The 120,481-nt window shown below is 41.6% G+C and overlaps 3 protein-coding genes across 4 annotated transcripts; 1 reads left to right on the forward strand and 2 right to left on the reverse strand.

Annotated features, from left to right (window-relative positions):
* The first annotated feature begins 16,058 nt into the window (after positions 1-16,058).
* On the forward strand, positions 16,059-114,324 carry ccdc146 (coiled-coil domain containing 146). Of its 2 annotated transcripts, none has more exons than XM_034112361.2 (23): positions 16,059-16,197; positions 16,910-17,091; positions 58,403-58,485; positions 60,326-60,541; positions 63,922-63,979; positions 68,290-68,372; positions 68,522-68,615; positions 68,872-68,945; positions 70,206-70,433; positions 72,171-72,260; positions 72,673-72,769; positions 73,822-73,914; positions 74,461-74,628; positions 75,888-75,976; positions 78,519-78,683; positions 78,866-78,941; positions 80,705-80,853; positions 80,946-81,174; positions 103,824-103,934; positions 106,419-106,556; positions 107,714-107,839; positions 109,866-109,988; positions 113,544-114,324. In XM_034112361.2, the coding sequence occupies exons 1-23, from the start codon at positions 16,128-16,130 to the stop codon at positions 113,742-113,744; spliced, it is 2,943 nt and encodes a 980-aa protein (XP_033968252.1). In that variant the 5' UTR covers positions 16,059-16,127; the 3' UTR covers positions 113,745-114,324. The 2 variants fall into 2 exon arrangements, with proteins under 2 accessions (XP_033968252.1, XP_033968254.1); XM_034112363.1 differs by lacking the exon at positions 113,544-114,324 and adding an exon at positions 112,691-112,787.
* On the reverse strand, positions 18,063-34,137 carry LOC117468308 (fibroleukin-like). The gene is given in 7 exon segments (XM_034112364.2): positions 18,063-19,173; positions 20,045-20,368; positions 20,457-20,627; positions 21,987-22,206; positions 32,469-32,673; positions 33,397-33,896; positions 33,899-34,137. Coding segments are annotated over 6 exon segments (1,446 nt in total). The 5' UTR covers positions 33,933-34,137; the 3' UTR covers positions 18,063-19,173; positions 20,045-20,052.
* On the reverse strand, positions 42,889-44,841 carry LOC139433009 (fibroleukin-like). Its single transcript, XM_071201842.1, has 2 exons — positions 44,099-44,841; positions 42,889-43,374 (listed from the first exon to the last, which is right to left on the reverse strand). Exons 1-2 carry the CDS (start codon positions 44,633-44,635, stop codon positions 42,904-42,906), a joined length of 1,008 nt encoding a protein of 335 aa, XP_071057943.1. The 5' UTR covers positions 44,636-44,841; the 3' UTR covers positions 42,889-42,903.
* Positions 114,325-120,481: the final 6,157 nt, after the last annotated feature.

Raw genomic sequence — 120,481 nt, forward strand, 5'->3', positions numbered from 1 at the left:
TCTCTAAATGGTCCGCTAATGATCGTAAATGACCTCCAATGGCTCTTAAACCAATAGAGCCCTCTGCCAGAAATGATCACACACTCCTGTAACCAATCCTGCTTCAGACTGAGGTTAGGACCGCCTACCTCATTAGCATACGGACTAGGGATGGGAACGATTAATCGAATATTCGAATATTCGAAATGATTCAGGTATTCGAATAATTATTCATGTATTCGAATATGAGTTAGGCCTATTAATATATATTTTTTTTTTATTAATTTTTTTTTTGGGAGTGATGCCTAAGTTGATTACATATTATCAAATTGAATAATTCAATGTATATATATACGACTATGCCATAGCTAAATGTGTTAGGTGATGTCTAAAGGTGTGTTTTGCTCCGCTCACCGGTCCCTCACAGCGGGCAGAGCTGCAGGTGCTGATCTCTCTCTCGTGTCCGGTTATACTTCACTCGCGTTTATGTCCAAATCCATCAGATCTAGCTAGTTCTAGCCAATGATATGGCTGCTGCCCCTCCCTACACGCAGATCACGCAGACTCAAACCTCATCTTAGGCCCAAATGTGGCGCAAATGAGCTCCGCAGCCGTTGCGAGGTTCCGGCGCTAACAGTTCATGAGCGTGCTCCCCCGCCACCTGTCAACACTTGCGACACATGAGTGGCCAGCCTAAACAACAATAAGCGCTGCTTGGCAACCGTGTGTGGCGGCAAAGTACATAGACATTTTGACTGGAGAGATTTAGTTTTGCCGGTATTCAACATTTTACCAGTCATAGTCCGGTAATTATTTACACTCTAAGAAGAGTCCTACACAACAGACATGGCGTCAAAAAGGAGTAATGTGTGGAAATATTTCGACCAGGTAAGTGAGTGCGGTGTAGAGGTCAACCTATGCCAAATTAAACTGATATACATGCTATACCTTGCTATACCCGCAACCTCTGTTCCAGCTGAGAGGGTCTTCTCTACAGCTGGCCTGATTGTGAATCGCCTCCACACATGAAAGCTGTAGGCCTATAGCTGTCAAACTGTGATCACCAGTTCAATACATTAGACAAATTCGACTTGGTTTCTACACTTATTTGAACATGTATGTATTTGTAAAAAATTATTGGAAAAAAAATGGGTAAAAAAAAAAATGTAAAAAAAAATGTGTGCTATGTAGATATGTACATTTCGGTTAACCGGTTAACCGTTTTTTGGGGGGTCGAATATTCGAATATACATTTGCTTTCAAATTCCCATCCCTAATACGGACACATAAATACATAAATAAATGTATGTCGCGTAAATGTAGAAATAGATGAAAGATATATAATAACGTGTGTTCTGTTTTATTTTCGACTTTTATTTATTTATTTATACATTGGTGTATTTATTTCCATATTTATTTATTCTTTTATTTATTTATTTGTGTATTTATTTCAACATTTATTTATTTCGTCATTTATTTTGTTATTTATTTATTCATACATTTATTTACACATGTGTTTATTTATACTTATGTCATGTTCCGCCCTCCATATGGCTTGGCTCTGTTTTCTAAAACCAAACAACTGATTACTCGAGCTCTAAAAAAAGGTCTGTTGCCTCAACAAGTTGGGTATGATTAATCCGTTAAAAGAAACCCATAAAGTCACAACGACCCGGTGTCAGATCTCTCTCTTGCTCTCTTTATCTTTTATTTCATATCTTGTGCTGTGTCACTGCCCTGAGGAACCAACACATTTGTTTCTGGTAAGAACTCACATGACATGCTGTATTTTCCAGAGGTCAGTGACTTCCACACACACACACAACTAAACCTCTGGAAAAAGCACCCATTATAATTAGTAACAAGCCTTAAAATCGCAAACATATGAAACGCTTGTATCAACATTTCATATTTGGCAAATTAGTAATGCCTGTTTATTGAGAATGAAGCATGACTACATTTGGAAGAAGTCTCGGCTGTTTACAGGAAGGGTAAGAAGAGAAAGCAAAAACAAATGCTGCTCTTAAACTATTTTCTACAGTTTCTAAAGATGTAAGTAGTGTTCATATCCATGCTACATTCAACACTAAGACCAAGGCACATTGTTTAGCTTGACATTATTAAAATGGAGCTCCACTTCCAATATAGAGCCTGTTTAGAAAGTTGTGTCAGATATGAGTTAATGTAATATTACAATTTATGCAGCTGCAACCTCAAATCGTATTACAAGTAGAAACTTAATACAGTTTCACATGACAGTGGGCAGGTTATGTTAGGATCCAAATGATTCAGAAAAAGAGACACTTTTGGCAATTTAGTTTTGAGTTTTAGGTTATTTTTCTTCCATGACATGGCTCATTACCTGAGCATTAGATATTACATACATTATATAGTGCACACATACATATTGTTTATATGTTCTTAATGAAACCCATCAACTAAAATGTCACTCGAATGTTTACCATATTCACCTAGTGCCATCATAAATGTATGGCATTTAACAATACATATTTTAATGGGTTTTCCTAAAAAAGGCTTTCAGTCAAAACATTTCTCTTCAGCAGAATGCAAACTTCACAGTTGTATTTATATATATTATTGTGAATGTTTTTACTAAATGATCTGTTCATATATTATTCATAGCTTGATTTGTACAACTTGTTATTCCTAAAAAACATAATTTGTTGTGATACACAGAGATATTTCAATATCTTCTTCTGGAAATGTGTGCAATGTGCAAAGACAATGGATGATTTGCATATTGAAACATATCATAACATTTAAACAAATAAATGCCTATATGTTTCTTCACAAACACATTTAAAGATATATCTGAAACACTTTCCTTGTAGACACGCAGAACAGTTAAACAGATCTGTCTCAAACATCTGTTTAACTACATGTCCCTTTAATTGAGTCTTTATAGATATTCTAACTTTCTCTCTGAGCTCCAATCTGATTTAATAGGACGACAGCACCATAAACCTCAGCTGCTAAAAAGAGGCTGTGGTGTGTCACAGTCCCTGATGCCGTGCCACCCTGAGGGACGTTTATTATTGTACCAGCTGTTTATACATGTAGCAGCTGTCACATAGCAGTGCATAAACACACAAAACTCTTTTTTTAGAGATGACCATAACCATAAGGACGATTTTTTAGCTTCCTCTCCTCACCTCAGTATTAAATTAGGTTGACCTGCATGGATACAGTTTGAATCATCATCGTCCTTAGAAACCCTTGGCAGTGATCCTTGAAAATATTTTCCGTTAAATGTAATCATCTGATATTAACTTTCCGCTTGTCAAGTGGATACTTTACACCCTGCAAATCATTCATCACTGCAGTTAATACAAGCGTGAACAACCCTATTTTGTATGCTTGTATGGAAGCTATAATATTACCGTTCCAGCATGATCTTTATTTTACAGACTTACCGAAACCTTTTTATTCAACCCACATCCCTTCTCTTCCTCGGAGCCAACTCCACTCCTTTTCCCGGTCTAAATGTTATTTTTGCACAGCCCTAAATACATATATTCTACACATTCTTAATCTTTTTTTTATCAGTCTCATCCTTTCAGAACACCTTCCACATTTCAGCATCTTCATTTTTCTTCAAGGAAAAAACTGGAGGGTAACCAAAGAGGAGAGTTCACTTTAGACTATACTTTAAAATGTACATGACATCCCAACCCATTGTTATTTCCAACTCAACACATATACGTTTGTTCTGGCACTTCTCAATGCATTACGTGGCCCTAGGTATCCTTCACACTCATCTTTGAGTTTTCGTTTTACACTAGAGTCTTGTGTTTGCAATCATGACGAAAAAAGCCCCATTAACTTTTACTGAGCTCCAATATTAACCCTGAACCATGGCCTTTTTCTTAAATGAACTAAACCCTTACCACAGTGTGTTGTTGTCACATCATAACAGTTTGATTAGCAAGGATAAATGACATCATCCTTTTGCTTTCCGATACAAAAACGTTTCCATGTGTCACTCTAGATCAGGGGTGTCAAACTCAAGGCCCGGGGGCCAAATCCGGCCCGCGACTTCATTTAACGTGGCCCGCAAGAGCTTTCAAAGAATATAATACGTTTATTATACGGTTACATGCCACTTTACTACATGTAAGTATGTTGCCCATAAACTACATGTCCCACAATGCATCTCGTTTTGTGACATGCACACTGAAGAGACTTGCAATTATTTGCCCTGGACTTCTGCTTTCAAACATAGTTAGTTATTACCCTATCTGATAATAATCCAATTCAGAGGCTATAATATAATACATTATTTTATATATATATTATATATTTATATATATGTATATTTATATAGTTACAACCAGCCCTTTGAGTGCAACCATAATGCTAATGTGGCCCGTGATGAAATTGAGTTTGCCACCCCTGCTCTAGATGGCATGGACACATGTATTATTTCGATTTTTAAGACCTGTTTCTGAAGAATGGAAAAGCTATTTTCCTAAATCCTGGATATGTTAATAGTGGTAAATAATGTAATATTTTACTAAGTAACTCCTGTTATCAATTGGCTGTCTGCACTGTAGCAGCCATTTCTGAAAAGCCCAGCGTGTGCGCACACAAGTTATAACCAGAAAAGTCAAATGATGAAGACTAGAGGAATAAATGGATACGTTCAGGTAATGTAATCAATGGGGTATTTACTGTAAAGACCTTCTTAGATAATAAACCTGATTGGCTTAAAGGTGGGGTAGGTAAGTTTCAGAAACCGGCTCGAGATACACTTTTTGTTATATTCCATGGAATGCTCTTAACATCCCGATAGCAATGAATATCTGAAGTGCTTTGACAAACAATCCATAAAAAAATGTCATCTGTAGAAGCCGTAATACTGTAAAAAGTAGGTAGGATGGCCTACCTGCCTGTCAGCCTTCCATCGGGGCACAAACTTATCTCGTGCCCTCATTGGTCATGTGCGCGTTCGTGTGTGTTGGAGGAGGGGCTCTATAAGGAAGTGGCAGATTTTCTCCGGTTGTGTATTTTCAAATTCTAGCGATCTCGAGCCGGTTTCTCAAACTTACCTACCCCACCTTTAAGTGTGTCTTTTTCTTTTTGTATAAAGTCCTTGAGGCTTTCACAAATCCCCTTGAATCTCTTTCAGTTATTTCCAAATGTCTGTCTTCATCTCCACCACCATCAGACAACATGCTCAAACATACATAAATACACGTATTCATCTCTGACAGAAAGTCCCTGAGTAGTTATTAATGTTTAAATAATTTCATAGTAGAGCAAACACATCTCCTTAATTCATGTTGACTAAAAAGCATCCTCTCGGTCTAAGCCTCTGTGATTTATGTTGTACTCTACACGGTAAGTGTTGTGCACGAGTGTGTGTTTGTGTGTGTCGCAATGAAATACGTTGATTGCGTGTCTAAATATGATTTACCGTGGAGGGTGAGTTCTCTATGGAACATCTGTTTTCCGGCACAGACAAGCTTCAGTGTGATAATTATATGTATGCTTGTATATGTGTGTATGGTGTGTGTGTGTGTGTGTGTGTGTGTGTGTGTGTGTGTGTGTGTGTGTGTGTGTGTGTGTGTGTGTGTGTGTGTGTGTGTGTGTGTGTGTGTGTGTGGTGTGTGTGTGTGTGTGTGTGTGTGTGTGTGTGTGTGTGTGTGTGTGTGTGTGTGTGTGTGTGTGTGTGTGTGTGTGTGTGTGTGTGTGTGTGTGTGTGTGTGTGTGTGTGTGTGTGTGTGTGTGTGTGTGTGTGTGTGTGTGTGTGTGTGTTTTTGACCCTAAAGAGGCCCCGTTTCGGAGCTTGCCCGGCTGTTTTAGGAATAAAAGTGTTACACAGAAATGTCCCCCACAGTCTCCAAAGTTACCGATTGAGGAGGTTATTTTATCAAAATGTAACTCTCTCTTTAATTGTGTCAGTGAACACACAAACACACATGTTCACACAGTACACTTGTATGGTCTCTCAGAGAACAACATTAAGCAGTATGAACTACTTCATGTGCATGCATGGTGAATCACACCATTCAACACACATGCTCTCACACTGACCGACTTCCCACACAGATAAATGAGGGTTCAAAGGTCAAGAAGAGAGCCTGTAGCTCACCCCGGAGTGGCATATCTTCACCATGAGATCAGCATCTGCTCATCCTTGCTCACCTTCACGTGTGGTAACTTGTTGACTTTCACACAGAAGTATCTATTGTTGTCAAACTCTTGTTAAAGTCATCCAGTGGCAGGCCTGTCTTCATCACTTCATTTAACCATGGAGAGGTTTTAAGACCTTGCTAAACTGGCCATTAACACTGGAGTTGGGAGGATTTAAGAATGGGTGTAACTGCGTGAGGACTGGGTCAATGTGGGGGGTCGGTTATAGGGACCAAACTGTATAGACAGAAAGACAGTGAGTCATGACTTCTTTCAGCAAAGTGTCTGTAGAAATATGTAGGCACACACAACCCCCATATGTCTGTTATCACGTTTTCTTTTACTTGACTATTTTCAAGAGAGACAAATGTGTTTTTATGAATTTGAGATTTTTAGAGGAGCTTAATTGTCATTGGAAAATCAGATGTTTGTATCATTGTAGTTGCATCAACTCTCCCTCCCTCTCTGTTGGAGCTCTTACTCTGTAATTTTGGTTTTGGGGGTGTAGGCTTCTTCCAGAGGACCTAAACAGAAAACCCTCAAAACTACATAGAAACAGCTTCGGCCCGTTGCTGACCACAGTCAGGAAAAAGACACATACAATTCAGTTGTGGATATATGATGCAATACAAATGAACTGTGCCTTCTTCAAGATGGCATAAGAATCCATGGGAAATTATAGTCTGTCTCTGTGGTTTGAACAGGCAGTAAGATAGAAAATGAAACAAAGGAAAGTAGTAGTTTGGGTTTGGAAATGGTTGGTTGAAATTGAAAGTGAAAGAGATTGTGAAAAATGTTTAATTCACACTATTAGACTGGTCCCCTCATGATGTCAGATGAGGGTTAGGGTTATTGTAATGTATTAAACTCGGGACACTAGGATACGGAGCCCCTAAAGGGACATGGAAAAAAAAAAAAAAGAGAGACAAAAAAAAATAAAGTCAGGATAACGGATTAGTTTCTCGTGCGCACGAGAAACGAATCCGTTATCCTGACTTTATTTTTTTTTGAGAAAGTTACCAATGCACCAAGGAGGAAGTGGAACACGAGACAACCATTTCATTGCAGACTTTTATGTTTACGTGGGGAAATGACAGTGCATACATTATTTGAGATATATTTTGAAGTCAGACTTAATTGTATGGACATTTCGGCCAGGGGTGTAGAGCTATTGGTTTAAGCACCGGATTGGCAAAAAACAGGAGAGTCTGTAAACCAGTCTGCTTTGATCTATGAATTAATGTCCGTGACTCAGAGTACCTGCTGCCCGCAGCTGTCACACACACACACACACACACACACACACACACACACACACACACACACACACACACACACACACACACACACACACACACACACACACACACACACACACACACACACACACACACACACACACACACACACACACACACATCACAAATCCCATTGGGCCGGTACCGAAGTGGGCCGCCCGTTGACAGTTTACGTGGGCTGGGCTGGGTGCGAGTCCCGGGCTGATTTTTAGTCCCATTCCGCCCATCATGTATAGCTGTTCAATGAAGGTAAACACAGTGTAGGCGGTGGGTAAAAGCTCTTTGAGCGCTGGTGCTGCTCTTCTCTGAGTTACACGTCCCGCTGCCTCCTGGAGTGACCACACACCTCCGGCCGAAATGTCCTTAAAGTGAAGTATAAGTACGATATATATCTCAAATAATGTATGCACTGTCATTTCCCCACGTAAGGCTATTGTGTTTCCCTCTACTGAAATACTTAGCACATATTATATTTACTACGAGCTGCTACTGCATCACTGTGTAGCCAAATATGCGGCACCCTATTTTCGATAACGAAACACCAGACAGCACATTTTTTATTTTCAGCCTAATATAGCTGCTCCAGAATTAGAAACCGTCAGTTTTTCCCTCAGAGATTTTGCTGTTACCATTGATTAGTGTTGACGAGTGTGTGTCTGTTTGTGCAAGTTAAAAAGAGAGACAGATAGGGAATGAGTCATGATGGGTAAAAGTTCAATCAGAAATGAGATCAAATGTAGCAATAGCTCAAATAAATCACATTTCAGGGCAGAAAGTGGTCGGTGATTTATAGTTGTGGAAGGTTCCATCTTTCTTAACCATCTTAACCAGGGAGGGCGGCACTTTCCAAGGATGTGGCCGTCTGTGGACTGTTTTTGGGATGAAAGGGAAGGAAGCCAAGCGGCCCTGGAGGATTCCTCCCCGAAGTCACACTCACACACACACACGCACACACACACACACACACACACACACACACACACACACACACACACACACACACACACACACACACACAGTCGTAAAGGGAACACGTATGTAAATGAGAAGCTTTCCTTGAGATCTGGTCAACAGATGAAGATAATTGTTTCCATCCATCTCAAGAGACATGCAACTAAGAGAAACCAACGACCACTGCACAGACACACATCAGAGCTGTCTCTCTCTTTCTCCTCTCACCAGACATTCCAGTGTTACCTAAAAAGGAGGTTAATACCCTCAAGGATGGGTCAGCTACAGATGTTTGCTGGAGATGTAATCCTCTTGGAGACACAGCTGCAGACATCACCATCGTGCCACCTGGACTGCCGTATAGCCCAAACCAAACAGAGCGATGTTTATGTAACGTGAGTGTGTCTCCTTGTCGTCATCATGTCAGAGTCACTTATCATTTGTGAGTTGTGACAGATTGATTCACTTCTGTTGCAGTGCGATAAGACAACCTGACCCGCTCTGTTTATTTCCTAGTTAACTTTCTTAATTTAAACTCACTTCGGTGTGACCTGTGTGACCGCTGTGAGATACTCTAATTTAACTTCACATCTTTCACCATGAAATGCATACAGGTTTGTGCATGGCAGTAAAACAGATACAGGACTCTCTTTCCTTTCAGGAAGGTGCCGCTAGTTTTACTCTAATCCCTCTGGACATTTGTTAGCTGTCCTCAAATGAATTCAACGCCAGGGGTCCTGCAGGGTCACATCCAAGCCCGCCTTAACCTGCCATCAGGCTCTGGGGCTGATGGCTTTGTAGGCCCCCTATTTAAACAACCAATCAAAGTCATGTATAGCCTCGGCAGGCTCTGTGATCACACACACACACACACACACACACACACACACACACACACACACACACACACACACACACACACATACACACACACACACACACACACACACACACACACACACACACACACAATGAATAGTGCAGCATTGCCTTACCTCTTTAGCAGTGCTTCCGAAAAAGCCTTTATGATGTTCTTAAAATCCATTTCACGAAGAATGTCATGCTCAATTGACATCAGTGTTAGGTTTCCTTTTCCGAGCGCCACTCTCAAACTTTTTCTTCTCCGAAATTGTCTCCTAAACAACCTTCATCTGTCACTCAATCACTCGCAATTTGAATAAGTCACATGTGAAACATATTCTCATTCTGATTGGCTGTTAAGTGGTGCCCACTGACTGTTACGGAGTCCTCTCTGGAATCCATCGATCTGATTGATTAGCGGAGCAAATTATCAAAATAGTATGGAGGGGAGATATTTTCGTTTGGATTACTGGTCTGGACTTTGTTTATTTAAAATAAAAATAAAACACCCAGGGGAAAAAAAAGATTTTTTTTTTTTTTTATTGGCTCATGATAGGCCCCCGATCTCCGTAGGCCCCTGCCCGTGCATTAAGGCGGCCCTGGTCACATCCCTGGAATCAATGAACTGTCTGCACGTTTCTAATGTTACCAGCAGGGTTTTATCTCTGTAATTTAATCTATAAAAAGAGTGTTTCTCTCTTGTTGTTCTTCTCCCATACGATTTAATCCACTTTCTTTACCACTCAGGGCTCGATTTGTTTTACTGGTTACAATCTAAAGTCCATGTGAACAAAGACAGTGATTCAGTAGGTGCCAGTGAACTGTAATTAGACTGGGCACTTAAGGTGAAAAGCATTTGGTCAAATTGATACCGCCTTTCATTCAGCGTGGAGCTAGACTGCCCAACAGATTTGTGATTCACTTTTAAAGAAGTTTTTCCATAGGTTCTCTCCAGGAACTAGGATTTATATAAATACAGTACAGTCATCACAAGTCAGGGTAAACTTAATTATGTAAAATGAGTCTGGCAGAAGTTGCATCTTTTTTGGAGACACACACACTGTGAAGATAATGAAAACAATCTCCTCTGCCAGAAAGTGCATGATCTTGAATGAGCCTCAACTTCCACTCAGTTTCTTCACATATGCAAGTTTGTATGCAGCAATTTGTTTGTATTTTATTGGACATCAGCCAGCACAGTGTGCGCCACCACAAGAACTTCCATGAAGGGTCTTATTAGGAACAGGGTCTCTGTGATATACCAAGAAAGACCACATCAAAGGTAGAACGAGGAGAAGAGGCCTTTTTAAATGGTTTGGTCCCCATTTCAGAGCAAATATACAACATGGACAAAATTAGATCAGACTACAAGAAAAGTAGTTAAAGGGGCCCTGTTATGTGTTTCCTGCTGTGGAATACAGGTTTTGTAAATGGTCCAAACACATTGTACGTGATAAGGGGCGGGACATCTCTAAGCAGTTAACCAATCAGAGCAGACTGGTCTCTGGTTTCAGATAGAGGGTGAAAAGAGGTGCTGCAAATAAAGAGCTTTTTGAACATTAAAGCATGGAAACATGTCGCAGTAGTGACACAAATTACTAATATGAACCTGGATATTAGCATAATACGGCCCTTTTTAACTAAATCACAAATGTACTTGACTTTCGCCATCTAAACCTCTTCTTTCCCTTTTTAGGACTGCAGAAACAACAATGAAAATGCCATAACACTAGCATATTTTCTTCCTGACGTCCTGAATGAGCAAATGTAAGAAAACATTACTTCATCAAAGCAGCACACACACACACACACACACACACACACACACACACACACACACACACACACACACACACACACACACACACACACACACACACACACACACACACACACACACACCATGTTTTCACCAGGTGTTGCTATAAAAGGAATAGTATCCTATCAAAAGAAACAGCAGGTTGAGAATGTAATATAATAAAATGTTAGTATCAAGAACATGGTATCACATAAAGGATTATAGTACAACTATCACATTTGTATTTGTGTGATGTGATGCAAAACAATATCATATTACAAAATGTCCCATAATGCAACATTGTTCAAGATACTTAATATTATTCAACACAGTCAAAAATGATACATTTCATTGCAACACATAATTAAATGATTCGTTTCAAGCTTTAGTTTAGCTTTAGTTATTAATAACAGTCCTCAAGAGATTATTCGAAATGAGTCAGGGTATTCTTTAGTAAATGTGAACAGCTGTTGCTGGCTGACAAACATGGTTTTATTTGGCGATTGTTTGAAACAAGGATAGAGAAAACACGGACACGGCTGTCCAGTGAAGATCATTTTTTTTTTCGTCTGGGAGAACCACGGACAGGGGTGAGTCAGAGGGGTCCAAGCTGGAGGGGTCTCACACTGTGAAACAATGCACTGGATTCTCCACAGAGAGCTGAAGCATGAACTCAGACTCGCGGTTTGCCAAAAGCACGTCTTGATTTCTCACTGGTTTATGTTTTCGATGTTCCACTAAACTCTGGTTTACAGTAATGCTGCAAAAATATGAATACAGGGCTCAACAGTTTGGAGTTGGAGTTGGATCAGGTTTCAATCAACCTTGGGTCCCTTGAAAGGCGCTATAGAAATCCCAGTTATTATTATTATTATTATTAATCCCTCTGGTGAAATGTCTTAATGGTAGTCATAAATGGTCTCTTTGAATAACAAGGTAAAGGCTTCTAACGGGGACTTTGGTGCACTTGAATTGTACACAGATTTTACTTCAATAAAAAGCTGGTTTTCTAGGTTTTAAGAGACTTTAAACATCTGTTTATAAACTGTCTCCAGACGCCTTGTCTGAAGGACAAAGTCTTTGACAAGAGATTTTGTAACAGCAGAATTTGTGTGTGTGTGTGTGTGTGTGTGTGTGTGTGTGTGTGTGTGTGTGTGTGTGTGTGTGTGTGTGTGTGTGTGTGTGTGTGTGTGTGTGTGTGTGTGTGTGGTGTGTGTGTGTGTGTGTGTGTTGGTGTGTGTGTGTTTTAATTAGGGACACTTAGCCAAACATGAAAGAGAGGTTTGTTTTGACTACAATGCAGCTGTAAACGGGACACTTAACTGAGGGAGTATTGTAACTTTTTCTAAAGAGCTGTGTGCATGGTCTAGTGCAGTGGTTCCCAACCTGGGGGGGCGCCAGGCCTCAGATGATTTGAGGCCAAATATCATATTTAGACTTTTTTTTTTTTTTTACTTTTACTTATTTACATATACACCTGTCAAACGGTAACGCAGGTGTCCTAAGGCGAACTCAGGGAGGACAGAAACCTCCCGTGGAGCAGAAGGGCAATACATGATTGTCACTAAAAGCCTTGTCTCTACATTACAATAAAATATAAAAAATAATTGACTAATTCATTTTAATAAAAATTCAAGTTAGTATTAAAGGCAGAAAAAGACAGAAATATATAATTCTTTCTTTAATAGAAATGTTTCTTCTGCCCATAACGTGTCCAAACCAGGCTTGTCTGGATAAGCGCATTTTTATAACATAGCCATTGTCCACGCCGGTTTCAGTTGGATTATTTGTCCCAGTTGCTCCGATCAGATCGGTCTCCTCCATTTTGTAGATTATTTACGACTTTTGAATCCACATAAACACATCGGCAAAATCCGGGGCTTACTTTGAGCATGTGTTTTAAACAGTTTAATCCCTTTGTGAATTGTTTCCACTTGCGCGCCGTCCTTTAATTTCTTCAAACAGCGGGAATCCAAATGAATTAATCCTGAGTCCAATAACCATCAAAGTCACTCCAATAGTGCTCCTTGATTACGCTTTCATCCTCCTTTAACAAAATACTTCATTCATCCAGTTTGTGACAGTAGTTGTAGCATTTCTGAGACTTTTAAACTCCCCCCCCCCTCCTTTTGTGTGTGTGTGTGTGTGTGTGTGTGTGTGTGTGTGTGTGTGTGTGTGTGTGTGTGTGGTGTGTGTGTGTGTGTGTGTGTGTGTGTGTGTGTGGTGTGTGTGTGTGTGTGTGGTGTGTGTGTGTGTGTGTGTGTGTGTGTGTGTGTGTGTGTGGTGTGTGTGTGTGTGTGTGTGTGTGTGTGTGTGTGTGCCCCCCACACAATGTGACACCATAGACTGTAAATATAAAGTGTGTCACCCATAGTTACTGCGGTGCTTGCCCTGCTCCAATAAAGAGTTCACAGAATGGGAGTTGGAGCATAGTTAGCATCTTAAATAAACATATACTACTGTGTGACTATAAATCTGCTTAATGTTCAGGCACAGTCTACAGGCATGCTCGTGGCTTTGTGAGGCTGGACAGTGGATGGGGTTTTCCCGGCCAATAAAAACCAAAACTAAATGTTGACTATTGTCCACCATTGTAAAATAGACATATACAGTACACTTCAAACAACCAACAAGGTCAATTAATGACAGTTTCTATATGAATGTTCCAATGGATGAAGGTTTTCATTTTTGGAAAGCTTTAATGAAGTTACTTTTTTTTAAATAAAGTCACCCTGGAACTAAAAAAGAAATGTGGTGCAAATTCATTATACTTCATATTTAGGTCCGGTATCAAGTTCTTTAAAATGTTCCATGTGCTGTCGTGAGATACAGCCATACGATACGTTGAGTTTAAAGCAAAAGGCTAACATTAAAACAATGCTTATGCTAACTTCGGGATTTTTTTTAAGGTTTAATGGTTACCTTTTTCCCAATTGGTGTGTTTCATGCTTACATGCAGTTACTGTAGCATGCCAAACAAAAAGTACAACTGAAATGATGTGAATGTTATTTTTCTGAAGGTATTAAAACTATAAAGACACATTCAAACTTTGATTGGATGGAAGTGCTTTATGAAAAGTGAAAAGGTTGGCAACTTTTTCTTTTTACAATTCCTCATGGGAAGGCATGAATGGTGTGTACCTCATTTAGCCCCCATTGAGCCATGCCGCTATCATGGCTAAATAGAACAAAAACAAAAACAGTGTATAATCCCCATTTTGCCCCTGGCGACTGACTCAACGTGCATCATCAACATCTGTTCTAGATTATTAGAATTTGCAGCCATTACTCAGAACTTGTAAATCTCAAGTCAGCAATTTTGGTTGGGTTGAGGGGAAGACATGGGGATACCGTTTTATAGAGTCAGCAGGTTTTATCATGTTGACTGAGATGAAAGGGTAGAGCAAAATATGCACAATAACTTTATAATAGCACGGTTTATGTATATTACTGATTCAGCAACAAACATAAACATGAAGCAATCATTCTTAAACTTTCCGGGTTCCTATATATTTCCCATGTTCCTTTGCACTGTTGTTACTCTCCCCTGAAGTAGCTATAAAACTTTATCTTGTGTTTTTCTTTGCCAACAATAGTCATAGGCGTACAGGAAGGGGTATATATTTTCATTTTACAAAATACTGTCTGCCAGGATTCATTAGTGAGCATAACCAGACAGTTGGAGAGGATTCAAGGTCGAAAAAAAATTCACCCCATAGCGATGGGTAATGTAACAGCTTTAACAAAGGGTAGTAAAGTTAGGAGACATTAACAGGTTTAATTGGAGAGTAATATTTAAATAAAAATGATAAGTACATTATTTAAAAGACATATTTAAAAAGTGTGGATGGGGATTTTGTCCTGCGTTAACATGCGTTTATACTAAGCCCAAACCACGGATCATGTGTCAAACTAAATGGCATTCACTGAGAGAGAAATCACTTATTTTATGTGTTGACCTTGTGCGAAGAGATGCACACATACTCCGCCAAACCAACTCAATTGCAAGGGTGTGTACATTCATTTAGTCAGGTATGGTTTAAAGTGAATGGTTGGTTTTTTCTGTAGTGAAGCCAGTTGAATCAGAGAGGTCTTGTGCATATGTGCATACAATTAACACATAATGTTTTTTCCACATATCTACTTGCCTCTCCTTCTGGGGCATACACAGCATAATACATGCACAAACCTGTACCATGTGTTACACCATATGGTTTTGAGAATATGTTTGTGCACAGGAAATAAGTGCAGCCTTTGAAGAGGAGGGTTATTTGTGCGACAGCCAGTAAACTGAAAGTAAATCAAGAACATACCAAGTAGTCTAAACTGCCTCCCACAATTCATCACTGGCAGAGATTCAAGGCTGAACGTACTATTAAAGAGGGTGAGGGTTAAAGGTGTTTCTTGCTTGGTGGCACCCAGCTTCTTGAGTTATATCATGTCCGTCTCTACCTTTAGTTGGCAGAGAAAGGTCTCTTTCATACATATTGTATGCACACACACATATAGCATTCACGCAGATGCATTTCTGAGATATATAACACATCGTCGCAGCTGTTGCAGGGAGTGAGTAATGGGGCATGCCAACTCTCAGGAGTGCACTGTGGGAATTTGAACGAAGCAGGAGGAAAAGGCAGTATTGCACAAATCACCTTTGAAGTTGGTTCCAGATTTGTTTTGGTACCATTCAGTGTACAGTCAGCTGGCTGTGTGTTGTTGCTGCTCTCTGTTGACATACATTGCATGACACATGTTGATGCTTTGTTTTGACATTACAGTAAATTAGCCCGACTATTTACCGCCATCTGCTGGACACTCACTGCAAGTGTTAAATACAACTTGATTAAATGGATGCACTTGTTTTCACTGTTACATCTTTGCATATCATCAAATGTTAACTTTAAGGAGAAAACATAGCTTGAATATAATGAAGCGTGGTGAAAATAAAGCACGTAACCTGACATGATTAGTGGCGCATGACGTCGTTGCTATAGTAACCAAAACACAGCGTTTAACCTGAGAGAAAACTGTGATTGAGTTTTGCTAACATTTGCTGTTAGCTTTAACGTTATTTAAACTGTTAAATGCGTACGGTGTTGTACTTTCATTGCACCAGGGGACGGAGTTTTCAAGGAGGATTCAAGACATTTACAAGTAAGACTTTTGTAAAAGTATTTGTTTCTTTGTTTAGCAAACAAACACCGACACAAACATGAACTACTTGTATTGTTAGCTAACGCTTAGCTTGTGTTTTAGCTACGTACATTAGCATTAACAGTAACGTTACACATCAACATGCAGCATTTTTACTTAAGAACGTGTTTTTAATGATGACGCCATAGAAAGGGACGTTTATGTATTGGCGTTGAGCATTTAGTCAACAAAGTATAAATTAAACTGTATATTTTGATTTTGAAGCGCACTGCTCACATATTCAGGTGATACTGTCCCTATACCACCTTGCATAGACTTCATATATTATATAATATACATATTAACATTATTTATTCCCCTTAAAATCAGCTATGAATATTGAACGTGTGTTTTAAAGAGCTCTTGCTAGTACTTCCGGTTTGTGGTATTGATAGACAGCTTTTTGGCAACACCTTTCATACCAAATTACCCTCTGACCCCTCAAATGATGTTGGGGGGGTAACTCAACTCTGGGGAAATTACAGAGTATTTATCAATTAAGATGAAGAAGATTCCGAGTTACCCATCCTGCATAGCATGTTGCTATTGATGTTTTTATCCTGTTTCATAAATGCAATGCTCGTATTCTCCATGCTTTCTCCCTGCCTTCAATCTATAATACTTATGAATAGATTGGTTAATGGACTGTATCTATCTATATGTTTTGCATTAGTGAGTCAATCTGAGGAGGAACAGGGTTGCATGAATCCCAGTGGAGGAGAAGTGGAGGAGGAGGAGGAGGAGGAGGAGGATACCCCCCAGGCGGCCCTTACACCTGATGCTTCACTCCCAGAGGATCCATCCTTTGCTACTACTGATGTAACTGCTAGCTCTGCCTTCCAGTGCCTTGAGGAGGTAAGACTCATACATGATGATTAATAGTCATTTAAATAAATTATATATTAAATAAATTATAAATTAAATAGCATTTTAGAAGTTTCACATGAAAGACAAACATACAGTAGCGTCAAGTACCGTACTTCAGTATTATTTATCATTTTACTTTACCACTACAAACCACAGGTAGATAATGTGCTTTTTATTACACTACATTTATTTAACACTCTAGTTACTAAATATGAAAACACAATATATTCTTATCCATCATGTATTTGACATAGTCTTTTAAAATTGGCTCCACATTGACAAACTTTAACATTAAAAGGCTTGTACATGTTATAAAAACAATATTATTTAATATGACTTTGAAATAGCCATTCTGAATACTTTTACTTTTGATACTTGAAGTACATTTAGCTGATAATACTTTTGTACTTTATATCACTGCAATGGGCCACCGTGCAGAATGAGTACTTCTACTTTAATTACATTTTGATGGCTATTGTACTATTGCTTTGGTAACATTTTGAATTCAGGATGTTTACTTGTTAAGAGCATAGTATTTCAACTTTTACTTAAGTACAGGATCTGAGTACTTCACATTTACTTCATTGCCTTTTTTCCCTGATAGATTATCTTTAAAATATATCTTGGTACTGTACATGGATTTGTGGGCCATACAACATTTACCTTAATGTTTAAAGAAAAGTAAATACTTGGAATTGAATTCATCATGTGGATGAGCACAATAATTTTTTATTAAGGTGATGGTCACATACAGTAAACAGACATTAAAGTCACAGGCCCCGCCCACAGTGTGATTCTGTGATGACTGATATGTACTCCCTCTGGTACTGAGTCACTTGAATGAGTCAACACCTCATTAACCCGTTCATTATGGGCATGCAGCATAACAGGCGCACTTTTAAGGGATTTCTACTCATATGTCTTCAACAGGATTTCAAACACTGAAATGTACACAGCCATGAAGTTAGAACTTTATTCATTTTTTGATATAAAAAAGTGCATAATCTTTTGGCATGACGGTTGAATATGAATGATAGAAAATATCAATATCGTACACACACGAAGCTCCAAATACACACATAATTACTATGAATGGTCACAATACTGCACAGTCTTCATCATTGCTTGAATATCAACAATCATTAGACTTGTCCTGTATGACCTATGCATCATATAAAAGCTGTCATACCTCACAAAATCAAATAAATACTGTACACGTCCTTAAAGTTTCTTTCCCCATCCTTCCCATTCACAGTGCGCATAGAATGGATTAAATGGTGCTTTACAGAGTGCTAACGTTAGGCGGCAGTATTGTACAAGTGATGACTCGGGAGTTTTTTTTACACATGAAAACTGGTGCATGGCATCAAGAGATGTGCAGTAGTTCAGTGCACCCAGAGATAAAGGGGAGTACAATAGGAACAGGTTATTTTTGCAGCAGTGTCCTGCTCCGGGGCTGCTGTCAAGAAAAATGTAATGGAGCATCAATAATGCAGAATATACTTGGGAACGATCCAATAGAATTGTATTTCAGGGTGCGTATTTATCCTTGGATGTTTTATACTGTGTAGGATGATGATACATTAGCAAAGTGTCCCAGGGTAATTAAGTGAACGACACAGAAGCTGCTACCCAAAGCGTGTCGTATATCACTTCCTGTAATTATTTTTTAAACATTTTGACTCTGACCCCGGCATGAAGTTTTTCACTATGAATTTCCGAGCCACTAAAAAGTGTATCATCAGCTCTCATATACCTCACTCGAGTGGCTGCTGTTAATTATGAAACCATTTAGAGCGGAGAAAATGATAGCTCATTAGCTTTAACTACTGCTGTTTGCTGTGCCGTGTCTCAGCTGGTTTTTATAGCAGGGGAGACAGAAAGTGGAGAAATGTCAGAAAAAAGGTGAAAAATCTCTCATGTTAACCCACCGTAGAATATGATGGCCACTGTAGGAGGCTGGCCTTTAGACTGTGTGTGTATTTTTTATTAGTCCATCATCGTTCATAGTCCATTGTCCTTTAGTATCATCATTTGAATCCGATTTGAATGTTTGGACGGCCGCGCTCACTGCAGTGGAGAAAAATAATGGCACGGTTACAAAATGTTACCTTTACTTTCACAATTGTCTTTTTCACTGTACAAACTCAAAATCTTGCCAAGTATATTCGTCTAATTTCTAGTCAGAATATGTCTTTCCACTCGATATACTGTGAGACCTAATAACTGAAGAGGTAACAATGCAGTGAGATGGGTCTTGTTTTTAGACAATGCATTTTTAAGCTGCTGTGGTTTTTGTAAAAGATGGTTCATCTAAAAAAAAAAAAGACTTATCGTAAAATCACCAACTAACATCAGAAAACTGAAAACTTTTGAGCATTTCAGGCAACAGAACATTTCCTGATCCTGGTAAGATATACCGTACTTTCCGGACTATAAAGCGCACCTGCATATGAGCCGCAGCAGCTAAATTGTCCGTCTGTCTTGCTCTCGTTCTGTCTCTCGGTTCCACTTTTACTTTGGCGCGCTACCTGTCTCACTCTTTTCCGGCCTCCAGCTTGTCCTGCTGGAGCCCGCCGCTTAAAGGTGGCGGGCGCGGACCGGTCATAGAGCCCATAGAGTTAAGGTGGTTAATTTTACCTGTAAAATCCATAGATTTAGGAGGTTCCCTAGTGGCCGTTAGCTGTACAAAAAAAATGGGGGAAAAAGTCGCGGCTTGTAGTCCGAAAAGTACGGTAGTTCAAAATAAGTTTTCCCAGCTTACCACAAGATCTTCTTTATCTAATATACCCCGTCTTATTTCAAGAAATCTAACCAAGCAAATGTTCCCTTGTTCTATTGGCAGATCTTTTTACTTATTACACGCGAAAACACCTTGTTTTGCATGACTAATTGTTGGTGTTTTTCCGTCTATTCTCCGCCTTTCCATATTCATATTTACCTGTCCCCTTACGGAGCGTAGTTCTTGGGCCTCATCAGCATCTTGACGGTTTTGAAGGCCTGCCTGTAGTTGGTGGGGTAGTACTCCGTGGACATGTTGTGCCACGTTCCCCAGAAGATCCCGTTCCTCACTCCCTTGTACCTCTTGTGATAGTACTTCCCGTTGAGGTTGGCGGACATGCAGGCGTCGAACCACCAACCGGAACTGTAGTAGGCGCCGCAGCTTCCGGAGGGGTACATGTCGTTGTCGCGGTCGGGCGTCGAGAAGAACTTCTGGTCGTGGTTGAAGTGCTTGTTGAAATGGATGGCGTTCCCAGCTGTCCCACTGCAAGAAACATCAACACTTATATAAGATGTAGTCCTTCTTTATGAATATTTGATCGAGCGTGCAAGCAGAGAATCTAAAAGTGTACCTGTATCCACTGATAGACAGTCGATAGCGGAGGAATTCATTGGCCACATAGAACTGTTCGAACTTTGCGTACTCCCGGACACCCTCGAAGTCCTCCAGCTCGATGCGGAGCACCATGTCTTTGACTTTTGTCATCGAGTGGATATGGTCATTGCCCAGCCAGAACTCACCTCTACAGAAGAGGGGAAGTGCAGATAAGAGGGGAAAGGACAAGGTAAAACATATTGAGATTATTAAAAAGCGCATATCGGTGTACATCTGATTAGAAAGCTACTCAAAATGATTTAAGTTAACGACAGAGGGAAGGAGGAGATGCAAGGGCAGAGGAGTGTGACGGTAAGAGAGGGTTGAGAGGAGACATTATTCTTTCAGTGGGAGGTTTTACTACATCCATGGTTGTCATATAAAACTCCTTCCTTCAGGAGCAGAGGGCAGAACATGGCCTGAAATATGAATCTAGTTGTAGAAAGGGCGATGCGTTAAAACAGAACATAGTCTGTGTTGAACGGCTGCTTCCTTCCATTTTCACAGGAAGCTATTTCCCATCTTTAACCATTTTTCCAGTCCTAAATTATTAATTGCATGTTAAAAGGGGTCAGCTGTGCTGTAGTCATTTGCTTTTATATGTTGCATGTGAAGGGAATTGTTAAATTGTTGTTCACCAATAGGTTACCTGAGCAGATGGTAGGATAACATTTAAGTGAGAAGATGATATTATGTTACCGGTACAGTTGGTTAGTAGATGCCAGCTTGTTGCTACAAACAGGGGATTTACGTGATGATTCTCACCAATCTGTTCGTGAGGTTGTAATTGTTCTTATTTTATCGTACTTTTTCGGTTTTCTGAATGTCTTTCTCTTTTTTCTTGTTTAGTTTTTTCGGTTGATTTAGTAGTCCTCTTCTACTAAAGAGGTCATATGACGCTCGTTTTCAGATTAATATTTGTATTTTGTGGCTCGACTGTGAAATATGTACAGGCTTTATTTTTCAAAATGGTCCATCTCATACTTTCTGTGCTGCTGCAGCTCTTTTCACCCTCTGTCTGAAACCAGAGCCCAGTCTGCTCTTTGGTTAGCTGGCCGGCTCTGTTGTGATTGGTCAACTGCTTCGAGGTGTGTCTGAAATTCCCTTAGCATATTGCAAACAATGCATTGGAACGCGAGGCAATAGAATCGCGAGTGTGTCAGTGATATCATTTTGTTACGGTAGTAAACAAAGGAGTTTAATGAAGGTGTTTCAGGCAGGCGGGGGGCGGGGTGAGTGTGTGGGAATTTTTTGTTTTTGCAGACAATTTACATGCACAACAACGTATATAATACACTACAGGAAAAGGAACACCACAAAAAGCATAACATGGCCCCTTTAAGTTGGAAAACCTACCAGAGACAATACTTTTATCGATACCAGTTAGATATATCTGGTTGTCTTTTTAAGCCTCTAAGCCACAATTGTCAATTTGGTTTCCAGCAAATATTCCCGTCCCGAAGATATCTTTTGAAAGGAGGGAAAGAAATAAACCCAAGCTCATTACCTGAGGTTCCCGAAGCCTTTCTTATAATCGGCCCAGGTGCGGTTGAAGCTGACAGACCCATCGAGCCGTTGCTGTATCACGGTCCATCCGCCCCCATAGGACTCCATGTCACAGAAGACGTCAACTGAGCCATTGCGGGGATCAAGGGTCACGCTGTACACGCCGTTCTTCCTCGCCTCCAGCACATTGTAGTCTGAACAGTCCCGAGGGGCAAAGATCACTGATGGGGCAAAGAGAGAGATGATGGACGATGAGAGGTGGTTATAGGAGATCTTACTGGATGGACTGCTTTTCATCCATATATTATAAGTCTCAGATATATACAAACATGTCTCTGAAGTGTTTGGCCTCGCAATACCAAACAGATCATTGCAGCATTACCCATAATCCCCTCTGTTTCAGCCCTGTTTCCAAAGTACTGATTCTCTGTCTGTGACTTTAGATGAAAATAAGGAGCCCCTCCCCACGCCCCTCTGAGAGAGATTTGGTTACAAAGAACACAATGGTGCTCTAGAGGAGATTCAGAGACATGAAGAAGAGGGGACACATGTTGATGTAGAAGAGACATTAAGAAGAGGGGACACATGTTGATGTAGAAGAGACATGAAGAAGAGGGGACACATGTTGATGTAGAAGAGACATGAAGAAGAGGGGACACATGTTGATGTAGAAGAGACATGAAGAAGAGGGGACACATGTTGATGTAGAAGAGACATGAAGAAGAGGGGACACATGTTGATGTAGAAGAGACATGGAGAAGAGGGGACACATGTTGATGTAGAAGAGACATGAAGAAGAGGGGACACATGTTGATGTAGAAGAGACATGAAGAAGAGGGGACACATGTTGATGTAGAAGAGACATGAAGAAGAGGGGACACATGTTGATGTAGAAGAGACATGGAGAAGAGGGGACACATGTTGATGTAGAAGAGACATGGAGAAGAGGGGACACATGTTGATGTAGAAGAGACATGAAGAAGAGGGGACACATGTTGATGTAGAAGAGACATGAAGAAGAGGGGACACATGCTGATGTAGAAGAGACATGAAGAAGAGGGGACACATGTTGATGTAGAAGAGACATGAAGAAGAGGGGACACATGTTGATGTAGAAGAGACATGGAGAAGAGGGGACACATGTTGATGTAGAAGAGACATGGAGAAGAGGGGACACATGTTGATGTAGAAGAGACATGAAGAAGAGGGGACACATGTTGATGTAGAAGAGACATGAAGAAGAGGGGACACATGTTGATGTAGAAGAGACATGAAGAAGAGGGGACACATGTTGATGTAGAAGAGACATGAGGAAGAGGGGACACATGTTGATGTAGAAGAGACATGAAGAAGAGGGGACACATGTTGATGTAGAAGAGACATGAGGAAGAGGGGACACATGTTGATGTAGAAGAGACGTGAAGAAGAGGGGACACATGTTGATGTAGAAGAGACATGAGGAAGAGGGGACACATGTTGATGTAGAAGAGACGTGAGGAAGAGGGGACACATGTTGATGTAGAAGAGACGTGAAGAAGAGGGGACACATGTTGATGTAGAAGAGACATGAAGAAGAGGGGACACATGTTGAAGAGACATGAAGAAGAGGGGACACATGTTGATGTAGAAGAGACATGGAGAAGAGGGGACACATGTTGACGTAGAAGAAACATGAAGAAGAGGGGACACATGTTGAAGAGACATGGAGAAGAGGACACACATGTTGACGTAGAAGAAACATGAAGAAGAGGGGACACATGTTGAAGAGACATGAAGAAGAGGGGACACATGTTGATGTAGAAGAGACATGAAGAAGAGGGGACACATGTTGATGTAGAAGAGACATGGAGAAGAGGGGACACATGTTGATGTAGAAGAGACATGGAGAAGAGGGGACACATGTTGATGTAGAGGAGACATGAAGAAGAGGGGACACATGTTGATGTAGAAGAGACATGGAGAAGAGGGGACACATGTTGATGTAGAAGAGACATGGAGAAGAGGGGACACATGTTGATGAAGAAGAGACATGAAGAAGAGGGGACACATGTTGATGTAGAAGAGACATGGAGAAGAGGGGACACATGTTGATGTAGAAGAGACATGAAGAAGAGGGGACACATGTTGATGTAGAAGAGACATGGAGAAGAGGGGACACATGTTGATGTAGAAGAGACATGGAGAAGAGGGGACACATGTTGATGTAGAAGAGACATGGAGAAGAGGGGACACATGTTGATGTAGAAGAGACATGGAGAAGAGGGGACACATGTTGATGTAGAAGAGACATGGAGAAGAGGGGACACATGTTGATGTAGAAGAGACATGGAGAAGAGGGGACACATGTTGATGTAGAAGAGACATGAAGAAGAGGGGACACATGTTGATGTAGAAGAGACATGAAGAAGAGGGGACACATGTTGATGTAGAAGAGACATGGAGAAGAGGGGACACATGTTGATGTAGAAGAGACATGAAGAAGAGGGGACACATGTTGATGTAGAAGAGACATGAAGAAGAGGGGACACATGTTGATGTAGAAGAGACATGGAGAAGAGGGGACACATGTTGATGTAGAAGAGACATGAAAAAGTGCATAATAGGTGACCTTTACATAATGACTTTGCTCTGGCAGTTGTCCTTCAAGAATGGAAAAAACATGTGATAAGTTAGCAGGAAATCCAGCTTGAACCGTTGTGGAAGTTCTCAATCCTGCATTAATTTCCGGGGGAAGTTTATTCCAACACATTCCAACTGCAGTTCTCCAGCCTCTGACTAAACTATTGCCAAGTGCAGATGAATCATCATGTCATCAAGCATTAAACTAAGAACTATCTTTCTGTAAGCACTTGAGGACACTCTTGCTCATCCTCACCATGATGTCCCTTTCTGGAAATCACATGAGGACTGAAACATAAAAGAAAAGAAAGCAAAGGACAGGGGCCACGGTCAGAGGATGAAAGTCAACGACATTCTCCCTTGTTGCACCGCGGGACATTTCAGACAGCTCTGCTACTTTCTGAGATTTCTTCCCACATTTGTCTAAAATATCTTTCCACTTGTTTCTCTAACTCTTGCTTCTGGCCCCTGTGTCGCACTGCGGGCCGCTGACCCCATCCAAACCCGAGATCCAAAGGCGCCTGTCAGTTAGCATTTGGGAATTTAAAGGAACAGACTTGTCAAAACGTGGGAAAGTGTAAAACTGGATTAGAGAAGCGTACCCCCTCCCTGCACGTTTGGCACCTGGGGCCTGAATCATCTTGACATTGGGCAGGCAGCATGTGGACCCCGACTGAGTGACGCAGTCCTCTGCTGATACAGATTTGTCTTACCCCCTGATCCCACCAGAAGTGTCAGCGCTGCGCCGTGCTGCGACCTCCTCCTGCGTCATAACCCACCAGGCCCGTTTCAAAACGTTGCGGAAGCGGAGCGTCGTGTGTGCAGCCGCGCAGTTGTTGTTGATTTTGGAATATTTCCTGGACATTTGTACTTCTACAAGTAAGTAGCCTACGTAGTTAAATGGTTTATGTTTGTGTCTGTTTAAATCGTGTTTATTGTTGTTATTTCCTATTTTGTTGTGTTGTAGACTACAGACACAGTTAATAATAATTGTAATATTCCAGTTACAAACGACATGAATCAAAGATGTGTTGCTGTATTTTAGTGGTAAAAAATACGTATGCAAATCTGACAGTAGAAGCGCTAGCCAATCAAACCGCGTGTATGCTGGGAGAGAGTACGCAGGTAATTTCCTCATATTAAAATTGGAAGCGCGGCGCAGCGGGTCTGGTGGAATAGCACCCATTGACTAGAGTGGTCGCGATCGCTAAAAACTCCGCAGCCGCAGCGCAGACGCTCCTGGTGGGATTAGGGGGTTACTGTTGAATCTGCTAAATGGCATGGTAGATTATAAAGAACAACGGTGGAACAGAGCCATACTGATAATAACAGAGGTTTCTTCAAGCACAGGAAGGAAAGACCAAAAATGTTTTGTTAAGTAAAGCAATGTAAGTTTTGTGTTTCCTAAGTTTTTGTAAGTGCATGGTGTGCAAAATAAAACACCATTCATGTCGTTTGGTTGCTTTATCTCTGTAGCCATCTTCTACATTTCCCTGTCAACATATGCAGAGAACTTTGTGTGCAACATGGCCACAGCATTGTAGATCACGCAATCTGAAAGCAGTGCATGATGTTTGAAAGATGTATCCTTGTCACGTTAACGGCTCTCGCTGTACTTGGCATTCAAAGTGTTCACTTTAAATGAGGGTAGTTTCTCCACTTCACATCTCTATTTGTCAACATCTGTCTGCAGCCAGCATCCACGGGCAGAAGAGCCATCTCATTTGACTACTTCTGGCACTGTGCCTGACCTAAATAACTATAATATCAACCACCTACTGGTGTCCACATGTTTGCTGTTGAGTCAAACGATTGGTTCGTTTTGTGGCTGAGGCCTTTGACTAATTTCTTAGAAACTTCCAAAAAGTATTGACGCCTTTTAGCCCAATTCTTGACGAACCTCGCCTCTTTGGCATGCATATCAATGATTGGCATGAAAGGAAGACAACCCTGTTATCAGGGAAGCGCGCTCTGTGACAACCAGTAGTCCGCTTAGATTAGCACCTCGAATGGAAGGAAATGTGTCTACAAAGTGATAGTTTAATCTTTCACCACAAAAAGTACAACCGTCTGTTTTGACACAAATCAAAAAGCAACACCCTTCCTTTTCGGAAGCTGTGTGTCACCACAATCGCAGACAAGCAGTTCTTGACATCCATTCTCTGTCCGTAATTGAGTAAATGTAGCCGAACCGTAACATGAATTGCTACCCGTTCACCTCAAGGCCTTAATACGTCTTACAGCGGTGAAAGGGAAGATTAGTGCTTGCAGCAGGGATGGGAATTGGCAAACGGGGTGAAAGAAACACTTGAGCGATAAAAGCATCTTGGCAAACGTACCGTCGCTCGATGGTGACATGGCAATTCACAGTGGCCAGTGTTTTATTAGGGTTAGGGTTATTAGCTGCTTGTCCCTCATTAGCTGCTCTCTCTTTGAGCTTGTGACAAAGTGGCATTGATAGGGATAAAAGGAAGTTCAAAAGAAACTTTTTCAAGCCTACAGAGTGTAAATGTTACGAACTGTATAGTGTAGCCCAGGGGTGCCCACACTTTTTGGGCTGATGAGCTACTTTGAAATGACCAGCTCACCGAGGTCTACCAACCAAAAAGAAAATCCTAACTGGCAAGGGTTTCTGAATAACACGTTTTATTTATACATGGGATAATAGGGCTGCAACAAACGACTAATTTGATAATCGATTAATCTATCGATTAATGAAACGATTAATCGACTATTCCTTGCACGATTTCTCAAACGCTCTTATTTAGCCATCAACTTTTAGATTTAGCTTGAGGTTGTTTTAGGCATGTGGAAACTAACAATGAAGACAATAAAGTGTAATACTTGATTCAAAAATACATATATTATTAAATTAACAAATTGTTTACAAAATTAACATGCTTTTTATTTAAATTAAATAAATAATATTTTCACATCAAAAGAAACAACATGTTTTAACAAATCGTATTAAATAATCTGATGACAGAACTGTAAACAGAATAGCTGAAACTTTAACAGACTAATAAATACACTAAATACGGCACTAAACGACTGAGGAAACGACAACGGGTCCCAAGGTGGATAGAAATGCATACGCCACTCTCTGGGGGTCAAACGGCTCCCTGTGTGCGCCCTATACGGACATTTTCAGATCACTGATAGTGATTGCGCAATAGCCCCGCCTCTCCCACCTCTTCTGCTCACCTCCGTTTACCCCGCGCCAGTGCTGAAGTGTTTCGCCACCAACAACAACAACAATGGCGGATCGCAGAGTTGCTATCTTGCTCCGGACGCTATTGACCATGCTACAGTTGTTTGTGCAACATCTACAGCAATAATGATGAGGCAATAGCCCCGCCTCTCCCCACCTCTGCTGCTCACCCCGCGTCAAAGTAAACTGCACCCTGAATTCAGATTATTTATCTTTCTCTCGCGAGTGAAGTCTAATCTGACAGGACGGAGACATGCAGCTCTGCTCCCCTGCAGCTCCTCCCGCTGCAGCAAAACACACACTTCAAGTCAGATCATCACCCTTAGCTATTTATATTACCTCTCAAACTCCCTAAACTAGTTTATAAATATGTTTATTTTTACAGTCGGCCGGGTCACTGATTACTGGATGAGCTGCTGCATGAGACAGACACTGACGCTGTCCGAAGGGAGGGAGGAAAAAGAGAGGCTCCGTGTATTTTATTATTATATTATATAGAGTCGTTATTCATTTGTTTTAAAGCTCAATAAATAACAAAGAAGACTTTTGACCGGCACTTTTTTAAAATGTTGTCCGGAAGATTTCAACTTTAATACACGTTGACTGGCGAAAAACTCTGCCCGGTTCCCTCGGCCGCCACCGCGGAGAATAAACAGAAGGGCAACCATGACAACCATGCTTCTTCGCTGCTTTTGTGGAGGAAGTTACAGCGCCACCTACAGGCTCCTGCATGTACTGCAGCTTCTCCAGCGGTTGGAGCTAAACAGAGCGGTCTCGTGTGGGCAGACACTATCCGGATAATTATTGCATGTGGACGGAAGCCGTTTGCGATTGCGTTTGCGTTAATCCTATGCGTTTTAGCCGTTTTCGTCCTCGTGGATAATATAATAAATAACTCAGTTACCTCTAATCATTAACCCATGTTTGTATAATGGAGTTAACTCTGTGTGTTTGCTGCTAGCATACATAACACCTGACGTGGAAATGTTACTCGTGGACGGGTCGCTACAGAAGCTGCTAGAAGACAGTGGAACCCCGGGTGCATTCCTCCGTCCTGGAATGTGGACGCATTTTTGCTAAATTGTTCAGGACAAATTGCTCGTGTCTTCCGCCCCTTTACATGCTAAGCCACTCTTGGCAACGAGCATTGCTCCACCTCAAGAAGGGTGTTAACATTTTAACACCCACACCCCCTTGGAGCGCTTCTCTCCCGCCCATCCCCGCCGTTTGTGTTGCTGCCATTGTAGCAGCCTGGTCGTGTGGTGTAACTGCTCCGCCCCCTCACACACGGGGGAGAGAGATCTCGTTATGATTGGACAAGGTTCGAAAATCCACCGACCATAGATGCATTCTGTTTGTCTTTTTGCATATTAGAAACGATGTTGGCGACACTAAGACTGCGAGATAATATTTGTGTAGCAATAATACATGACCTTTCTCTTTCTCAACTCGGTACGAAGTCGCTGTCATATGCTTTGTGAAACACTCCGATAATTGCCTCTCCACGTTACCTTTCTTTGGCAGAGCGAGGCTTGCTTTACAAATAAGGCCAATAACCTTTGAATGTGACAATCACAACAAAATATTCTTCCTCCCATTCTGGTGGAAGTGGAATGTCTTTAGCTTCTTGCTCGGTCCCGCACTCATTTTGGTTGTTTGTCTCTTGTTAGTCTCTTTAACTTAATTTGAGTTTTCCCGGCACTTGACTGATTTTGCATCGCTTTGCATTCTGGGTTAACAGACTGGAAAGCGATAGGTCGCTTTTTCTGTCAATCAAGTAAACTCCATGATTTAAGTGGCAGGGAGGCGGGGAATCAAAACCTGTTTGTCTATTTTAACGGAGCTGGATTTTTTTTTTTTATGAATGACTCGCGATCTACCAGCATTGCCCCGCGGTGGACGTACTGGGCACCTCTGGTGTAGCCTAATGAGCTGAACCAGTGAGTTAGATTATAAATCCCTTTTCATCTCCTAACTAGATACAAATCCACATCTGTCCTCTTATGACGTCTCCCTAAATCTATATAATATGCAGACGATGGCATTTTACCGTCTGCTCGCTCGTATCTCTTGGGATGAAAACGGAATGTAAATTTGATTCATGCAAAAGGAGAGGTGCAATTTGGCAGCTGGATGTATAGTTTATTCAGGAGGCAGGGGAACCATTTAGACAGGAATTGCCTCACTAAGCACTACGATAAACAACTGGAAAACATTCTCTCTACGTCGTGTTCATATCAAGTAGTAGGGCATAGTCATCCATCTTGGTTGGTTTGTTTTAAGATGACTTCACACTTGTCCAGTTGTGAAATCTCGAAGATTAGAAAAAATTGTTAATCTTGTCTTTTGAAGAAGACATATCACCAGCAGCAACGGTTTATACTCTCGTTGCGAAACTGTAAACGTATTTGATTAATCTCCCTGGTACAGTAATAACAGCTGTTTTCTTCCTGCTTCTTTTGGATCCACTTCAGACGCCAATGGTTATGATTTCCTAACTTGCTGTTGCATAAATTGCCGCATCTTGAGTTTAACATGACAGATTGATGTTCAAAGACAAGTGTTACTGACCCTGGGTGCCATCCGTGACTAATGTTGGGAAAGCCGCCCACATGACTTCTTGTGGTGTTGTCAAGAGATAATGAGAGCTAGGTGTTTTATGCAGGAATGAACACTCAAGAGCATGACCTCCAGAGGAAGGGAGAGGAGGGGTAGGGAACCGGGACAAGCGGATTAAAGTGGGATGGAGTCGGGAATGTTGTGGCAGAAGGAAAAGTGAACAAGAGAGGAGATATGAAGGGGAAATGGAGCGATGAAAAGCAGATAGACAGGAATACATGTATGAGTGAGAGAGGACAGGATTGAAGGAGAAGGGAGAAAATGTAGGGAGGAAGAAAACAGAGAAGAAGAGAGAATGCCGGGATTCCCTTCACACCACTGTCCCAGCTAATCTACTTAGAAATAAGCTCACATCTGCTTTCCACATAAAAGCCCCCCAATATAATGTCACATTCACTCGTGCAATATCGGGATATTATTCAGCCTGAAAGGAGGCCTGCATTTCAATGACGCTTTCATCCAAATAAGCTTTTACATCGACGCAAAGGGGGAATGTTTGTTATGCTTGGCTAGTTTGCAATCCCTACTAATGCATTTCTCAAAGTTTCCATAATGAGGCTGTGCTAATCTCTGGACTTCTTTTTTTCAGAAACCTCGAAACAGTTTTGTATTATACTTTTTTTTCACATCACAGTATTCAGTAATGTAGGCGCCAAGTAAGTTTCCCTTTTTGAGATGTTGTGCATTTGGAGGGTAGTGGAATGTCGAGGTACTTGAAATAGTTATATAAAAGGTCATTTCAATACTCACGTTGACCCTCGTAGTCATATTGCTTCACTCAAAATGACTTCAGCCTAAAACTATTTTAGAATTTGTGTTATGGCTGCACTTAGCCAGCTGAGGCTCTGCTACAGTAGTGGACATTTTTGAACATTATGCAACACTCTTCATACCGATAATAGCAACAGCGTGTCGCTCACAACAAACCACATTTCACTTCCCATTTCCCAGAAGGAAAGGTCTCACTGGGTGAAGGTGACCACCCAGAGTTGGGTTGTTTGTTGTGAAAACAAGTCGCCATGCCCACTCAGGCCTGATTGGATAGATCCAATGCCGGAGAAGTCCCCTTCCAACAACCCTCAAACTGCAATGCGTGTGTGGGAGAATCATTACCATATCTACATCTGTGGTGAATTCTTTCAAGCAGAGATTGCTAACAAATGTAATGCATGAAAAGAGGAGAGGCATCTTTTGAAATAGCAAAGATGGAACGGAATGTAATGGCGCGTTTCCACTACAGCGCGGAGCCACGTTTAAGAGGGCTGTGACGTCAGCGGCCCGCTTTTGGTTTGCGTTTCCACTTGGCCTAGTGCCGGCTAGCGGGTCCTAATTCACAGTTTCTCTGGCCCCATAAAATCAGGGTTCTAGGGCCAGGAACAACCAGGCTGTGACGTCACTCTCGACTGCTGATTGGTCAGAGAGAATCGTCGCAATATATGTGACGCGTCGCATATAAATATATATATATAGCGAAGCTTGCAGCATTTTTATAAACAGCATTTTTGTTAACAGAGGATCAACAAAAATGGCAAAGAAAAGCACACCGTGGTCCGCCGAGGAAGTTACGACGTTCCTACCCTTTATTGCAGATGACAAGATCCAGCGGGAGCTCGACGGGACAACTCGCAATATGAAAGTATTTCAGCAGGTCTCTACACTGATGTGCGGAAGCCGTTACTCGAGGACTGTCTTGCAGTGTAGGGAAAAATTGAAAAAGATGAAGAGTGAGTATCGCGTAGTGAAGGACAACAACAAGCCGATCGCTCCGCCTACACTGCGTTACTATAGATACTACCCCAGTTCCTAAACTGTAATGGAGACGCGCCGTAAAGTGAGCCAGTCCTAACGAGCGAGCCAGTCCTAACGAAGTGAGCCAGTCCTAACGAGCGAGGCCATGTGGTGGAAACGCGCCATAATATAGCGCCATACAAATCACAAGAGGTTTTCTGTCCAAAGAGAATACATGTATAGTAAATAGCTGGGAAGATGGAGAGGGCTTTCAAATGGCAGTGAAGAAAAATACCGTGGGCTTACTCTGTGGGCTGTTCCGAACTGCACACTGGGAAGTGCAGGTGGAGCTGAGCTTGTTGATCACTCCGGTGATGTTCTCCACCCGCTGGTCCACCACAGACTTCACGTTGTCCATGTTGAGCAGGTTGAGCCCCTCCAGGCGACCCTGCATAGACGTGATCTGTTTCCTGGCGTTGCGCAAGCTGGCCGACATCTTATTCATTTTCACCTGGGAAGGGCCAGAGCAGGGGTGGGGGGAGAAATGATTTCTGTGCACATAATACAAAGCAGGTGGATTACTGTCACCAGCCCGAATTCTATTTCTATGTAATAGAAACGAGTCGACGTGGTGTTTGGACGTCTGCCAAAATGGCTGCGAGAGTGGACAAACCTACAAGACAATCACCGCCATTTGACACTGGTCCCACACCCTGTTTACAGTCACAGGAATGTTTCCCTGGTGGAGTGGTGCCAGGTTGGACTTTAGAGGTCTTTCAACATCTGGCCAGTTTGCTTTCCAGCTGGATACATTTGACTGGGCAAATTGGGATGACTTTGTTTCTACAAAGCGTTTTATCTCGTTATCACTTTGTTTAGGTCCGAGTCACTTAAATCTTCACAAGCTAGTTGATGAAGTGGCTTACAGGGAATTGACATCTCTCTGATGGTAATACAGAAACTGGCGCAGTACCACTATTGCATTGTCAGTCCAGACCTAGAAATCATATTTACATGATACACACTGTAACGTGTCCAGGTTTGACACAGTTTCAACAATGCCAAATCCAATAATATGCAAATGTCGATGACAATTCACTCAACTTTTCAGTCACAAGAATATTTTCTGAAAACTAGGTTTATATTTGTTCTCATAATAATGTACACGCATTGGTAAAAGGAACTGTAAGCGTTGAAAGTTCTCTTTTTTGTGAGACCAAAATGAGCCTCTTACCTGCATCTCCTGCATAGTGCTCGGGCTCGGAGTATTTTTCTCCAAAATAGAACCATCTCCCCTGTCCTCCTGGCTGGTGCCACCTTGCACGTCCTGTCCTGTCAGGTCCTCCCTCGGCGTCTGTCCCTGGTCCGCTTGCTGAAGTCCATTCGCTCCATTCCCCCGTGCCCCGCGGCACTCCTGGCACCCACCCTTCAGCTTGTTGACCACCTCCTTCAAGCTCTGCAGCTCCTTCATCGTCTTCTCCAGCAGCCTGAACTGCTTGGGCAGCTGGATGGTGAGGGGAGGCAGGGTGAGCTGGTAAGGGCAGTCCTCCCCCTCCTCTGCCCCGGCTCCAGAGCTCCCACACTGGCCCGTTGGTCTCAGTTTAATGGGGCATGAGGTGGGAGTCCCAGATTCAGATCCCAAAGATAAAGGTCCGCTAGAGTCCCATCTCTGGTGAGAGTTGACGGGGAAGTCCGCCGCCCGGCTTGTGCGCGGCACCAAGGTGGCTGTAAGCATAGACTGGCATAAACGCACAGCACAATCGTCCTCATTTCTAAGTGTGTGTGAAGTGTCCGCAACTGCCTCTGAAATGACCTCAAAGTGTCTGAATGCGAAAAGTAGTGTGTGTGTGCTGCAGATGGAGAAGTGTGGGAATGTGTGCCCAGGATCCTATTGGTTTAAGAGTGAGTGTGTGTGTGTGTGTGTATGAGCGCTGCCTGCAGGAGGGAGAGCGCAGGGGGACTGCCGCTGCCTCAGATAGCCGTGTCATTAATATCAGGACGAGTGAGGGAGGGAGGGAGAGAGAGAGGGAGGGGCAGTTCTATTGCGTAATGCAAAACCCTATATCAGCATCACACATGTTGATGTAGAAGAGACGTGAAGAAGAGGGGACACATGTTGATGTAGAAGAGACATGAAGAAGAGGGGACACATGTTGAAGAGACATGAAGAAGAGGGGACACATGTTGATGTAGAAGAGACATGGAGAAGAGGGGACACATGTTGACGTAGAAGAAACATGAAGAAGAGGGGACACATGTTGAAGAGACATGGAGAAGAGGACACACATGTTGACGTAGAAGAAACATGAAGAAGAGGGGACACATGTTGAAGAGACATGAAGAAGAGGGGACACATGTTGATGTAGAAGAGACATGAAGAAGAGGGGACACATGTTGATGTAGAAGAGACATGGAGAAGAGGGGACACATGTTGATGTAGAAGAGACATGGAGAAGAGGGGACACATGTTGATGTAGAGGAGACATGAAGAAGAGGGGACACATGTTGATGTAGAAGAGACATGGAGAAGAGGGGACACATGTTGATGTAGAAGAGACATGGAGAAGAGGGGACACATGTTGATGAAGAAGAGACATGAAGAAGAGGGGACACATGTTGATGTAGAAGAGACATGGAGAAGAGGGGACACATGTTGATGTAGAAGAGACATGAAGAAGAGGGGACACATGTTGATGTAGAAGAGACATGGAGAAGAGGGGACACATGTTGATGTAGAAGAGACATGGAGAAGAGGGGACACATGTTGATGTAGAAGAGACATGGAGAAGAGGGGACACATGTTGATGTAGAAGAGACATGGAGAAGAGGGGACACATGTTGATGTAGAAGAGACATGGAGAAGAGGGGACACATGTTGATGTAGAAGAGACATGGAGAAGAGGGGACACATGTTGATGTAGAAGAGACATGAAGAAGAGAGGGGACACATGTTGATGTAGAAGAGACATGAAGAAGAGGGGACACATGTTGATGTAGAAGAGACATGGAGAAGAGGGGACACATGTTGATGTAGAAGAGACATGAAGAAGAGGGGACACATGTTGATGTAGAAGAGACATGAAGAAGAGGGGACACATGTTGATGTAGAAGAGACATGGAGAAGAGGGGACACATGTTGATGTAGAGAGACATGAAAAAGTGCATAATAGGTGACCTTTACATAATGACTTTGCTCTGGCAGTTGTCCTTCAAGAATGGAAAAAACATGTGATAAGTTAGCAGGAAATCCAGCTTGAACCGTTGTGGAAGTTCTCAATCCTGCATTAATTTCCGGGGGAAGTTTATTCCAACACATTCCAACTGCAGTTCTCCAGCCTCTGACTAAACTATTGCCAAGTGCAGATGAATCATCATGTCATCAAGCATTAAACTAAGAACTATCTTTCTGTAAGCACTTGAGGACACTCTTGCTCATCCTCACCATGATGTCCCTTTCTGGAAATCACATGAGGACTGAAACATAAAAGAAAAGAAAGCAAAGGACAGGGGCCACGGTCAGAGGATGAAAGTCAACGACATTCTCCCTTGTTGCACCGCGGGACATTTCAGACAGCTCTGCTACTTTCTGAGATTTCTTCCCACATTTGTCTAAAATATCTTTCCACTTGTTTCTCTAACTCTTGCTTCTGGCCCCTGTGTCGCACTGCGGGCCGCTGACCCCATCCAAACCCGAGATCCAAAGGCGCCTGTCAGTTAGCATTTGGGGAATTTAAAGGAACAGACTTGTCAAAACGTGGGAAAGTGTAAAACTGGATTAGAGAAGCGTACCCCCTCCCTGCACGTTTGGCACCTGGGGCCTGAATCATCTTGACATTGGGCAGGCAGCATGTGGACCCCGACTGAGTGACGCAGTCCTCTGCTGATACAGATTTGTCTTACCCCCTGATCCCACCAGAAGTGTCAGCGCTGCGCCGTGCTGCGACCTCCTCCTGCGTCATAACCCACCAGGCCCGTTTCAAAACGTTGCGGAAGCGGAGCGTCGTGTGTGCAGCCGCGCAGTTGTTGTTGATTTTGGAATATTTCCTGGACATTTGTACTTCTACAAGTAAGTAGCCTACGTAGTTAAATGGTTTATGTTTGTGTCTGTTTAAATCGTGTTTATTGTTGTTATTTCCTATTTTGTTGTGTTGTAGACTACAGACACAGTTAATAATAATTGTAATATTCCAGTTACAAACGACATGAATCAAAGATGTGTTGCTGTATTTTAGTGGTAAAAAATACGTATGCAAATCTGACAGTAGAAGCGCTAGCCAATCAAACCGCGTGTATGCTGGGAGAGAGTACGCAGGTAATTTCCTCATATTAAAATTGGAAGCGCGGCGCAGCGGGTCTGGTGGAATAGCACCCATTGACTAGAGTGGTCGCGATCGCTAAAAACTCCGCAGCCGCAGCGCAGACGCTCCTGGTGGGATTAGGGGGTTACTGTTGAATCTGCTAAATGGCATGGTAGATTATAAAGAACAACGGTGGAACAGAGCCATACTGATAATAACAGAGGTTTCTTCAAGCACAGGAAGGAAAGACCAAAATGTTTTGTTAAGTAAAGCAATGTAAGTTTTGTGTTTCCTAAGTTTTTGTAAGTGCATGGTGTGCAAAATAAAACACCATTCATGTCGTTTGGTGCTTTATCTCTGTAGCCATCTTCTACATTTCCCTGTCAACATATGCAGAGAACTTTGTGTGCAACATGGCCACAGCATTGTAGATCACGCAATCTGAAAGCAGTGCATGATGTTTGAAAGATGTATCCTTGTCACGTTAACGGCTCTCGCTGTACTTGGCATTCAAAGTGTTCACTTTAAATGAGGGTAGTTTCTCCACTTCACATCTCTATTTGTCAACATCTGTCTGCAGCCAGCATCCACGGGCAGAAGAGCCATCTCATTTGACTACTTCTGGCACTGTGCCTGACCTAAATAACTATAATATCAACCACCTACTGGTGTCCACATGTTTGCTGTTGAGTCAAACGATTGGTTCGTTTTGTGGCTGAGGCCTTTGACTAATTTCTTAGAAACTTCCAAAAAGTATTGACGCCTTTTAGCCCAATTCTTGACGAACCTCGCCTCTTTGGCATGCATATCAATGATTGGCATGAAAGGAAGACAACCCTGTTATCAGGGAAGCGCGCTCTGTGACAACCAGTAGTCCGCTTAGATTAGCACCTCGAATGGAAGGAAATGTGTCTACAAAGTGATAGTTTAATCTTTCACCACAAAAAGTACAACCGTCTGTTTTGACACAAATCAAAAAGCAACACCCTTCCTTTTCGGAAGCTGTGTGTCACCACAATCGCAGACAAGCAGTTCTTGACATCCATTCTCTGTCCGTAATTGAGTAAATGTAGCCGAACCGTAACATGAATTGCTACCCGTTCACCTCAAGGCCTTAATACGTCTTACAGCGGTGAAAGGGAAGATTAGTGCTTGCAGCAGGGATGGGAATTGGCAAACGGGGTGAAAGAAACACTTGAGCGATAAAAGCATCTTGGCAAACGTACTGTCGCTCGATGGTGACATGGCAATTCACAGTGGCCAGTGTTTTATTAGGGTTAGGGTTATTAGCTGCTTGTCCCTCATTAGCTGCTCTCTCTTTGAGCTTGTGACAAAGTGGCATTGATAGGGATAAAAGGAAGTTCAAAAGAAACTTTTTCAAGCCTACAGAGTGTAAATGTTACGAACTGTATAGTGTAGCCCAGGGGTGCCCACACTTTTTGGGCTGATGAGCTACTTTTGAAATGACCAGCTCACGAGGTCTACCAACCAAAAAGAAAATCCTAACTGGCAAGGGTTTCTGAATAACACGTTTTATTTATACATGGGATAATAGGGCTGCAACAAACGACTAATTTGATAATCGATTAATCTATCGATTAATGAAACGATTAATCGACTATTCCTTGCACGATTTCTCAAACGCTCTTATTTAGCCATCAACTTTTAGATTTAGCTTGAGGTTGTTTTAGGCATGTGGAAACTAACAATGAAGACAATAAAGTGTAATACTTGATTCAAAAATACATATATTATTAAATTAACAAATTGTTTACAAAATTAACATGCTTTTTATTTAAATTAAATAAATAATATTTTCACATCAAAAGAAACAACATGTTTTAACAAATCGTATTAAATAATCTGATGACAGAACTGTAAACAGAATAGCTGAAACTTTAACAGACTAATAAATACACTAAATACGGCACTAAACGACTGAGGAAACGACAACGGGTCCCAAGGTGGATAGAAATGCATACGCCACTCTCTGGGGGTCAAACGGCTCCCTGTGTGCGCCCTATACGGACATTTTCAGATCACTGATAGTGATTGCGCAATAGCCCCGCCTCTCCCCACCTCTTCTGCTCACCTCCGTTTACCCCGCGCCAGTGCTGAAGTGTTTCGCCACCAACAACAACAACAATGGCGGATCGCAGAGTTGCTATCGTGCTCCGGACGCTATTGACCATGCTACAGTTGTTTGTGCAACATCTACAGCAATAATGATGAGGCAATAGCCCCGCCTCTCCCCACCTCTGCTGCTCACCCCCGCGTCAAAGTAAACTGCACCCTGAATTCAGATTATTTATCTTTCTCTCGCGAGTGAAGTCTAATCTGACAGGACGGAGACATGCAGCTCTGCTCCCCTGCAGCTCCTCCCGCTGCAGCAAAACACACACTTCAAGTCAGATCATCACCCTTAGCTATTTTAATTACCTCTCAAACTCCCTAAACTAGTTATAAATATGTTTATTTTTACAGTCGGCCGGGTCACTGATTACTGGATGAGCTGCTGCATGAGACAGACACTGACGCTGTCTGAAGAGAGGGAGGAAAAAGAGAGGCTCCGTGTATTTTATTATTATATTATATAGAGTCGTTATTCATTTGTTTTAAAGCTCAATAAATAACAAAGAAGACCTTTGACCGGCACTTTTATAATTTTGTCCGGAAGATTTCAACTTTAATACACGTTGACTGGTGAAAAACTCTGCCCGGTTCCCTCGGCCCCCACCGCGGAGAATAAACAGAAGGGCAACCATGACAACCATGCTTCTTCGCTGCTTTTGTGGAGGAAGTTACAGCGCCACCTACAGGCTCCTGCATGTACTGCAGCTTCTCCAGCGGTTGGAGCTAAACAGAGCGGTCTCGTGTGGGCAGACACTATCCGGATAATTATTGCATGTGGACGGAAGCCGTTTGCGATTGCGTTTGCGTTAATCCTATGCGTTTAGCCGTTTTCGTCCTCGTGGATAATATAATAAATAACTCAGTTACCTCTAATCATTAACCCATGTTTGTATAATGGAGTTAACTCTGTGTGTTGCTGCTAGCATACATAACACCTGACGTGGAAATGTTACTCGTGGACGGGGCTACAGAGCTGCTAGAAAGACAGTGGAACCCGGTGCATTCCTCCGTCTGGATGTGGAGCATTTTTGCTAAATGTTCAGACAAATTGCTCGTGTTTCCGCCCTTACATGCTAAGCACTCTTGGCAACGAGCATTGTCCACCTCAAGACGGGTAACATTTAACAACACCTTGGAGCGCTTCTCTCCGCCATCCCCGCCGTGTGTTGCTGCATGTAGCAGCTGCGTGTGTGTAACTGCCCCGCCCCCTCACACACGGGGGAGAGAGATCTCGTCTGGATTGGAAAGGTCGAAAATACACCGACCATAGATGCATTTGTTTGTCTTTTTGCATATTAGAAACGAGTTGGCGACACTAAGACTGCGAGATAATATTTGTGTAGCAATAATACATGACCTTTCTCTTTCTCAACTCGGTACGAAGTCGCTGTCATATGCTTTGTGAACACTCCGATAATGCCTCTCCACGTTACCTTTCTTTGGCAGAGCGAGGCTTGCTTTACAAATAAGGCAAATAACCTTTGAATGTGACATCACAACAAAATATTCTTCCTCCCATTCTGGGTGGAAGTGGAATGTCTTTAGCTTCTTGCTCGGTCCCGCACTCATTTTGTTGTTTGTCTCTTGTTAGTCTCTTTAACTTAATTTGAGTTTTCCCGGCACTTGACTGATTTTGCATCGCTTTGCATTCTGGGTTAACAGACTGGAAAGCGATAGGTCGCTTTTTCTGTCAATCAAGTAAACTCCTGATTTAAGTGGCAGGGAGGCGGGATCAAAACCTGTTTGTCTATTTTAACGGAGCTGGATTTTTTTTTTTTATGAATGACTCGCGATCTACCAGCATTGCCCCCGCGGTGGACGTACTGGGCACCTCTGGTGTAGCCTAATGAGCTGAACCAGTGAGTTTAGATTATAAATCCCTTTTCATCTCCTAACTAGATACAAATCCACATCTGTCTCTTATGACGTCTCCCTAAATCTATATAATATGCAGACGATGGCATTTTACGTCTGCTCGCTCGTATCTCTTGGGATGAAAACGGAATGTAAATTTGATTCATGCAAAAGGAGAGGTGCAATTTGGCAGCTGGATGTATAGTTTATTCAGGAGGCAGGGGAACCATTTAGACAGGAATTGCCTCACTAAGCACTACGATAAACAACTGGAAAACATTCTCTCTACGTCGTGTTCATATCAAGTAGTAGGGCATAGTCATCCATCTTGTGTTGGTTTGTTTTAAGATGACTTCACACTTGTCCAGTTGTGAAATCTCGAAGATTAGAAAAAATTGTTAATCTTGTCTTTTTGAAGAAGACATATCACCAGCAGCAACGGTTTATACTCTCGTTGCGAAACTGTAAACGTATTTGATTAATCTCCCTGGTACAGTAATAACAGCTGTTTTCTTCCTGCTTCTTTTGGATCCACTTCAGACGCCAATGGTTATGATTTCCTAACTTGCTGTTGCATAAATTGCCGCATCTTGAGTTTAACATGACAGATTGATGTTCAAAGACAAGTGTTACTGACCCTGGGTGCCATCCGTGACTAATGTTGGGAAAGCCGCCCACATGACTTCTTGTGGTGTTGTCAAGAGATAATGAGAGCTAGGTGTTTTATGCAGGAATGAACACTCAAGAGCATGACCTCCAGAGGAAGGGAGAGGAGGGGTAGGGAACCGGGACAAGCGGATTAAAGTGGGATGGAGTCGGGAATGTTGTGGCAGAAGGAAAAGTGAACAAGAGAGGAGATATGAAGGGGAAATGGAGCGATGAAAAGCAGATAGACAGGAATACATGTATGAGTGAGAGAGGACAGGATTGAAGGAGAAGGGAGAAAATGTAGGGAGGAAGAAAACAGAGAAGAAGAGAGAATGCCGGGATTCCCTTCACACCACTGTCCCAGCTAATCTACTTAGAAATAAGCTCACATCTGCTTTCCACATAAAAGCCCCCCAATATAATGTCACATTCACTCGTGCAATATCGGGATATTATTCAGCCTGAAAGGAGGCCTGCATTTCAATGACGCTTTCATCCAAATAAGCTTTTACATCGACGCAAAGGGGGAATGTTTGTTATGCTTGGCTAGTTTGCAATCCCTACTAATGCATTTCTCAAAGTTTCCATAATGAGGCTGTGCTAATCTCTGGACTTCTTTTTTTCAGAAACCTCGAAACAGTTTTGTATTATACTTTTTTTTCACATCACAGTATTCAGTAATGTAGGCGCCAAGTAAGTTTCCCTTTTTGAGATGTTGTGCATTTGGAGGGTAGTGGAATGTCGAGGTACTTGAAATAGTTATATAAAAGGTCATTTCAATACTCACGTTGACCCTCGTAGTCATATTGCTTCACTCAAAATGACTTCAGCCTAAAACTATTTTAGAATTTGTGTTATGGCTGCACTTAGCCAGCTGAGGCTCTGCTACAGTAGTGGACATTTTTGAACATTATGCAACACTCTTCATACCGATAATAGCAACAGCGTGTCGCTCACAACAAACCACATTTCACTTCCCATTTCCCAGAAGGAAAGGTCTCACTGGGTGAAGGTGACCACCCAGAGTTGGGTTGTTTGTTGTGAAAACAAGTCGCCATGCCCACTCAGGCCTGATTGGATAGATCCAATGCCGGAGAAGTCCCCTTCCAACAACCCTCAAACTGCAATGCGTGTGTGGGAGAATCATTACCATATCTACATCTGTGGTGAATTCTTTCAAGCAGAGATTGCTAACAAATGTAATGCATGAAAAGAGGAGAGGCATCTTTTGAAATAGCAAAGATGGAACGGAATGTAATGGCGCGTTTCCACTACAGCGCGGAGCCACGTTTAAGAGGGCTGTGACGTCAGCGGCCCGCTTTTGGTTTGCGTTTCCACTTGGCCTAGTGCCGGCTAGCGGGTCCTAATTCACAGTTTCTCTGGCCCCATAAAATCAGGGTTCTAGGGCCAGGAACAACCAGGCTGTGACGTCACTCTCGACTGCTGATTGGTCAGAGAGAATCGTCGCAATATATGTGACGCGTCGCATATAAATATATATATATATAGCGAAGCTTGCAGCATTTTTATAAACAGCATTTTTGTTAACAGAGGATCAACAAAAATGGCAAAGAAAAGCACACCGTGGTCCGCCGAGGAAGTTACGACGTTCCTACCCTTTATTGCAGATGACAAGATCCAGCGGGAGCTCGACGGGACAACTCGCAATATGAAAGTATTTCAGCAGGTCTCTACACTGATGTGCGGAAGCCGTTACTCGAGGACTGTCTTGCAGTGTAGGGAAAAATTGAAAAAGATGAAGAGTGAGTATCGCGTAGTGAAGGACAACAACAAGCCGATCGCTCCGCCTACACTGCGTTACTATAGATACTACCCCAGTTCCTAAACTGTAATGGAGACGCGCCGTAAAGTGAGCCAGTCCTAACGAGCGAGCCAGTCCTAACGAAGTGAGCCAGTCCTAACGAGCGAGGCCATGTGGTGGAAACGCGCCATAATATAGCGCCATACAAATCACAAGAGGTTTTCTGTCCAAAGAGAATACATGTATAGTAAATAGCTGGGAAGATGGAGAGGGCTTTCAAATGGCAGTGAAGAAAAAATACCGTGGGCTTACTCTGTGGGCTGTTCCGAACTGCACACTGGGAAGTGCAGGTGGAGCTGAGCTTGTTGATCACTCCGGTGATGTTCTCCACCCGCTGGTCCACCACAGACTTCACGTTGTCCATGTTGAGCAGGTTGAGCCCCTCCAGGCGACCCTGCATAGACGTGATCTGTTTCCTGGCGTTGCGCAAGCTGGCCGACATCTTATTCATTTTCACCTGGGAAGGGCCAGAGCAGGGGTGGGGGGAGAAAATGATTTCTGTGCACATAATACAAAGCAGGTGGATTACTGTCACCAGCCCGAATTCTATTTCTATGTAATAGAAACGAGTCGACGTGGTGTTTGGACGTCTGCCAAAATGGCTGCGAGAGTGGACAAACCTACAAGACAATCACCGCCATTTGACACTGGTCCCACACCCTGTTTACAGTCACAGGAATGTTTCCCTGGTGGAGTGGTGCCAGGTTGGACTTTAGAGGTCTTTCAACATCTGGCCAGTTTGCTTTCCAGCTGGATACATTTGACTGGGCAAATTGGGATGACTTTGTTTCTACAAAGCGTTTTATCTCGTTATCACTTTGTTTAGGTCCGAGTCACTTAAATCTTCACAAGCTAGTTGATGAAGTGGCTTACAGGGAATTGACATCTCTCTGATGGTAATACAGAAACTGGCGCAGTACCACTATTGCATTGTCAGTCCAGACCTAGAAATCATATTTACATGATACACACTGTAACGTGTCCAGGTTTGACACAGTTTCAACAATGCCAAATCCAATAATATGCAAATGTCGATGACAATTCACTCAACTTTTCAGTCACAAGAATATTTTCTGAAAACTAGGTTTATATTTGTTCTCATAATAATGTACACGCATTGGTAAAAGGAACTGTAAGCGTTGAAAGTTCTCTTTTTTGTGAGACCAAAATGAGCCTCTTACCTGCATCTCCTGCATAGTGCTCGGGCTCGGAGTATTTTTCTCCAAAATAGAACCATCTCCCCTGTCCTCCTGGCTGGTGCCACCTTGCACGTCCTGTCCTGTCAGGTCCTCCCTCGGCGTCTGTCCCTGGTCCGCTTGCTGAAGTCCATTCGCTCCATTCCCCCGTGCCCCGCGGCACTCCTGGCACCCACCCTTCAGCTTGTTGACCACCTCCTTCAAGCTCTGCAGCTCCTTCATCGTCTTCTCCAGCAGCCTGAACTGCTTGGGCAGCTGGATGGTGAGGGGAGGCAGGGTGAGCTGGTAAGGGCAGTCCTCCCCCTCCTCTGCCCCGGCTCCAGAGCTCCCACACTGGCCCGTTGGTCTCAGTTTAATGGGGCATGAGGTGGGAGTCCCAGATTCAGATCCCAAAGATAAAGGTCCGCTAGAGTCCCATCTCTGGTGAGAGTTGACGGGGAAGTCCGCCGCCCGGCTTGTGCGCGGCACCAAGGTGGCTGTAAGCAGTAGACTGGCATAAACGCACAGCACAATCGTCCTCATTTCTAAGTGTGTGTGAAGTGTCCGCAACTGCCTCTGAAATGACCTCAAAGTGTCTGAATGCGAAAAGTAGTGTGTGTGTGCTGCAGATGGAGAAGTGTGGGAATGTGTGCCCAGGATCCTATTGGTTTAAGAGTGAGTGTGTGTGTGTGTGTGTATGAGCGCTGCCTGCAGGAGGGAGAGCGCAGGGGGACTGCCGCTGCCTCAGATAGCCGTGTCATTAATATCAGGACGAGTGAGGGAGGGAGGGAGAGAGAGAGGGAGGGGCAGTTCTATTGCGTAATGCAAAACCCTATATCAGCAGCATTGTTAAAAACCACAGAGATGCAGACAGATTCTGTGAGCGGGGGAAAAGAGAAAAAAAGAGAGGGAAGTAGAGAGGTGTTTGGCTACAGGCAGTGCATGGTGCGGTCCTGCCTTCCTCTGAAATCTGTTCATTTCCCTGAAGAGAGAAATGACTCAGTACTGAGAAACTATCCACACAACTGATGTCTGGGTGATGAGTTTTCACGCTTAGTTGTTTGGATGTCATAAGCACATCTTTTTGAAACTCAGATTCCAAAGCATTTATGAAATGTGGGGGTGGGAACAGATAATATAAAATCCTTGGTTAGCCAGCATCAGCAGTAAAGTTGTTTCGGTTACAACTATTTGTTCTGTGCTTTGTTAGCTGCTGCAAGTTGTTATAGCTTTGCCTGCTAGCTTATAGGCGATAAGCGTCAGAGCCCCCGCTTTGTTTGGTTCTTTTGTTGGTGTTTTCCTCGTTGTGTTGTGCTTCTCGGGACGACTCGGTTAGCTAGTTGCGTTTTATTCTGAAGAACCTTTGGTTTTTATATTTTGGTTTAGCACTTATGTTATCACCTGTTTATTCACATCTTTGGGTGGCAGTAACTCAGTTCATACCGGCTTTGGAAGGAGGGTTGCCATCAAGTACGGAGTGTGGATTGGTAGTTTAGGAGTAGTTTAAGAGGTTCCACTTCACCTCCTAGCATCTGCTAAGGTGCTTCTCAGCAAGGGACCAGACCCCAACACTGGCTGCTGTGTATAATGGCTGCCTACTGCTTCCTTTATAAGGACTGTGTTGGCATTGCTGAGGGTTGATTGCAAGTTTATTTGGTTCTAATCCTCCATTTGGAAAGTGGAATTTTGTAACGGTAGAGCATCCTAAATTAGGTTTTGTCCATCTGTAGGCCACCTGGTTGGGGTCTTGTGATTAGATCTGGGGTTTATTCTAATAACATCATTTGGTTGTGTTCTCTAGATCAGGTGTTAAACCTCACTTCCTGCTGTCCAAACTCCTCGCTTTTGTACGTGCAACGCTTTTCTATTCCTGCAAAAGCTAATCTGTATTTTAAAGTGGGTACTGTGTTCAATAGTTTCTCCAATGGGTCACCAAGGTGCCGCACAGGTAATCTCATGACATCATGCTCAATAAAGACCTGGTCAAGACACGGCAATACAACACAGAGGTACCGAGAGGACATGCAAACACAGACTAAGTAGAGCACAAGTGCAAGAGTGATAGTTTAAAACTTTGTACAACAGCACACCCCCACAGACGCTCTCTGTAGATTTTCCTAAAGTAGTTTAAATCCTGAGGGGAATCAAAGTGGAGAGCTTCAGTACTGCTGGAGTGTGTTTCTGTTCGAGGGGGCAGAGTGGGAGAAAGCCTTCCCACCAAATTCTGTACGGACTGACTGAGGGGATGCAGAGAGTGATGGAGCTCCAGGAACTGAGGCAGCGCTGTTTACTGTACGTGACATGTAGGTGGATACATGAGTGGGCAGCAGTCCCAGGATGGATTTGAAAATAAAGTTATACTAGTGCAAAGTTCTGCACATGGATAATTATGACTACAGTTGAGTATAGGAAACAGATAAACGGTCTCTCAAAGGGATTGCAGCCGGTGAAGATTCTCCATGATAGATTGCTTTCAGCGAGCGAAGACAGTGAGTGTTCAGGTACAGTCAAGAGAAAGCAGCAACAAATGAGTTTCCGGCATTTTAAGAGAGACAGAATTTGACAAAGGTCCTTAAAAGATGATTAAGAAGTATGCATCTGTTTGAATTGCTCACAGCACTGAGTGAAACATCATTAACCAAACTGTTAGGAAGTCAATGCATATGATTGGTTTTACAGCTATACATACTGTCCGTAGTGCTCACTCTGTATCTTCCTTTCTTCTGCTTTAATTTCTTATACGGCTGATCTACACATTTAATTCTTGGTGTTGTGTTGAACTTCATTTTTATAAACTATATTTGCTTCCAACCTTTTGCGTAGACTCCAATTTGGTCACAGTTAGTTTGTGTCTGTAGAAAACAACAACTTTATTGGCAAGTATTTAAAAGGCTTTCTCAGGATGTCGCAACTGAGTCTTTAGAAAAGGTATCCCTGAATCCCAATCATCCATATTGAGCACCTGCCAGTACTCTGTGGTGATTCTATTTATTTAGTGTTTCCTGCGTATACAGCTGCACATGGCACAATTAACTCGGAATAAATCTACATTAAAATGAGTAAAGCCACATCAATTTAAATAAGATTTATTCTGATGGAAATACAAAACGAAAATATAGCCTAGAACACACTGTCCCTCAAATTGTTTTCTATGTTGGTTTCCTTTTGTATTCTTTTGGTTGAAACATTGTCCTTTCTTGTTACAATTGTCTGTGTTTTGAAAGGAAAGTTTGGACTGAATTTAGACAGCCTATCCTCTCAAGCATAAACAACATATGGTAATGAAAAAGCAATTTCAAACCAAGTACACCTGCAACATTGCCTGTTTTTTATAAAGGGACAGACATTTTTCACTCTTAAAAATGAGATTATCCCAAGGGGTTTCATCAATTCTTTTTTAAAAGACATTTTCAGGACATCCTTCATTTCCCATAACAATTCTTTCGTCACCTGAATCCTCCAAAGGTAAATGGTAAATGGACTGTACTTATATAGCGCTTTATCCAGTCTTTACGACCCTTCAAAGCGCTTACTACATTCACCCATTCACACCCATTCATACAGAGCAGTGTACCTAACGGTACGTCCACACAGCAGCTTTAAACAAATCTTCCAACGCTTCTCTGCGCATTGACTTTGAATGGGGATGACGTCACTTTGCCTCGCTTTTCACCGAACTGCATTGTGGGGGGGCGAAGCGAAGATTTCCAGGATTTCCAGGATTTTCAGGATTCAAAAGTTGAGCAATGTTCAACTTTTGAAGCTGAGCTGGAAGCGTCAGCCAATCAAATCCCGTTTATGCAAATCTGACAGTAGAAGCGCTAGCCAATCAAACCGCGTGTAAGCAGGGAGAACCAGACCGCAGTTCATTTCCTCATATTCCAAACGAGAAATTACGGTGGCAAATCACCCGGTTCTTTACGACCAGAACTATTAACGGGATACAAACCGGAGGAACCAGGCATGGAGGGAGGTGGCAGAGACAGTGGGTGAAACTGGTAGGTTTTCGCCTGTTTGGGGAGTTTATTAGGGTTGGGTACCGAGAACCGGTTCCGGTTCGGAACCGGTTCCAACATTTCGATTCCAACGGCATCATTTAGAAATGTGAATTTCGGTTCCGCTTTTCGATTCCTGAGGAAATGTTTCTCGCCGCTCTCCGTAGCCTACTGCATGACTGCAGCGGGGCGGGAAATGTAGCGTTGTATCTACATTTCCTACAGTGTAACCTGAGACCAGGGCCGGCCCGTCGCACTGGCGTTATAGATGTTCGCCTAGGGCGCCAGATCTGTGGAGGCGCTGCGCTGACAGCTCTGGGAGGGAAAACAAATGTTTTGACCGTTGGTGCTCATCCTAATTTTCGGCCTTGATGTAACAACATTCATAATTAAGTAAATGTAACATCCTTTTCATCCCGGTTACACTTTTCATTTGCCCTGTACGATGGGCGCTGCAAGTGATGAAAATGGGGGATGTTGGCTTATCTGGCAACCGGAGCTCACAGCCAAAGTGCGCGTGACCGAGGGAGAAAGGGAGGGCGCTGTTGTTATTAGCATCTGGTGCTAGCTGCTCTAACGGAAGAAGAAGATGTTTCTACAATGATGTGGAGGGAGAGTCCTCTCCAGTCAGACTGAGAGGCTGATGACTACAGCTCAGTGAGGTAAAGGACTCTGAGTGTTTAGATAGTTCACTTTAGTCTAAGTTATCTCAGTGGGTCTCAAACGTTTTGATCACAATTTATGTAAACACATATTTCCAAGGCACTCTTTTATAATTATTGGAATAAAACAGGTTTGAAATCATTCCAATGTAAACTATAGGACAGTAAACCAGAGATATCGTTTAAAACTGGAGAGATAAAAAAATATGCATAAATAAAATAGTAAAATAAGATATGAATGAACACAAATAAAATGCGTTACATGTAGGCTATTTGTTATTTAATTATTAAAATGTAAACCGATCTTTTTCATATGGGTGTTTAGAGTTGTACCCCCTAGATCTAGTCTCTAGTAATTCTGCGTGTGCACCAGATTGAAGCATTTTACTTCAAAATGTTCACACATTTCTTCCCGGTATGCCTGAGAGGCAGGTATGGTTGTTTTTCTCAACAACAACTGTTTTTAAAAGTTGGACTGTTGCACTGTTGTAGCTTCAGTGGTTCTCAGGTTAAAGTTACATAGCAGTGAATATAAACAGACTGATTCATGTGAATATTACTTTAAACTAACCTGTGTAAAAGTTTCTCGAATAAATGTAATTTTTTTGGTGGAAGAAGCATGTATCATTTTTTTACCCTGCCCCTCAAAGAATCGGAATCGAGAACCGTTAAGAACCGGAATCGAAAAGTAGAATCGGAATCGGAATCGGAATCGTGGAAATTCAAACGATACCCAACCCTAGAGTTTATATATATATTGCTCGCATAAAATCCCCGGGGTTTTTTGCTTTGTATGTCGGGGGCGGGAGATTCATGTGATTGGTTGTTGGTCGCGTTGCTCCCAAAAATCCCCAAGCTTTCAGACACGCCCAGCTCCAAGATTTTCAAGATTTTCGAAAAGCTGCTGTGTGGACGTACCGTTACTCTAGGAACTAACATTCACACACCGTTGGCCATGCCATCGGGAGCGACTCAGGGTTAAGTATCTTACCCAAGGATACATCGACATGTTGGCTGTACGGGCTTGGATCGAACCCACAACCTTCTGGTTGAAAGACGACCGCACTCCCTCGCAGCCACAGTCGCCCTGACAAAGGGAGATAAACATTCAGAAACTGGAATATCTAATTGTTGTTTTGCAAAAAGTGGCTCAAAGATGTTTTACGATACATGAGAGCCACCCATCTGGGTACTTTTACTCTACGTCAAAAAACATTTGATTAGACTTTTAGCATTTGACCACTTCCTGTTCCCTCGTCTCAAAGTCAACGGTTCGTATTTATGGTGAAAGCTTACCTAATGATAAATGTATTAGATTGCAATGATGTCACCATTGCTGTAAAAGATAATGAAGTCTTTATGAATAAATAATACCCCTGTGTTCCCTCTGTAATGAGGATGTGGTTATGTGGTCATCTTTGGTGTTTGTTTTTTTCAAATTTGTTTTAATTTAAATTGCACTCACTATCCCACAGACATTATTCATACCTCAGGCTATTTCATAGAGTATCTTTTAGAAGCAAAACAAGCTATTAAAATAAATGATGTATTCTGCCAAGTAAACAATTATTAGTTCTGGTTCGTTGCCAAGTAATATAAACAGGATGTTTCCTTATTTGGAGTCATGTTGAAAAAAAACAAGTACCATTGTTTTGAAGTGGATTCTAGCAGTTACCGGAAGCCAGTGGAGGGAGCGGAGGAGCGGAGTGGTGTGGGAACATTTAGGAAGGTTGAAGACCAGACGAGCCGCTGCATTCTGGATGAGCTGCAGAGGTCGGATGGCACATGCAGGTAGACCAGCCAGGAGGGAGTTGCAGTAGTCTAGGCGTGAGATGACGAGAGCCTGGACCAGAACCTGCGTGGCTTTCTGGGTCAGCTGGGGACGTATCCTCCTGATTTGTAAAGCGTGTATCTGCAGCAGCGGGTTGTAGCAGCGATGTTTGCAGTGAAGGACAGTTTGTTATCCAGGATCACACCCAGATTCCTTGCAGTCTGAGTCGGGGAAACAACAGAGGTGCCGATGTTGATTGTTAGGTCAAGAGTGGGACAATCTTTTCCCGGAAGGAAAAGCAGTTCAGTCTTGTCAAGGTTGAGCTTGAGGTGATGAGCAGACATCCACTGAGAGATGTCAGCTAGACAAGCAGAGATGCGTGCGACGACCTGGGTCTCTGAGCGGGGAAAGGACAGAATTCATTGGGTGTCATCAGCGTAGCAGTGGTATGAAAAACCATGCGGGCTAATGAATGATCCGAGCGAGTTTGTGTACAAGGAGAAGAGGAGGGGACCAAGAACAGAGCCCTGAGGGACCCCTGTAGTTAATTGACAAGGGTCGGACTCGGACCCTCTCCAAGTTACCCTGTATTTATGGTCTTTGAGGTATGAGGTGAGGAGGGAAAGTGCAGTGCCTGAAACTCCAAGTTTTTGGAGAGTGCGAAGGAGGATCTGAGGTTCTTACCTTCATTACTGCAGCTCATCCAGCGTCCCCAGCTGACCCAGAAATCGACGCAGGTTCTGGTCCAGGCTCTCGTCACCTCACGCCTAGACTACTGCAACTCCCTCCTGGCTGGTCTACCTGCATGTGCCATCCGACCTCTGCAGCTCATCCAGAATGCAGCTGCTCGCCTGGTCTTCAACCTTCCTAAATTCTCCCACACCACGCCGCTCCTCCGCTCCCTTCACTGGCTTCCGATAACTGCTAGAATCCACTTCAAGACAATGGTACTTGCGTACCATGCTGCGAATGGATCCTACATCCAGGACATGGTTAAACCGTACACCCCAGCACGTGCACTCCGCTCTGCATCAACCAAACGGCTCGCTGCACCATCGCTGCGAAGGGGACCCAAGTTCCCATCAGCAAAAACACGTGGGTTTGCTATCCTGGCTCCAAAATGGTGGAATGAGCTCCCCATTGACATCAGGACAGCAGATAGCTTACACACCTTCCGGCGCAGACTGAAAACTTGTCTCTTTCGACTCCACTTCGAGCGATAGAACTATTAACAAAGCACTTATATACTAATAAAGGGCTGGCTTATCTAAAGCCAGTTGAGTAGCACTTGAAATGTTTTTGCTCTATGAAACCTGATGTACTGATGTACTCCCAAAGCGAGAGCTGTGTCCGGGTCCTCGGCAGTAAGTCGGACCCATTTCCGGTGAGGGTTGGCCTCCGCCAGGGCTGCGCTTTGTCACCAATCCTGTTTGTAATATACATGGATCGGATTTCGAGGCGTAGTCGTGGGGGGGGGGGTCTGCAGTTCGGTGGACTAAGGATTGCACCACTGCTTTTTGCAGATGATGTGGTTCTGATGGCTTCATCGGTCTGCGACCTTCAGCACTCACTGGATCGGTTCGCAACCGAGTGTGAAGCGGCTGGGATGAGGATCAGCACCTCCAAATCTGAGGCCATGGTTCTCAGCAGGAAACCGATGGACTGTCCACTCCAAGTAGGGAATGAGTCCTTACCCCAAGTGAAGGAGTTCAAGTATCTCGGGGTCCTGTTCTCGAGTGAGGGAACAATGGAGCGTGAGATGGGCCGGAGAATCGGAGCAGCGGGAGCGGTATTGCAGTCGCTTTACCGCACCGTTGTGACGAAAAGGGAGCTGAGCCGGAAGGCAAAGCTCTCTGTCTACCGGGCCATTTTCGTTCCTACCCTCACCTATGGTCATGAAGGATGGGTCATGACCGAAAGAACGAGATCGCGGATACAAGCGGCCGAGATGGGTTTCCTCCGCCGGGTGGCTGGTGTCTCCCTTAGGGATAAGGTGAGAAGTTCGGTCATCAGGGAGGGACTCGGAGTTGAGCCGCTCCTCCTTCGCGTCGAAAGAAGCCAGTTGAGGTGGTTCGGGCACCTAGTTAGGATGCCACCTGGGCGCCTCCCTAGGGAGGTGTTCCAGGCACGTCCAGCTGGGAAGAGACCAAGGGGTAGACCTAGGACCAGGTGGAGGGATTATATCTCTTCGCTGGCCTGGGAGCGCCTTGGGATCCCCCAGTCAGAGCTGGTTGATGTCGCCAGGGAAAAGAAAGTTTGGGGCTCTCTGCTGGAACTGCTACCCCCGCGACCCGACCACGGATAAGCGGGAGAAGATGGATGGAAACCTGATGTACTTATATGATTCTGTTTTCTTCAAGTTTGTATTTTGTTGGTCGAACGCACTTATTGTAAGTCGCTTTGGATAAAAGCGTCAGCTAAATGCAATGTAATGTAATGTAATGTAATGGTTCACCGTATTGAATGCAGCAGACGGGTCCAACAGGATGATGACAGAGGAGAGGGAGGCTGCTTTAGCAGTGTGCAGTTCCTCAGTGACAGCAAGGAGGGCAGTTTCTGTGGAGTGACCTGCCTTGAAACCAGACTGGTGCGGATCCAGAAGGTTGTTCTGATGGAGATAATAGGAGAGTTATTTAAAGACAACGCGTTCAAGTGTTTTAGACAGGAACGGGAGGAGAGAGACAGGCCTGTAGTTTATAACATCAGACGGGTTGAGAGTGGGTTTCTTTAGGAGAGGGTTTACTCTTGCCTCCTTGAGACTGTTTGGAAAGTGACCAGAAGTTAGAGAAGTGTTGATGAAATGGGTGAGAAACGATAGAATATCAGGAGTTATAGTCTAAAGGAGGTTTGAGGGGATAGGGTCCAGAGGACAGGTGGTAGGACGAGCAGAAGTAATGAGGGTAAGAACCTCACTTGGAGAGAGAGGGGAGAAGGAGGTTAGTGTGTGGGTGAAGGGAGGGTCTGGTGACCCAGCGGTGAGTAAAGGTGAGTCAGAAAAAGAAGAGCAAATATAATCAACCTTTTTTTCAAAAAGTTAACAAAGATGGAAAATTGTTTTTTGGGATTGGAATAGGAAGATTGGATCTTGAAAGAAAGTGCTTTTTGCCTGAGAGATCGAAGCAGAGAAAGAGGAGAGGAGAGCCTGATAGGTTAGGAGGTCGTCATGGTGTTTGGATTTCCACCGTTTCCGCTCTGCTGCCCTAAGGACGGTTCTATTAGCACGCAGTCATAACAGTCAAAGCATGAGACTGAAGTTCCCACTGTGGGTCAAAATAATGCGCTGTGATGTGCAGTCGACACGTTGGATGCGATCCAAATGATCTAACGCAACCCCTCGTCCTCCATAATGTTAAGCTGTAGCCACCCATTTAGCTATCGCTGTTGTTGTCCAGGCGTCTCCCTGGCAACTTTCAAGCGCAAGCGAGCAGCAGGAGCGGGGCTGTCAGCATCAGCTGTGTGCTTGGCTTGCTGTTTAAAACACCTTTTTTTGTATCCATATCTCTCGCTAGAATCTCCCAACATCCAACTAACAACAACAACGTCAAGCCTTTGGGCTCTGAAACTACGGGCCGGGCCGAGGACAAATACACATGCGTTAATCGCACGTTAAAATAATTAATGGCGTTAAAAAAAAATTGATAGCCCTAAAAAAAACGTATCTTTTATTATCTAACTTAGCATTCTTTATTTGGTATTTGGCACTTGACACAGTGGTACATAACATGATTCCCAACCACAGATCGTGTAATTGGAATTTATCTTTCTTGGTTCATTCAGGTTTCATGCACATGTCGTATTTCTGGAGAAGTGACACCGTTTCGGGTAATTGATTCCCTCTACAGAAATGGCTCTCAGCCTCGATGGAAAGTATTACAGCACAAAACTTCCAGCAACAAAGTGATTGAATCGAGCTGCAGGCCCAGCTCCAGTTCAAACAGTCGATATAAGGACATGAAGGTAGAAGATACACACAGAGAGCGATGGTGGTTCTCTCCATTACACAGTGGTGTGCCCTGTGGTCATTATTTCCCTCCCTGGGGGTGCAGACTATTAAAGCCTGCAGGTTCCTTTTTTGTTATATACTTCACAGACCTGCAGCACCCACAATACTGCAACGGTTTATTGCTTCTCTGCACTGCAGTACACATCACATGCCCGGGGGAATAGACGGACTGGTATGTGGCGGCATAAATATCTTCCAGTGATTGTCTCTATCTCACTTCAAAGATGCTGTGCCACATGTGAGCCGTATGCAGCCTCCCCATAAAAGCTTCCAATACCCCATACTGCTGAAGATAAGTCTTGGCAGCGGAATTGGAAAGGCTGGCTGAAAGCGCTTCAGGCTGCTTCTCTCAGATAAATGCCCAGTGTATGGCTAGCATATCTGTTGCTAGGCTGATATGTCCATATTTAAGTTATGTTTGAAAGATAGTCAGTACAGTGAAATATTTTAGCATTTTCTCATAATATACTGAGCTACCCTTTTATGTTTTTTGGGGGGGATTTTCCCTTTCTTGTAGTTGTTTATATAGGTGTGTGTGTGTGTGTGTGTGCATGTAAATGGTCTGCAAAGGCTAAAATCCCAAAGTTCCCTCAATAGGGAGTTTCCCCCCTACCTGAAACATATCCATTGGACTCCTTCATTTACTACTGTAACATAGTGACATCACTATGTAACATTTGCGCTTCTAATAGCTTTAACACATTGATACGTGCTTTCCCGACACATCTCTAAGGGGTTGACCAATCACAACAGAGCCGTGAGCTAACCAATCAGAGCAGACTGGGCTCTGGTTTCAGACAGAGGGTGAAAAGAGATGCTGCAGTATGAATTGAATTGAATTTATTTATTTAAAACAAGGGACAGTGTACATTAATCAATTAAAAACATGTAAAAGTACTCGAATTAGCCAAAAGGCTAGTTTTCATCGATAGGCCCTTTGCCAGATGGTGATAGACATCCTAAAAGCAATAATACAAATACCACAACATTGTTATACCATTGTACATATTTACAATAGATGATATCACTCCAGATAAAAGCAAGTCATGATAATAAATAAATAAATAAATAAAACATTTACAATACACACTCATACACACACATTTGAGACAAATAAAGAGCTTTTTGAACATTAAAGCATGGAAACATGTCACGGTAGAGGCAGAACATACAAACATTTAGCTGAAAATTTGTAAAATAAGTCGCCTTTTAAAGCGATCAATTCAAGATACAAGAGAGGGAGATTTAACCAAACTAAAAATGTCTGAAACACAGATTGTGTACAGCTTCTCAGGTGTTGTATTAGCGTGACCTTGGGTGGCTGCTAATGCAAACTGACGGAAAAGCATCTGAATACATCATATTAACGGGAGCCCTAATCTCCATGATCCACAACATTCATATCTCTGTCCTTTCAGCCCTTGGAACGTGGTCCAGAAGTTTGCGAGCACATTCGACAGCAGCCAGATAAACAATATAATGGAATGAATCTAAACACATAATCGGCTATCCCCTAATGTTTGAAGTCGGGCTGAGTTATCGGCTCCCGTGTGTGTTTGTGTGTGTTCATTGCCATTAGATTACCTGCTACACAGTCCGACCTGAGATATCCTCAGTCCTGCAGCTGAGACAAGGCTATCCCTCATTACGCCCGCTCTGCCAACCTGGCTCCGGAGATAAGACGGAACAACACCGGCCCCTCTGTTTCTATCACTGTTTACCCACACAGAGCCACGTTGCCACAGAGAGTCATTTAACAACGGCTCTTAGTGATAATGTTCCCTTTTTTTGTTGACCTGATATCCTTCTCCGCGCCGTGTTCTTGCCAAGGTTTCACAGCTGTGTATCTTTTTTTATCGACTTCTTAAACTCATCCAGGGTTAATGGTACCTGTAATCTACATAAGTTATCCTTATACATTCTCAATGATTTCTCCTCTCCTTTTCAGATTGCAGATGGTTAGGGGTTTGTTTTTCATGCTGACGATGATATGGTGTTCTGATGCTGTTATATCTGGATTAAGATTTATTCAGCCAGACACCCTAGGGGAGTTGGGCTTTGCGGCAGTCGACCACACTTTGAGTCCAGGCAGATGTTAAAGATCTTTTTCCTACAACAGTAACCATAAAGTTTGAGCATATTACATCAGAAATAAAGCAACTATTTTCAAAAAAGTTCTGACTTTCATGATGTTTGAAACTCTTTTAGGGTCTCTGGTGATTTAGTTACCAACTTCTGGAACTTAATGTTGTCCCTAAACAATATTATAAAAGTGCCTGCACACTTCTGGTTCAAAGCAATATAGTCCTATTGAATATTCCGTCTGAAAGAAAGGCAAGGCATTTCCACAGATTGTGATATATTGTTTATATTAATGTGATAGCTGTTATAAAGGCAGCCCTAGGTCAGATCAAAGACTTTGAAATGGTGCAACATGAGCTGGCAGACGCATGCAGGAGGACTTGTTGCCAACATTTAGCTGAATGCAGCCAAACAGTTTAGGACTGCTGTAATATTTGGCTGCAGCTCCACTGTTCAGCTGTGGATGATTGACACTGGGGGAGGTTTGAAAAACATAGCCAGCAATCGTATGCTGATAGGAGTTTGGAATTCTTTGCTACACGCTTAAAAGCTGCAATCGATAAGGGATGCATGATAATATTGCAACCCAGTCTCACGGCATTTCGTGTTATAGTCACGAAATTAATTTAATCTATTGATTCGTGTTCACCAACACAATTTTCGCATTTTAAAAGCAATGTATTTCTATTGGTAGTATGTTTTGTGCCTGCACCACGTATTTTTGTCCGGTCGGGTCTTGGAATACCAGAAGCTGTGGGGTTCATAAAAACATTTTCTTACTCAATATCTTACCCTAAGCCTAACCCTATCCCTTTTATTTTAAACTGTATAATGTGGGAGTTTTTGTTGCCGTCCGCGAGGAAAAGAAATGGCTCAGAGCCTCAGAATACTGAAATCTGTATTTATTTAAATCTTTTTTTCCTTCTAATTTGTTATTATTTGGTGCAGGCACGAAACATACCAATAGAAATACATTGCTTCTAAAATCCTTCTGTGTGACACGAAAAAAATGGGGAAATCGTGTTGGTGAACACGAATCAATAGATTAATTTCGTGACTACAGTATTACACGAAATGCCGTGAGACTGTGTTGAATATTGACACATGTTTGGTATCCACTTATAAAGGCTCTTCAATGAAATACTGACATCAGTTTTGCATGTGTAACACCAATTGGATATATTGGTGCTTTGCGCGTGTGACCCAAACCATTGATTAAGCATTTATTAGACTTTAAGGTGGGTTCTATTTGTTTTGCTAAGGACTGAAGATGCTTATATTTAGTGTATTTAGGTGAAATGTGCAGCAAAGATTGAGCTTATTATTAAGTTGTGGCTTCTTTTTACAATGTTAAGGATTTCAGTAATATATTATTTAATTTGAGAAACATTCTCTAAACAATACTCATACTGTACACATAAAGAACAACACAGAAAGTTGGAACATTTCAGCAAATCCGATATCGCCAAAAATCCAACAATCTCTACTATCAACCTTAAATAATCAAGTCTGTTTATTTTATAAAAATGTTTTTAAAAAACACCACGCTCCCATGAGATGTGCAGCCATTTACATCAGAGGACCAGAAGGAATCAGAAAGCACAATATTATTAATAGCAAGTCACACGTTTTAGGAAATGAAATGGAACAATGAATGTACCGTGTTGAAGGTGCGTCTGTATGCCATAACTGATTTTTAAAAAAAAACTTAAATAATCAATTAACCTCAAATTCCTCTTTACAAACAGTTTTTTTCATGTCCTTGATTTCTAATATTTCTGTTTTCCTGCTCCACAGTTCTTGTCATTGGGCATAATCAGCCAGAACAAAGCCGCCAAACTGAAATCCAGCTACAGGCTACTCTGTGAAACTCTCAAGAGGTACGTTTTGTTGCTGATTTGTGTGTTATATTTCGGAGGTGCATTATGACTCCACCGAGTACACCATTGCACTTTATATGCTGCTGCAAATTAGCCATCTTTGTCCGCTCGCAGACTTTCCCATTGGTTGGGTTTTATTTATAAATCTCTGCTTGGGTTGGTTCCCTTCTACATTTGCACATTTATGTGTCAGAGAGAAAGTCTATATGGCCTGCGCTCCCAAGATTTTATTCAGATGCTGGTCCCTACAGTGAGAACAAAACTGGGTAAAACAGCTTTTAGATATGCGGCCCCCACAGCTTGGAACAATGAAACTGAATGAAACTCTCACATTTAATTACTATGGGGGAATTCAGGTCCATCGTAAAGGACAGAGAACACGACTCCATTGGTCGATGTGAGTGCTGCTCGTATATCCTGAAATCGTTTTAAATGTTGCCAGTTTTGAATGATTTTTAATAGTTTGTTTTACTTCGCATATTGACTGGCTAATGTGCCATTTTATTTGTGTTTTACAGCTGTATTTGTCTGTCTGTCATGTCTGTGTTTTATCTGTTGTAACTTCGTACATGCTGCCCTTCTTGGCCAGGTCGCTCTTGGAAAAGAGATTGTAATCTCAATGAGTCTTTTACCTGGTTAAATAAAGGATATATATTTTATATGACTACAAAGCTGCTGAAAATGCAGCAAAAAGACGGTTTAAATCTTCTGAGAGCCAGAATCTTTCCCTCTGAAGTGTCCTTGAAGAAGTCTTAAATCCCTATCAGTTGTTTTTTACTGTTGATAAAGAGTGGGAATAGCATCTGTGACAAGACGCTGGCTTCTGAAGGGACATTATGATTGGGGTCACCTTTCGCTCAAGGTATAGTCTAGCCAGAAATCCTTATTTGAGCAAAAAGTGGAACGCAAGGTTATCCAGGTCTGAGGCAGTATCGCTATGAATGCATGATATGGATTTTGTTCAGCAGATAACAGATAATTATCTGCCTCTCATGGTTGATCATATAACTGATAAATTCGCATTTATTCACAACCAAGGGTAAAAAGGCTAAGAGGCAGTGCTTGTTGAGTTAAGCAAGGAATGTGGCTTTGCATTAGCGTACAATAATGTATCATCTGTCATTTCCTTATTAAAAGAATATATAATAATGCCCCCTTGTATTATTATACCACGACTTTATGTAGTAGGGAAACACTCCAAAACACACTTCTTTCTTAAGCTTAATCAAATCCCGAATGAAACACTGATTCTCAGAGTCGCCACAAAGGCACATAAAGACGAAGTGAAATTAACATTTGAGACCCCAATTTCTTGCAACAAATCTCTGTGTGATTTCTTGGGGAAATAAGAAACCATGCATTTTGTAACAAAGCTATTCTGAGAAATTGGATTCAGACAAGTGTTAACAAGTGGTTGTGTTGTTTTATGATTTGCCATGAAACTAATGTCTTAATGGATTCATTTATAATGGTTGATTAGTTTTCCTCAAGTATCATGACCTACAGGGTCTTGTTCTCATGTAATAATAATAAGCATACATTTTATTTATAAAGGCGCCTTTCAAGGCTCTCAAGGTCGCCGTACACAAAACAAAAGTCCAAAAAAACACGACAGTATAATCAATCAATAAGAACAGAAAAGCAGAGGATGTGTGATGTGATCAGGGTGGATATGCCAGTGTGAAGAATTGTTCATGTATAAATAAAGACGTAACATTGATTCAATCTGTTTTACCAGTGTTTTGTTACGGTGGCCGACGGGCAACGTCCCAAAACACATTAGAAGAAACGTTCCACATGGTACTTGTTTACGACTTATATAATCTGTTTAATCTAATAGTTCCCAGGATTCCGAGCTCCACGTTTTGGGAGAGGCAAAGCGATGTCGTGCGGAGCTTCAGAGGCTGCAGGCCGGGCTGGAGAGAGCCGAGGAGCAGAGCACCTCTGAGCAGCCTGAAAGTGAGGTCAATGAACTGAGGCAACACCTCCTGCAGGCATGCAATGAACTGAAAGCTGCTGAGGACAGAGAGTACAAGACGCAGCACCGCCTCAGATGGTGAGCAGTGTGTGTGTATGCATACACGTACACACGCTACTGCAATCGCTCATGCTGCAAGTTTCATTTTCGGTACGACATTGAAACCAAATGTCAGGTAAAAACTTACATTTGACTTGACAAAAACACAGAAGTGAAACCAGTGTGGTGGAAAAGAGAAGCAGGAGAATGCTTGCATTGGCTTTACAGGGAGGTGAAGGTGAAAGAGTGTGTGTGTGTGTGTGTGTGTGTGTGTGTGTGTGTGTGTGTGTGTGTGTGTGTGTGTGTGTGTGTGTGTGTGTGTGTGTGTGTGTGTGTGTGTGTGTGTGTGTGTGTGTGTGTGTGTGTGTGTGTGTGTGTGTGTGTGTGTGTGTGTGTGTGTGTGTGTGTGTGTGTGTGTGTGTGTGTGTGTGTGTGTGTGTGTGTGTGTCCTTAATGTTGTTTCTCTTTTTACAGCATATTTAGGACAAACTCAAGTACACAAAGCTTGAGTCACATACCAGTATTTTTTTAGTTTTATGTGGATGAATGTGTTTACTTGCCTGAGCTCTCACACTGGTACGTTTTTTCCACACTCGTGCTGCTGGATCTGTCTCTGTTCCTTTCCTCTCATCCTTTCCTTCAACTCCCATGAGTCTCTCCTCTCATCATAACCTTTTTCTTTCCTCTTTTCTGCTGCAGGTTTATCTTTGCCTTCCCCTTACTCACTCAACAAGGCTATCAGTGCGACCAACGGGTCAAACACACCCACAGAAACGGAAAATAACAAATGGACCTGCGTATCTCTCTCTTTTCTGTACACAACCCCGACTTGTAAAAGGGCCAAAGGGAGGTTACTGGAACATTGCTAAGCAGCACGATAACATGCACGAGTGGTTCCCAAACAGTTGGGCTTCCGACACTCGAAGCCCTCGTTAAAAACTAATAGAGAAATTTTGACTTCTTGGATTCTCAAGTCAATTTCAACAGGCCTGTGAGAGTATCATCAAGTTTCTAAATGTATTAAATGTTAAAGAGCAGTTGGTATAAACATTTAAAGCTTTTTTTAAATGTTTACTTCTGTAACCTAGTTCATCACTATGTAACACTCACACTTCTATTGGCTAGCGCTCCAACACATTGTACGTGAAGGGGCGGGACATCTCTAAGCAGTTGACCAATCACAACAGAGCCGGCCTGCTGACCAATCAAAGCAGTTTGGGCTCTGGTTTCAGACAAAGGGTGAAAAGAGGTGCTGCAGCACAGGCAGTATGAGAAAAATAAAGAGCTTCTTGAACATTAAAACATGTAAACATGTCACAGTAGAGGTATCAAATAGAAAATGGATATATCCTCTTTAACTATCAGGTTATGTGTAGCAATGGAAGCATTTTGCATGGAAGTTGAAGAAGCAAGTGTGAGCACTAAAAACAGTTGAACCCTAATATTCTAAATGCTCCTTATTTACGCAACAGCATAATTTACATCTAAGCAGATCTCTTTTTCTTATCTGTGTGTCGCCTGGATTACTTCTGCAATATTAAAGCCCTCAAAGCCCAACAAACCCCTCACAGTATGGCAAAGATATGATCTGTATGATAACGGGATTTTTAGTGCAGAGCACACACACTGAAGCAGAGAGTTGAAGGCCCAGCGGTAATTGAAATATTAAATTAAACCATTTACACAGCGTCCTCGGAGGAGGCAATAATAGACAGGATTAGACGAGTGAGTGTGCATATTATTCGTTATAGCGTTTGGTGGTGAACTCTCTTGCCCTCTCAACATCTTTCCCCCTTTCCTTCTCTTCTTTTTCACTTTCTTCTCTTCTGTCCAAATGGCCAGCGATTCGCATATGACCAGCAGATGCTCGCCATGCAAATATGCCTTTTAAAAATCTTGGCGTCCTTTATCTTAAGCCAAACAGATACTCAGGAATCCAGCACTTTTCCAGTCACGTATTTTAGCATTCATGCAGTTTTCTGTGTACATGAGTTAATATCCAATAAATCAACTTGTCAGGAAGATTAATATTGCACACTTCGTGATACGTGTATAGCTGTACACGATGTGCTATTGTAAGGTTTTTCACAATGAATATTTCCATACAAATTTCCATATAACTGCCTAAAAAAAGTGTCTGCCGGCTGCATGGATGTATAGGGCTGGCTGCCGCAGGGATAAATGTAAATATTTTGACCATGCAGATGTATTCCTTGTCATTTATGATTATTTATAGGCAGATGCTATTTGCACCCGGGTGTCTGGAGCTAACAATGCTATTTACACCCGGGTGTCTGTAGCTAACAATGCTATTTACACCCGGGTGTCCGTAGCTAACAATGCTATTTACACCCGGGTGTCTGTAGCTAACAATGCTATTAGAATAGCATTTTTAGCTACAGACACCCGGGTGTAACAACCCAGTCTCACAACATTTCGTGTTATAGTCACAAAATGAATCTATTGATTTATGTTCACCACATCAACATGATTTCCAATTTTTTTTCGTGTCACACAGAACGATTTTAAAAGATATGTAAATAATAACAAATTAGAAGGAAAAACATAGTTTCAGTAATTTCAGTATTCTGACACAGAACGATTTTAGAAGCAATGTATTTCTATTGGTAGCATGTTTCGTGCCTGCCCCAAATAATAACAAATTTAGAAGGAAAAAAAGATTTTAAAAATACAGATTTCAGTATTCTGAGGCTCTGAGCCCCATTTATTTTCCTCGCGGACGGCAAAACAAGGGTGACATTATACAATTTAAAAACAATAATTGTGGCTTGATATTGAGTAAGAACATGTTTTTATGAACCACACAGCTTCCGGTCTTCCAAGAGCCGACCGGACAAAAAGACGTGGTGCAGGCACGAAACACACTACCAATAGAAATACATTGCTTTTAAAATCGTTCTGTGTGACACGAAAAAAAAAAATGGGAAAATCGTGTTGGTGAACACGAATCAATAGATTACATTTATTTTGTGACTATAACACGAAATGCCGTGAGACTAGGTTGGGTGTAAATAGCATCTGCCTTATTTATATTTATGCATGAGAAAAATTGTAAACAATTGTATTGTTCATTACGTACGTTGGCCGAGATGTGCAGACGCGCTACTAAAATATGTGTTTCAATCGAATAGCATATAGCTTGTCTAATTTACTTGTAGAAAGAGGTTTCATAGAACACTTTCGAACCTTCTGACTGCTATGAATCTTTTGTTTTGTCATTTCGTCTTCAATTAAGAAGAATTTAGCATGAAACTCCACACTAGTGTGTTTTTAAATATATAAATGTGGTCGTTTCTCTCATGCATTCCTCTTTCTGTTTAATCAGGAACTGAAACTTTTTTCCTTCAACTTAATAACTCATCTTCCTCTGCTCTTCACCTCCCCTCACCCCGTTGCAGTCTCTGGGAAGAGAAGCGGTATCTGCAGAAAGAGAATGAGTTTCAGCCCGAACCTGCAGTAAGTTCATCATTGCACCATCCAGGTGTGTTCTCAGAGACGTGGATTACTGCTGCAACACTGGTCTTACAGGGAGGATAAATATGAGTTTGACTTTAAGCCTCCATCCAGGCTTAATCCTTCAATATTACTAGTGGTACCTTTTGGAGCTAAAATATTCCATAGATTAATCTCCCATTCCGACAAGATGATGGCATTCAAGTTATAAAAGCTTTAATCCTTGTTCCGCTTGGAGATGTGATTTTTGTTTTTGTTTAAGAAGACCAATTGAAGTACTAATGGCTAGTACTCATCCAAAAAGCAACTGATATATTCAGAGGTGGAAAGTACATTTACTTGAGTATATTTTTGAGGTATACTTTACTTGAGTAGCCAATATTGTACTTTTGACATTGCCACCATTTCTTTTTAGAAATTAAGTTACTAGTTACTTTATTACGGTGGCAAACAGGTGCAAACGCGCTACATCTTCACCAACTTCACGAAACATGCGCAGGGTTTACTAAAAGCGCAACATTAACCAAAGCGCTGCAAACACATAACACTTATACAAAACGCTGCAACATGCTAGTTTGTCGGCCACCGTACTTTATAGTTTCAGATTATTAGCTGTTAGGGAAGTATCACTCGACACCGGGTTGAGAATCAATAATCAGGTACTAATGTATTCTTGCAATAAGGAGCAGAGTTAAATCACACACAAAGGATATGGTTTAACTCACACACATGGGGTATGTTGCTCAACGGAGCAGCAAAGAACATCAGGCTTATAGCCCAAAACACGGAGATAACAACAAAGTCGTAAATCGATGATGGCGGTAATATCATCCGCGGGTGTCGGAAAGGTGTCGAGACATCTGCGACGTCTTCTGGAAAGAGGCACGTCCTTCACGCCTCATAGAAGTGAGATATTTAGGAGACAACAAGTATGTGTCTTATACATATCATCTACCTGAAATGCCCGGCCTCCTCCTATCATTAGAAGAGGCAGCTGCAAGGTCGTACACAGTGCAGAGTCACACATAGTGTCAGTGCATTAAAACAACCCATAAAGGGGAGACAACCGTATTTCTCCAACATTAGCTAATACAAGATATAAATCATATATAATTATGGGTTAAGGCATCCAGAAGCAGGATAACAAGTTATTAAAATCAGCTCCAACTTTACCAGCTGTGATAGTATATTGTATTATTGGAGTAAAGCCCATTAATCATAATCCAGTGTTGTACTTTTACTCAAGTAAGATTTTGAATGCAGGACTTTTACTTGTAACAGAGTATTTTTACAATGTAGTCTTCTCCTATTACATTAGTAAAATATCTGAGTACCAACTATTGTTATATTATATTATATATGACTTAAAAGTAGGACAGTTGCTGATCAATCAATAAATAAATGAATGTCAAGTAATAATGCTGCAGCTGTAATATACACAATTCTCTGCATGTTATATCAAAAGCAACACATTCACAGTACAAAAGTAAGAATATTCTTTCATTCCAGTGTCAAACTAGAATCCAAATATCTTGTTTGTGTGTGATTTCGACACTCCATGCTCTGTTGTAGGCTGCAGGGCGTATAAATACTGAATTATGTGTATTATTTAGTTGATCAGAAGTGAACAATGCATTGCTGTTTGAGCATTTCTAACACTCGGATGGACGTGAACATATACAGAAGCTGTTGAATCACCAGCACTAAAACTCAGCAAATCATTTTAGGTTATAATCTCAAGGTTCAATCATTAAGCTGCTTTAAAATGCTGTTGCTAATGGCAAAATTATTTGATCGTGAGCTTTGTAAAGCTTGCAGAATAAATTTCACAGCCTTTTTTTGAATTTGTAATACTTTAGGGATTCTTTTTTACCACTGGTAAATTAAAGAGCGCATAATAAAACCTTCCAAATGTGCTCAAATTCAGCTTGCAGGCCTCTGGATGCACTTAAGTCAAGGTGGCTAAGTGGTGACCTTTAACAGACCAAGCAAACAGGAATAAATGTAAATAAATTAAGCTGAATCAAGGATAAAATTATCATTTATTGTCATATTGCAACACAGGGTAGCACGATAAATGTAGCCTAGTGAAGAAAAACATGACAAAACAAAAGAGAATAAAATATAGTGCATTCCTAGAACCTGGAATGGCCACAACAACCTTACCAAGAGTTGCATTGCAAGTAAATATATATCACGAACACAATTGCAGACCCAGTGTCACATGCCTGTTTGCTTCTCTCTGAGGAGCCAGTTGCACATAGGCATATTTTGCGGGGGGGCGGGGCATTACAGCATTACTACGTCGACAACTGTTCCAATACAAATATTTCGTTTATCAATATTTTCATAAGGTAGGACACTGGTTAATAATATTGTAGCGTGTTCAAGTAACCAAGGGATATAGTAGTTATCAAATAAGTATAAGATGTGCACATTTATGATTTTACAGTTATGTAATGCACTGTTGTTGGGGGAGAGACCGCCCCTTCCATATGAGTGTGTGTGTACGGCGGGCATGAGGCGTGCACGACGGGACGAGTTGTGTTCGTATGTGGAAAAGTCATACTCAGTGCGGTGAGCGCTGGCTTTATTGCTCCTGTATCCGTAGCACCCCATGTAATAGTTGGGACTGTGTGCTGACGTTAGTAAAAAAGGTTTGCCCCCCCCCCAAGCGCAAATGTCAAACTCCGCCTATGCAGTTGCAGCTTTTTTATGTTCAACATGAATTATCCAGTGGCAATGTAAAGTGGACATTGCATTGCACTTCACATGCAGAGCACCATAATATTCATACAAGCAATACTCTACAGCAGCAGTTCCTAACCTTTTTCAACTCAGGGCCCACAAAAGAATATACATGTGTTTCGCGGCCCACATTCAACCGTAAACAATACGGAGGCTAAATAAAGTTCTGATTGGTCGATTCAGAACATGTGACACGTTGTTAATCCAGTACAGACCGCTGTCAAGGACTGTAATGACCGTTGCTAAAGAGGATTAAGAAAAAAAGAAAAAGAGGTTCAAATAAAAAAAAAAACGTAATAATGAATGTTTCCACACAAATCATAATGTTTTGCAAATTATTTGGCGGCCCATTTTCAATGCGTTCGCCCACAGGTTGGGAACTGCTGCTCTACAGAATAATGGGGGCTGCTGCCTTTACTCGGACAGTTTAGTCATTTAAATCTGTAAATGTCACAGAGTGTATGTGTAAGGGGCCTTGTTATGACTCCCAGTGTTATTGAAACAACATGCCATTATTGGACCTACAACACAAGCGTGATATTTACTCGAATGAAACAATGCAGTCTTCTCTCTCTGTAACACACAAACACACACTTGTCAAACTAGATTCATTAGCTATGTGTTTTATTACAGGGCCCTTACATGCAATTGTTTGCTGTTTGAAAGAATAGATGATGGATGTTGGAGAAAAAACCACAAACTAGCGTCAAAGTGCATCTTATTTATCAAGTTGAATTGGTAACAGCTGGTTTAACTGCAGTTGTTTATGTCCATACTTCACTTGTAAACATTTCTAAACAATGTTAAGGGTCAAATAGTTCTTGTGCAGAAAATGATTACCGTTAAAGGGGCCCAATTCTGCTCATGTTCAGGTTCATATCAGTATGTAGTGTCTCTACTCTGACATGTCTCCATGCTTTAATGTTCAAAAAGCTCTTTAGTTTTCTCATACTGCCTGTGCTGCAGCACCTCTTTTCACCCTCTGTCTAAAACCAGAGCCCAGTCCGCTCTGATTGGTTAGCTAGCCGGCTCTGTTGTGATTGGTCAACCGCTTACAGATGTCCCGCCCCTTAGTCTATCACATACAATGTGTTGGAGCTCATTAGAAGTTACATATTGATTACATTATGTCACGGAAATAAACAATGGAGTCCAATGGAGCCGTTTCAGGCACGAAACTCCCTCTGGAGATAACACAGGAATGTTAGCCTTTGCAGACCATTAACATGCAGCACAACAACCTTTATAATACACTACAAGGAAGGGACAACTCCAAAGAATAATAGGGCCCCTTCTAAGGTAGCAAACTTAAATACAATATATAGCACTGCACATTTACTTACCCATGGAAACAGCTGAAGAAATATATTTTTCATCTAGATATTATACAAAACAAAATCCACGTGTGACGCAAAGGCTGTTGGAACCGACTCTGAGAGTTATGATCAGACGCTAAGAAATGAGAACAAGCCTGTAGCCTGAGCTCAATTAAATTGTCATCATAAGCCAGATATTCTTCATATGTGATGTTACATTAATATTCATACTTCTGGCTGGTCCTCCAGGAGCTGGAGAGCAGAACAAAGGTCCTGCAGGAAAAACACGAGGATCTGAGGAAGGAGGTTTCCGAGAGACGACTGGAAGTCAGGTATTTAAACCATGTTGTCTTCTTTATATCTTCTCAGTTCTACTCACTTAATGTCCTTTTTTTAATGAGACAGAGACAGTGCTGCTAATCACAATTCTTCAGATAACAAGCATTCTTTTTGTGTGTGTGTGCCCTCACTTAATGCAAAGGAGTCTGACTGAAGATGTGGAAATCCACGAAACGCAGATATTAAGAGAACAGAAAGAGCTGGAAGACAAGACCGAGATCATAGAGCTCAAAGAGGTGTGTGTGTGTGTGTGTGTGTGTGTGTGTGTGTGTGTGTGTGTGTGTGTGTGTGTGTGTGTGTGTGTGTGTGTGTGTGTGTGTGTGTGTGTGTGTTGTGTGTGTGTGTGTGTGTGTGTGTGTGTGTGTGTGTGTGTGTGTGTGTGTGTGTGTGTGTGTGTGTGTGTGTGTGTGTGTGTGTGTGTGTGTGTGTGTTAGCTTACAGCACACCATCAATAACATAACAACATTTCTTTCTCTGTGTGTGTCTGACAAGGCTGAGAGAGCGCGGCTCATCAGCATCCCTGAGCAGGTTTTAAAGGAGATTGAACGGAAACAATCAAAAAAGGAGTAAGTACTTCTTAATATCCTCCATGGGGAAGAGAGGGACGGATGATGTTTCAAACATAAGGAATACAAATGAGCCAGTAAGGGTGCTTCAGTGAGAATACACTGAGAAGAAGAGACAGCAGAAACATCTTTTGAAAATGAAGTCGCTTCCTGTCAGTTGGTTTAAATCCTTCTATAATCTCCTTCCCTTCATCTCCTATACACTAAGGAGCTGGATTGAACAGCGCGACCCCGAGTTATCATACTGTAGTTTTCCTAATAGAATCTTCACCAACTTGACCACACATGTACATAATTTCTACAAGTGGTGTATAAACTAATCAGGGAGGCTGTGGCTAAGTGGGTAGTGTGCTGGACTTCGAACCAGAGGGTACTGTAGCAAGTTCGAGTCCCACTGCAGTCAGCATGTCGTTATGTCCCTGGACAAGACACTTCATTTCAAATTGCTCCTGTGGCGATTGTCCACGGTACTGAATGTATGTAAGTCGCTTTGGATAAAAGCGTCTAACAATTACATGTAATAATAATAATAATCACTGCAAATAAAGAAAGCTTCAAAATGCTCAAAACACAACGGAAACGGGGACACTAAAAAGTGATGCACACACCTGGGACCAGAGCACTTGTTGACATTTGAGGATTATATTCCCCCAATGGAAATGTTTTGGGCCGTTATAGCGGGTTTGCACCTATTGGCCACTGTAGATATGGAACAAGAAAACAAATCATTTAAAAAAAAATATATATATATACATTTCTTCATTAACTATCCTGCAAGAAGTATTCGTTTTGTAATATATATTTCTAGCCACACTTAACTCCAAATGACAAACTGAAAAAATGTGCACCGACAGTGAAATTATTCTCAATAATAAGTCATTTGATAAAATGAAGAAAAACCATATGCTCCAGACTTCATTAATTTTAGTTTTCAAGTGCAGCTGCAGTCAAAAGCCCCTTCATCACCAGAGAATGGATCCACTGGCAAAGCAGTCTCTTTTATGTTTATTTCACATTAATATTTGCCTTGCAAGTGATGCAGTAGAACTGTCTGCTTGAAGAGCCATGCGAGCTGAGATTTGTAATTTGAAATTCACAAAGCTTAGGGGTACTGGAGGGTGTGTGTAAAAGATGTATGCACACGAGCTGGTGTTTCATTAGATATGCAGTCTGGCAGTGCAAAAATAACTTTTGTCTTGGTCTCATACTTACACTTGTACTTTGTTTCAAATGTTCTATCACCTCCTTTAAACATGTTAGATCTGCAATGAAGAAGATGGAAACCTTAAATGTTGAGATTTCGGAAATGGAGCAGCATGTGAAGGAGGTGGAAGAGCGTAACCTTGTGCTGAGGTGGAAGAAGAAGGAGATGAACGAGGAGCTGGAGGGCGTCACGGCCAAAGTGGAGGGCGGTCAGAGGGAGAGCAGACAGCTGCTGAAGGAGCAGGAGGTCAGCAGGGAGGAGGAGGCGGAGTGCACGGGGAACAGGTACGCACTACAGTCGAAAAAAGACACTATGGCAAGAGCTTCAAGCTGAGGTCAAATAGTAGAACGTCTGATCCTGACCACTTTTCATTGACCTCAATTAAAGACATCACACTGTCATGAGAAGATATGAAGAAGTACTCATGGACATATGACAACCGAAGACAACTGAAAAGAGTGGTTTTGGCTCAAGAGGTAGAATAAGTTGTTCACTAATGGAAGATCGACAGTTTGATGTCACGTGACAAGTGTCCATGGGAAAGACACTGAATTGCCCCAATTAGCTATGGCTTTCCCTTTGATGATGATAATTTCTCAGGATACAGGAAAATAGACTTCTTTGCGATACAGTTTATTTTAGTTTCATAATATCAACAACGCCTTTGAATGGGAATTAGAATGAAATCCCGGTGAGCAGTTTGGCATCAGTATATGAATGTGTATGTTGTGTATAAGCACTTTGATTAGTTGAAAGACCAGGTCCTAAATAACAAAAATTCCATCCAATATTTACTATCCGCAGTACCTGAAATGACACGAGGCTATGATGCGACTGCAGACCTTATTGAAAATGGATTTGCTGTGAAGAAATGTCAATGTTGGACTACTATAAGAGAATCCTTGATACTTCCCCGTGTTTTCTCACCGTGAGGTTTCATACACAAAATGTATTTCTTCATTACCAAGGTTGGAATATTAGCTAAAAGTGAAACAAAGCGATTTGTTGATTTCGTGAACAAACGATGCGCGCCTAAATGTTTCTGCTGCAAGGAATTCTGGGATGGCATAAATCTTCTTTTCCCTCTTCAAGAATGATCCAGTGTCACCTACTAAAGGTGATTATACAAATAAAACATTGTGGAACTTCTATATAGTATTTAAAAAATGTTTCCAACTTTTATCTTAAAGGTCACTATCATGCTATTTTTGGCAATAGCATAGGTCTCAGAGATATATTAAAAATATGTCTATGAAGTATTTTGCTTAAAATACCAAACCCATTCTAGCCATGCCTCATATTCCTCTATTTCAAACCTGTTCCTAAAGTGCTGATTCGGGACATAAAGCTTTAAAACAAACATTTTAAAAAGAGGGGGCGGAGCTTATGCCTGCTCATGCGGGACCCGGCACATACTGTCTAAATGCTGCGGTGATTAAACGCTATATCATGTTCAAAACCACATCAAGGATTATTTCTGAAACAGTGTGGAGCTCAAATGCTTTCTCTCTCGTGGGTTTACTACAAAAGTGGGTTCCTTTTTATATCCTGCTTCTTGAAAATACTCTCTCCAGTACTGGTTAGCTCTGAGTGTTAGCGATGCTTGCTAATGTAAACAAAGACCATATTACGTCCAAAACACGTCAGGCATTGTTTCTGATAGCAACTTTCTGATAGTGCTGTGGGTGTAAAGCCCGCCCACATTATCGATATGACGTCATATCGGACGCAAATCTGGATCAGCGCCGTTGTACCCCCGTTTTTAGAGATTTGGGTACGAAGGAAAAGAGAGAGGGTTTTATTGGACACTTTGTGAGTTCCCCGACACACCGGAGACACATATGTATGTATACAAGACATCAAAAAGTGCATGTTGCATGATAGGTCCCCTTTAAGACATCCCCCATAAATATTTATGTCTAATTTCACTCAGTATAAATCGCCCTCAGCAACAAAGATTTGAGTGACAGGAGAGGTCTCTGCTGTGTGTTTCTCATGCTTATTATTATTCTCCCCATCAGAGGCATCCTGGAAATGAAGCTGCAGAACATCATGTGCGACAGGAAGCACCTGCATGAGAGCCAATCTGTGCAGCTCAAGGAGAAAAATAGGTACGGATTGATGTGGAAAAATGAGCTCCATTGGGCCATTGGTGATTAGAGCTGGCGGCCCACATGCAGTGTCCGCTGCCAAGAACACGGGGAAGGTTTCAGGCTATCTATTCCTCTCTATCTCCCCGATTAAACACTGTATCGCCAATAAAGGCACTCTCAGGCCTGAAAGTGAAGTGTTGGCTATGTGAGAGTGTTGCTGTACTACTCTGTGAAGTGTCAGTGTTTACGTTTGAAGACATTTTACATATTTGATAAGTTGATACGTTTGTTCCCACTGCATTCTAGCACGAACTCCAGAATATTTGACAAGAATGCAAATAAAATGAGGCTAATTCTGAGTTTTGTGTCGGAGTCAAAGCCTTAATTCACACGGATACATATTTAAAAAGGTGATTTTGTTTCTCTGCAGGCAGACACAAGCCCTCAAGAGGATGGAGCAGGCTTTGACTCTGGCCAATGAGCAGCTAGAGCACACGCAATCCATCTACAATGATGTAAAATCTCAGGTGACCAGCAGATTGTGTTCCTTTTGAAATGAGTTTTGAAGTATTTTGTTTTGTTTGTGGCACATTTTAGAAGCTAAAAGTTATTTTTCAAAGAAGTTTTTTTTCACATTCACAACCTTATTGGAGCTTATACATATTTGGAATTTACTGTACAAGTAAACCTCACAATGTTGAAACACCTTTTATGTTTTACAATATTATGTTTTTTCTCTCCTCTTTTTGGCTTTCGGTCTGGAAAACTGGCTCGAAGAAAAAGGCTAATTTACACACTTCGGAAAATTCTGATAATAAATGTCACATTGACAGTTATCGGCACATTAAATCGTAATCTGTGTTACAACAGAAACTCATTTTTATACTTGAGCTTCCTGTCATTTCACTGATGTGCACAGTTTTTAAAGAGTCATGGGAAATGCGTCAGCACGAGTCACCGACGCACAACAGTATGAAAGGAAATCACAATGGCACATCGGGGAATTCATGCATTGAGGAAATATTAAAAACAAAGCTATAAGATTAATTCAATTCCAATAATTCGACTCTCACGTGAACAATGACTCATCATTAAAGGCCGTTTAGACGAGGATGTGTCACTCTTGTTTCAAATAGGACGAACTCTGATTTAGCCTTCTTACTCCTGCATGGACTAACATGTTTTAAATATGGAGCAGTGCAGCCCATACCGCTCAACAGGAGGCCTGAAAACCCAGCAGAGACGAGCCCGGAGACTTTAATTTTTCATTAGTTTCTGAGAAAAATAGTTCCAGTGTCACTGGATCCAACGGCTCTCAGAGAGGCCTAGGAGAAACTGATAAATAGTATTAATTATTTTGTAATCAATGTTTAATGTTTGATTCAATATGCACTGACGGGATCGTTATGGTCTTTTATTCCTCGGTATGTAAACTAATGAAGTACAACCAGGGAACTAAATGATGATACATTTCTACAGTTCTTTACTAAGATTCAGCGCTGACACACACACAGCAGATTTTTTCCATTATGAACATTTTACCAGACTTTTTATTCCGACTTTACATTTTGACTTGTAGTTAGATGCTGTTCCTAACCAAGAGGCCAGGGTTCAGCAGCGGATGGCGCTTCAGGGAGAGGTCGATGCTCTCAAAGTCGGCTTTGGGCTACAGGTGGGAGCAACATGTGTGGACGCTTTATCATAACAAGCTTGCAATGCAACTAACTGAAGCAGCCCTATTACTAATCTATATATTTTTGGCTATTATATCACTTTATTTATATTATATTTTATTTCAATATCGTTTTTTTATTGTTTATATAAATGTGTTCTAAAAATATATATTATAATATTTTTATAATTATATTATATATGTATATAATGTTCTTAATATACGTTGTAGTACTTAATTGACAACCATTTGAAGTAAACACCCTTTTAATATTTAATTTTTTTTATATCTATATATTTTTGTTGTCCTTATTTTCAAATTCAGAAAGCAAAGTGGTGAAACATAGCATTTTTATTTCATCCTTTGTCACATAGTTTAATAATACCTTTGGGGAATGGTCTGAATTTACTTAAAAAAAGTTTCATTCTCTATACATGTTCCTCGTAGTATGCTTCGCTGTCCTATCCTGTCTCGGTGACCCTTAATTGCCGTCGACTTGTGATGTTTTTTTACCTGAAAACGCCACTACATGTGTTCACTAACCAGCTATCAGTAGCTGAGGAGGAGAGCCAGAAGACGCAGCAGTCTGGGCTGATTCAGGATCTGCTGCGGGAGTCAAACCGCCTCCGAGAAGAACTCCACAACCTCAGCTGTCTGATGCAGATCAAAGTGGAGGAGAGGGGCCAGAAGCACCGAGATCTGCTTCGGGCTGAGGTGCAATGCACGCGCGCACACACACACACACACACACACACACACACACACACACACACACACACACACACACACACACACACACACACACACACACACACACCACATCAAAGAGGAACAGAATGCAGGTTTATATTTTACTTTGAAAGGAGAGAAACTAAAACTGAAAAAAACATAATTTCAAAGAGTGCAAACGGCTTTACTACCCTGAAAATATTACTGTCATCACAATGAGATCTTCACATTATAGTTGAACTAAATCTGCATTTTCTTTTAATGTTGGCTTCATCCCATTTTTCGTGTCTACTGAAATCATAAAGTTGCTGCTTTTCTAATACACTATAGAGCAGGGGTGTCAAACTCAAGGCCCGGGGGCCAAATCCGGCCCGCGACTTCATTTCATGCGGCCCCTCAAGAGATTGCAAAGAATATAATGTTTATTATACGGTTACATGCCGATTTACAGAAGCACGTTGCCTATAAACTACATATCCCACAATGCATCTGAAAGTTGACTTTTTTCTCCGAATTTGACTTTTTCCTCAGAACAATTTTTTTTCTCAGAATTTGACTTATTTTCTTCAAAATATTAATTTTTTCTCAGAATTAGATTTTTTTTAAATCATTTTGTAACATTCTCAGTGAAGAGACTTGCAATGATTTGCCCTAGACTTCTGCTTTCAGACGTAGTATCCGATAATAGTCCAATGCAGAGGCAATAATGTCATATAATACATTTATTTTATATATATTAAATATTTATATATGTATTTTATATATAGTCTTAAAGTTACAACCGGCCCTTTGAGTGCAACCATAATGCTGGTGTGGCCCGCAAAGAAATTGAGTTTGACAACCCTGCTATAGAGGGAACTTTGGGATTTTAAGCTTTGTAGACCATTTACATGCACACAAACCTATAGAAAACCCCCAACAAGCATGATAGGGCCTCTTTAAAGTTGGCTTCATCTTATTTGTATGTCTATTTCAATCATAAGTTGCTGCATTTCATATACAATGCCCCATGTGACTAAAGCTTATTTAGGTGTCTCACCAGATAATGACAGGCTCCAAAATAAATGTTTTTAGGAAACATCTCTCTCTCTCTCTCTTCATTTACTCACACTATAAGAACATTGAAAAATGCACAACCACCAATCTGATTTGAAGTGTGTTGTTTCTGAGCGCACACACACATATCCACACACCCACACAGAAGTGTTGATACTGGAGTTTTAGCGCTGTCATTCTATCAGCAGCAGCTGAACCAGCACATCCGGGCGGAGCTGCGAGAAAAAGACCAGATCATCATGGACCACAAGAAGCTGAATGCTACGCTACAGCGCAGGTTGTTTTACCTTCTTTTTCCTTGTCAGCCAGCTTTTCAATAAACGTGTATGATGAGATGAAGAGGATTTTGGTTAATGAGAAGCTTTTAAAAGGTAGTATTAAAACAGGGGTGTCCAAAATACGACCCGGGGCCAAATGCGGCCCGCCCACCATTTTGAATCGGCTGTCAGCAAATTTAAAAAGTATAATGGAATATGGCCCACAAATGAAACTTGTGCTTGTCTTATATTCTTAAATATAAATGTAAATATATTACACAGTAGTATTCATGTGTTAATAAGACACTTTTCAAATAAATTCAGTCAATTCAAGTTGGAAACATTTTCTAACATACAGTATCTTAGTTGATAAGCAAAAAGCCCAAAAACGTATTTACATAACAAGCTTGAAATACACCCTTCATATTGAGGCTTCTGTTTTAAGGGATGAGCTACCAACACTCACAAGCATCATTTACCTACATTTGATTGAATTTGCTAACTTATAACTGAACTTCTGAAGCAATATACCTCTAGTGAGTGGCCCAGCCCTTCGTATATTTGTCTGTATTACGGCCCTCGTCGAGAAAAGTTTGAATACCCCCGTATTAAAGGGGACCTATCATGCAAAATGCACTTTTTGATGTCTTTTATACATAAACATGTGTCCCCGGTGTGTCGGGGAACTCACGCAGCGAAAATAAAACCCTCTCTCTTTTCCTCCGTACCCAAATCTCTAAAAACGGAGCTACAACGGAGCTGATCCAGATTTGCGTCCGATATGACGTAACATCTGAAATGTGGACCCACGGCCCAATCAGAAACGTTGCTATCAGAAACAATGCCCGGCGGTTTTGGACGTAATATGGCCGGTGCATGTTTACATTAGCATCGCTAACACTCAGAGCTAACCTGTACTGGAGAGCATGTGTGTGAAGAAGCAAGTAAAAAGGAACTCACCTTGTGGTATAACCGGCGAGAGAGAAATCCTTTGAGCTTCAGACTGTTTCAGAGAGAATCCTTGATGATCCATGATATGGCGTTTCATCACGGCAGCATTTAGTTTAGACGGTAGCTGCCGGGTCCCGCATGAGCTCAGACCCCTCCTTTTTTCTTTTTTAAATTTTTTTTCTTAAAGCTTTATACCCAAAATCAGCACTTTTGAAACAGGAAGTGAAATAGAGGGATATGAGGCATGGCTAGAACGGGTGATCTGTTTGGTATTTTGAGCAAAACACTTCATAGACATGTTTTTTATATTTTTATATATCTGAGACCCATGCTATTGCCTAAAAATAGCATGATAGTTGCACTTTAAAATAAGCTTAATCCCTGCATTTTCCTGTACACTATAGAGGGGTGGTAATTGTATCCCTGGTTATTTGCTTGGCTCCTCTGATCTGAGCTGGAATCGCAATTAATTCAAACAGCTGCACGTGTTGTCTGGGTAAAGAGCCCTAACTTCCTAATTGGTCATACTTCAGTGTTCAGACACAGTCTAATGCATCTGGCAGCACCCGGCACAACAGCAGACTGTCTCTACATTCAATTAGCTCCCCAGCAGTCTGACGTGGATCCGCCCCGAGCAGCGGAGCAAAAACAGGGCAGGATGATGATGGTGTTTATCCTCCCTCTGGAATTGTAATAGACAAAACGTTAGCATATTTAGCAATCACTGCTGACATGTCTTACATGAGCGGTTGATTGAAAAAATCAGACTGCATAACACATCTTTTGAATCCACTAATTATTTGTGATCAAACAAATAAGTGTTCACCATGTTTACTTTCTTTTATCAAGATATGTAACACTTTGATGCTGCCAAACTTTATTTACAGTACACCTAGAGTCAGCCTTTGAAAAACAGTCATTGGATATTAAAGGTCCCCCATTATAATGTTTTTCATCAATATATTACAGGTCTCAGATATATACAGAGCCTGTCTCTGAAGTGTTTGGCTCCAAACACCAAACAGATCATTGCAGCATTACCCATAATCCCCTCTGTTTCAGCTCTGTTTCCAAAGTGCTGATTCTCTGTCTGTTACTTTAGATGAAGCCCCTCCCCACGCCCCTCTGAGAGACATTTGATTAAAAAGAACACAATGGTGCTCTAGGAGGGGATTCAGGTGATAAGGTGGGGGGGGGGGGTTACCTTGGTTGCTGATTGGCTAATGGTTACACAAGCCAACACATCGTTATGACATCATAAAGTGGCCAAAATCTGATCAGCTCAGACAGGTTTTTTATATAAATAGATCAGGACAAAAAGTGTGCAAATATTTTTTCATGAAACTTTCAGAATCTCTTAACGCAGAGGGGACACGTGTTTATGTATAAAAAATGTGAAAAAGTGCATTTTGCATAATAGGTGACCTTTAAGATTAAGACATACAAACTCACAAGGTGAAAACATGTTGCTTCTGGTCAATGTGTTTTACAGCTATCACCGGCTGAGTTAATGTTCAAAAGGAACAAATACAATGAGTCAAAATAGTCGCCTGGTGTTGTACAGTAGATCTAGAACGGGCTCATTTTTGTAATCTGTGATTTCTCCTTTAGAGTCCTACAGTACTGTAAGCTGTGCAACATGATTACAGAGGAGAAGAATAAGTACGTGAAGCTGAAGCAGATCGCCTCTCAGACCATCACGGAGCTGACGGAGCAGATTAAAGTGCTGGGAAATGAAACGGAGATCCAACGATCCATTGTCATCATCAAGAACCGGTGAGGAAAGAGGGGGACTAATGCAGAATAGAAGGCCGATCGACATCCCATAATCAAATACTGTAATAGCTGTGTGACAAATGCGCCGTCTGTAATGACTAAAAGGTTGATAATATGATATATCTGAAATCCCAATAATTGTTATTACTTTTATGATATATCTTTTTGTTTGTTCATCCCAGGTCACTCACTAAGGCTCGTATGAGGCTCTCCAACAGCTCCAAAATAAGGGACAAACTGAACAATGACATCTCCAAGGTTCACACACACACACACACACACACACACACACACACACACACACACACACACACACACACACACACACATATACACACTGTCGTTTAAAATGATTTAGGGGAACAGGGTTGAGTTTTTCGCAGTGAGCTCAACTATATAGCTGTCATAAACAAAGTTCAAGAGCCCTTTTTAATGCGGGAAAGCCACATCCAGTTTCCCGAGTATTTTTCATTGTGTGTTTCATAAAACTGAAAACAGAAAGTCACTCACCGTTCAGTATATCACGGTTTGTGAACATAAGAGCTGTCTACGTTTATTCTCTGTTGTTTTAAAGGTGGGATAGGTAATTCACTTCAGAAACACTTTTTGTTTTATTCCATGGAATGCTCTTAACATCCCGATAGCAATGAATATCTGAAGTGCTTTGACAATAAATACATACAAAAAATTCATCTGTGGAAGCCGTGGCGCTGTAAAAAGCACGACCAATCATCTGAGCCGGCTAAAGTAACTGGATGGCCTACCTGCCTGTCAGCCTTCCATCTGGGCACAAACTTATCTCGTGCCCTCATTGGTCATGTGCGCGTTCGTGTGTGTTGGAGGCGGGGCTCTGTGAGGAAGTGTTTTAGATTTTTTCGGTTGCGTATTTTCAAATTCTAGCGCACTCGAGCTGGTTTCTCTATTCTTACCTACCCTACATTTAAGGTCATTTTATAGCAGCATATTTCGGCTGCACCAGAGAAAACTAAAAAGGATTTGTATATGAACTCGTCACGGTAAACACAAAACTTTAAGTGCTATCAGAATATTAATTGTCTTGTTTTAATGGGATTTTTTTCAGTTATAATGTGAAAACGTAGCCTATATTGTTATAAACTAATGTTTAGGATGAAAAAGGGTTCAGATAACAGATACATTGAAACAGAATCAAGTGTATTGCCAGGTAAGTTTACACATACAAGGAATTAGCTTTGGTATCTGGAGGTGCGAACATAAATAATCTAAAAAAATAAGTTGCAAAGTATGTAAAAAAATAAATATATAAGGATAACAAAAAATATGTATTTTTAAGAATCAATTTAGCATTAAATAAGGATGCTAAAGACAAGTATTTACACCACATTTTAATTTTAACTATACAAATAAAGCTTATTTCAATGATTAGACTGAATTCTAGGCTGCACTGCTTCAAGCTTGGGATAAAAGCATGAGCATGAGTAATTGAGCATGATGGATAATATCGTCCTTTAGTAAGTAGTTACACGCAAAGAAGGATTTCTAATGGATGGGGCTGTACATAAGGAACTAATATGCTTCTGTAGTTCAGCATTATCAAATAAAATCATTCCATTTAATTAGAATTAGAATTGGGAGGGATGAACCCCTCTTTAATGGTCACACATGCAGAGCACACAGCACACACAGTGAAATGTGTTCTCTGCTTTTAACCCATCCTAGCACCAGGAGTCTCGCACTAGGAGCAGTGGGCAGCTATTGCACAGCGCCCGGGGAGCAATGGGAGTGAGGGGGGAAGGGGGGTGTCCGGTGCCTTGCTCAAGGGCAGGGCAGGAGGTGAACTGGGACCTCTCCAAGTAGCAGTCCACACTCCATATTTTAGGTCTGGTCTGGGACTTGAACCGGCGACCCTACGGCTCCCAGTCCAAGCCCCTACTGACTGAGCCATTGCTCATATGTGCGCAGTGCAAGTTCCAACAACCATGAATGTTCCCTGCGTCTTACGGGGTCTAAAAACATATCACACCATTTGTATTATCTTTTAGGTTGCCTGGAAACACCGTCAGATCACTCAGGAGTATGAGGACGACAAACTGGAGTTGATGAAACTCACAGAAATGATCAACGTCCAGGAGCAGGCACTTCTGGAAACAAACAGGAATCATGAAACAGCCATACAGCGCCGCAACTCGCTGTATGTTCACGACTTCACACCGATATTAGCTGCCAGGAGGATCTAAACTACAAATGTCAAATCATGTGTCTTGATGTGTGTGTCCCCGACAGTGGCGTTCAGCTCCTGGAGCACGAAGAGGTGTTATTTAGCTCCTATGAAAAGGTGAACATCCAGGAGGCGGCCATAACTAAGGGCTACATGACACTGGAGACCCTGGGGAAGGAGACGAGGGATTTACAGCTGGAGATTAATGAAGAGGAGAGACAGATCGACCTGAAGAAGAAGGAGCTGCCCCTCAGGAAAAAGTCGGAGGAGGACATCACCATGCTGCAGATAGAGGTAGGGAGAGACAGATTCACAGCCACATTCAAAAGGATTTCTTGACAACGTGTTCATTCCCAATCTGTTACTAAAACAACTGGAACATTGATTTTAATTAAATCAAATCAAATTAAATCAAGTTTTATTTATATAGCACATTTTTAAACGATTTTTGGTCGAGCCAAAGTGCTGAATATAATAAAAATAGCCTACAGTAGAGACACTTTACAGCAAATACAACAACACAGATTGTTCAGAATATCAGTATGAGAAAAACGACACCCTCTATCCTTAGACCCTCTGTCCTTAGACCCTCACATCGTACAAGGAAACACCTCCAGAGAAAATCCACAGTTTAAAGGGGAACATGGGAGAAACCTCAGGGAGAGCAACAGAGGAGGGATCCCTCTCCCAGGACGGACAGATGTGCAATAGATGCCGTGTGTAAATCGAAGAGATAATACATTTTACAGCATATAGACCGAATGTTAGGAAATGCATGTGTCTGTAATAAGAAGATGAATCCACGAGGATGTCAGCTACAGTCCTGTGGAAGCCATCAGGGAAGCAGCATGACGAGACCCAAGGCAGGACCGCAGAGACGGGTTCAGCCACGACCCGAAGTCCACGACTTAATCCAGAACTCAGGACAGAGGATCCAGGACACAGGACTACAGCAAGAGGATCAGCCTCGACTCCGGATCCCGGCGTAGATATAGATACAAAACAAGAAAAAAGATGTGGCTGGGTTCATCGGAACAAGAGAATACACAGACACAGACAGAGAGGGAGAAGGTCATTGGATAAAAGTTATTCTTGATAACCCTCTAGAAAGATCTCATGAACTTCCCCACTCAATCTATCAAGACCCGAGCAGTTCTATTAGATATAGGAAACAGAGATAGGGAGCACAACAACCCATCTCTTCGTCAGATGCACTCCCCCGCTTATCTAAGCGACTCTGTACCCCGTTACCCTTTACAAGGCCATAGACCAGCAGAGGGAAAATGGGGGGTGGGTAAGGGTAAGGGTTTTTAAGAATAAACCGCAAGGGTCTAAAGGGAAACAAGATGAAATATAAGGTACTATATTTTAAGTAATCCTATCTACTATTCCTATATTTGAATAATGTATAAACTAAAATACTTTATGAAATCCTATGTTATGTTATAAATATTAAAATAAAGAACTAAATGAATAAATAAATAACTAAATGAATAAATAGATAAATAAACAAAAGCCAGAGAGAAAAAGTGAGTTTTAAGTGTTGATTTAAAAACCCCCAGGGTCTGGGCCGACCTCACATGGAGGGGCAAAGTATTCCAGAGCCTAGGGCCAGCCGCTGCGAAAGCGGCTGGCCCTAGGCGGCTGCGAAATCTGTTGACATAATAAATGTATTATGTCAACAGATTTCACATCACTGTATGAGGTTAGTTGAAAGCAATTAAATACATGGTTCAACTTGATAGTATTGCTTTCAACTAAGCTTATGTGAAATCTGTTGACATAATACATTTAATTAAAGTCACTGTTTCAATTTTTCAGTGTAATTACTTGAAGACGTTGTGGCTGGAAACATGTGGTAATGCATAGAAATCATTCAACAGTGATGATGACACCCACTTCTCCTTTGTGTGTGTCTCGTCTCATTCCTTGCGAAGAAGAAATGTAATTATACACACATGCATTTACAAACATTTGGACTACCTATGTTGCAAATGTATTATCTCTTCGATGTACACACGGCATCTATTGCACGTCTGTCCGTCCTGGGAGAGGGATCCCTCCTCTGCTGCTCTCCCTGAGGTTTCTCCCATGTTCCCCTTAAACTGTGGGTTTTCTCTGGAAGTGTTTCCTTTTACGATGTGAGGGTCTAAGGACAGAGGGTCTAAGGACAGAGGGTCTAAGGACAGAGGGTGTCGTATTGTCATACTGATATTTCGTACACACTGTGAAGACCACTGAGACAAATGTAACATTTGTGATATTGGGCTGTATAAATAAACATTGATTGATTGATTGATAATTACTCTTTAATTTGTTTAACTGATATGTGCTTTAAAAGAAACCTCGCTGTATGGTTAATGTTGTCACAGCTAAGGTGCACTGTATTGTTAATACTAATGGAATCAATTGGCATTATTGTCACGTTGCGCCCATTTTCATCCGCATTGATTTACCTAATCATCACTCAATGTTCTCTGTACATTAGTGAAGTGATGAGGCTAGTCGCCAAACTCAAACTATATGCTGCTTCTTATAAACATATCAAATGAACACGAGAGTTGTCTGACTGAACGGTAATAGATCGGAACAAGCCCGTCAGATTTGGCAAAAAATAAACATCGCTAATATACTTTTTCAATTTCGCCTTAAGTGAATGCCCTAAACCATTTTTTCTTAGCTTTTTTTTACCATATTCCAGTTTCTAGACGCCACACAATTCTACTGTAACTAGCACATACTGTCCCTCACTCTTCCACTATAGATGGGAGCAACACCTACGTCACTTCCGGGCGAAAATTACGGCCCGCCCACTTTTTGGGGAAAACAACGCTGTCATCTGTCAAGTGTTTGGCAATCCGATCAGACATTTTTTAAAACCGTGGATTTTCTGATCTTCAAAGAGCCCGACTACGACGGCCAGACAGGCAAACAATTACATGAAATCATTGGAAATCGACGATCGGGCTCGATATATGGTTAAATTAAAATCAGTAGGCGAGGCCGTAATTTCTCCAGCTGTTACTCTCATGAGCGAGGCGGAACATAATAGTTGTATCATGCCATAAAGCTGCGGTGTTGTTTATTGCACCTCAAACATTAAAACCAATCCAGAGTTCAGTGTGTCTGTACTTCCTCTAAGAAGAAAGGACAGTAAAAGAAGAGCTCTGTGGCTTCAGGCTCGATCGCCATTCAAATGACAGCGTTGGTTTCCCCAAAAGTGGGCGGGGCCGTAAAGTGACGTAGATGTTACTCTCATCTGTGGACATCGATCGCCTACTGCTATATTTAACCATATATCGAGCCCGATCGTCGATTTCCAATGATTTCATGTAATTGTTTGCCTGTCCGGCCATCGTAATCGGGCTCTTTGAAGATCCACAAATCTCCGGTTTTCTTACATTTCTGATCGGATTGGCAAAAACTTCAGAATTTGTATTGACCGCCAATCAAATGACAGCGCTGTTTTCCCCCAAAAGTGGGCGGAGCCATATTTTTCGACCGGAAGTGCAAAAAAAAAATGTGTTACTCTAATCGATAAAGCAGATTTTTTTTTACAACAACATTGTTCTTACACCATTACTACATTTTCGAAAGCTTTCTTTCAACACCCACCAAAAGTAGAGATGTTATCGTGTCGTTTTTAGAACTGATCCTCTCCCTTTGTTTTGTTGAGGTGGAAAGACTGTGTTCAAAAGTTTGACAGTGACGGTACTCCTGCACAAACATACTCTTCAGACAGACAAGCGGAAAAGAAAATGAATATCTAAACCAAGAGGGACAAACCCAACCAAACACTGTGCTAGGTGCTCAGAGACAAACCGAGACACACATGAATAAATGATATAAAAACACAAATATATTTGCTTTGCAATACTCAGAGAGTGACAGTTGGGGGAAGGAGCTGGATCTGAGAGGGTCCATGAACGCCACACACACACACACACACACTGAGTTTCCCTGTGGATTGGGTGTGTAGCTGCTCCGGATCACAGTGACTGATTTTGACTTGCTGCTGCTGGACCACACTTCTCTCATCTGAGCCTTGTGCTCTTTTGGATGAATGCAGTGTTGGAACTGAATTCACCATGTGCTGCTTTTTTGAAAAATTCCCCTTTCCCTTTTCTCCATCTGTTTACTCCTTCTGCTGTTTATCGCTCGCAACAACAGGACTTGTCGGCGCCATCCTTTTTGCTTTTGCTTTTATTTTGTATAGTTTCTCTTATACTCGGTTTCTTTACTCTTTCCCTTCTTAACTGTATCTAACCATCTTGCCTTTGATTGTTCCCTCGAGGCATTCTTGATGTTTTTTATTATATTTCATTAAAAAGCCCCTCGGACCTGATTCGCCTTTTTCCATATTTTCCCACTTTTCTTATCTGACTGACCTTTCATTTGGCTGTAGACACAGAACATTCCTACCTTTTGCCCTATTGTTTGTGTTTGACAAGGAATGCCTGTTAGTCGGACACTCCTTCATTTTCTTCATTTCTTAACAGCCATTTGATAGATTGCATTTATACTTTGCAAAGGAATTCGTAATCCCAAGAGAATACCTCCTATTGATGCCCCGACTTCTTCTCTATCGCCATCGTGACGTTTCCTTTTAGTTTTGAGTGGAATATCTCCACAAATATTGTATTGATATTGGAACTTTTGCTACGTCCCCCTTAGGATTAGTGTTGCACGGTGTACCGATACTTGAAAGGTACCGCGATACCCTGCCGTTAAAAACGGTACGATTCCTCCGTTTCATTAGTATCGGTACTTTAGGAATGACGGGGAAAAGTACTCCCGTGAAAAAACGCCGTTTAATAAGAGCCGTGTGTGTTCAGCGCTCTGCTTCCACTCCTTGCACTGTCCCGCTCCTCTCAAGCACGTTCTAAGTCCCTCCCCTCTCTCTTGCACGCGGCCACGCGCTAGCTGCCAGAGCATGTGAGAAAACGAGAAGCATGGCTGCAAGTGGGAGTGCAACTGCGGCTGCGCCTCGGCTTGTTGACAAAAAAGACGCCAGAAGTCTGTGAACGGGCCGTTCAGGTGTTCAGAGCAGAGCTCCCTGTCGCAATATTATCGTTGAGCAAACTTAACTAGCAAACTAGCATCACTATCTGCTAACGTTAGCTTTAGCCTTCGTTTTCTATTAGTTTTTTTCATAGGCTATAAACGGAGGTGGTATAAGTATATATCTTGTACTTGAGTACAAGTAGAAGTACCCAGGTCTTGTACTTGAGTTAAAGTAGAAGTACCAGAATGTAGGAACAATCCTGCAATCAAAAATGTTCCTCAAATAAAAGTACAAAAGTATTATCATCAAAATATAGTTAAAGTAGCGACAGTAAAAGTAGAAGTGCTCAGGTCTTGTACTAGAAGCACCAGAGTGTAGGAATACTCTGTTACAGTAAAAGTACTGCATTCAAAATGTTCCTCAAGTAAAAGTATTAAAGTAGCGACAGTAAAAGTAGTCATTGTGCAGATTGGTCCATTTCAGAATAATATATATGATATGTTTTATAATGATTGATCATGAAAGTGTTCTCAAAGCTGGTGAAGGTGCAGCTAGTCTGAAGTACTTTGTAGACTGCAGGGTAGCTTGTGGATTTACTCCAGGTGGAACTAAAGTCTGATTTAACACTTGATTATATTTCACATCATTCATCCAGATCTGTGAAGTAACTAAAGGGATTAAATACATGTAGTGGAGGAGAAGTACACCATTATTTCTGAACTGTAGTGGATTAGAAGTACAAAGTAGCAAAAGAAACATTGAAATACTTAAATAAAGTACAAGTATCTCAAAATTGTACCCAAGTAGAACTTGAGTTTATGAATTTAGTTACTTTACACCAGTGGCTATAAAGATAGAAAGACTAAGCCTTGCACAGAGGCATGAAAATACATTTTCAAAATGCTCAACAGTGCTGCCAAAATGTTAAACTCACTGCTACACAATTAAAATAAATGCTTTTATATATATTTATATTAGATGTGACTCTTTGGCGTTTCTGTTCTTAGTAACACTGCTGCTTTAGTTGTTCTGACTGCTAAAATCATCTGTTATTCCTAATTTTAAAGCCGATATTCCGTGTTTCCCTTTTTTTAAGAAAAGTATCGAAAAAGAATCGGAATCGCAATTCTTGACTTGGTATCGGTATCGAAACCAAAATGTTGGTATCGTGACAACACTACTTAGGATACATTGAAATTATAACATTTGTAATCCCTATTTGTCCAATACTTTGGTTCATAGTGATATACTTAAAGAACTAATGACTTCCCATAAGCTCAGCTGTACAATGAGTTTTATACTAAAAAAGCAAATGCTAGCACAAATTGCCAAAATATTGCTGTGTTCCAATGTTGGATTATTCCGTTCGCCCACTTCCATGGAGAACATACACACTGTGTAATTACTTGCCTACTGTGTTCATTTTGACAGGGTATTGCTTACCAAAAATGATGATCGCCACATTTGAAAGCTTGTTCCTTTCAGTGGCAAATTGCTAGTGGACAGAGCATTCGCGCCAATATCAGATGGTGATTGTTGCCGGCCAAAAGTCTGCCTTCTTGTTCGCTCACTTAGAATTTGTATTCCGGTAAACCTCTGCGACTTCCTCGGCCACCATGTTCACACGTTTGCTGCTTTCTTCCTTGAGGGTAAGTTTGATCGTTATGAGTACACCTTCTTCTTTCTCTTTTTTGCCTTACTCAATCAATAAAAATGGGCGTATTCACTCGAAAAAGGCAGAAGTGCAGAAGAACACAAACTGAGACACAGCGTCGGATAATACCATCGTAAACCTGCTAATCATTAGCACGTTAGCATTGTCTACAGCTCTGCTAGCATAGCTGTGGGTCTCATTCGGATACTCGTGAAACTTCTCCAACTTCTTTAACAATCAACAGTCACATCTCTAATTAGTCTGTTCATTCATCCGTCCACTCCGTGCTCATATCTCCCTCCACTTGTGTAAATAGCAAATCATCTCCTAAATCACTGCTCCCCTCATTCAGCCTCTGTGCACAGAAAGTTAATCACTTGAGTCTCTCCTGTTGCGGAAAGTTTGCCAGCTCAATTCATTCTCCCAGTGAATTCACTCTCTATGCAAGTTTAATTTCCATGCTACACCTTCACTGTCAATTTTGTTATATATATATTGTGTATTTGTATTCATCTGTGACCGGTTTATCTGCTCATTCCAGACGGACCCCCCGACTCCCTCCCTTTGATGGGAAATGTTGACAAAGATAGATCGGGCCATCTGTGAGAACTATTGAAGTTCAATATAGTCTGAGGCTCTTATTTGCTCTGTGGAATTTTAATTGCGGGAAAGTCATCGTGGTTTGATATTGGATGTACTCTTGTGTATGAGTCGCTGGCACGTCCACACCTCAAGCACACACACAGGTGCATCGATGCTCACGCAGACATCAGCGCAATGTGTGTGAAGTTGTGATCATCTCCATGCAGCCACTTTTGAATATTGTTCCTGTAATGACCAGTCTGTTAAGTCGCATGCACTCATAATATTGCCAGCAAGCAGGCAGAGATGTATTTGTGGAATATACACACAGTCAGTAAGGGAGTAGGATTTATAACCGGGAGGGGCTGATGACATACTGCACTGTCCCTGTGGTGGTGACTCATAGTGTTTGTCTTCCTGCTGTTACATTTTTCCCCAATATGTCTGGGAGTTATTACCATGGGGAAACCCGCGGTGAATTGCATCTCGATAGATGTGTGCAAGTGGAAGTGTGTTGTCTGTGAGAGGCTTCACAGATAGAGAGTAAGGCTGATAACACGAGGACTTGACTCTTCAGACTGCAGTCTAATTATCCATGAATGTCCAGCTTTCAGGCAGGACTTTAGACCAGGTGGTAGGCGTGGAGGCCAAATGTAGTCCAAATGGTGTCAATTGTTTTCGTTGTAAGCTCTGCTGAATATTCCCATTGCAGATTTCATTGTACTGGCTACTAACTTGTTTTTTATACCTTGGCTGCTCATTTTCACTGTTGGGGTAGTAGCTTCAAATGATTCGCAATTACACAAATATTCAAGTATCCTAAGAGTTTGTATTGATATCTTACAAGTTAGTTCTATTGTGCGTGTATGTGATGTCCAGCACCTCTCTAGCAAACTGCTTGAAGAAATTGATAATTACAAAATTGAGGGTTGGATTAAAACAGCGGTTCTCAAACTTTTTCTGTCAGGCAGGCAGACTTTTTCCCCTTTGGAGAAAAAAAAAAGTCGGGCCCCCCCAACACAAATAGTCAGACTCAGTGGCGGCGCCAGAGATTTATTTTGGGGGTACTGTGGGGTAGCTTGACGTTTCATAGAGGGTGCATTAATGTACCGGGTGCTACAGTTGAATGTTCTACTCAATCTACTGCAACAATCCCCACGCATATACACAATGTACCTGCGACTGTTACAATGAAGGCTCGATATCACCTCACAGCATATAGGCGTAAGCAGGGGTCAAGTGCTATTTTTATAGGTGGTGTGTGGACCTCACATAGGGGGGTCCGGGGGCACGCTCCCCCTCTGGTGCACTTTGAGAGGAGCAAAATGAAGAGATTTATGGATACTTATCTCAACACCCATTTGAAACAGAATTGTAAACAGAATTACTTTTTCTTTATGGATATTTTACAAATCACTCCCCTTTTAAACTTTATTCTTTTTTAATGTCATATTATTTCATTCCTGTTTTTAATTTATTCTCTTATTTTTTTATAACTATAATGATCATATAGATGTGTGCCTCGGAAATAATTGTTACCAAAACGTTTGAGACCCACTGAGATAACACAGAGAGTCCTTTAGCTCACTGAGTCTCTCAGTCTGACAGGAGAGGACTCTCCTCCACCTTGTTGTTGAAAAAACTCCTTATATCCATTAGCGTAGCTCGCTAGCACCAGAAGCTAACATCAACGTTCTACGGTACCAGTTCTCTCTCTCTCTCTCTCTCTCTCTCTCTCTCTCGCGCACGCACACAAAATGGCTCGTTCCACACAGAGCCGAGCTTTAATGAAACACAGACCCAGACGTAATAGTACTGTATGATATTATTTTCGAATCAATAATTTTTCAAAATATGATTTTTTTTTTTCCCTCCTGGTCTCTCGCGCCCCCCTGTCTTGCCTCTGCGCCCCCCCACTTTGAGAACCACTGGATTAAAATTACTTCCGAAGTGGCTTTAGCAAAAGGCTATTGTTTACCTGCCTGGATTACGGTGCCCGACATTTGCAAACGTGTGACATTGTCAACAAGCATCACTTTTTAGTGTCCCTGTTTCCATGTGTTTTGACCTTTTTGCAGCGTTTTTTAATTTGCAGCGTTTTTTGACCGATGCATATTTATCGGCCACCATACTGGACAGATATTGCAAAGTCCCCCTAAAAACTAATTATAATATTTAAATAATCCCAAATAAATACAATTATTAGAAACAAAAAACAAAGCATACATATAACATAGCAATAAGATGGTTAAATCAGTACAGAAAGACAGATGACAGTATACTGCAATTGATTGTTTGGATGGAGTCCCATTCTAATACAGCTTTAATAGAGAATGCAGATTGACTGAACTTTTCCCGAGAAGAATAATGCAATCTCCTCTTGCTGCACCTCTTGTTGTTATTACCGTGAGGTGAGGTAAAGCCGTGTATATACACAAGGCAAGCATTCACACTTTTATTCATGTTTTCCCAGCTCAACAAGTTGTACTTTTTAAAGTGCACCTATCATGCTTTTTTTTATATACAAATAAATAAAAACATGTGTTTTGCTCAAAATACAAACAGATCATGCATTTTAGACATCCCTCATACCCCTCTTTTGCAGCCCGGTTAGAGAAACTCGGATTTGTGGTCCTTAGCTTTATAAAAAAAAAAATTCAAAAAAAGAGAGAGAGGAGGCGGAGCTAATGCCTGATCAGAATTCTACCGGAGATAAAGTTAAATTCTGCTGTGATAAAACGCCATCCTGTTCTAAACCACATCAAGGATTATTTCTGAAACAGTATGGAGCTCAAATGCTTTTTCTCTTGCGGGTTTATCACAAGGTGAGTTCCTTTTTTTATGTCCTGCTTTTTAAACACATGTGATCTCCAGTACAGGTTAGCTCTGAGTGTTAGCGAGGCTCTGCTAATGTAAACAAAGACGAGATTACGTCCAAAACACGTCAGGCATTGTTTCTGATAGCAACTTTCTGATAGTGCTGTGGGTCCGCCGCCGATTTTACGTCATATCGACAGCAAATCTGTATCTGCTCGTTGTACCGCCGTTTTTAAAAGATTTGGGTACGGAGGAAAAGAGAAAGGGTTTTATTTTCTGACGCTGCGTGAGTTCCCCTACGCACCGGACCGGGGACACATATTTAAGTATAAAAGACATAAAAAAGTGCATTTGGCATGATAGGTCCCCTTTAAGTTTTAGTTTATCCACCTTATGTGGACTTTGGCACTCTTTATAACCTGTCCGGGCTCAGGATTACGCGGGTAGAAGGAATTCCAGTGCAATCACTTTTTGAAGGTTCAAGTACAATCTGAACACTTTAAAGGTCATTCGCAGTTATCCTTTTAATGTCTTGTACGAGCCTAGATTTAGCCCGAGGTCCTCTACAGACGGGAACCTCACCACACCTTCTAACTATTCCTGAATCCCAGGTAAAGAGTGATAGTGAGGGCTTTGAGTTGTCACAGGTTTTCAAGGCTGTGGGGTGATTCGCTTGAGGAATTCAGGCCTGTACACTCAGTATTATCCACCAAAAATATCTTTTTATACCCCTTAATACGTTTTTTACCCCAGTGGCCTTATCTGACATTGTGCTTGCATTGCTTATTGATTTTATGTTATGAAACATGTGTTGCTCGCAATGTTTTCTAACATCACTAAATCCCTGTAATCCCCGCTGCAGGTCGCTCAAAGAAAATCCAAAAGCTGACACTTCAGAGCAATATTACCGAGTATTAATATGACCTGCTGTCAAATGTTTATAGAAGCCAGGTTCAAATGCATATTTCCATCATTTATTCCTCATTTACCGGCTTATAAAAGCTTTAGTTCAGCTTCCCTGCTCTCATGTTCTGCTTATTAACCTTATAACCTTATTATGATTATGATGTCACTCCTAGTTTACTTTACTGACCTTTCTACTACGACCCTTTGTCCTTTATTCCTTTTAATTGAAAGGAACTTTGTAACCTAGTTTTGGGATTTTAAATAGGGTCATTATTTAATATTGCTACACTTTGCAGTGTGCCATCTCTTATGTGGAAGGCAAATTGTATTCCACTGTCACACGTACAATGCTTTACAGCGTTCATGAGCCAAGAAAGCAGCGATTGTTTGTGACAGACAGATGAAGAAAACAGAGAGGCAGGCAGGCATGAACGGAGACGCTGACACGGAGACAGATGAATGCAAAGAGAAAGACAAACATCAACGCATATGAGCAGACGGGGATACAAATGTTAAGAGGGAGGCCACGACACAGAGCAGAGATTGATGGAAGAGGGGAGAGTGACAGATGTGCGCTGGGTGCCATTCATCATCAAGTGTTTAAGTGGTTTAGGGTGGTTGCGTACGAGGACATAACTCAGATCAGTCAGACTCGTGAGCGAGGACTGGGCACACACTGGTTTCAGACGTCTATAAAAAATAAAGGTTGTCATGTATTAAAGGGGCCCTATTATGCTTTTTGGGGTTTTCCCTTTCCTTAGGTGAGTTATAGGTTTCTGTGCATGTAAATGGTCTGGAAAATCAAAAATCCCAAAGTTCCCTCCCACAGATTCCCCCCCTGCCTGAAACGCCTCCATTGGACTCATTTACATCCATAACACAGTGATATTGCGCTTTCTTGGCTAGCGCTCGAACACATTGTAATTAATTGGCTAAGAGGCGGGTCATGTCTAAGCGCTTGACCAATCACAAGGTCTAAGGACAGAGGGTGTCGTATTCCTGTTCTGTATACACTGTAAAGCCCCCTGAGACAAATATACATTTTTGATATTTGGCAATATAAAGAAACTTTGATTGATTGAATGCTTGACCAATCAGAGCAGATTTGGCTGTGGTTTCAGACAGAGGGTGAAAAGAGGCACAAATAATGAGAACAAATAAAGCGCTTTTTGAACATTAAAGCATGGAGACATGTCCCAGTAGAGACACTACATACTCAAATAAACCTGAAAATGAGCAGAATATGTCTCTTTAAAAGTTATGCTCCTCATTGGTCAGTTGTGCACCAGCTCAGGTGAACATGATCTGCTCTTGGCTACGCCTCTGCTCAGGTGTCCCTGATCTCGCCTAATCACTGCATACAAGGAAGGCTGGAGGAGAAGTTTTGGACACTGCTGTGTTAGAAAGTAGTGTTTTATCCTATGAATTATTTTGGCTTAGTTTTTTGTATGGAGGTTTTAGGGGCTTTCTTTCTGAGTTGAGTTTTGTTTTTGTTTAAGGGGGGGGGGAGTTCTGCCCAACAGCCCATGGTGTGGCTGGCTCAGGCTTCCTCCATCTTTCTGTTCTTTTTTGCCCGTCCTCCAGACTTGTCCTATTTTAAATTAGTCATCAATAAAATCATGTGGTTGTTGTAAACTCTATCTGGTTTGGCGTTTTAAATATATGCCACGGGTCACAACATGAGCCACAAATGTTGTTGCTATGCTGCGGCCGTAGCAGTCAGACACCATTTCAGCTTCCATGCATCTCCCGTCTGATTCTGTCTCGCAACTTTCACTATCTATCTCTTCCTCATCTCCTCACTCTGGACTTCGCTTTATCTTCCTCCATCTGTCAGCCTTTTATCAGTCTGTCCGTGTACGTGCTTTTCATTCTATCAGGATCAGCGTCTCCCTTTCTCAACTCTTGTTTCCCCGCGAGAGCATCCGCAGCCTTTCCAACACCTCCCTTAATCACATGACGGTCATACTAATACATGAAAACCTGAGTCATGTGTCATTGACGGAGCGCTGCACACTCCGGTCTGTTTGAATCAGACTCACTGTGCGGAGAATTCATTAATCTCTTCCAGGGAGGGAAGGGGAAATGGGAATCATCCCTTTGTTCCACGCTGTCTTTGGATGCTCCGCAGATAATCTCTCGCGTTAGATGCAGGCACGTGAACATGCGCAGGTGCGTGTACGTGCACACACTGTATGGTTGAGTGGAGAGAAGCTAATGTTCCATAAACTGGGTCACTGCAGGTCAGACCCCTGTGTCCAACATTTTTCTACCCCCTGTTTCTCCTCCTCTTCTCGTTCCCTCTCCTCTCTTATCGCCATGTTTCCTATTTTCTCCTGTCTCTCTTCAGTCATCAGATTTGTTTTTCTTCTTTCTATTTTCTGCCCTGTCACGGCTCCTTGATCATCTCGGCTTTATATATTTTTTATATATAGACTTCCTTTATTCCCATTGCTTTAACGTCCCTGCTGAGGGACTGTATCTGCTTGAATTGCTCATTTCCATATGCACACCCTGCACAGGTGAGGAGTGCACTTGTCTCCTTATTTGTCTTTGTCTCTTTAATCTATTTTAAGTACTAGAACCATGAGCAGGTGAAGCAGATGTGAGTTCATATCATCTTTATTAAAATGTACTTAAGCAGGTTGGATCTTCAATCTTTGAGTTTCTTTGAATTCTCTTGTATCTTTAAATAGTGTATACACAGCTAATAACCATTTGCTTTAATACGATATACTGGAGTTATGTATGCCAGAGCAGATAATTAAGTCACCCCCCCTCTCTGGACTTTAATCCAAGAATATGTGTTTTCTCCATGCATGTAATCCCAGGGTGTGCCGCTCTGCGCTCAAACAGTCTTTCCTACAGGTGTTAGCATTGTTAGCTCTTAGCTTCCAAATTCAGCCATCTCCATGTTGAGAGGCTCATCGATATGCTTGAATGCATTTCATTGGTTGGATAAATAGTATTACCTATGCTATGAGGTAATTTATCGGCATTTTTTTTAGCAGGATTACAGAAAACTACAGGCAAGTTTCACGAAAGCTGACTAAAAGGTGCCGGATGAAGAAAACACATTACGTTTGTCTTTTGTATCTTGTCTCTTTTGTATGTCACATTGCGAGAGATACGGCATTATTGCTGCATTTATGTGTTATATGAATAAAAGCAAACATTTGCTCCGGACAATTAATTAACGCAACCTTATGTAAATCCACTTCTTGTTTAAACTCTATGAGCTTTAACACATCTTATTTGTGGCGTCAATTGTTTCCACATTACCACTTAAAGAGCCTGTGACACGGTTTTCCCCCATCATCCAAACCCATCAATTTGAGTACATATTGTCCCCTTGAAAACCGTTACTGAACTGATTTTGGATATTTGTACTTTGATAACCATTAATCTGCCTTCAATGTTGACAATTTTCTGGATCTTCTCGCGGATTCTTCAAGTCCCGCCAAATGATGGGTGACGTCATTGCGGGCACAGCGCTCCAGCTGCACCGTCCAGGATCCCAGCATCTGCATGAAAACCTTTATATATATACAGTCAGATGTAAACGCACGACGGCGCACACAGCAGCAAGCTCAGACAGCGATGACAGGTTAATGTTGAACGTGTCTGAGAGCTCATATGAGGCTGAAGGATCGGTTTATGTTGTATCTTCTAAGTTTAGGAATTAGGTGCGTCAATATGGGCGATCATATGGTCATGTAGCCAGTGGTGGACTGGGACTAAAAATCATCCCGGGACTCTCGACCGGCCCACTTCGGTACCGCTAGTAAATTGTCAACGGGGGGAGCGGGGGATGTAAAATACAAATATAATGTATAATGTCTGTGTCTTTGACATTAGCGCTGCTAGCCACCTGTGCCCTGTACTACGAAGCCAGTTCAACAGACTGAGTAACAAACAAACTAACAAACGAGATCTCGCTAAGCGGTCCTACGACGCTGGTTATCAACTCGGTAAATCAAGCCAGGGTTTCTCTCTCCAGCTGAGAGCGCGTTCACGTCTAAGACACGAGTGGATCTGACTTTAATTACATTTGTCTCGAGTGTTTCGTCAACATAATGTGTTAAATAATACTTCTGCATACAGTCTGTGACACTGTAAGTGTTGCACGGCCAGATGAGGCTGGAGAAGCTGACTCAGATAAGGAAATATATGATATATTATGATTATTATATGATCGATGATCTGATTGATGATGTAATATGAATGATAAGTGCGACACGTCGGCGTCTTCTCTGAATACGGCAGTTTAAACTGTATTTCCTTTATCCTGTAATATGACTTGAGAGATTTAAACTCCGCACACTGAGTGGATCTCTTTTCTATAGACGCCGGAGGCGGGCAGCGTCAGGTAAAATAAGTTATTTAGCCTTCTCAAACCTGAGCCTCACGCGCCGCCTATGGGGGATGTGCTAGTTACTTATCCGACCGGCCCACTTCCGATGGCCAGTCCGCCACTGCACCCAGCCCACGTAAACTGTCAACGGGGGGAGCCTCGCTGCGGGGAAACGGTGGACCTAGTGTCCCGATCGGAGTGGGAATAATAATAATAATCCGTGCATTTTATCCATTAATTTCCCCAACATTGTGGTAAAAAACCACACGTTTAATCCACGTTGGTGTACTACAACTACAAAAAGCATCGGTTTGTTTTCTCATCAGTAAATGCAGACCGGCTCAAACAAACGATTTTTAATCATCATCCTCACTCATCATTTAATGTGTTCATATGTTCGCCGAATTGACATGAAAGCACTAATAAATGTAGTTTCATCCACTTGAGTTTATAACCACAAAAATAATCGATTTGTTTTTATATCACATCCGATGGGAGGAAATTCAGCAGCTCTCACTCCCGATTTTTAATCCTAATGTAATCATCATCTTCACCACGATAATTTATGTTTATGTCGCCGAATTGACATGAAAGCACTGACAAATATGAATATACTGTAGTCAACTTCATTAAAACGTTATTAATGTGCCTAATCTCAGTAATTCACCATTTATACGCATGACAACACACTTTGTCCGTGTTTGGCTCTCGAAGCGTTCCCGCATTGACGTCACTTCCGGCTTCCCCCAAAACTTCAAAATGAGTGAAGGAATTTCCCCGCGATGTTCGAAATTATTGATATTTAATGAAACGGTATCGCTTTTTCTTTTTTAAACTGACGGTTCGAGATTACTAGTAGCCCAATATTTCATTGCACAACAGTTGTTGGGATGGTGTCACAGGCTCTTTAAAGCTCATGAGAACCGCTGTGACGCGTCGTAAAACCCAGAAGTAAGTTAGCATTTTTAGCACTTCCGGTTCCTTCGTCAAAAAGCAATGCATTTTCTCCATAGGGTTTTGGAAAATAGCTGGAAATAAGGTCTGTGGTTGACACACATTTAAGAGATAAATCACGTTTTGTTCTACGACATTAAATACATCAGCAGTGATCCCACTCGTGATTTTTGAAGAGTTTACGTGTCTGAAAAACGATGGTTGTTACCGAGTGGCTGAATAGGACTACAGAAATTGTCGAGGCCGTTGTACGTCATTACGCCTAACACGTAAACACTCCCGCTAAATTTGTTTTCCCCTGTGTTCTGCTTGAAAGCACGTACCTGCATATCATTAGTATCTATAGTATCTTTAGTATCTGTATATCTATATCTGACCATTGGAATCTGTATTTTTGAAATTGTCGTTTTTAACACCGTAGTTTTACAAATTATAGAATAATTAATTACCAGTGTTTTCCAATTTTACTCGGCAGTTCGTTTCGTTAGCTAACGTTAGCTAAAGCTAGTGCTACTAGTTAGCTACGCAATGGTTTGTTGCTTTGCTCCGGGTTGCAGCCACAGGTCTTCGCATGAAAGGTGCTCGTTCTATCGTTTCCCGGCCAATGTTTTCCAAAGGAGAGTCTGGATTCGTGCCATGAGGTAAGCTGACGTTACATTTGTGTCCATGTCACGGTGAAATGTAAATGAGGGGTAGTGACTGTATCGCCGTTTTAGAGATGGCGCTGCTGAAAAGACCGCAACATAAGTAAAGATAATGAATACATCCTATTAAAACCTGTGTGGCTTATATGATAAGTCTAATTAGTACAAGCAGCATAACGTTTCACCATGTAACTAAAGATTGTAGTCAGGGAAATCAGTTTGACGTATTGAACTAATAACAAATCACCTCTGGCTGGCAGAGAACTCTCTGCTCCATAGCTTCTCTTGGACGTAAAATCACATGTACATTTTGCATTTATATTCAATTTAATATTCCATCCCTCACATACTTTTGTATATATAATAACTTATATTTTGTTTTTCTTGTTATGCTGCTGCAACACAAACATTTCCCAAATTGGGATCAATACAGTAATATCTTATCTTAATTAGAAATATAACTATTATAATTAGTGTAGCAGCTGACACCTATTTTCAATATGGATTAATCTACCATTTATTTCTTTAGTTCAATTTTCATCTATAAAAATGTCAAAATAGTGAAAAGGTTCACGAGACAAAGTGCAAGGTTATATCTTTTAGATGTTTTGTTTTAGCCTATGTACTGTATGTCTTAATGCTCTTGTATGTGACGGTGTGACTTCCATGAAACTAATATTTTATATCTTCCCAACAGACGAGCTGACAGGAAGCCTAACACTAACAACCACAACATTGCAAAGGCGAGTAAATGTAAATTAAAAACGATTCACAATTTTTTAATGTCTTCTTCTTTCTTGCAGTGAGGTGAAGCTGACCTTGCACTTGGTGCCAGTAAGGATGCTCCTCACGCAGGCTGAATGTTTCTCCCTCCTTACTGATACAGAAGCCCTTGATTTGCAATGCTTCACTAATTGTCATTTCCCTGGCTTCGTAGGGACACTTTACCTCCAGCACAGCGGAAGACCCTACCAGACCATCTGGAGATGCCCCCAACACTCCTGATTGGGAGAGCCACAAACCTGACTCATGGACCTGCATCTGGGTTGCAGTGGGGAATGCCCTGACGCCCTCACATTCATTCATAGTCCCCCACTGTACAGTCAAAACACCATCAAGGGCCTGTTGTTGCCCTAGCACCCTGGCAATAAGGGAAGCAGTCACACGCTTTGACCTCAGGACAGCTCCAAAGTTGCTGGCAGTCAACCTTCCTTTCCTGAACAAATGCCAGTTTGGGTTGGTTCGCTGACCAGTGGTAGCCACCTGAATTGCCCTCTGTTGCTCCTCAGACAATGCCATGCTTGCCACAATTGCCTCAGGTCCCTGATGCCCAACAGATTTGAGAATTTCAGGAACAGTAAGTGTTTCCAAGCTGTAGTGTTTCTCTTCTGGCTCGGGGGAGAGAAGCCAAGACATTCCTGAGAACCTGCCCCCGAGTCTGTCCCTCAGTCAGTCTTCGGAGGTGGGCTCTCTTGTCAGTGCAGTGCCTGTGGGCCATCTAAGCTAATTTACAGATGGCCCTGATCCCAATAGAGATTGCCCTGAAAATGCGCTTGGACGAAATGACGCACGAAGGGTTTGGGGGGCCTCCGTCCCCCTAGAACATTTAGATGCAGGTCTTAGATGCTGTCTGGTGCATTCTCTAGACTGAATTATAAGATGAACCACCACAATATTATATTGTTCAATTTTATTCTTCATTTCACTTTTGTTTGTTCTTGTTTGGGTTTGCTCGCTTGCATGCCCTGCATAGCTTTAAGGAATACTTAATTTGTTGGTCAAGACACTTTCTATCTGATGAAGGCAAATGCCTTCCCAGATGTAAAAAAGTAGAAAACATTACATTCAGTTATAACTGCCAAAACAAACATTATTTACACTATTATGGCCCCTGTTAAAAATGTTTGTAATGTTATCTACTGTAAGTTGCTCGAACGAATGCCTCCTCTTCCGGAAGCTGACCGAGCAGACCCGAGCAGCAGTCGAGAGGAGCCGAGCGCATCCGCGAAGCACACAAAATGGCTACGTCAGAGTTCCCGTTAGCCGGCAAATCTAAATCTCTTCGGTCAAAATGTCCGTCAAAATAATTTCCCTTTAGCGCAATACCGCTTCAGTTGCGCCACTTATGTGACAGACAAGAAGAGTATGTGACAGACAAGAATAGTCCATTCTAATGTGTAACACTTAATGTGGAGAAAGAGATGTCCTGTATGGGTTGATTGTGCGTTGATCTGTTGGTAATGCCGCGGGGTTCCGGTGGGCATGTAAACAAATGCATAATGCTGCGCTATACTTTGTGGCCTCACCCGGTTGCATAGCGACACTTATTGTTTAGGTGTCTTTTAATAAGCAGGTAGTCCTATCATTAGCTAGAACTAGCTAGATCTGATCGATATGGACATAAACGCGAGTGAAGTCTAATCTGACGGGAGAGAGAGATCAGCTGCTGCTGACGAGTCGAGACTCAGCTCTGCATGATCACCTGCAGCGGTGAGCGGACAAAACACACACTTCAGGTTAGAATATCACACGTAGCTATTTTAATTACCTCTCAAACTACGTAAACTAGTTATAGATATGTTTAGTTCTACTGTCGCGTCACTCAGTCATTACTGGATCCACGAGCTGCATGATACTGGCATAATAGATTGCCCGATCGGGCAACCAGCAGGTGAGGCTTCATTGCCCGAGCTAAATACTAGATGGCCCCGGGCCATCGGGCAGTCGTTAATGTCGAGCCCTGCAGCGGGTTGAATGAGTTATTGGTTGGAGGAAATAGCTCCTCCACTGAATGTGTACGTTTAGCTGCCTTTGGCTTCTTCCACTGACAGGGGGTGTCAGTGCAGCTGAAATTGTGGATGGCAAAGATGGCTAATGCAGCCGCATGACTGCATTTCCATTCTCCACGTGGGCATTCACATTTTGTGGAGAGAATTTCCTCTTCTCCTGTAGATACCTGTGGTGGTGGGATTGTTTTATTATTTAAAATATATTTACATTTGTAATGCCTTCCCAATTAACCCTTTAATTGTTTATAGCCTATACTGTATGTTTATTTCATGGATATTTCTGTGTTTTCTGGTGTGTAATATTTGTAATCTTGGGGCCTCTTCTCTTTAACGTCTACATGCTACCACTGGCTCAGATAATGAAGAACAACAAAATAAGTTACCATAGCTATGCGGATGACACACACATTTACGTAACCATTTCACCAGGAGACTGCTCCAATTCAAACACTGAGTAAGTGCATTGAACAAATCAATGACTGGATGTGTCAGAACTTTCTCCAATTAAACAAAGACAAAACTGAGGTAATGATTTTTGGAGCCAAGGCAGAACGTTTAAAAGTTAGCGCTGAGCTTCTGTCTGCAATGTTCAAACCAACAGATAAAGCCAGAAATCTAGGTGTAGTCATGGACTCTGACCTGAGTTTCAACAGTCACATTAAAACAGTTACTAAGTCAGCCTACTATCACCTAAAGAACATATCTAGGATTAAAAGACTAATGTCACTGCAGGATTTGGAAAAAACTTGTCCATGCCTTTATCGTAGACTCGACTACTGTAATGGTGTCTTCACAGGTCTCACTAAAAAATCTATTAGAAAGCTGCAGCTGATTCAGAACGCCGCTGCTCGAGTCCTCACTAACACTAAGAAAGTGGATCACATCACTCCAGTTCTGAAGTCTTTACACTGGCTTCCTGTGTGTCAAAGAATAGATTTCAAAATACTGCTGCTGGTTTATAAAGCACTGAATGGTTTAGGCCCAAAATACATTTCTGACCTCCTGCTAAATTATGAACCATCCAGATCTCTCAGGTCTTCAGGGACTGGTCAGCTTTCTGTCCCCAGAGTCAGAACTAAACATGGAGAAGCAGCGTTCAGTTATTATGCTCCAAATATCTGGAACAAACTCCCAGAAACCTGCAGGTCCGCTGCAACTCTGACTACTTTTAAATCCCGCTGAAGATTTTTCTTTTTTCCGCTGCTTTTAATTGAACTATTCACATCTTAAACTGCACTGTAACTTTTATCCATGTATTTTTTCTTTTAATGTTTATTTTATTATCTTGTCTTTTTAATGACTGATTTTAAATGCCATTTTCTTAATGTCTTTCATTTTTTGTAAAGCACTTTGAATTGCCTTGTGTTGAAAAGTGCTATATAAATAAACTTGCCTTGCCTAATAAAGATTTCATGTGACACATAAAATGGATTTGTTGATGGGAATTAATGTGAATGAATAAACTCTAGGTTAACGGTACTCTTGCTATCACTACTCACCGACACTATAAACCTTGTCCCTCATGCTAGCCCTGACAACACCGGTAAGCACACCTTCATCTAGGCTGCACTGTTTTACGTGTCCTGACTTGTAGTGGTTCTCTCCTCTATCTACACTCTTCTTGTCATCTTTGTAAAACGATATCAGACTGGTAATTGACACAGCCATGACTTCTAGTTAAATTCTGTGTGGCTAAAATGAAAAGCTTTGTTAAAATATGCAAGCACGCGGAAGTCAAAGTCAACTTTATTGTAAAAATTCTACATGTGTTATACATCCAGAAATATCGTTTCCCACAGTGTGACATGCATACATAAAACAAAACAAAAAGGGCCTAGATAAACGGGCTATACAGTTTAAAATGTTAATATATTTAAAGTGTTCAAAGTGCAGTTTCAGTGCAAGTCAGTTGAAACGATCTTAAGTTGGCGTGACGTTGAAGTCGTGCGACCCTGCTGCTGTACTGGCTTGTAGTTCGTTTATAGCATAACGTTAGCATTTAGCTTTTGGCGACTAGATTTATGATTTCAAAAAGTAGGGTAGACATGTGGAGATTATCCGGCTGAACAAAACATGATCCCTCTCTTAAATGTGTGTCAACCACAGACCTTATTTCGAGCTATTTTACAAAATCCTATGGAGAATTTGCATTGGTTTTTCACGAAGGAACCGGAAGAAGTTTACTTCCGGGTTTTACGACGCGTCACTGCGGTTCTCTTTAGCCCAATATCTAAAGAACATCATGGTACCATCCTAAGCACTGTTTGGCCATGATGGAAGTCTGCTGTGTCTACCACTGCCTTTTCAGTTTGTATTACATTATATTCTGAATAAGCCAACCATCCACTGCTGTATAAATACAAGACACAATGTTTTCTTGATTTCCTGTTCCATCCAATAGAAATAGTCTAGACATCGTAAACACATTTTATTCTTCCTGACATATTTTGGTATCTTGCCAAACTTTAGGATCTCCACTAGATCCACTAACTTTTTGTGTTGCCCGGACCAACAATTTAAGATTGCTCTGGCTTCTTCTCAAGATTGAAAATTGTAAAAAAAAAAGTCCCATAGCACCTCTAGAGATAAAAAAAAACCTCAATGTTTAATTGATATATAAGATGCTAATTTTCTGTCATTCATCTTAAAAGTTGATCAATAAATGATGTCAGCACTACATATTTTACACCTCACTAACTGCAGCTGTTTTTGAGTGTCTCACCCAAAGGCCTGAATCTAAAATTCCCCTCTTTTAATTTCCATGTCTTCTCTTGTCCTCCTGCCTGTCTTTTGTCCTTTGTGCTGTCTTGTGTATCCTTGCCTCCCTTTCTATTTCTGCTGTCCAAAGGGATTTTAGAATATTATACAAACAGTCCCTCCGGTGGCGTTTTAAATTGTGCTGCCTTTTATCTCACTTTGCCAGTTACTTGTCACCGAGTGAAGTAGCTCCTATATAAGCACTACAGTAAATTTAGATGAGAAAATGTCTCATACTCTTTTTTTAATCCCCTTTGCAAAACGGATCTTAAATATCTGAAGGACAAAACAGACAGTCGCTGAGATTTGTTTCTCTTCATGTTTACTTATTCATTTATGTGAAGTCTGCCTTGTGGGAAATGTATTTTATTACTAGGCCTTAATGACAGTGACTAGAGATTTGTCTACATGTGCAGTAAAGTAAAAGCTTAATATACATGCAGTGTGACTAGTCATGTTTTTGTCTCACTCTGTCTCTCAGCTGTCAGAAGCCAGGGACAAGACACTTAAAGGTCTGAATCGAACGATTGGTTACAAAGAGCTGAAAGGAAACGACCCAACGACTGAAGAACTGATCAAGAAGATTGAACAGGTACACACAATCATCACAATGTGTGTGTGTGTGTGTTTGTGCACACATTGCATATAAGCATGTATTTGCAACCCACCCTATGCATGGTATGGTATACAAAGGTATAACATGTGGCATTAAAACATCAACATGACCTATGTTATATGCTAGGTACTACTTACATAAGCTCAAATGTTTCCCAGAGAAAAACGTTCAATCAATATTATGGTACGTTTTATCTGGTCGCTAATAACTTTGTCATATTCCAATTCTACATTCGCCTTTTTATCCTTTTTTACCGAAATGTTTCATTGAATATTTTAACCGGTTGAAGGATTTTAATGATCTGACATCTGGAGCCGAAATATCAAAGAAACAAGCTGAGCAAACGGAAGCTCGTGTCCCCTCTCTCAGCACAGATTTTTGTTCCGTGATTTGACTGATTTTACCCACTGGATCTGTTTGTTTTAAAGAGGATAAGAAGCCTGCCTATCATTTCGACTCCAGGTTAAAACCTCCTGAACATCGAAGCTATCTTAATCTTGAGAAACTGACTGAATGGTCCCAAGATACAGTACTTCCCTGTAGTTTGTTATATAGTTTTTTAGTGCATGTAAATGGTCTGCAAAGGGTAACATCCCAAAGTTCTCTCCCACTGGCTGAAACACCTCCCACCACCCATTGGACTCCTTTGTTTACTTCCTTGACTTCGTGACATGATCACTATGTAACACGTGCGCTCCTATTGGCTAGCGCTCCAACACATTGTACGTTATGGGCAGTGGCGGCTCCAGAGTATTTTTGTTGGGTGATCTATGGTAGGGCGAACCCATACAGTGGTGGGGCTCAAGTCAGTATTTGCAATGTAATTACATACGCGCTATATCGCCCCCCTTGACAGTGAAACGCCACGCGTGAGGTTTCGATTATTTCCCTGTCTCAATCCAAATGGAACTGTATGAAATAAAACGGCACATTTGAGTTGTAGTAAATAAAAAGGGATCGCTGTGAACGTGACGTATGATTGCACACGTTGAAGATCCAATGGGGATACTGAATGGCGGTTCCGATTGATCTCTTCAGTAATGCATGACGCAGGCTCAACGTTTCGTTGCTCTGATTGGCTGTAATAATAATAATAATAATACATTTTATTTATAGCGCTTTTCACAACTCAAATTGCATTCGGAGGCATTCTGATCTGACCGCGGCCCCACAATGCCTTGCAGCCGCAACATTTGCCGTCACTCAACAGTCGGCCGTTCACGGAAACAATCGATTATGACGGAGAAATTATATCATGAAAGTTACGGTGCTTATTAAGCATTTTAAAACATAGGTGGTAAGTTGCCAAAGTGCTTTGTTTTGAGCGTAAATCAGTATTATAATCAAAAAGAGAAATATGAACGTTAGTTTTTACTGAAATTATCAAATAAAGTCAACATCTCACTGAGCTTTGTGGGGATTGTTCAACTTTTAAAAGATGTTTGAATGGTGATATACACAGTGATAGATGTTAAGGACTAACGTTTATAATAAATACATTTGTATTGATTTTAAGATCTTTAGTTCATACAATCATACGTATTGGGATCATTAGTATTAATGTGGACCGGAGGAAGAGGGTGACGAGCATAAGTTTCACTTTCCTTTTTTATTTCAATTCCAACTTTGGTCATGAAGAATATGTTTCTCTGTTGTCCACGTTCATAAAGCAAAGCAGCAGCATCAGAGCACGGTGCAGAGTCTCTAGATGAGTTTACATCAGTCCCTCGTTCTTATTAAACATCCATGTTGTAGTCCGCTGTATAGAAAACTGTGGTTTCCATAGTTTCCCCGCAGCAGCAGACGCACATTCATGACGTCCGCTGGCGCATCATAAACACGTCGGATAGTGAAAGTGCAGTCGGATTCTCAAAGTACCGCAGTCTCTTCTCCTAAGTCCTTTGGAATTCTCCTATCCACTATCCCTTAACCCCGTGACGCTTCACTCAGAGGTCAAGGAATAGGAGATAGGGTTAGAACTTAGGAGCTGATTTTTGGATTATCGGAACGCAACCCAGGATCGGTTTGTGTGTTTTGGACACGACCCGTATATTTTCGCAAGCCGTTTTCTCAACATTTAGCATTTTGCTTATGATTTAATTTAATTTGCTACTTTAACATCATTTTTCATGGTGGGGCTAATTTCTTGGTATGGCTGTAGCCTACCCCAGCCATACCCTGGCGCCGCCACTGATTATTGGCTAAGGGAAATGACATTTCTAAGCTGTTGACCAATCACAACAAAGGCAGTATGAGAAAAATAAAGACCTTTTTGAACATTCAAGCATGGAAACAAAGTACACAAACGAACCCTCATATGGCCCCCTTTTAATGTTGTAATGAGAAGCCCCTAGTGGCAGGGAATGAATGAAATGCGTCCACTGAGGTCATATTTCTTGCCCTTTCACCCCTCCTTCCAAGACATGAATGGCAGTAATCTTTGTGTCTCTATGCATTTAGCTGGAGATGTCTCTATCAGACCAGGAGAGGCGGCTGCTGGAGAAACGGCTCCTGGTGGACCAGGTGACCCGGCTCTCGCAGCCTCTCGGCGAGCGGGCTGAGAACTGCCAGCAGGACCGACTCTCACTGGCAAAGAAGGTAGACAAAAAAAACCTCCAGCACACGGACAGAGACGGGGCTTAGCCAGAGTCCACACACGGACAGAACAAAACACACAGAAGAACACACTCCCACACTCGGATTAACACACACAAGACACTTGTTATATCATTCACCTACTAACTCCGTCCACTCCTTTACAGCCACTCGTTGTTTTCGAAGCATGTGCGCTCCATGCGAGGAGCACCGTGGGCATCAAAGAGTTCACCGAGCAGTACACTTCATTTACCCCTCTGCCTCTCATCTGTATTTCTCTGTGCTGCGACGACTATAACAAGTCAGGAGAACAGGGTTCATTGCATGTATTAAATAGTGGAAACATGTAATGATGAAACTAATGAAGATGCATCGGATGCCGTGATTAAATCTACCTCATCATCATTTAGCATTAGCATAGATCGAAATCGTATTGAACCATTAGCTCCACAGCTTGTGTGTGCAAATTGTTCTCACTCGTACATCGCCAAACGCTGAGGCACAGGTGGACTCATTTCACGAGTGAACAATATCGTTTTCCATAAGAAGAAAATCATATATAACCAAATACCTTGATATCGTGACAATATTGTAGATAGATTTTTGATTATAATCATTAGTCATGTGGATAAGTGGGTAAATGCAAATAATAGAATGGCTGTAATATTCCAAGCCTCACATACTTATATATATAATAACTTTATATTTGTTACTGTACATTTTGTAATTCCACATGTATATTTTCTACTTTTTATGCTTCTGTAAGACAAACATTTCCCAAATTTGGATCAATAAAGTACTTCTTAACTTCTTATCTTATCTTAGCTACAACAGTGTGATATCTTCTGAAAATGCCACCACTTTACCGCAATACTACAATACTACAATATTACCATATCCAAAATCTTAGACAATATCGTGTGTGTGTGTGTGTGTGTGTGTGTGTGTGTGTGTGTGTGTGTGTGTGTGTGTGTGTGTGTGTGTGTGTGTGTGTGTGTGTGTGTGTGTGTGTGTGTGTGTGTGTGTGTGTGTGTGTGTGTGTGTGTGTGTGTGTGTGTGTGTGTGTGTGTGTGTGTGTGTGTGTGTGTGTGTGTGTGTGTGTGTGTGTGTGTGTGTGTGTGTGTGTGTGTGTGTGCGTGTGTGTGCCCCCCTGCCTCTAGTTGAATGAGCTCCGAACTCAAGTCATCGACTCGAACCAGCGCATGATGGCCGTCTCCGCAGAGCTCTCCATGAAGCACGCCACCGCTCTGTCTCTACAGCAGGAGATTAAAGAGAAGGAGTTCCAGGTCAGAGGGGGGTCTCCATCAGCTGATGCACTTTCCCCCCTGTGCAACCCCACTGTCTTTCCTTTTATTATTCCCATGACTCTCCACTGACTGCGGTCGAAAAAGAGCAAAAATAATGATATTTTTTTTTGCCGTGTCCCGTCTTTCAGCAACATACCGTTCAACGATCATTTTCATAAATAGAATCAATGAGAGTAAACGACACGATGCAACACTGTGGATCCGGGCTAACACAGTTAATGAAAGCTCAGAGGAGACAGGATTAATATAATATAATATTTACACTTGGAATAATGTTTTTTAAACAGGTTTATCTGCAGAATTGATGTTGTTTGACCCAAATAATCCCACCGCAGGGTTTACGCTGCAGGACCCAAATCACTACAAGGCGCATCACTACAGGGGATCAAAACATATTAATATCATTATTTATTAAAGACAATACCACACAATACATAAGACGAACAAAAAACATCTGTACCCAACATTGTCAGTATGAGAGCAACTCTAAAACAAATGTCAAACGTTTTTATTTGAATTTTTACAAATGTTATACCTCTAAAATAAATATTATGGACTTACACTTTTCACCATTTCATCAGTGGCGAACCGTGTCTACACAACTGGACCTTCTGTACACACACACACACACCCTCCGCCGCCGCCGCGACAAACAAATCAACGTAACACTGTAATATTACAGATCAACACAGATACCATTCTCATTTATTCATTTTACATACATTTTATTTATATAATTAAATCGATTTTTTTGTTTGTTCTTGAAGGCCCTGACGGTTCGCCACTGCATTTCATATACTTCATACTAATCATCCAAAATGGAATTAATAAAGGAATTGTGACCATGTGTTTTTGGAATAAAGCCCTAATTTAAAAAGAAACCTCTTAGCACCAGCAGCAACTTCCGTACACCTAGCAACCAAGACAAATCCTATTCTTGTTGACATTCAAGCTACTTATCCTAGCCTGTTAAGTTGAAATATTACCTCGCTTTTTTTTTTGCCGTTACCTTTTTTTATCACTTTCAAAGAACAGTAAGTTAACCTCTTAATAGTCTCAACTCGCTTATTGAAGGAGAAGATTACATTTAAATGTTTTTGTTAAAGCTAATTGCAAGCTAAAGCTAATTGCAAGCTAAAAAGCTAATTCGATATCTGCAAAGCCATGCTGTTGTACCGGTTATTTTTCAATTCCCATCATTTTTTTTGAAAAAAAACGACTTGCTTCAAAGCCATATGGCCAATTAGTCCGATGCTAACATTCACTCTCCTTTTAGCTCTGTTGGAGGAAAATATAGCCTTTTTTTCAGCCGCTAAATGCTACACTATGTTCACAAGCTAGTCGCTAATTATGGTTAGCCATTTGGTACGCAGAAAGTGTATGGTGGTTTAGAAAGATGTACTAACTAAACTCATACATATCATATGTAAAGTTTCAATCTTTAAATCAGCTTTGCCATGAGCTTTATTTTTAATATACATTACATTCAGAAGTGACTAGCAACGCTAAACCTCATGTTGTTTGTTTTTGTTTGAAGTCTTCCATTAACAACTCATTCCATCAGCCGCTCACTACTATACCAATTATAATGCCATTTCTTTACAATATGTTCCTGTTGAGTTTGAGTATTAAAATAGAAACCAGCTTTTATTTAGTCAGTCTTGAGGTAAGGCCATGAGCAAAATCATCGTTTGAGCAAGACATTTAAAAATTCTGACAGTTGTTTGAACAGAAAGTCTCAGTGTCTCTGTGTAAATATTATATTAAACTACTAAATTTAGATTGTTTCTCAGCTGCTTTGTAAATGTTTTTCAAGAGACGCGTGTTAATACCCTGCAGACGCCCTGCAGCTGATGTTTGCGCAGACACAGGATGCAGAGGCATAACGTTCCCAATGTCTGACTGTAATACATCTGTTTTTGGCCGCCGTTAGAAAGGAATTGAGCGAAGAGTGGCCGAGGTGACAGGAATACAAAGTGATTTTGCCCTGCCCCTGTGTTTCCAGATGGACAGGTGCCAGAGGCAGCCGGAGGAGGGCCTGCCAACATGCCCCGAGCTAGAGAAGGAGTGGAGGAGGATGCTCCGAGACAGGAAGAGGAGACAGAGGGACAAAGAGGAGCGGGAGAGGGTACAGAAACACACACACACACACACACACACACACACACATTGGTCACAAATTGATTAAAGCGCCGAGGGCCGTGAAAAGAAGATAGAGTGACAAAGAAAAGAGACGCAGGGCAGGATTCGATTAAAGTTCTGGCGGACAAAAGAGTCTGAACATGCACAGACAGATCAGACGGGAGGTTTCACCACATGCACAAACATGGGGCAAGAAGGGCAGCGTGGAGGCTGTCTGACCAGGAACGACACCAGAGAGGGCAAAAGTACACGCATCCTTTACTCAAGTAGAAGTACGGATACTCGTGTTTAAAAATACTGGTAAAAGTAGAAGTACTGACTAAACTTCTTTACTCAAGTGAAAGTAAAGAGGCTTTGAAATGTACTTCAGTAAAAAGTACCCATAACTAGCGGCTGTTTTAAAGAGTACCTGACCTCCCTTTATGTTAATAGAACAATAATGTCATTGTTAGCTAATGAATGTTTCCATGCTGAACAACGGCAACATGACAACGTTTCCATTGGTCCCTCTTCTTTAGAGAAGACCAGGAAGTGATGGATACACGGATCGTGTTCCAATCAATAGGCACGCAATGACTCTAAAGAATAATGATCACACACCAACACACATTCAGACTAAAGGAACCAGCTGTTTGGGAAATGAGAGAAGTAGAAAGTACAGGTATTTGAGTTCAACGTGTAAGAAGTAGAAAGTACAGGTATTTGAGTTCAACATGTAAGAAGTAGAAAGTACAGGTATTTGGGTTCAACATGTAAGAAGTAGAAAGTACAGGTATTTGTGTTCAACATGTAAGAAGTAGAAAGTTCAGGTATTTGTGTTCAACATTAAAGAAGTAGAAAGTACAGGTATTTGAGTTCAACATGTAAGAAGTAGAAAGTACTGGTATTTGGGTTCAACATGTAAGAAGTAGAAAGTACAGGTATTTGTGTTCAACATGTAAGAAGTAGAAAGTACAGGTATTTGTGTTTAACATGTGAGAAGTAGAAAGTACAGGTATTTGTGTTCAACATGTAAGAAGTAGAAAGTACAGGTATTTGTGTTTAACATGTGAGAAGTAGAAAGTACAGGTATTTGTGTTCAACATGTGAGAAGTAGAAAGTACAGGTATTTGAGTTCAACATGTAAGAAGTAGAAAGTACAGGTATTTGTTTTCAATATGTAAGAAGTAGAAAGTACAGGTATTTGGGTTCAACATGTAAGAAGTAGAAAGTACAGGTATTTGTGTTCAACATGTGAGAAGTAGAAAGTACAGGTATTTGAGTTCAACATGTAAGAAGTATAAAGTACAGGTATTTGGGTTCAACATGTAAGAAGTAGAAAGTACAGGTATTTGTGTTCAACATGTAAGAAGTAGAAAGTACAGGTATTTGTGTTTAACATGTGAGAAGTAGAAAGTACAGGTATTTGTGTTCAACATGTGAGAAGTAGAAAGTACAGGTATTTGAGTTCAACATGTAAGAAGTAGAAAGTACAGGTATTTGTGTTCACCATGTAAGAAGTAGAAAGTACAGGTATTTGAGTTCAACATGTAAGAAGTAGAAAGTACAGGTATTTGAGTTCAACATGTAAGAAGTAGAAAGTACAGGTATTTGAGTTCAACATGTAAGAAGTAGAAAGTACAGGTATTTGGGTTCAACATGTGAGAAGTAGAAAGTACAGGTATTTGGGTTCAACATGTAAGAAGTAGAAAGTTCAGGTATTTGGGTTCAACATGTGAGAAGTAGAAAGTACAGGTATTTGGGTTCAACATGTAAGAAGTAGAAAGTTCAGGTATTTGAGTTCAACATGTACGAAGTAGAAAGTACATGTATTTGTGTTCAACATGTAAGAAGTAGAAAGTACAGGTGTTTGAGTTCAACATGTACGAAGTAGAAAGTACAGGTATTTGTGTTCAACATGTACGAAGTAGAAAGTACAGGTATGTGTGTTCAACATGTAAGAAGTAGAAAGTACAGGTGTTTGAGTTCAACATGTAAGAAGTAGAAAGTACAGGTATTTGAGTTCAACATGTAAGAAGTAGAAAGTACAGGTATTTGAGTTCAACATTTAAGAAGTAGAAAGTACAGGTATTTGAGTTCAACATGTAAGAAGTAGAAAGTACAGGTATTTGAGTTCAACATGTGAGAAGTAGAAAGTACAGGTATTTGAGTTCAACATGTAAGAAGTAGAAAGTACAGGTATTTGAGTTCAACATGTGAGAAGTAGAAAGTACAGGTATTTGAGTTCAACATGTTAGAAGTAAAAGTAAAAAGTCGTCAGAGAAATAAGTAGTGGAGTAAAGTACTGATACCAGAAAAATTTTCTTAAGTACAGTAACGAAGTATTTGTACTCCACAACTTCCCACCTCTGAAAGACACACACACACACACAGGGATTACCTGAAAGCAGTGTGTGCCGTATGTCTGCTTTTACACCCAGCTCCATTTCCTCACACACTTCATTACACCGCCTGTAGCCCCCGGCCCAGAAAAACACCACAGTACTCTACCAACCAATAGGAATACACCTGCACTCTGAAATGTGTCTGAATGTCCTTATTAATCATGCATTTCGCGCTCCTTCTTGAAGTGTAAATGTGTTTTGTCAGCCCGATAAGGAGGAAGTGTTCTTTCCTTATTGGCAGTTACTATGCTATATATATTTTATGTTTTGCATCCAAAGCCATCACTCCTTGTTTTGTGTGCAGCCCTTAGATCACATGCCAGAGGATAAACTGTTGGTACGCTGAGAAAACGGCCGTCTCTTTGAAGTCTCATTTAGCCACAGTTCATTTGCATGCTGTTGTTGGGCGTCATGGGGACGAGCGCGCACTGCTGGGAGTTTTATTTTCACAGCTGGAGGCCGCCATGGTTACTTATTGATCCATCATCCATATTGGGTGAAATGAATGTTGGCAGTAGAGTTCACATAGAACAGCACATGTGTGGATTAAGGTTTTTATAATTGTATTTTTCTTAATTGTTTGAAAACAGATGGCATTTTTTGTATGAAAGGTGCTAGACAAATAAGGTTTATTATTATTATTTATTTAAAATACTTATAGCCTTAGTCCTCTGACAAAAACATCACAGTACCCACGCATTATGTGTGTGTATTAAATCAAACTGTCAGTCGCTAATCAGAATCAGAAATCTTTAATAATCTCAGGGGAAATTGGTTTTCATGACTATTTTTCAAATTCATAAGATAATAGAACAACATGTTTTTTTATAGAAACACAAGAAGTAAGAATGTGCAATAAAAAGAGAAAAATAAGACACATACATGTAGGGAATTTAAAGTAATATGTCCAATGAAGAAAAAAATAATAAAATATTACATAAACATAAGAAGTCATATTGATATACCTGGGGTTAATATGAAAAAGTCATACTGCAGACACACACACACAATCCCTTTAAGTGTGTGTGTGTGTGTGTGTGTGTGTGTGTGTGTGTGTGTGTGTGTGTGTGTGTGTGTGTGTGTGTGTGTGTGTGTGTGTGTGTGTGTGTGTGTGTGTGTGTGTGTGTGTGTGTGTGTGTGTGTGTGTGTGTGTGTAGCTGGCTGAAGAGGAGCAGTGGAACCAGTTGCCTAATGGAGAGTACACCACGGCTGAATCCCGTCCCAACGCCTACATCCCCCAGACCGGCCCCCTCCCTCTGCCCAAACCCTACGGCGCACTGGCCCCCTTCAAGCCCTCCCAGCCGGGGGCCAACATGAGACACTTCCGCAAGCCAACGCTCCAACCATTAGACATCTAGGAAATAATACACTTGTATCCAACCAGTGGGGGTTTTCTCTTATTTCAAAGGTCCCCTATTTTACTGTTTTTCATCAATATATTACAGCTCTCAGATATATACAAAACATGTCTTTGAAGTGTTTGGCTCCAAACACCGAACAGATCATAGCAGCATTACCCATAATCCCCTCTGTTTCAGCCCTGTTTCAAAAGTGCTGATTCTCTGTCTGTTACTTTAGATGAAGATAAGGAGCCCCTCCCCACGCCCCTCTGAGAGAGATTTGGTTACAAAGAACTCAATGGTGCTCTAGGAGGAGATTCAGGTGATAAGGGGGGGGGGGTTACCTTGGTTGCTGATTGGCTAATGGTTACTCAAGACAACACATCGTTATGACATCATAAAGTGGCCAAAATCTGATCAGCTCATTTTCAGACAGGTTTTATAGAAATGGATCAAAAAGAGAGAGAATCTTTTTTCCTGAAACTTTCAGAGTCTCTTTCCACAGAGGGGACACATGTTGATGTAGAAGAGACATGAAGAAGAGGGGACCCATGTTGATGTAGAAGAGACATGAAGAAGAGGGGACACATGTTGATGTAGAAGAAGAGACACATGTTGATAGAAGAGAGTAAGAGGACACATGTTGATGTAGAAGAACGTGAAGGGACCTGTGAGTAGAAGAGACGTGAGAAGAGGGGACACATGTTGATGTAGAAGAGACGTGAAGAAGAGGGACACATGTTGATGTAGAAGAGACGTGAAGAAGAGGGGACACATGTTGATGTAGAAGAGACGGAAGAAGAGGGGACACATGTTGATGTAGAAGAGACATGAAGAAGAGGGGACACATGTTGATGTAGAAGAGACGTGAAGAAGAGGGGACACATGTTGATGTAGAAGAGACGTGAAGAAGAGGGGACACATGTTGATGTAGAAGAGACGTGAAGAAGAGGGGACACATGTTGATGTAGAAGAGACGTGAAGAAGAGGGGACACATGTTGATGTAGAAGAGACGTGAAGAAGAGGGGAGACATGTTGATGTAGAAGAGACATGAAGAAGAGGATTTTGCATAATAGGTGACACATTCAGTGTCAACACTTTCAAGATTCAAGGCTTTGTTGTCATTAGCTACAGTGTAGATATGACAATGAAAAACTTAAGTCACAGGCTCCTCCAACAGTGCAACATGAATATATATAGGACATAGAACAAATCAGACAGATAAAATAGTGCACTTACACTTATCTCCACTCGAGAAATCCACAGAAATGTACGTTTTCTTTCTTTTTGAACTTAATTTTTACAGACTCAACAACAAAAAAGACATACATGGAGATGCTTAATACCTGCACCTGTTGTACATCAGATATAATCATGTCCGTCCTCCTTAGACACCATAAGGACATACAATTATTCACATGTAAAATCATTTTGAATATGAAACATATTTTCCAGTGGATTTCAGTGATTCTTCTCTTTGTTTTGTCTCTCTGCTCCTCCGACACACCTCTCAGTGACCCTCCTAGTTCTTGTGAATGTGTGTGTCCTCCTCAGTGTCCAGCATACCACTGTCGTTCGGTCATTTCAAAGCTGTTCATGTGTACTGCATCTGGTTGTACTTTGGTATCCTTTTTTTTAAAGTTACTGGGCAAAGGCTGTTTACGCTCTGGCTTGCCAATAACACCAAATACTTTGAAGGAGCAGAAGGGGTGACTGAGGACATGGAGCTGATGCTTGTGTGCTCCGTTACATAATTTCCACCAATAAAACTATAGTTGTTTCCTTTATGTCTGTGATTGTCCTTTGTGTTTATTTCTTTCTAATTTCTTAATAGAAAATCCTTGTCCTGCCGGTTATCACAAGTATATGTATTGCTTTTCAAAGGGTCAAACAAGGACGGAAGTAGAGGTCCAGACATAATGATGGAATATTAAGTTTACACAGATTTATGGTCCGAACATTGTAAAAGCTTTGTCCTTGTATTTTTTGGATCATTTCATTTTTCGGTACACTGAAATAAGTCTGAATACTCTTGTCCTGTTGCCCTTTCATCCCTCCCACTTGTAATCTTCAACGGATGAATAAATTGCAACGGGTTTAAATCTAAGCCGGGCTAAGGGCGCCTGCTTTATGTCTGAAATGATCAGTGTAAATATAGAGTCCAGTATCCGGCAATGAAAGAGCATAGAGAATGACAGAGGAGATTTTAAATGAAGAGGAATAAGAGATGGCCGTCTGAAACGAGTCAAAGTGAAGTAAGGATAAAAGTGGAGCTCTGTCCGTTAGTGACCGAAAACCATGTCGCTTTGAAGCTTTGATGAATTTACTGGAATTTGTTCTATCGGCTGATCTGAGCTTGAGGTGAAAGCAGATTCCTGTCAATGAGGGAATAGATGCTGCCTGTGAGCATGTGTGTGGCAGTGAGCCTAGTTAATGTGAAGTCAACAAAAAATATATATAAATAATAGTATAAACGTTATATTTAAAGGAACCAGCTCGAGTATGATAGAATTTGAAAATACACACAGCTGGAAAAAATCTGCCACTTCCTCACAGAGCCCCTCCAACACACACGAACGCGCACATGACCAATGAGGGCACGAGATAAGTTTGTGCACAGATGGAAGGCTGACAGGCAGGTAGGCCATCCAGTTACTTTAGCCGGGCCGGCTCAGATGATTGGTCGTGCTTTTTAGTACTACGGCTTCCACAGATGACTTTTCCATGAATATAACAAAAAGTGTATCTCGAGCCGGTTTCTCAAACTTACCTACCCCACCTTTAAGAGAAAAATAAACATTAAACATATAATAAAATGGCTATGATGATCAAAAGTATTCCTAATAAATGTAAGCTAACAGGTGCTAAATTAACACCCACTTGAATGGTTGTTGATGTTGCATTTGAGAGCACATTAAAACTAGTTAGCAAAAAGCTAAAACATTAGCTAAAGGGTTTAAAAAGATGTGCAACTGGTTAACTGTTATAGCCCGTCATGTTTGTGTAATGTCTTTATTATTAAGTTATTTATCAGGTTTATGTTGTGTGTCTTCATGTTTAATTATAGTTTATGTTTAGATGTAGGTGCATGTTTAGTCTGTTGAGCTTTTCTGGTTCAGCTCCGGTTTCCCTTTTCTGCTCCCGCTCTGTTCACACCGCCCAGAGCTGCCGCTGCTGCGTCATGACGTCACCGTTTTACGTGCCTGCTAGCACGGTTTTGATTGGCTAGAGCTTGTACTGGGCATATGATTGATCGGCTGGCGCTGGCTACTCGGGCGTCAGAAGTTGAACATTGTTCAACTTCTGATGCCGGAGACGCCAGAGACGGACCGCTATGCTACCCACAATTCAGTTCGGCGAAAAGCGAGGCAACGTAACGTCACCCCATTCAAAGTGAATGGGCAGACGCGTTGGAAACCGTTTTTGAAGCTGTCGAAGCTGTAGTGTGGACGGGCCGTAAGAGAGACGTAAGCGACGCCGCCTCTTAGATCCGAAGCTCTTGCCTCTAGACCGACAATTTTTTGGAGCTGGAAGTGAACCGGATTCCGGAGCTAAGAGGTGGCGCCTCTGCGGTATGAACAGGAAAAAACGGTACTTTTTAGGCTCCAGCTCCGAGCCGGAGCTGAAAACGCGTTGGTGTGAAAGGGGCACCTAGAGAGCAGGTACTTTCGTGGGAGAAAAAGGTTCCTATTTCTGATTGGCTGGGCGGATTGCAAACCACGCCCCGTAAAACTCCCAAAAAGTTTTGGGAAGCCGCCATTTATTATCCTTGCATTAGCATTATTAGCATTAGCCCAGCGCAGAAACGCAGAGACAAACTTATGGCAACACAAAAGAAAACATGGGAGCGGTGGAGATGAGGAGGTGTCTGCAGCTTCTACTGAAACCAGTCCCCAAATCCGGGGACTTCCGTCCGGGGACTTCGGCTGGCAGTATACGCCATAGATATATATAAAGGCTAGATGGCTCAAGGAGGAGTCACCAGCGTAGCTCACCGGTGGCCATCTTGCCACAGTCAACAACTACAGTACAGCTGTTGTAAGGTGGGTGATCTGCACAAAAATACTCTTAACTCGCTGAAATCTTGACCGATTTACAAACGGTTTGGTTTATTATAAACGTTATGGCTATGATACAGGAGACAACAAGACATGTTGAAAAAAAGTCCATGATTATAATTATAAGTATGCAGTATCATAACTACATCTTTGATGTTTATAACAAACCAAACCGTTTGAAAATTGGTTGAAAATTGAGCAAGCTATGGTTATTTCAATAGAGCACCACAGACATAATGTTATGGATGAGCGAGCTGCCTGTGGCAAGATGGCCGCCATGTGGCAACGTCGGTCTCCATTGGCCAGCAGCGCGGGTGAGTCATCTAGTGTTTATATATATATATCTATCGTATACGCCGTGAAGTTGTTTGCGGCCTGCCAGTAAACCGAAAGCAGAAGATGTGGTAGAAGAAGTTCATGAGAACTAAAGAGTTCTCATGAACTAAGTTCTAATGAAACTTTGTTGGAAAAGTACTGCAGTGTGAAAACGCCTAGAGCAGGGGTCGCCAACACGTCGATCGGAGGTTTTCCGAGTAGCTCACTATAGGGCGCTAAAGTGCAGTTGACATGTTGCGACATATTTATTTATGTATTTTGAGAGTAAGAAAGATAGAGAAAAAGAGATGCAGTCATGACAACTGAGGAAGGTCCGTCAAAGAAGAAATCTAAAATATACTACTTTCATGACGAGTGGGAACATGCATTTTTATTTACGAGCATCAAAGACAAGTGTGTGTGTTTAATTTGTGGCTCGAGTGTTGCGGTGGGGAAGAAGGGAAATGTGGAGCGGCACTTCACAAAACTTCACGAACACTTTTCAAAGGAGTATCCCGCCGGCAGTTGCCTTTGCGTTGAGAAGGTACAACAATTAAAAGCTACGCTACAAAGGCAGCAGTCTTTTTTCATGAAGCCTGCCAAGAAAGCTAGCCTAGCTACAGAAGCATCGTTCCGAGTCGCTCAGTATTTGGCAAAGAACAAAAAAGCTTTCACTGATGGCGGTGTTCTTAAGGGAGCGATGTCTGTTATGGCAGAGACTTTGTTCAGAGACCACAAGAGCGAGTCGGAGATAATGTCTGCCATTGACGATGTGCAACTGGGACCCAACACTGTGGCGAGGAGAGTGTCGGCGCTGTCAGTGGATGCCATGGGACAGTTGGAGCGGGACATGGCAGGTGCAAGTGGTTCTCCGTACAGTGCGACACAGCTCAGCTGTCTGTATTTATCCGGATGGTTTTTGAGGATTTTACGGTGAAAGAGGAATTTCTGACACTGCTTCCACTCAAAACAACAACAAGAGGTGTGGACGTGTATAATTCTATTAAGAATTATTTCATAAATAAAGGCTTGCAAATGGAGAAGCTTGTATCCATAACAACGGATGGATCCCCGGCTATGAGAGGTCGCCACAACGGTTTTATCGCAAATTGTAAGTCAGATCCATATTTCCCACGTTTCCTGAGTTGCATCATTCACCTTCAGGACAAGACTTACTGATGAACACCTCAATGACTTAATCAGAGTGAGCAGTGCTCTGGAGGATGCTATGCAGTGCCAGGTGTCACATTAGCTGAGTCAGGAGAAAGACAACAATGCAGTGACAGGCTGAATGTGTGAAGACATATGTTTGCTTGATGCAAGTTGAGAAAAGCACAAGCCATATTCCCCTTTTACATGTGAAACTAATTTGTGAAATAATGTAAACTATAGAGCTAGAAATGTTATTATTACAATTAGGAACTTTGCACTCTTATCTGTAAAACTGTTTACTGTAGTTATTGATGTTAAAGCAGAACTCAGTAGTGATTATTTGTCTTTTGTTCTCTTCATGAGAAAGTCAAGTGTATTCATGTTAATGTTAATGTTTCTGCTCTTGAGTCACGAATCGTGCACTGAAATCTATATAAAATAACACGAGTAGCTCTTGGCCACTTTCTTTTTTCAAAAGTAGCTCCCGGTTAGAAAAAGGTTGGAGACCCCTGGCCTAGAGGCACACACTTAGTTCGTACAGATCGCGTTCACACCGGAATAAATCCTTGAGGGAGGATTAGGCAAATGAAGCCGCTGACGTCACTTCTTCTTCTTCTGCTTTGGGTTTACTGGCAGGCCGCAAACCACTTCACGGCGTATACTGCCGCCCGAAGTCCCCGGAGTTGGAGACTGGGTTCAGTGCTTCGACTGAAGCCTTCCGAGTAAATCGCCAGAACGCCGACACCTTCTCATCGCCATGCCTACAATTAATGGATAAACAGTTGAAATAGCAAGTTTCAAGATACACTGTTAAAATAATTAGCTTTAAGGATAATTAGTTGCACTTATCTAGCAGAGATGTGGGGCTATGTCAGGCACAAATAACCAAATATAACAACACACTTTGTTAGCCAACCTCTTAAATAGTTCAAGAAGGCAACAGGTGGAGTTTATCTGATTTTGAGGCAGCCCTGTCCTCCCTATGCATGTGTGTTTTATTGTTTTATTGTTTATTAGGATCCCCATTAGCTGGTGCATAACAGCTAATCTTCCTGGGGTCCACAAATAACATAAAACATGACATTCGACAGTACATTACAAGACAATGATGACAAATCGTGTACGGCGTAAATTTTCCTTCAAACAGTGACTTTCATATCAACCATCACATACAGCTTATTTTCTGATTCCCCATTTCCTTGGAAAGAAAAAGAAAAAAGAACAATAA

Source organism: Pseudochaenichthys georgianus, chromosome 23 (genome assembly GCF_902827115.2).
Source record: "Pseudochaenichthys georgianus chromosome 23, fPseGeo1.2, whole genome shotgun sequence".
NCBI lineage: Eukaryota > Metazoa > Chordata > Actinopteri > Perciformes > Channichthyidae > Pseudochaenichthys > Pseudochaenichthys georgianus.

Coding starts and splice junctions, on each gene's coding strand:
- ccdc146 (XM_034112361.2), top strand. CDS start 16,128: ATGCGTACGGTGTTGTACTTTCATTGCACCAGGGGACGGAGTTTTCAA. Junction 68,616..68,871: donor AGATCATAGAGCTCAAAGAG/GTGTGTGTGTGT, acceptor GTGTCTGACAAG/GCTGAGAGAGCGCGGCTCAT. Junction 107,840..109,865: donor TTAAAGAGAAGGAGTTCCAG/GTCAGAGGGGGG, acceptor CTGTGTTTCCAG/ATGGACAGGTGCCAGAGGCA.
- LOC139433009 (XM_071201842.1), bottom strand. CDS start 44,635: ATGAGGACGATTGTGCTGTGCGTTTATGCCAGTCTACTGCTTACAGCC. Junction 43,375..44,098: donor GCACTATGCAGGAGATGCAG/GTAAGAGGCTCA, acceptor GGCCCTTCCCAG/GTGAAAATGAATAAGATGTC.